We start from the raw sequence: 144,179 nt of genomic DNA on the forward strand, positions 1-144,179 counted from the left end.
TTTTGATTTTTTTATAAATAGTATCTTAGTTTTTTTCTGGTTAGATTAATGGGCATTATTACTAAAAGCCACCATAACTCAGTTTTTCCTGTCACAGTGACAGAAATGGATCATCTGTGTATCATCCTATGATCTTCCACAAAGGACAAAGACATGGCCACAATCCGTCTTTATTATTATTGCAATAGTTTACTTTCAATAATGCCATCTCCTTTTGAGTGATCTAGTTTTTGTGGTCTCCAAGGAAGAAGTTCAATTCCCCATCGATCCATGACCTCCACAATTAACTCAGCCACCAATCATATCAGAGAGAGATGGAAGTGAATGTGAGCCACTCAGAGCTCTGGAGACTGCTGGTCCTCAATACCTCATCATCACTGTCATTATCTGTCACAGACCACAAGACTTGGTGTTACTGGGGAGAACTGGTGTAGGTACCACACATCAAAAAGGGAAAAAAGGTTAAAATAAGAAAAATCCTAACCCTAACCCATGTGTTCATGTAGAATTTCATTTTTATTTTCCAATAACTCACTCTATACAATACTTAAACATATTGCATTACTCAAGTTATACAAGCTGAATAAGAAATCTAAAAGATATTTTAGAATATGAACATGATGGCATGCAACTTGACAGTTAGTTGACAGTTGACTGTTATGGTTAGGGTTAGGGGATAGATTGCGATAGAATTTTGTACAGATGCTCATGATACCCGATGAAGTATCTCCTCACTTACTGGACGGATGGGCTAAAACTGAATATTTAAGACAACGGAGATGATGCCTCCTCCCAACCTGTGGTGATTTCCTGACTTTTTCCTCTGCTGACAAAATGTGGTCTTCCTCGAAACTGCATTTGTGATTTTGATAAAATACCTCAAGTTTTGAATGAATTTGGCTTGCAGATCTTTTCACAATGATTTGCAATAGCTTTGGTGATTTCTAAGTTTTTTTTAGGTCAATGTTTTAATCAGTCCAATACTCCTGAGACAACAAAAACAAAAAAAAAAAGTAATCACACTCCTATCAGCTTCGGCTTCATTCAGCATGCTGAGCCAAGACAACTTACAAGTTAAACATTGAAGCTACCTTCCGAACATCAACATACTCGCCTTAGCAGTTTGAGCAGTTCAACAGGCTAACATTAGCAATTAGCTCAAAGCAGTTCTGTGACCTATGTATCAATCAAAATTTGGTTTATTATTCAGAATATATCCAGCAGCCAGACTAAGAGAATCAGTGAAATATTTAAATGTCATTCACTGATCCATCTCCTACTGCTTGTCTGTTTCTGAGTCATGGGGGTGCTGGAACCAATCCCAGCTCACTCTGGGTGAGGGCGGGGTACAGCCTGGACTGGTGACCTGTCCATCACAGGGCCAACACACAGAGATAAACAACTACTCACAGTCACACTCAGACCTACAGACAATTTAGAGTCACCAATGAACCCAAACATGATGTCTTTGGACGGTGGGAGGAAACCCTCACAGGCACGGGGAGAACATGCAAACTCCATACAGAGAGGCCAGGAATCGAACCCACAATATTCTTGTTGTGGGGTAACAACACTGACCACTATGCCGCCGTGTTGCCCCTACCTTGAAATTTCTTTTTTCACATTTCTGTCCTCCAGTGGAAGGACAACCATGACTTTGCATGCTCTTCAGCTCTCGTCTTTGATTCACTTCCTGCGTTCTCGTAGGACCAGGACGACAGAGTAACACTGTGTCCGAGTGTTTTATCTCCTCTCTCATTTAACATCATCTGCCACTGCCTGTTTATTTAGTGGGCTGTGTAGTCAATTGAGCCATATCTCCACCTCCCACAGAAGGTCATCGATTTCTTCTTGGGAGACACTTTTGTGGGTTGAATGGCGGGGGGGGACTTTGGACTTTTATCTTTCATCGGGAGATTGCTACTGCTCAGCAGCACAGAGCACTTTTTAAAGCGGTGTCTCCAAATAATGTTGCTACCTCAAGTGAGTTTTCTATACACAAGTTACCAGCCTGTATGACAAGAACAACCATCTTCAGCTGATAGATGTGGTTTTGTGGGTACTCTCAGGATGTGGCTATGGTGGTTTTCTTTTTGGGTTAAATGAAATGTAAAGGCCTATTTGGGTTTTTCTTTGTATTTTTCTTTCTAGGAGCACCTTCATACAACCTTTTCCAGGTTCTCCCAAAAAAAAAAAAAAAAAAAAAAGCAACTGGCCTTTTATTCTTAAATAATGTGCTTGCTTATTAATTCGTCTTATCGACAAAAATGACTTCTTCAGGATGATGATGACTTTCATTAACTTTTGAGCCATGGGGCATGATGCATCTCTCTCATCCATCATCTCATTCAGTGATTGTGTTCTCTTGTTCATCTCTGCCTTTGTACAAAAAGCGTCTAGAAAGGAGAGCAGGGCTTTAAAATTGCATCATCATTTAAATTACGATCCTTAAATGCAGGATGGGGGAAAGATGTCAGCCAGAGCAACGTTCTCACAGACATGCACTTTAATAACACCATCTGCGGTCAGCACATCTTTTGAATCTCAACCTGAGCTTCTCTCCCCACCCCATAATCCAATCTTTGTCCTACAATGTACTTCCTGCATCCTCACCTCATCCTGTTTCCTTTAAGCCGAGAACATCTCATCCTTGCTTTGAAATCAGGAAATGAAAGAAAGTCTCAGCATTTGGCAGCGTGAGGAACCATTCTTCCATAAACACTGCATGATAAAGGTTACAGAGTCACAGTAAGAGATAGAGCACTACTGTTTTCAAGAAAAGGGCTTATTCCTATTGGTGGATGGCTTTTTCCCCCATTGAGTAAAGCTCCTGGTGAATGATATGGCCTGTCTGTGTTGACAGGCTGAAGATAAGGAAGGGCCCTCAGGTATTAGTTGTCATTCCTTTTCAACGGGAAAAAGCAGCTGAGAGTAGTTACCCCCCCCCCCAGTCTTGCACCTTTCCTCCTCTTTTGGAAGAATAGAGAAATTCGCGACAACAAAGCCTTCCACTCTCATTAACTCAGCCGCAAAGCCAAGCACCACCAAGGAGCACAATATCTGAGGCAGATGAGTAATCCCCCCGCTCAATCTAGAAGCTGGCACAGAATTCCAAATGTCCATAATAACTGCCGGAGAAGGAAGTGAAGGACACACACACACACACAAATGTGCACCCTAACATATCCCACACATATACACACACACACACACACACACACACACACACACACACACACACACAGTACCGTGATGAAAATAAATCTGTTATTGACCATTAGCCCACTGCAGCAGAGCAGAACTAAAATGTCCTTCATCTCAGAGTGTGACACTGCGAGTCTGTGTATCTGAATGTGTGTGTGCACCATTTCCTTAAAACTAATATCTTCAAAGACACAGACACCGGGTCCAGTCAGACGTTTGACTATTTTGCAATGTTAGTGTTCAACGTGAAACTTAAATACTCAATCAAGTCAGATAGCCTCATCAAAATTGAGAAATTGCCTTGCAAGGCAGCAAATTATGTATACCTGCTTCGAAAATATATTGATATACCACAGTAATAATTAGCTGCAGCCTAGAGTAGACCTTTATAGCTTTACCTCGGTGTGGGGCTGTATGTTTCAATACTACATTTCCTTCTTTTGCACATTCAGCAGCAGAACAAGAAGATAACTGTAGCTGGTGAGAAGGCAAAGCTATTGGTAAAGCCATTTAGCTCCTGCCCACTTTGGAAATATGGAGCTGAAATGCAATGATGAGTCAGCTCTTTTTTTCCTGGGAGGATGAATCATTCATCATGGCCGCCAGCAGGGTCCAGGCCTGGGATGGAGGGGTGGAGGGAGTTAAGAGGAGGTCGATCAGGACCTGATGGCGAGTTCCTCTGCTGACTCCACAGACATGAGTCTACAGCAGTAGCAGCTGTTACGCTGGTGCTGCTCTGGCTGGTATGATAATAAAAGATGTAGATATAAGGAGGCTGAGCAACACGAACTGACCATGATTTAGTCAAAGCTTTACACATGATGACTGACAGACTGAGTTTGCATGGTATTAGTCGTTGATTTGGACAGGGACATTAGTTAAAACATATTTTAGACAGTGAAGAACCAGCCTTTTTGGCAGAAAACTCATTGACATTGGCTGAAGTACACTGGCAATTTTAAAATGTTTTCCACAATATTTGTGGACGGAAACCACAGTTTGGTTAAAAGTTGGGGAAAAAACTGAATTTGTCAAATAACCTACTGTTACCAGTTGTAACAGTAACTGTGTGGTTAAACTGGGTATGGAACAAACTCCAGGATCCTCACAGGGGCTGGATGTGTGACATGCCAGCGGACTCTGACCTTTTCGGCCTCAGAACTGCTTATCAGACGGTTAAACAACCTCTTTTTTCCACTCCATTTATGTCAATTCAATATTCAGAGGGGACTCTGGTATCCCTACATTGAAATGATACAAATTTCTCATAATTTAGTGGCCAGCTCTTCCCCTCCTTGGCACGTAGGTCTCCATAACAGCACCTCACAAAAGGACACACCAATTCCTGCTTTGGCACTGAATGTTATCCTCACAAAGTAAGTGATGTGTGCAAGAATTTAATATGAAGATATTTCTTTGGGATAATGGGCAGAAAAGAAACTCTGGGTTGCACACAGCCATGACCCTAACACTTGAGATGGGTTCAAACACCTACTGTGACGCAGACGTCATCATCCAACACTGAAGTCCAATCTCAGTGAGGCTACAATAAGTGGACTTCAACTCCTGGAGCTGGGTGCACAAAACGTGTAACGCTTTCTCAGAAGAGACGAGGCTGTTGTAGTAACACGGGGCATGGATTTTGGGTGAGATGTTCATTGTGATCAGTCTCCTAAGTTCACTGTAACATCTGCCTCTGATGTACAGCACATTCCTCTTCCTCTGAGCAAAAGCACATCATCCTCTGAGGAACCTGCCTGCTGCAATATGCCTTGTATCAGCCATTTCTTCTCTCCAGAGGGAGACAGAAAGAGAGAATGAGCTTAGTTACATCCTGGTAGGACAACCTCACCCAGAGGGCTGAGGAGAAGACAAAAAGAAGAGGAAAGCAGAAGAAAGGAGACAGGGGAAGACAGCATATTAAGGAATATGAGGAGAGCAAAAGTGAGCAGAGTCAAGCTTCAGAGAGGCATCGGGTGACCTCCTCCCTCTCCATTGTTAGAGAACAGAAGAGCAAGGCTGGCTAGAGGCCACCAATGGGGGCAGAATACATTAGAAACCAACCACAAAGAGAGGATAAAAAAAATAAAAAATACTGAGAGAGGTGGTAAAGAGCTGATGCTTTTTATGGTGTACAAACAGCAAACACCAGTTGTGGTTGACATATTAATCCTTTGTACTTGGGCATTAAGGATAAGCTAAAACTGCTGCACAGGTTGGGGTCATTAACTGGGCCAAGTTTGCATCTGCAGCTTTGAAAAAGGTCACATGTGGCATCTTCAAAGGTTTGCAGACAGAGGAAACGTTGAGGGAAAAGGAGTGGGCTTGGATGGATGATGAGGAACAGGACATAGCTGACATCATGACACAAAGGAAATGTCTGGAGAGGACCGGGAAACAGGTGGTGGTGCAAAGAGAGAGCCGGATCAACACAGTGATTGAACTCCACAATGACACATCTAGGGAAATGCCGCCAAAGATAAGAGGGTGGATGGTATAAACTCCAAGGTTAGAAAAAGTACAAATTTTAAGAAATTTTGGCCAGACTTCTCAGACCTGAGCCCAGAACCTCAAATCACAAAGAATATTGGAAAATATTTACCGCTAACTTTTAGGGTCAACACAGGAAGTAGTGTGACCTCAGTGTAGTAAAGGCAGAAAAGGTGGATGAGGTGTAGCACTCAGACACATCTAATGTGGACAGCTGAGTTTGTGTCCTCGCACAAACCTAAAATTAACCACACAACTAATATTAAACCCAGAGTTCCTGCTCTGCAACCCTAACCATATTTGTTTAATTAATGACAATCCTCCCATTTTAACACCACAAGTATTGAACATAATCCAGGATTTCAGACATTGTTCAAAATGAATGTTATTGTTCAGCGATAGGGTTTCAGCTCTCACATCTCTTGAGATTAAAAAGAAAAATCCCTTTCACATAGCATCAGGAAAGCCCAGTATCTCCCTCACCAATCCTGCTTTACATTTGAGGGTGAATGATTGAAAACATCCTTGAATCCTCCACCGCAATCTGGTTTTAATCTGCCTCCTCCTACACCGAGGACAAGCACCGACATGGTGTCTGTTCTGATGAGTGGGTGAATGGCTGTCAGCTGCCCTCTACAACAGAGCTGCATGAAGCCAGGGTGACCAAAAAAAAAAAAAAAAAAAAAAACACACACGCCACCACACAGGGCAGGCAGGATTGCCACAGAGCCTGCACACCCAGGCAACCATCTGCTCTGAAACCCTTCCTGAGGGAGTCGGTGCCTCCCCTTCACAGCCCCCTGATGGAACTGTCTCCAAAACTACCACGGTTACTGTTAACAGGCTACTTACTGCAGCCTGTTTGCACGGTCTCACTGTGACTGTGAAATGCCTCTGCAGTCTGCGCATAATTTACAATGCTTTTTGATTGTACTGCAGTTCACTCCTGCTGTACCTGTAATACGGCTGCACTGACAGATGAATTTTTTGGAGAGCAGCATGCAGTCGTTAATGAGCCAGGTTACTTCTTGCCACCTAACAAAGGCGGTAAAATATTTGTTTAAAAAAAAAAAAAAAAAAGGCATATTACTCAGTCGCTCATCTTTTTAATAGTGTTTCTTGTTAAGATTCATTAACAAGCCATTCAATTGGAGTGATGGAAATAAGTGTTGAAACATTTTGTAACCGGTTCCATTGTTACACCATTACAGTTCGTGACACTTACATGGGATGTGTTACTTTAATTGGGCTTATTCACCTGTAGTAAAACTGATGAGGATTGGCAAAGGTAAAGTAAAACCACAGTAAACCAATCAGAGGAAGTAGAGATATCACAATGCATTGAGGGTAGGGAGGAGAAAAAAAAAAAAAAAAAAAGTTTCTCTGGTCACTAGTTACCTTTATAATGCTGCACATCAATTACTAACAGTTACTTCTTGAGAACTATAAGCAATTACTTTTTTTTGATCAACATGCCCAAAACTGGTCATCTGAAGAAATAAGGGTTTAAAAAAAAAAAAAAAACTAAACTCAGCTTATAAATCATAAAACTAACCCCTTTGTGAAATAACTCAAACCTTTAAGCAGTCCGTAATCCTCCCAGGAAACTCCCTCAGATGTCAGGGCTGCACAAAATAGTGTTTCTGGTTTATAATGAAACATGAAAGTGTAATTGCTTCAAATCATTTTCAGGCTGCTACACATATAAAAAAAAAAAAAAAAAAAACCCAAGTGAGAAATGAGTATGCATATTGTTTGCCTTAAATTAGTCAAATTTGAGTAATACAAGAGTATCAGTTTAGCTCCCCACCCCACTGTCTTATGCTTCTAAGTGTACTTAGTCTGTGTCCCCTTAGCAGCTTTTCTTTGCCCCTTGTGTTGAGCAGAGCAGTTTTATTTTCCCTGCGTAGTTGTTTGTGTATAAACTGATTTTGATTTGATCACGACTCAACCTCCTTTGGATTTGTTTGCCTCGCTTCTATTGACTGCCTGTGTAGCAAACTCCTTCATTCATGAAAAGTTGCTCCTCTGAGCCCTGTTGATGTGGTTTTTTTGTGCACGATGCAATCGCTCCCTCACGTTGTGTCATTTGGCTGGACTTGACACAAGATCCTGGTGAACATCTGTGAGACCATTGTGAACAATAAAGGAGCTATCAGATGATAAAAAGAACAGGAATAATGTTGATACCAATATGTTTTAACACCATTCAGATTCTCAGTCACAAATTATCATCCTTCTTTAAGACACTGTTCAATTTCCACAAACATAATTTGTCACATCTGAGGCAGACAGTACATACCATTTTGCCCATCACAACATGGAGCGCCCAGTGTTTGTTGTTAATCACACCAGAGGGAGCCCCTGTCACTGCTGCTATGTGTTGTCCCTCTGCAGTTTCTTATGCCTCATCCCTTATAAATTAAAGCTGGATGATGATGGATAACACTGTGCCAAGGTAACTGCCATTACAGAGCTGTGATTAAGGACTGGTGAACCAAAGCTATAGTTTATACTGCATCCCTGGTGTAAAATGCTGGTGAGGAGCCCATGTGATGACAAGGGTCATTAGCTAGAGGAAGGTCAGCTGAGATAAGCTTATGCACTTAAACCTGATGGAGACTGATAACCAATAAGAAGCAGTGACTGCTGAAGCTTCAGCGTGGAATAGTTACATGTATAAGCCACACAAAGGTAGCACAAACCTTGCTATGTAGCATTTAACAGATTACATAATGATTTGAGCTAATGAACCAATCAACAGGAAAATAATTTGTTGGTTATGTATTCAAACTGCAGATATAAGCACAGATTTTAGAAATAGGCCTCTTTGAGAAGAAAACTGATTATGATTACCTTCCAGGCTCAGTTTTTGGTGTATTTATTGAGCTTCAATCTGGGAAGCAGTGAAAGCTAATACTGAGGCAGACTGATGACTTTTCAATGAGAATGTGTTGCATTATGTTTAGAATTGTCAAAGACATGTCTGAGCAATAATATATACACACATCATGCTGTCATTTCAGAGTCAAAGCCAACACCATTTTGCTGTAGAGTCTTTTCATATCATCAAAAAATTAGCAAGTTCTTAAAATAAACTCTCGCAGCCTCAGTCGTTCCAGGAAATGCCACAACTGATACCTAAAAGTGGCCACAAAGGAAATGCTGCTGATGGGTGTAGGTGGCTGACATGAGAAATCTGAAAATTAAATCCATCAACAGAGACTGAATCTCAGGAGAGCACTTGAGTTTCGACAGACCTCTTCCCAGGCATCTGGAACGCTGACACCATCCGTGAAGACTGATCCAAAGGTTGTGCTGTCAAAATTCCCAAAATGTTGACACCAAGGGCTGCAACAACTGGTGAGGAACCACCATTTTGTCTACTTCAAGCCAGGTGTTCAGCAGGATGAAGACAGCTATTGACACATGACAGTTCTGGATTTGGACCAAAACACTTACTGGGGGGCTGAGAACCACAGTCAGCTTATATACTGACTTGATTGGTGATCAGGACCAGCTGAGTGCAGCAGATGAGGAGGAACAGTCCAGGTGAAGGAAATAATCCTGATGAGGTGGGCGGGGCTGTGAGGTAAGGTGAGCAGAATCCAACAGGAACTGCAACAAGGTGCTTTCTCCCAACCTTCTCCCAAGAAATACATCTTTATACATAACTAACATTCGCTTACATAACAGAAATGTCAAGTGGTGAAGACAGACATGAAGTCTGGTTTTTAAAATGGATGCCTCAGACGAATATGATGATGATCTTTTGGCAAAACAAAATCAACAACTGCCAACTGTTCAAGAAAACAGGTAGCTGTATCACCAAGGAAATCACATACAGTTGTTGAAGATGGATTGGACATTTGCTGAGATCTGGGCAGGACCGGGTTTCACAAATTGCCTTAAGATGGACACCACCAGGCAAAAGAAAAACTCGGAGGCCCAAAACCAGCTGGACTCTGATGCGAGAGCTGAAACAAATGAACTTGTCATGGGACGAGGCTCAACATGCTGCCAAGGACAAAATGCAAGGGAGAGAGCTCATTGAAGCCTTGTGTTCGAAAAGAAGAGGAAGAGCGAGCAGGTAAGTGAGCAGTTAGGGAACAGAAAGTATTTTGTAAGTTGACTGTGCCTCCTGCTTAGAGCTGGTGTGATGAGAAAAACCATGGTGGCAGAAGTTAAACCATTAAAGCAACTAGTAATTAATTGCAAAGAAGGTATTTTGGTGCAATTTGCTTTACTCTCAACAGAAAGGGTAGAACTAGAAACAGAAAAATATATATGAATACTTACGTAGAAGATAAATTTAAAAAAGGTCACGTTCAGCGAAACAACTATTGCATTATTGAATTTTCTTTCTTTGCTTTTTCGATCATTAAGCTCAGTATTCAGTTCACAACCTTTCTTGCCTCCATCTCTGTACAGTATTTCTCCCATCTGTCATTTCCTCTGTTTTGCCTTTGCACCACGTCGCTCAATTATTTTTATTCACGCATGCCTCGGTTGATATACAGTATGAATATTCTTATTAGATGCCGTTGTTGAGACCCAATTCTTTCCAGAACGTTGAATTTATATTCATGACCACGGATGCACATCTGAAGGTGTGTAATGATGGAAGAGTCATGTCCCACCACACAAGGCTACAGAGGGAATAATATTTGTTATGTTTGCATCAGCTGGAATGAGCCCGTGCTGCACGCAGAGGATGACACCTTGACTCAGATATATACTCAGATAAATAAAAAAGAACATATCGGATCTTGGTGTGACTCACAGCGAGTTTTGATCATCTAGCCCTACGTGTGACGCAAGTCTAACATTTTTTTTGTTGTTCAGTGATAAATATTTGATACGGAAGGTGAAGTGATTGAGAAAGGGAAAAACCTGTTGCAGTATTTTAAGAATCTTGAAGCAATCATTTCATGTATGTATTTCTGGTATTTCTGTTTTTACAATGCCATGTATGAATTCAGTTAGGACCACTCGTTTGAGAGGTGTTTTGTAATTCATCTGAAAAAAAGAGCAAAGAGTAGAGATTAGATGAAACGTGCAAATAAACATCAGACTTGAAGTGTGGCGCTATGATTGTCTTGTTTATGACAGTCTGGTAATAATTCAGGGGAAACTAGTGATTCTCAGCTCCACTGACTCTGAGGTTGGATTTGGAATATTAGATTTTTCCATTTCTTGTATGAACAGATCATCAAAAACTTTACATTAGCAGATTCATGATAGTTTTGCCATTCAGTATCCAAAAAATTATTCATTACAGCGCAACATTAAGTCCTCACCCTTAAAGTGTTATTGTGCAATCACCAGTTCACCAGTTTTTTGTTTTTTGTTTTTTGTTTTTTTATGAGCAATGAATAGATACAAACCACCAACAGAGAGAGCCCAAATGAAACCATATGTGGGTTTTTATAATTTAGCAGCATTGAGGGACAGCTATATTTTTGATTAAAGAGTCCACAGCTTGAATTGCCATGATATTTAGTGCAGATATTAATGTCCCCCACAGGATGAAGCGTGATGATGTTGTTCATCCTCTGACATTTCTTCCAACTCCATCCCGAGGACCAGGTGCAACGCTCTCACAACAAAACTAATGACATTACCATCAGCCTCAGCTGTGCCTTTCTTTTCTGCTAGTTATTAGCATGCTAAGACTCTAAATCAGCTTTGAAATATCAAATTGGTTGAGTACCACTTTAAGAAAACGAAGACTACCCCGGATCATCTGTTTTAGGCTGCACGATGGCCTATTTACCTCGATCTGCTATGCAGTACTTTACAATGATGCGATCTTCTGTAATATCTGATTTCTAAGTCACAGTGAATGCTCTGCATCATTGTGGACGAACTTGGCGCCTCCAGTCTCCTCGGCAGAGACATTGTCACTCTTTGTCAGCCATGATGACATTCATCATGGGACAGCCGGGGCCAAAACAGGCCTACGTACTGTAATGCTAAACATCTGCTTGCATTCCTCCCATGTCTCCTGGTGCTTTGCTCCGTGAAGCAGAGGGAGGTGATACTGGCCAGAGCAGTCTTGCTACGACATCTGGAACAATGTCAGTTTCCACTGGTCCATATACGCTGCTTTGTTGAAATCCTGACATTCCACTGTGTGTGTCTCATACCCTCATCCCAATTCTTAAACGCCTCGATGGAGTTTTCTTCTCTGTGAGAATGGAAGGTGTTGGACTGAAGTTCGTATAAAAAGCAGAGAACTATCTCCAGGCTGTGCAGGAGGTCAGCGGACACAGAGCTTTGGTCTCAAGCCAAGATATTTCTACTGCTGGCTGGTCAGGGACAACATGGCCTGTGAGGTAAACTCAAAACTCCAGTCTGACTTATTTCAGTATTTCAAGTGCAATGCTGGAAAAGAGTAAATTGACCTTTAAATAAAATTAACATCTCTTTTAATATTTATAGTTTGGGGAAGCCGATGTGTCATGCTAAGAAACTTAAGGAAAAAAAAAACAAAAAAACTGGAATTTCCAAACTGAGAAAAACAGTCAGACAGAAACGATGAATAAAGAGGCAGACAGAAGGACAAATGGACAGACATGCACCAAGTCAAGGTTGGCAGATGCACTGTATCTATGAGAGGGAGTTACAAGGAAGGAGAAACACAATGATCTTCTTTGGCTGGGGGGAAACTGAAGGGGGAAACGGCTCTTTACTTCCTGAAGAATAAATTGTCATTATGGCTACCAGCTGCCGCACAGCAACACCATAGTGACAGGTCTGAGATTGGAAATATGATTAGCTAATCCTGCAGGATGAGACGAAATACTGCGCATTTCTGAAGCCCAAGGTAAACTTTGTTGAAGACAGCGAGTTAATTGAAGTGTCACTCCATTCGAATTTGAATGACACCTTGGACAAATGAGAATCACTGTTCCCCTCACTTACCTGCTCTGCATAAATCTTTGTTTGGAGGTCACTGACTTTCAAAAAAAAAAAAAAAAGCATCTGGTCAGTTAGTTCACACCAATATCTTCTGCACTCTCTGCCACAAAATGGTTGCCAGGCTTTATCTGCTGCCAGTAGGCTTGACTGACATGCATATTAGCTCCTTTCTCCCAAGGCTCTGAAAACACATCATATTTTCCACAACTTTCATTTTCTCTATACAGATTGTGGCCACATCCAGGTGTCTTTGTTGCATACTAATTGTGCCACGTTCACCTCTGAGAATGAGGGAGACATCTACACAAGGTACCAACTATTTCTCACTGTCTCTGTTGCAATAAAAAGTGTCATCCAAGACAGGCTGCCGAATACCTAAGATGTGCCGTCATCCATGGAGAACTGGTGTGGCTCAAAACACGGACAAAATGTGATTGTTTGGGGACGAAAAGTCTACATGGTAATATAAACGCGATCTTTCTTCATCTGCAAATTCTAAAAAAACACCTTTTGTTCCTCTCAGCCGCCAGTGATGTCCCACATCCCAACTGTTGTTACTCTCCTCTCCCAGTTCTAATTCCATAGCAATCACTTTTGCTTTTGTTTCTCAATTACATGCCAAAAGCAGGCCCTTTGTTTTCTCCCTGAAGGATATCAGATGATTCCACTGATGTATCTCTCAACCTTCATGCTCCCATTGTTGTGGTGTAAGATATGTTATTTCCTGTTGAGAGAAAAGATGATCGCAAATGATGAAATGCTGGAGTGATATGTAAAAACATTTTGGTTCCAGGTGCCTGCTGCCTCTCTAACACATGTATGTACGTTTTTGACCAGTGAAAAGGGAGAGAAATTCAAAACTGAGACATAGACATGTATAATCAACAAGTCTGTGGCGTGGCGTGGTGTGACTAAAAGAGGTGGTGAGGCTCCTTATTTGCCGTATCTCGTGTCTCTGCAGGCCTTTTCATTCTATGCAAGGAGAAATTTCTCAAGGAGAATGGGCCTCACACCGAAACAGGAAATACAAAAAAGCATCAGGGAGCTTTGGTAAGCATGTTTTGCTGTCCATTTTATCAGTTGTGTGCGTGATGAAATACGCTCTGAGCAAGCCTTGTGTTTGGGTTAAAATTAGTAAGAGTGTGTGTGTGTTTTTGTGCGTTTTTGTGTGTTCTAGGATGATATGAGTAACACTGTGGTGTGGAAGCCAAAGGATGCATGAGTTGCTCTGGAGGACAGAGGAAATGGCAGCTGCTGTGGCACAAGGACAGGCTTGCATGCACAGAAACCTCAACAAGAAAAATGCCACTTCCCTAAAATTACTCCACAACACGTTTATCAATATGCTCATAAATTCATTTGGTTTAATTGACTGATGTAAGCACCACACTGTGCCAATAAGCATCCAAGAAAATAGCCAAAATGGTCATGTAAATGTTCATAATATGTCATTCAGCCAATTGTATAACATTATTGAAGGATCTAACAGTAGAAACACTTGAATATAGTGCAATACAATTCAACAGCACAATCAATGGACCATACACTTAAACACCTCTCAAAGGCAAAAAAGAGACAATTGTAATAGTATAATTGGACTTGGAGTGTCGTATCAGACTGCATTAGTTTTAGGTTTCCCTGATGAAGTGGTAAATGAGAGTATACCTATTCAGGATTCCTAAGCTATCATTTCTTTCCAGCAGGTAATTGAACATTGGACTGGTTAATGAAATACCAAATGAAATAAATGTCTACTACATGCCAGATTAGCCCGTTATTTCTCCCAATTTTAGTTTAAGGCTATGCAGAACTGAATGAGTGTAACTTTCCATAATTTGTCTCAAAAGTGCTGCAATCCATTATTAGGTTTGTCACGTAGATTTGTCAATGCAAAAAATTAAGAACAAGCCTCTAAGTCCCACATATTATACCAAAGATGGCCGAGCTGACCTCCTATTAACAGTCTTGAACTGCTTCGATTCATTATTTCAATAAATATTTGATGAAGTGTTTTATTCATGAGTGAATTTCCACAGTAAAATGTGTTTCCCACCTCTCTGTCTCTGTCAAGTGCTTTAGATGTATTTTAGGGCGCTATCAGGTAAATCAATCTCATATCTAAATTGCCTAGGCAACAGATGGAGGCAAAGCTATCAGAACAGGATGAAGGTGAACGTTTGAGCCCTAGACAGCCTGGTTTGAGTGTTACTGAAACTACTGGTCCTCTGAGATGTCACCCACATCGATCTCTGTGTTTACCCAGAATCATACCAAAAAAAAAAGGCAAAAAGAAAACACCTTGGTGATTAGAAAGAGAGGCCAGAGGAGAATATTCTGACTTGTTGCTGACAGAGAGGCAACAGCAACTCAGATAAATGCTCTGTGTAGACTAAACTGTGTAGAGCGGAGAAGATTTCAGGATCAACAACATCCATCCAACCATTCAGGCAGATGAGCTACAGCAGATAAAGACCACCCAGCCTTGAACATAAGTCTAGCTCACCAGGACTGGAAAAGTAATGACTCTTAATTTCTAATAATAATAATAATAATAATAATAATAATAATAATAATAAAAATAAAAATACGCAATCTTTATACAGCACTGTTTAGATACTTAGAGACCCTTTACACATAAACAATTGGATTGTAATTTGGTCCCTTTTAAGATAATGGTGACCTTACCCTGTATTAGTGTGGTGCTCTTAATCCGGTGTCTGTTTTATTGTACCTGTAACTTCCAATCCAGATGAACATTTGGAGGGCAACAGGAATATGCTCACTGTGTATTTATAATACTCATAAGTGCACAGGTTAAAGTGTGGAAGAAGAAGAAGTACGTGCATGTGCAGAGACCTACTCCGTCTCAGATTGCTGGCTGAGTGCAACAGAAGCAGCAGTCAGTAAATATGAATATTAATGTACAGTACAGACCTGCATTATTATGCTAAAACCGCTCTGTCCTTCTCTCTGGGGAAGATTTACAATCAACATCCATTGATGTAACAGTTCATTGTCAGTTTAGTCCATCAACTTTCATTTTGAACAATACTTTTAGTGGAAAAAGAAAGAGCCAAAGAAGACACAAGAAAACTAAATCCTGGATTATGAGGGAGTATTTCTGAAGACATTATCGCTTTTTTTAAGGTTTGGCCTGTTGCACTAGTCTCCAACCCCATGCTGGTATCATCTGACACATGGTGTGTGTGTTGCAAGAGGAAGAAAGAAAGACAGGGTGAGGGGGTCTGACAAAGGAATGTCTGAGTGAAATGAAGGCTAAATCTGCCCATCAATAAGCAGCTTGGGCCTGTGCCACAAGGGCTGCATGCCTCCCTGCAGATGCAACTCCACATAAAAAAAAAAAAAAGATACATCTGGATCTCAATTGTGAGTGTGTGTGTGCATGTGTGTGTTTGTGTATGTGCCTCATGCAACTTGGTGCTCCTTCCAACAAGGATTAAACTCTCAGACATAGACTCATCTAATCACTGGTGGCCCAAATGGAGACAGAAAATCCAATCCCCTCCCAACAAAGTGTGACCACAAACACACAGAAGCACAGCTGAATGGAGAGCTTCCACTTCGTCAGGCCAGCAATTTGGTCATTTAAAATTCTACTTCTTCCAAGTGACAAAAAGTGTGCTTTGTCCCCTACATTTGTAACAATGTAAAATACTATATTATAAGAAAGTCCATATCATAGCACACAGGCCTTATCAGGAATACACTTGTATTATTTAGTGGAAACCTTTCTTCATTGTAACTTTATTTGTCCATAGCTTTTGTTTGCAACAGTGCCTCTGGCTAATGCAGATGTTGCACATCTTGTCTTAATTTCCATAGTTCCTCTTGACTGTTATTTCTTAATACAATTTTGGACAGTAGGAGTTTCAACCTGTAAGCTCACTGATACATCTTTATATCCATCCCCCTGCTCTGGTGACATCAGTTAGCTTAGAACCTCAGTCAGCTTTGTAAAAGTTAGTTAGTTTTTTTTTTTTGTTTTAGGTTGGTGAAATAAAAAGTGTCAGTGCATTCACATTTAAAGAAAGGTTAATTTTGTCTTTCCTGCACGGGATGTATTTTCTTTTTACTAAAAAAATATGTTGCTTGCTTGGTTGGAGTTCCTTTATTTTGGAAGCACAAAAGTGAAGAGAATAGAAATAATTTATCTGCCACCGAATGTGGCTTAAAACCAGGAACAGGTGGTGGCAATTGCCCCTTGACAAAAGTTTTGGCCAATGTTGTGGTGACAAGATGAGAGGTCATAATATCTCCTCTGAGCATTTTCAGGGTAGATTGGAGGCTTCAGTAAGTTGATGTTGGAAAGTGACCAGACAAGCTCGCTGGTTAACTTCTGCAGAGGAAAAGATTAAAAAGACAAGAGTTAACAGTGGCGTTGCTTTCCATCTCTGGTAACAGCTGTTGGGGAACAAAGGGCCGTAGCAAAGTCTGAAAAATGCTGACTTTCAGACCAGCATAGCAAAACTCACTAATAGCTTTTTGAAAGTTAAACTGACGTCTTCAATTACCTGGCTGAAATTCATGAACTCAGTCATGATTGATTAATGTCGACAGTGACACAAGAAGGCAGAACGATGGAAATGGGAAATAGAAATGCAATAAAGGGGTCTGCCTTTTGACTACATTAATATATATGTATATGTATTTATATATTTACTGTGTGTGTATGCGCACATGCCTAATGTATACAGCTACAACCCCCCACCAAAAAAGACTATGGAGAAATATGTATTGTTAGATGCCATGACAATGCTTCTCATCTGTCATTCATGCCAATAGAGCACGGTGGATTGAAATGAAATTAAGAGAAATAGCAGGGGAGGGAAGGAAGTGTGAGTTGAAGCAGATACGACTTGGCTTTGATTGAATTCTGCACAGACAGTGGCCAGATACACCTGGGTTCCTCTGTTCATCTGATTCAGATATTACCCCTGAATATAAAACATCAGAGGGCTGACAAGCTGCCTTTGGTAAGATAAGGTGGAGCTCCTTCAGATACAGTTCTGTTTTTTGGTTGTTTTTTTTTTTTTCTTAACAAAGGTGCTGCCTTCGTGAGCTGTAGTCCCGCATGATAATATGTGCAAAATAGAGGGGTGTGAACTGCAGAATTTGCATAAACAGACATAAGCAAAAATCCGATTTTTCTTTTAGGTTATCATAGAATCATGCAAAATAAGTTGTGTGTTCCCGCTCTGTCATGCTTATAAAGCAATCTCAGACTTACACTTTGACAGAAAAAGTGCTCATCAATAGCAGGAAAATGAATGTTAAAAAATGCAGACACTCATACTTCCCACTGCGGCGTACCCTCCTACACAGGCGAGGGTTTTGCTTATCTAAAGAAGAAATGATTACCTTGCTGCTCAAAAGCCTCACAGTCCTCCAGAGTTACTCAGAGCTGTCATTGTTGATGTATCCCAATTAGTTGACAAACCCACCAAATCATTAACATGGTGTCTTCATTCCTGCTACACTGTTGTTGATCTTTCTTATCCAAATCTCATTGCAGTGTACTCTATACTCCCCCCCCCCCAATGTTTTGAAAATGATGCTTTTAGAAAATACTGAGGCAGAAGAATATCAACTTTCAGGTCTAAAGGTGATATTTTTCAGTTTCTATGCTACCAAACAGTTTCTCGTTCAGAGTGGATGGTGATAATTATTGCTTGATAAGTGCTTGCTGCTTGTTGCACTATCACATTTATTTATATTTTGTTAAGGCAGAAATGCTATAATGCATCTTGCTGACAGCACTATATCTTCAGGGCTGATTGTAGACTAGTATGTCACTATTAGAAAGTGACATACCTTGTTAACTCCAGAGGGAAAGAGGAAGTCACAAAAATAAGTCAATATATTTCTTTTCAACTCTAGAGGGAGGTTAAGGTTGGTGAGTTAAATGTGATGCTGAACATTTCATCAACACTGGGAAGTAAACAGCTGTTAATGCCGAGGCTTGCTATATGGCAACTGAAAAAAATACAAATAGTTCAATTTCTTACCAGTTTCCAAATATATAAAAATGCAGCCTGTTAGCACGTCAACTCACAGTGGAGTAAAAACATATCATTCACCGTGGCAACACACAATGTTCCCATCTAAGGATAAATCATTAAATTATTATTATCAAATAATTTCCAATTAAAAAAAAATAATATATATTTGAAAATATTGTGACAACGCTGTTTTTCTGGCAGCTGTGTTTGGAGTTAGATGAGCCCAGTCAGATGAAAATGTGTAATACGTGTGTTCTATTCCTGTGTTACATGGAAGTGTTGGTGATGTGCAACAATCACAAAGATAAACCAAATCAACAAGGTAAGAAAAAAGAGTTACACAACCACTGTCCTCTAAAGACACAATAAACAATGGTAGCTGCTCTTGGATTGCACATCCTCACTCGGACTTCCTATCCCACGATGTGTCAGTGCTTAGTGTCCTTTCCCACAATTAAACCTCATCACATATCCTGACATGCTTTTCTCTTTGCTATTCCACACAGCACATGAAATATCGATACCTTAAAATATCAGCAAAACTGTCTCCATCTTTGCTGTGACATTCGACACAGCCAGTTGTTAGATCAATAACTTCATAATGATGCCCTGAGAGGATTTAGATAGAACTAACGGGTGGTGGTGGGGACTTCTGCTTTAGCTCCAGCTCACAAATTCAGAGGCTGAAGCGGACTGCAGCCATAATCCAGATTCAGGTACTGCAACATTACAGAAATTCCCCCAGTTTTCTCAGATAAAATCTCAACCTATACACCTGCTGCAACTCCCCTGTCTGTCATTTCCACAGTCTTACATCAGCAGCTCTGTGTGTAAATCCTGCCATTTGGCCATGCAAAATTAATAAATGCAAACTTAAATTTTGTTTTCAAAGGAATGAAATGGTTTGTGTACTGTAGACCTATAGTATAATGTGTGCTTACATATATATATATTTGCTGTGAGGGAGGATGTGGATTACAGCTCTGCTACCTCTGTTTAATGAGCAGAAACCTTAATCCACACCTACCAGCTACTAATTCCCAACCTGACTCACTGCACACTTGCGTGCAGACTAGCACTTAGTAAGAGTATGTTGATACCAGCTTGACACCAGTTCATGACGAATGTCACTGACTTATATTAGGGCTGAACTGAAATTAAAATTCTTCTTCTTTCATTATTTTATTATTCAGTTAAAGTTTTAATGACCAAAAAGAAGACACTTCTCTTGGGATTGCAACCCTGACATTCAGATTCTCTCAAGCACATGAATTTGTGGTAACAACTGACAACTTTGGTAGTGTTGATTTGCGCGGGAGCTGTGCAGACAGACATGAAAAACTCTGTGTAATATCACTTCAGTTGCGCTGTTGAACTTCACTTTTGCTTAAATTTATATACTGTGAACAGTCTTACACAAGTACTTTAGATGCAGCAATCACCCAAATAAATGCACATCCACACCTTCAGTCATAGATGTTCCTTTACACACACACACACACATGTAAAGTGGGCCTATGGGGTCTGTTAGCCCAAGTGAGCCTGCTGTACAAAATATCATGTTGTTCAGCCAAAAGGACATGCTCTCTGAAAAGACCCGCTCACATATATACTGTTTCATTTGTCCTAATAATTTTGGTTTTCCCCGGCTGACGAGTGTGATGTCCTTTTACACGCTAGCTGAAAGGAAGAAACTGCTGACGTGGACACTTGTCCCATGAATTTCGTGCCAGTGGCAGGAATCTGCTGACTCCGCCAACTGTCTCAGGAAGAAATCTCAACAAAGAAGTGAAATTAAATCCCGACAACTTCTGTGCTTACTGGAATTACACACGGGCTTTAATATTTCATACCTGCTTCCACATCTTTTTATTGATGACTCTGACCTTAGCTGAACTAGGTTCAAGGAATCAAGCAGAAACACAACATATTAACGTCCTTTCGTGGACTGTGATTTTCCCACTGGTCACTCATCAATCTGGAGACCTGAGTTATAAAACAGACAGTGTGAAAAATAGCTGTTGATTGTGGATGGCTCAAGTGATTAAAATGGACAGTTTGACATTACAAACTTTATACATTAGATAGAAATACTTCTGTTCTTCGTATATCAAGGAATTAGCCAAAAGTCAAGGCAGAAAAACACCTCACGTACAATGAAATATTCTCTCAGCAAATTGGTCCAAACAGTTTATGATGGTAGTATTATGAGTGAATGTGAGGGGACTGGCAAACAATCAATATGGGTCATCATGTGGCCTGGAGACTTGGATTTGGTTCCTGAGATTTGGCCCAAAAGGAAAATTCTGAGCCTTGAAGAGTGCACATTTCCAAACATGATTGACAGTCCAGAGTTTCCTGTCTTACAAATCAAATGAAAGAAGTAAATAATGATTTACAAAAGCGAGCTGACACTTTTCAAAATGTCCTTTTACAGGTTTTTGGTAGACCACAGACCGCTGTTTGTTGTTGTTTCCCCTTCCTCTGGATGCTGCACACTTTTCATTTATTTCCCATGATTGCATGACAGCCTCAGCAGAGAGATGAAGTGTGACCTTGGAGAGACTGTGGCACCTTGTAGCACTGTGGATGCATCAGACATATCCTCTTCATACACTGTATCCCCTCAGATGAGGGTACAATGTTACAAATTCATGATTTTAAGAAGAATGTTACTCGTGTAGTTCTTTCCCCTCTGTTTACTGAAAGATTACAAGTCTGTGATCGAATAGAACTGGAAGGAAAAACTCATCTCAGATCTCACCGAGAGAAAGCCCCCAGAGGCTTGTCGAGAGTCTGTATCAAGGACAGTAAATCACTCCGTCATCATGCTCAATATGATGAATATATAAATATAGACACACACACGAGTGTGCATACATCTGCTTTGGACCCTGATTCTCATGAAATGGCTGCTCATGTCGTTGCATGTGGTCCCTCAACACATTTGGAGTCAAATATCAAAAGCAAGCGTACATCTAATCTCAAAATTAAAAACCACTACTTTGTTTTGGAGCAAGTACCTGGAAAACTATGTGCACCCTTTCGTAGCCTTTACTGAGTCTGTAAACACTCGCTGAAACTCTGTTATCTATCAATGTGACAAATAAGAAAGTCACATCAAAAGCCAAAGTTTGAACCTCTTTCATGGCTAACCCTTTGGATATTACAAACAGAATAATATGTTGCTGTATCAGTAAGGGTGAGTATGGGTTCAATCCTACCAAATCCACATGACAGACACCACAAAGACTTAAGAATAGCATAGCTTTGATCCTTCGGGGCTTCTAGATCTCAAAAGATTTGACTGGTGACCACACAGTCAGTGCAGTAATGGACAAGGAACAAAATACAGCAGCAGATATACGGAAGTTGTGCTCCCAAGTGGCAGCAACATCAAAAAGAAGGAATATGAGTCGCTGAGAAAATAACAGGGGCAGATACGACCCTTGACTCGTCATCAGTGGAGTAAGTCCAATTGGGAGCACTTGGGGCTTAAACCCCAGTATTGGGATAATTGCTTAAAGAAATGGTGCAACTGCCCAAATTTGTAAAGAAAATGTGGAGACAGATACTACGCAGAATATATTCTAGTCAAAATTGCAACTGTTGATGCCTGAGTTAGTTTGGGGACGTCTGCCCTTTATGTACCATTTTGAATCCTTCAAACACAGAATCACAAAGAGACTGCAATTTGAAGTGACTTGGTAATGAGAAGCAAGTGAAAAACATGAAGATGAACATTTCATATAAAGATATATATATATATATATATATATATTTTTTTTTTTATTATTATTTTTTTTTTCAGTGATTGGGATGTGATTGTTTGCTGCGCATGTTGGTGTCTTGTTTGTCTCTCTCCTGCACTTTATACTCTCCCTGAATCAGTCGAGATGCTTTTAAGGGGGGGCTGACAGCAAAATGGATTAAATGGGGTTTGCTGACGGAATACATATCAAATCTGCGGGTATGCAATTGTGGGCTGCGGCATTTGCAGGGCTTATGACTTCTGCTGAGGCTGTGGATCCATCAAACCTTGCCTGCTCCTTCTTCTCCTTGCAATTCAGATGTGGAGGAAGAGCGAGGAAGAAAAGGGAGAGGGAATAGGAAAAAGCTCTTGATCACCTGCTTTGTCTGAAGTGAGTCACCTTGCAAATATATGAATAGCAAATGCAGGGAAAGTAATCTGGTGGCGCACTGGTACATCCTCCTATTTGCATACCTGCCAGCCCCTGTAGTTAGCTTCTGCATTTCAGGAGTTGGCACCTCAAATACGCAATGGTATGCATATATTTTCATCCTTTTTTTCCTGCAACTGTCTCTTTATTTTTCTATCTTCTATCTCCTTTCTTTGTTTCCTTTCTGTGCATCTTCACCCTTTACTATCCTCCTCCTCACCTCCCCTTCACCTCACCCATCCTTTTCCCTCACTCTCCCTCAGACATCAGGGTGCCCCCCCCCCCCGCCCCCCCCGGCAGGGTGCATGACAGGGGAGCAGGTGGAACAGAGAGTAAATGACAAATCTCTCTTTCTCTCTCCCTCTCTTACACTGTCCTGCCAGAGGCCATGCTCAGTCTTCCTTCCTCCCTCCTTCCAGCACCTTCCCATCCTATCTGACCACATTGATATTCAAATCTATCCAGGCTGCATTCCACCTTCTCTCACTGTGAAGGTCTCGCTGAACCACAGAGGGAGAAAGAAGGTGGGCTAATGTCCTAACCCTGATTCTTAATCCACGGCGAGACATATGAAAATGACAGAGCACCTGCTGTAGGTGGTGCTCTGAAGAACTCATATCTAGCTAACTGGCCTTAAATTTGTGTTGAAATAAGCTGAGGGTGGTTAACAAAAACACCATGAGACTGCTTAAATAAGAAAATTATCCAATTAACTTGTGTTTTCTCTCCCAAACTTGTGTGCGCCACGTTATGTGTTCATGTGTCTTATTGCATTTAGTTGCTTCTGTGAGGCACAATCCCCAAAAGAGAGCTGGCAGGAGAAAGTGAGAACAGACTATTTGTCTGACTGTTGTTGTTATTGACATGGTCCCATATGATGTGCGAGTGGAGCTGGCGTCTCACATCTGGCCATGAGCTATCATTATCTTTGCCCTCTTCTCTCTGATGAATCTGCCCCAGCTCCTTGCTGAGGAGCTGGGGCTTTATTTAATGGGCTCTTTCAGCTGTGGTTTGCTAGGCGGAAGCCTCTTACAAACCCATTTAAAGAAGGGTCTATGGATTTCATGGCTCCCCGGGCACTCTCTCCTTCTTTCAATAAGGTGAAGTCCAAGGCTTTATCCATCCGTCAGTGGGCCAGAGGAACAGTGTATGCAGCAGTTTTTAATCCCAGAGATGCCACTGTCCACTGTATGCTTGGCTGTTCCCTGATAGTAGGGCCTCCTTGCACAGCTCTCACCTGGGGACTTTTTAGTTCCTGTGGCAGAGCAGATTTATTGTTACATAGATGGGAATAAAGACTAGGCACGTAGGACAATACCTGCAGACAGAAAGGTAGATAGAGGGATGAAAAGAGAATGAGAGCAGATGTAAACGGTAGAGCTTTTCAGAATCAAATTCAGCTGCATTAGTTTAACATGCACGTATGTACATGCAAGATCTGCTGAAGGCATCCATTTCTGCACAAAAGCGGAAATGGAAATTTACAGCGACGTCCAATGATCATGTAGCAATAATAGCACTAAATATAATTGTTTAACACCTGTCACTTACACTGTGGCTCAAAGTGCTTCGCATAAAACTGCATTTTAAAAGCCTAAGGGTGTGTACAGAAGAACTTTGAGCTAAGCCCTAAAATAGCATGCCAGGTATAATGTTTAATCTGCTTATCATCTTAGTTTGATGTGTTATGGTAATATCTGGAAATTAGCATTTCATATACAAGCTTGAATCCATTCAAGTCAGAAAAAGAGGGAAATAAAAAAAAAAAAGTTCAGGAGAGGCAAGTGAAAACAGGAAGATGAATATTATGAATCAATATCTTTATTTGGGGTTTGATTGTTAATCTGTTAATGTCGGGGTCTTTGTCAGTCTCCTGCACTTTATATTCTCCCTGATTCAGTCGAGTTGTTTTGAGTGCTAACAGTGCTAATATTCTTCAGTGCTGCCTGACAGAGTGACTAACAATGATAATGTAAACATGTTTAGCAGATGTAATGTTTGTTCTACATTTGCTAATTTTGAACAAAACACAATTAAAGCTAATGGGAACATTGCTAGTTTTAGTATTTGCTCATAAGCCAAACTACTGGAAATATTTTGATATGATGATGCTAATTAAAAACCACAAGATCACCAACCAAATGGGAGCGTGTATGTGTGTATCACATTTATGGAGAAACGTTCAGCAGCTGTCGAGATATTTTAGTCACAACCAGTGGTGGGCCAATTGAGTAGAACCTTATAATGGCATGTTGTAATGGCCAAATGCAACCAAAAATCAAATACAATCTTATTTCTTTCATTTAAATTTATGATAAAATGCTCAGTTCTTTATCACATCCCATTCCATTGCTGTTTACAGCCACCAACATGCTTTTTAACATGAGAGTGCCATTTGTTACTGCCAATTCATTTCAGCCTGTCTTTCTGTCCCTGTCGCCAGCATACAAATGAAAGGCTGAGTAGGTGAGGGTCAATCAATGTATGATTCAGCTAGTAAGGAGCAAATAAAATGTGATCAATTTTTGCCCTTTGATAAATGAGGAGTGGGAAACATTCCCACCTCTGTCAGAAATAAAATAATTTTTTTATTCTTAGTCTTTTCACTGGGCCCTGGAGAATTGCAGAGCACTGCTTAATGGCATTACTCGAAGCAATCACTTCACTGAGGTCAGAGAATGAGGACTTTCAAGCAATAAAGTTCCCCACAATGAGAAATGATCCACCAACATACATGCATGCACACACAAGATGATATTTCCTATTGTGTAACATATGGTAAAGACACTGCAGAAAACTAATTAAAGGAAATCATTTTTAAACACGCTTGCAGCAAAGACTCACCTTGGCCTTGCGCCTGAAATGAATCCGCAACTATTCTGCATTACAGCCTAAAATTTTGTTCCAATGTTCAAAGGATCCATTACAAATAACTTTTGTGTTCTTCTGACTGCAGCGCAATGAATTCAAAGGCAAGCTTTGTTTCTTATGGTTGAAGGATATCTTTGACGATGCCTCTGATGTGTCACAGCTCTTGGATAGATGTGCATGAAGTTTTGCCACACAGTCACATCTAAATGACAGATAAACTGTATAAAACAATTGCAAAAACATCTTCAGCCAAATTTTGAGATTAGTGCTGATTGGATTATGTTAGCTGGCTAAGATAACATGGTGAACATGGTGCAGCAGTTTTTAATATTGTCTTGAGTTTTAACATTCAGCTCTGAACACCACTGCGCTTTAATGCAGCCTCACAGAGTGGCTCTTACGGCAGGATGTGCCAAAGGATATTATTTAAATTATGTATTTAACACTAAAGTAATAATATTAAGACATTATTTGTTAATGATCTGCTACAATGAAGATTGTGTCACTCCAACAGGCAGAAATAAAGTGTGGCATCCAGACATACCCATTTGTTTGCATCCAGTCCATGCACACACATCTGTCCTTTCTACCATCAGCACCATCAGCTCTGGAGAAGCAGTTACAGAAAGTCAGCCATGAGGGAGACGGGGAATAAGCAGGAATGACGGAGCAATCCGTCAGCCCTTTAGAAAGGTGATACATCCACTGACAACATCTACAGATTATCATAGCCAAATGAGCTGTAAAAAGGTTATGCAAATCACCGGGCAGCCGGCAATCGAAAGCCATGCAGGTTCCGTCATGTTTGGCCCACTTTCATACAAACTGTATTTATGAGACTGTAACAGAGAATCAGACTTGGATCTACCAAGATGTTTGTGTGGACAAGTGAAACATTTGTTATGCACAGACCGAAGAAAGGTAAAATGCAGATTTTGTCTAGTTCACTTTAATCAATTGATTGTTTCTTGCTGAAGGCCATGTGAAAAGAATTGTGCTGCCATAAAATGTTTTTAGAGTCTTTTAATGCTCCCTTTAAAATTGCTCTTAATAAATAAAGATGGTCTCTAAATGTGATTGGGGAACATATTGAGTTTGCATATTTTAAGAGAAACAGAAGCATTTGTTTTTTAAATCGTGACAGTAGAAATGAAATACTTACCTCTCAGCCTCTTTTTTTGTCAGCTTTCACAAATTGTTGTTTTCCACAAAGTGGTCCTATTCAAAGGTTCATTTTAGGTTTAGAAGCTTGAAAACTGCATTCTGATAGCACCACAGGTATATCTATTGTTAACAGTGCTGTTTTGATATGTACTGTAAGTGCAGCATAAACATTGCACTGCCTGTTCTCCTCTGATTTGGAGGAAACTAACTTGAAACATGAGGTAAATTTTTTTTTTTTTTTTACACTTCAGATACTGCTCATAAAGCTTGTTGTTGCTTTTGGTGCGACATCTTCACAGATTCTCACTCTTGTCGTTGTCTTTATTTGCATGAGGTTGTTCCGAGTCCCAGGCAGCTGTTGCTGCAGTTAGAAGACGGTGTGGTCACACCCTGTACAAGTCACCAGTCTGCAAGGTAAACACAAACACAAACATGATGCAGTCCACCTGAACATCTCACATTCACCTGATTGGCATAATAGAACTAATGGAAGACAAACATAATTCGGTTTGTTTCACAGTGCAGACCCCTTAGCAACATTTCTGGTCATACTGCATTGAGATGAAGATGTTTTCTGACAAGTTAAAGGCTCACAGAATAGAAGCATTAATAAATCATGTGTCCATTTAGACATGTAACTTGGCAATTTGCGAGATATAACATTCCCACCTAAAAGTCCTCACAAGTAAGAGTTGATGTTTTTACTTCCATTTAATGAACGTTGTTATACTTGTGTTTTAAGTGATCTCTCATGGCTGCAGTGTTACTGCTGGGACTAAAAGTTATCCTAGAGAGATGGTGTAGATACTGACAAAAGAAACAATATGTATTACCATTTCTTTCATCATGATCTCATAGAAAAATTTCCTTTAAGAAGACACGTGTCTCTTTTGGAAGAATCCCTTTGTTACTATGGTCTGTCTGTCTTATTTGATAATCAGTTTCGTGGGCTTTTTTCGTGATTGTTGCAGCCTAAAAAGCCTGAGTCTCTGCAGCTTTTTTGAAATGTTGTGGCAAAAGATGCAATGTTTTGAGGCTCGTTTTTTTTTTTTTTCAATAAAATTGCATCAGCTTGTGATTTTACAAATTTGCTATGAATGTTTTAAGAATTTCAACAAATCTAACACAATATGCTTAATTTGCATATTGGAATCAAGCAATTGGTTTTATCTACTGCACATCAAAGTCCATAATGACATCCCCAACTTTGGTCCACTCTCACGTGTTAGCTGTCCCTCTTACACTCGTTAACTCCCGTGCACAAACACCACGCAGACAAAATGTAAGATGACGAAACGATCCTTATTTTCGGTGACAGTCCCCAATTTGAGCGACCTGTCTCTGAAAATGGCCCCGGTTTGAACGGGGGAGTAAAAAAAAAAAGTTGCACGCGGATTGATTCATTCATTCAGTCATTTATTGGAGCCAGAGGTAACCATTAAAAGGTTGGCACTCTTAATTTGTGTTATGATTACCAGTTTTGAAACTTCTTATTGGCTACAATTAACACGCAAAACTGGGGTGGACTCACCTGATTGGTCGAATCAGCGGTAAACTTGCAGTAATTGGATAAAATCACAGGGCCAACTCCTGGAGGGACTGCATGATATAAAATATCAGATATGAGCTGGTGAAAACAGTTTATAATGATGTGTATGTATAAGCTTCTCTGTCTTTAGGAAGGAAAAAAGGAAAGCAAACAAAACAAAAACAGACTTGGAGGTAGTCGACCATGAAATACCACAGTATCAGGGCAGCAATCATTTTATCTGCTCGTATCTCCTCTGTCCTCTCTCCACTAGCACACAGCACTGACCTCTCGTAATGTTCGCTGACCCGTGTGGGACTCAACTGTGTCTCAGTTCCAGTCTTGGGAACTTTTCAAGACGCCCCACAGTTGAGTTTTCACCGGCACAGTCAAAGTCAAAATTGAAATTGAACTTTCAAATATCCATCATTAAAGCCTGTTTTGAAAAAACCTAAAGAAAATAATTGACTGCAAATGTTATTGTTAATATGTCGGAGTTAAACCTCTTTGAAATGGTGTTAATATTCCGATTCCTTACTATTAACGTCTCTGCTAAATCATCAGTCACCATCCAAATCCGTACAACACCCCCTCTTACGCCTCCCACCCCCCCACTGCTTAGGCCATCTGAATCCTTGACGACTGGTCTGTTTTTAGCCGTGCTGGATGGAGGCCTGGCATGGCGCGCGGGGGAGGCCGGACCAGTGGGGATGTCCTGGTGCAGTCTGTCCTGCAGTGCACACTGAAGTCCGTGGCCGTCCCATATTAATCAGATTTGCCGCAGCAGCCATATGTCCAAGCAGCATGATAAACCCCGGCTGCTACCTGGCACTCACAGGATGCACTGTCAACACAGAGCGTGTGTGTGCGTGTCTGCATGGCTGTGTATATTTCACACGTTGTTCCTCCAGAGACTTTCCCCCAAAGATCTGTTGAGACATCAAAATGAAATTAGAATAAATAAGACAGGTAATTTTTCTAGTGTTTTCTAAAGAACCTCTGAGGAGGGGAAAAAAAAAAAAAGCATGAATGACCAACAGTCCATCAGCGGTAACCCTTAAGGAGGAAGAAGTCAGTTTTGGAGCAGGTGATAGCTGGCCACAGTGTATGGGAAATACATGGGGCTATGTACGTCACTGCAACAGGAGTATTGGCACTATGGAGGTACTTAAAAAAAAGCCTTATTCCTGTATCCATCTGCTGCCTTATGGTTAACAACACATTATATGTTTCATGTTCTCACATGAATTGGCTCTCAGGGCGTCACACAGTTTAGGCACAGTGCAAAACCACTGTAGAGCATTCAGGCTCACATTAGCACTGATAGCAGGTTGGTGACACAAACAGCAACTGCATATCGTTGTTCTAACAAATCCCACAAAAATATATGCACCCCTCAATCCATCATTCATAACTGAGCCTCATGAGAGGCAACGCCAACATTCGTCAAACATGATTAACTGTGTCTGTATCTCACACCAATTTAATTCTTCTCAGTGTCTCTGCCTGTAAATCAGACAACAATCGCTTCCAAGTCTGCTCCCAAAAAGATTTGTGGTTGAGTTTTTTCAAGTATTTCAGTGTCACGCACAGAATTATTAGGGAACAAAACTATAAGTTTGTCCTCGTGAGAAGAAAGTTGCAAATTGCTATTCAACTGAAAACAGGAAGTCGTATTAATCAAGGTGGATGTTATTATTGCCATCTACTGTCTGTAAAAGGCACGCACACACACACACACACACACACACACACACACACGAACAATGCAGCTCCCTGAAAGATCTGTGTACACCATGTAAAGGAAGGCAACTACTACAAACAAATATTAAAAAGATTAGCATACTGATTGTAAACATTCTTATATATTAGAAATAATAGTACCCAAAGATGGCTAATATTTGATTACATCAAACTTTATTTTATCATTGTATAATGCATGATTCATACACAAATCTAGTGCTCTATGACGTCTGTAGAGTCATGCTGGAGGCGTCTGACTGGTCACGAACATACAGCCAGAGTCTTCAGCAGCAAGAACATGGAGTCCTGGAACAGATGGTGTGACCCTGATCTCAACATCATGGAGTCTGTCTGGGATTACACGAGGAGAGGGAAGAGTCTGAGGTGGCCTACATTCACAGAAGAACTGCAGCAAGTCCTCCGTGATACTTAAGTAAGCAAAGAACCTGGAGAAACTGTGCAGGGGAATAGGTGTTGTTTTAGGACGGTCAAAGCACTGTACCAAGCAGCTGATGCAGAAGAAGTGAGCTTTATATGATGCATTCAAATCTTAAGTTTTATCATAAAAGGATATAAGCACTCTGAAGTCTATATTTTCAGAAATATGCTGACTGTAGAATGAATTAAAAACGTTCATCCAGCACAATAAGATGTCCAGAGCGTATTACGCACACTTCCGTATGCCATTTATGGCAATAAGCATAACTAGCACATCTAAAAACAAGATATTGTAAGATGATATTGCTGTCACTCCATCACGCAAGGTATACTTTTCTCCGCACAGACCACCCTCCCTTGCCGCTCAACCCCCACCCTCCTGTCACCCACCCATCCTTCACACTGACATACATCTGAGCAGGACCCTGCACCTTTTGTCTTGGGCTCCCTCTTTGTTAGCAGCTGGTGGACAGAGCAGCAGGCTGCAGCATCATGTCTACTTCACTGTGTAAAGGCAATGCACTGCAACACATCCGCCTTTCCCCCCTTTATATTTATTTATTTATGTTTTTTTTTGTTTTTTTGAATGAAGGACAGAACCAATTGACACTCTCGTGAGAATTTACTGTTTTGATTTCTATTTGACTAAAGATGTCAAACCTTTGAGGGAGTGTGATTGATGGGTGCGTGCATTCTTTTTTTAAAAGTCAATGGTAATTAAAAATGCATTCCTGACATAGTACATATTTCAAATGTCCATATTTGCTCTCCGTTAACAGCCACCTATCTGTCTATCTATGTTGTTGTTGTTCGTCTGGTTCAAGTGTTGTTGAAGCAGCATCACCACCACCACCAAAGTGAACTGCAGATAACCCCATGACGTGGCACCCACGGTATGGAAAGCCTATATAAAATTGCCGGTGCCCGCATGTATCTGGTGGTGGTCTGAGCCGCTGATAAGGCTTTGCAGGCTATCTGACTTCAGTCTAGATGAAGGATGAGCTTCTCAGACAGAGACGCTGTCCATCCTGCTGATGCTCCCACGTCTCGTCGTAAACTCTTGTGCACCCTCTGGTGCTTGCTAGTCTCCCAAACTTCTTTGTGTAGCCTGCTTTGCAGATTGTCTTCCTTGTCTGTGTGGTTGCTCATTATTCAGAGACAGACGGATCTCAGGTCATCTGCAGCTGCAGCAAAGGAGAAGCAGGAAAGATGGCGATCATCCATTAGAACGACCGGGCGCACGCATGAAATACGAGGACAACTTTTGGGAGGATCGCTCGAGGAGAAGATTGTACTAGTGAGTTTTGCTTTTTGTTTTTTGTTTTTTTAACACTCTTGCTCTATATTTCCAGGTTCGCCAAGATTTTCGGCTGGTCTTTCAAGGTCTGCGAGAACGTCGGTATGGTAGATCATGGGATATAATGTGGAGAGCGCCTCGTGAATGACCTGGAAAGAGCTGATCCCCCCTCGGGTTTTCCTTTTTCTCTCTTTTTTTTTTTATTATTTATTTTTTTTTGGCTCCTTATAGTCCAGGTTCAGCCGACTTGGGGAGCGGAGGAGATTTTAATTTATTTTATTATTTTTTAGTCGGTTGGGTGCACCCATGCAGCCCAAAGTCAAGTGGGTCTTCTCGCTTCCCACTTAATATCCTAACCAACCTACCGCTTCCTCGCTTATGTCGCCTTTCGGTTTGTTGTCAAAGTGACACACGGAAATGGACGCGGCGGTCTGAGAGAGAGGCTCGCCTGCGTGTTTTTATTTTTTAAGGAAGGAGAAGAAGAAGGAGGAGGTGGAGGTGGTGGAGGTGGTGGTGGGGGAGAGGACAGCAACCGGGAGCGGACTGTTTTTGTTATTCTGACATGTCTGGTCAGAGTAAGGGGGACCGCCGGCCCCGGCTGTGCGTGCCCGTCCCCCCCTTCTCTCCGGCCGGCCGCGCGTGTGGTTGCGCGTTAGCTTCATGGAGAAGCCATTGCACGGATTGCTCTCCTCTCCCAAGCAGCCTCCATTAGCGACACGGAGGAGCTGGCATAGCCGCTGGTCCAGTCACACACACACACACACACACACACACACACACACACGCATTAGGAAAGCCATGTCCAGTGTGAGGAAGCTGTGTGTGCTCCTCTCCTTTTTTTAAAGAAAAGCAGAGGGAGCTTGTCTGGCTCTGGCTCGGTTCTCCACAGGGTTGGAGCTCCATGTCTCTGGCTGCCTGGTGAAATGAATGTAAGCGCTGCGTGGCTCTCTCTTTGCGTTTATTTGAATGTTTGTTCTTATTGCTGTTTTTCTGGCTACATTGTTAGCTCCTCTTCCCCACCACCACCACCACCACCACCACCACCTCCCTCCCCTCTTTGCCCCCCCTGCACAGTTTGGATGCCTATTTATTTGCTGTCACTGGGTCTCAAGTCAGGTATGTGTCACACCAGCAGGGCTTCACCATAAAATGGAGGAAAGCAGATGAGTCTCCAAGGAGAGCCTTGGAGTCAGACAGACAGGATCCCTCACGCCAGAACAAAGGTTGTGTTCAGGGGGGGTTGGTCACAATTACTTCTTCTTCTTCTTCTTCTTCCTTTGCATCTTTTTCTGCTCCAAAGTTTTTGTCTGCTAGAGGAGGAAGAAGAAGAAGAAGAACTCCAGAGGAAAAAAAGTGAGGCTTGATCCTATAGTGGGTCTTTCAAGGTTAACTCCGTGAACTTGGAGGTTTGATTTACATAATTAAATACAACTTTGCTCGTCAGATATTGTGGGATTTGCTCTCTCTGTTTCTTCCTAACTATCTATGGCTCTCTTCTTCTTCTTCCGTTCTTTTTTAAAGATGTGCAGCTGACACTTTTGGACAGTGCATGTTTGTGACTGTGATGGCTGAGGGACACATGGATGAGATAGGAATTCTAATGCTGAATAATGCAGTGTTTTGGCCATGCAGGCGGTTAATGTTCAACAAAGTGGTCTCCACACACACACACACACACACACACACACACACATCCCCTCACTCTGTGTGTGTGTGAGTGAGGTACTGGCTGTTGCAGACTCTTTCTGAGTGGAAGTTCTCCAGATTTTTGTTTCTTCGTTTTGGATGTGGCTTTTCGTCACATTTCTGCAGTTGTCTACACTTACACATCATGAAATGTAAATGTAAACTGCCTGGGTTTTTGTAATTAGTTACACTGGAATCTCCTTTTTTGGTGGGGGGGTCGGTGACACGTGCCTGTTAACGCATGATTGTGCTTATTTATTTGGTGTTTTGGGTATCTTTAAGTTATTTGGACTGATGGATCAGGCTGTTGGTCAATAATCCACAAGCTCTTGATTATTCATTATTGACCAACAATAATTTACAAAATCCACTGTTCAACCTGGGGTGACATTTCATACACAATATCCTTAAAGGTATCTGCTGACCACCCTGTCAGGAAAGTGGAAGTGTGTTTGCTAGCTGGAGAGTGTGTGTGCATGTATGTATGAGAGTGTGGCTGTGCGACGCTCTGCAGTTCCCCTGGCCACTGTGTGAAATCTTGCTGACAAGGAGACTGTGAGCTTGACACACTGTGCTGCGACAATGCTGGGGCTGAGAAGAGCAATCAAAATGGTGGCGATGCTCCTTCTCCCTGTGGCAGGGCAAACAGGTTCTCAAGGAGGAGCCGATAGAGGGTGGCCAGGCAGGAATCTGCTGCGGTCGACACATTTGTCTCACAGACGGGCTGGAAATGGTCTGGTGGATAGTGGAGGTTCTTTGATGAGTCCAGTCATGAATCCTGGATGTGGTGGTGATGATGTTGTTGTTGTTTTAAGATTATTTAGTTTTGCAGAAAGCTCAGAAGCTACACAGGTTGTCTCTGTCACAGTGTTCTGCTTCCTTGCTGCTAGAGTTTGTGTTGTAACTTTCACAAGTCTCCAACACATTCTTAACTCCTTCTCAATTGTGAAGCTTATTCATGCTACAGCTGTAGCTTATCTGTGTGCTCAGGTTTTCTGTTCTGCTCCCCTGTTAAGGTCATGTGAGTCAGAGATGTTTGCTTGTGGTTTTGCCAGAGGTGGTATTTCCAGTCCAGTTTGTGTTATAGTAAAACAAGCCTGGATTACTAAAGTAATCCCAAATGGGCAGCTGCTTAGAAGCTGTAGACTCTCAGAAGCCCCTGTAGTCCCCAGGTCCTCCAAGCAGCAATTAAATAATTATAGATTTGTCTGCTAATAAAAGTGGAAATTTGAATAAGAAAGGTCCTGCATTTTTATCCAATCTTGGGGTCACATCTTGATGGCCTGTGGCCAAACTGAAAGGTTTAGTTAGTCCATTGTTCATTTGATTGAGTTAAAAAAAAAAAAAAAAATCAGTTTCACTAAATATTCTGGTTTTCAGCTCAGGATAACCTAATACAATGATAAACTGGTGCCTTTGTCACAGTTTGTGTTGGTAAAATTTTTTGCTTGACAAGATATTCACATATGCTATCAAGTCTCACTTTTTAAAGATGTTTTTGCAACAAAAAGGTGAATCGATTAATCAAGAAAATAATCATCAGATCAATCAATAATGGAAATGATTGTTAGTGGGAGCCCTCCTAAGTTAAATTCAGAATTTTAAGTATTCTTATTAATTTTCTCCTAACATGTCGCATATCTTTAAATAATTTTGTGTGTAATCAATTTATCGGGAGCTAAATGACACAGAGCACCCTGGAGGATGATAATATTTCAGCATAGAATTTAGAAACACTGTTTCTAGCACTCGAGGCAAAATGCATTGAGGGAACGGGTATATGTGTGTTTACGCAGCTGTGTATTATTCAAAGTACCTAGCAACATGCCATAAGACAGTACACCATGATATAACAACACAAATGTTTAACAATGGCATTAATATTTCATTTTTCATATTTACTCTTGTGGGCTTAATTGGAATTTTATCACCAAAAGTAAATATTTGTGGCACACTTGGAGTGTGACAAGTGCTGTCAAAGTAAACTGGCTGAAATTCACCTCTGCATTAAATATTAAGTACAAATCATTCCTGCAGTTCAGCTTTAAGGTGATGAGGATGGAAGTGAACTAAGGTGGATACATTTTTGGGGAGAAAAAAAAAATTACATAACTGGATTTTTGCAAGGTATTTCAGGATTACACTAAAAAAGCTCAACAGAGAGGACAGAGGATTAAACAGGAGAGACTTCTGTGATGGTTTGAACACTGGGAGGAAGCAGTTGTGAAGCTCATCACTCACTTGGTTGCTCTCTCTGGCTCTCGTATTTTTCACACACTCGCACACACACATACATCTGCTCTGTCTTTCTCCCTACCTCTCTTTCATTCACTCTCTCATATTGGGTGATGCACTCCTCCATTCTTCTCTACCTGGGGCAGTGAAGAAGGCTAGGGAGGCACACAAAAGCAAATTGAAATGCTCCAGTGAGTGCTTTCTTGACATGATGCATGGCTCATGAGATGCAGCCTGGCCGTGCTGCTACACTTGTAAGTGTGCTGAGACACACAGGCCCTCTGTCCACAACTCCATAGTCATTGCAGCATAGCACAGAAAAAGTATATGACTTGCTACTTGCTGTACCATTTTTCTGACCTTCTTCTCTCAAGGAACACATCCACGCAGTGTTGGATTATGTTTATTGGGACCATAATTTTATGCTGTTAAGCTAGGTAAAGGCCTGTTTGAAAGACCTTGAGACAACATCATGTCACCGTTTAGAACAAGGAAGTGGCTTGTTTGAGGTGTTATTCCAGTTTCTGTTGTCAGTTGCCACGTTACACTGCTGCAAAACTGGTTCCTCCTCTCTGCTTTCTATCAGACCATCAACAGCTCACCATTGCCTTTCCCCTTTTGTAAAAAAAGAATTTGTAGCTGAGACACTGTCTATCTTTTCTTCTCTTTTTATACACATGCACTGTTGCTATATAGGGAGAAAATTTTACAGAGAAACAAAAGATTCAGGTATAAAGCAGCAGTTTTTTCCAGTGATAGAGATTAAGTCTTCTGTGCAGCATCCTCAGGTTTCGAGACTAGGTTTAGGATTCACGCCCTTCTTTAATAAGACACAGTGAACCAACTCTGTCAGCCTCGAGCTGCCTGTGGTGGAAAAAATCCTGAATTCTTTGGAGACGCCCGTTCCTTGGGCAGTGTGGTGCCACCGGACAAGGCCTTCATTGAGCAGGAACAGGAGTGGTCTTGTAGAAGCGATCCACACTGGCTCGGCCTACGAAGCAACAGAGCTGTCCAAGGACGATTAAATATTTAGGAGCTTGGAAAGGAGGTCTCAGTGGTGAGTTAATATTGATGGGTCTATCATCTTTCCCTTCTCAAAGTTGTAGAGTAGCCTTGAGAGGTCAGTTTGGTGTGAAACTTGACATCTGACATCTCTTCTTAGATAAACTAACTAGCAGCCTTAAAAAGATTGCCACCACTCACCCTTTCCTCCAATGTGTCTATGAGGAAACCAAACTGACTTTTCAGCTCCTCTTTGTCCTCTTTTGGTCACTCTGAAATACTTGTACATCATGGTTTGGTTGTAACCTCACCCACTGCCTGTAACTGTAGTAACTGCCATGTCAGGCTTACAAGGAAGTCAGCATTGCAGTATTGTCTGGCAGTCGTCCACTGAGCAGTACTCATAAGAAACCCTTGAGTGCATCTCCCAGCCTTTTCTTGAATTCCTTTTTTTTTTTTTTTTTAAGTTTATTGTGGAATGAGATACTCCTGAAGATATTTTAATAGAAAAAGGGAAACTCAAATGAAACCTAGACTTTTGATCAAGATGAGATACTCAGTTGAAGATTTTTTTGAGGCTGAATTGGCACCTGAAATTCTGCTTTAAATCCCTTGAGTTTGTTCTTCACATAGGTCATCTGAGTTGATGCAGAATTTATTTGAGACAGAAGCAGATTGATTTATGTCAGGAAATGGTTTCCAAGGATAGATGGACTACAAGGCTGTGTGGAATGTCAGGTTTCCTGGAGTAATTGTCCTTGTGGAAATACACTTCCTGGTTTCTCTCCAAAATCTGTCCTTGGGCATCCTTCACTTACCCAACTCTCCAGTGCTGTTTATTTAGCCCTTGAACCGCCGTGTTGCAGTTTCAGGAGATCTGAATGAATCATATTTTCTGCCTCACATGTCTGACTGTGTGCATGTACAGTTTAGACGTGTGAATTGTCTGTGGAGCAGCAAAATCATTCAGTTTTCTGTAGCCTACTTGTGTACAGTACACGATAGAATAGTAATAGAAATTTTCTGTTCAAGCTCAAGGGAAGGAACCTCTTGAGAAAACCAAATATATCTACCTATTCTTTCCCATATAACATTGTTAAAATAATCACGCCTTAGGCAATTAATTAAATTGTGCACTTAATCATTTTTTGGGTGGAATATTTAATATTGTTGCTGAGGGTTGCCCCAAGTTTTATCTTTTATGCTTTTCAGTGGAGAAATATAGATTCTTACCTCTGCCATAGTAGCACAAATGCATGTTAAGACCATGTCAGGGCACTTGTGTTGTTCTAGGGAAGCATATCTTCTTAAAGTTTCTGAATGACAGGGTGGCTTAAAGCTCCATATTTAGACACACAGTCCTCAGATCTTTACAGCTTATGAAGAACATCAGAGCTGCACTCTAGGTGGCCATCTTTGTAGAAAACACAAACCACGCATCTCACTTCTGCTTTTGCTGACTGTCATGACAGTCTGCAGAGGAACCAACAAGAGGGGAAGCTGCCTGCTCAGGTCTGCACTTTTAAAGTTAAACACTTCCATCTGTGTAACAAGATAGCAGAGTGAGCAGAGGCAGCTCCACTTCAGCTGAGCAGGACAGTCCAAAGACCTTGAGGAGCACAAAATGGTGGATGGCCATGCCACTGATACTCTGGTGTGATTGGCTGCGTCGCCTTGGCCACAGTGGGGCTGGCTGTGTGAAATGGAGTCCTCTGTGTGGAGCGTTGGCCCAGCCTCAGCTCTGATGCAGAAGATAATTCTGTCAGCCCTGAGAGAGAGAGAGAGAGGGAGAGGGAGAGAGAGAGAGAGAGAGAGCGCGAGCGAGCAAGCAAGCAAGCAAGAGCACAGCCAAGTGAGGTGACTGTACTAAAAGAAGGTTGAGCAGTAGACTTCCCGAGAACTCCAGCCATGCATGCCTGCTAGCTTCCACTCCTTCTCTTCACACAGCTACTTGATTTCCTGATTTCTGACTTTGCTTATTAACTGCATTTTTCATTGGGTGCTTTTTGTAGTGAACAGACATGGTAGTGTCTAGAGAAAAGATCAGCTAAGATGAAAAGGTTCCTTTTTTTTTTTTTGGTACCATTACCAGAAATGAAGAGAGAAACTATGTATGGTTATTCATTATCTAACCTTCACACCCAGAAGGCTTTAGCTGAGGGATTTACCAGCCTGTTTGCTGCTTTGTGAAAATTTAAGGCTGCAAGGTCACATAACTCTCTTCTCTGAAGCCTCATGATTAAAACGTAAATACAGGAGAAGTAAAAGAGTGGAGGTGTTTGAATTTGAATGGACAGTTTTTTATATATATATATATTTTTTATTTATTTATTTATTTATTTTTTTCCCTCTATGGTGAGTTTTCACCATGACAACCTGAAGACAGTGCCCTCGCGAAAGATGGCTATTAATGCCTGTCTCTTAATCTGTTTGGTCATTATCTTCAGTGCAAAAGAGGCCAAATGTTGCTACTGAGTGCTCTCTGTTGCAACCGTCCCCCTTTTCAGGAGGAACAATCTGAACCCTTTGCTAAGCACAAAGGCTACCCTTGGAGCAAGGTTACTTGTACCATCATGACCAGCTTCTTTTTTTTTTTTTTTTTTTTTTTTCTCTGTGCAGCTTTAGAAAAGAAACACGGAATTAGCAAGTTGGATGTCTTGGATTGCAAGAGGAAATGCCTTGGTTTAAAAAGGAGTAATATAAAGAGGAGATTGAGTGCAGTGATATAAAGTATTAAAAGCTGTCTGACTGGATGGGTGATGTCAGGTAACCATCTGTCAGAGAGAGACAGGCTGACACAGGCACTGTCTGACCTTGCAGTATGGATGGCCCAGACATAAAGCAGAAAATTATCATCTCTTTCTGGGATTAGTATTGCACCTGAAAGTCGTGCTAATGACATCCCTCTCGGCATCTCTCGCCTCCTCTGTCTTTCTTTTTGATGTGAGAACTTTCTTGAAGGCCTTCAGTCAGCAAAACACTTTGACATCCAAAGATCAAAATCGTTCAATCCCCCAGGCTATGCTCGTCGTCATTTGTTGTGGAGGTGGTACAGGTTCATATTGTGTAATGCATTAATGTTGATTTTGGATCAGATGAAATCTCAAGCATGATATTGTTGAGTAAACCAGTTCTCGGGGCAGTAATTCTGTTTCCGTCTCATTGTGTTTCTTCAAACCAGTGTTCACTCAATTTAATAGGATGGTGCTAAGCTTACACAAACTTCTCCTTTACCCAGAATCCTTAAGGGCTGCCTGGGTCTGCTGCTGTGAGGTTTCTTTTTTACGCCCTCTGAATGTGACACTAGTGAAGGTCAGACTGCAGACAGATCAGCAAAGCTCGCTGGATTGCAGCGTCTGAAAGGCTCTGCACCTGTATTTACCAGTCCTCTGAGACAATCTGGGATTACTGTGCTGGTTTCACACACACACACACACACACACACACACACACACACAAAAATCAGCTTCCCTTTTCTTATTCATTCAGTTTAAGTAACTAGTAAAAGAAAGTGAAACGCAAAAGGTGACTATTTGTATTTCCTCTGTGCTCAGAATGAGTAAACGTTTAGGTTGTAGGGGGATGGACATACCTCATTAATTTGGGGTTGTGAAAGTTTTGAGATTCATTTTGTTGCATTGAAAATCATTAAATCAGCTAATCTTGCACAAATGAATTGAACTGATTCTAATTACATCAAGTAAAACTAGATTTTAAGGGAATATGACGAGAACCACTGCAACATTTGCTTACAGCGAGTAAAATAAGTACTGAACACATCACCATTTTTCGCTGTAAATGCTATTGAGATGAAACTTTTACCAGATGTCAGTAACCCAAGTAATCCATACCTAAAACAAAAACAAAACATAAGTTAAGAAATGTAATTATGTGTCATGGAATGAAAAAAAGTATTGGAACACGCTTACTGAGTTTGTACTAAAGCCTTTGTTGGTAATGACAGCTTCAAGACGTCTCCTATATGAAGAAAATAGTTTCATGCATTGCTCAGTCGTGATGTTGGCCTGTTCTTCCACACAAACAACAGGTTCTGCGGGGTTTTCAAAGAACTTAGTTCTTTCCATAGATTTTTCTATTGGGTTCAAGTCAGCTGATTGGCTGGGACTTTCTGGCAGCTTTATTTTCTCTGAAACCAATTGAGTTTTCTTGGCTGTGTGTTTGGGATCATTGTCTTGCTGAAATGTCCACCCTTGCTTCATCTTCATCATCCTGGTAGAAAGCAGCAGAATGTCTCTGTGCATTTTTACATTCAACCTTCCTTCCTTATATATGAAATTGGCCAGTTCCATAGGATGAAAAACAGACCCACACCATGATCTTCCCACCTTTTAAACGTAGGTATGGCATTTTTGGAATCATGTGCAATGCAATATGACCTCCAAACATGGTGTTTATTATGGAATCCAAAGAGTTCAGTTTTGCTATCGTCTGACCAGACTGTATTCTCCCAGGTTTGTCTAACTGTTGTGCAGGGAACTTTTTTTTGTGAGCGCGTGTACAGGCCACAGCACTTGAGTGTATAACTTACTGTTTTCTTTGAAGCAATTGTACCTGCTAATTCCAGATCTCTCTGGTTGTCCAAGTGGTCTTTGGCTCTTGGACATCTCTGAAAATTGTTTTCACTCCTCTGTCAGATATCTTTTGAGGAGCTGTTGATCGTTGCCGGCTTATGGTGAAATCATGTTCTTTCCACTTCTTATGGCCCCAACAGTGATCATTGGAATATTCAGAAGTTTAGAAAGCCTTCTCCAATCAATGCAGTGCCTTTTTGCACTTCCCTGTGTTATTTCCACATTATTACACATAATTTATGGACATCAGTGGTTTGATTTCTTTGCACGTGTGGAGTGCTTGGGCTGTTACAGACATCTGGTAAAAATTCAATCTCTCAATGGCACCTTTAGAAATATATTTACTGAGGAAAATGATGACACGTTCAATATTTATTTCAACTGCTGAATAGTCATAAAATCAGATTTAATGCATTAAATCTGATTTTAGATTTATAACTTATCTAAGAGAAAACAAACTTCACAACTTGTAAAATGTAATGGTACCATCAGGACCTAATCTGGATCAGGTCATCTCTCTATGATGGATGTTCATGTAAAGCGGAAGCCCTAAAGGAAAAGACTACCAAGAGGCCAACAACAAAAGCTAAAAATATCTGAGGAACCGTATAGCAGAGTCAGTCCAACAACATGAACTTATCAGGAGTTTTCTGTGTTCTACGTACTTCTAAACTGAGCAGTCAAACGACACCGTAAAGAGAAAAATGATACCGAAAATGTTATTTGTGAATCCAAGGTAGGATTTTTGATCTGGATTCTTAAATACAAAGCTCATCTCCCTTCACACAATTCTTAAAGTGACATTTCAAGTTTCAAATGGCAGACCTGAAAGGGAGAATACATTTACCAGTTCACCAAACAGTCGAACAGAATAGATTAGAAGACAATAAAATGTATTCTAATGAATTTGTAAATACCTCAAAAACCCCAGGGGCAAATTACTTCCTGTCTCCAGAAGTGAGCCAGTGCAGTCCTACGTCATTGGTCTCTCTCTATACTACATTCAAAGCAGTCCATGTAACTTGTGTTGCAGCTGAGGCAACCTTGTGTAATTAAATGGATAATGGTAACACTAAATTGGACAGCGGCCTCAGAAAATATCGAGACCCTTTCAGTTGTTGCACAGTATGTTGTTTGAATTGATCATCATACAATCTGCAATGACATAATGAAAAATATCCATTTTTACAAATTTTAGCAAATTTCTTAGAAGTTCAAAACCGAAATCTCTTCCCCTGACCATCCAGTTAAATTGAATAACCAGACAGGAAGAGTCATTGTCAGGGAGGTGGCCCTGGTCCCAGTGGCCAGCTAAAAACAGAGAGGTCCTTCAAGAAAACCTACTCAACAGAGCACGCAACCTGAGACTGGGGTGACCTTTCTGCACGACAAAACACGCAGCCAGGACAACACTGGAGTGGCTTCAGGACAAGTCTCTGGCTGTCAGCGAGTGGCCCAGCCAAAGCTCAGGCTTAAACCCACAGAACATCAGTGGAGAGGCCTGAAGATGGCAGTTTCAAGACCTCACAGCCAATCTGGTGACACTTCATCAGCCAGAAAAAAAAAACTGAAAACAGCTGATTCAGGTGTGCAAAGCTTGTAGAGACATAAACAACTTGAAGCAGTGACTCCTGGTAAAGGGGCGTCTCCAAACTGCTGAAAGTCTCAGTGCAGCTGCAGTGGAAAGAATTGTTATATATATTTATATATTACTAAAAATGGCTTTTCACTCTGTTGTTTTGTCTTATTTTTGGATGCTAATGGGCAAAAATTGAAAATCTTTAAAATGAAAGTCACAACACAGTGAAGTCTGAATAAAGAGAGAGAGGTCAATAAAGAATGTGTTATTTCTCATATTAAATATCTACTTCCTTTTAATTCAGGGTATTTTGGTCAAGCGCATGTGGGCTGGACATGGAGCTTATGATGAAGATGTGCTGGAAGAATGTTTCTGGTGAAGGCTGTTAGCTGGTTAATGGTTGACCTACTTTCCTGAATGCCATATGCTTCCTGAAACAGATTTGTGGTCAGATTAACGCTAGCGTTTTTAGTCAGGTGGCAGAAAATATCTCATGACAATGTTGATGATTTTATCCACTCACAGAGCACAGACACATTTCGGACCATTCACAGTTGCTTCATTCATTATTTACTTGATATGGCCTCAGCAGTGCAACCACGGGGACCCAGATGTGTCGCTGGGTGATTTAAGATGATTATTAATGCTTCTCAATCTTCCATCTTTTTTTGGTTATCATTTTTACCTCAGAGACCAAAAACTAAATCAGAAACTACAGAAATCATCCCCTGAGATGAAATGTACACCAGAGTTTGGGTATATTCAAAACTTTAACTCGTCAAAATATTAGAAGTTGAATTGTTTTCCAGCAGCTTACAGGGTTATTTGTGAAGGCATTGCTCTTGTATTTCCAGCTCTATTTTTGTCTCTTCTGTTATACTTAATGCCATTCCCATCCCTTTCATTCCATTTCAACAGATGTCTGAAGAATGTTATGACAAAACGTTCATACTGAATATTATTGATTCCTCACATCTCTTCTGAAAAGGCCTGGACCATTGATCGGCCAGGTGGGATCGATGTCTCATCTCTGTGTATTCAGTTTTCCTCAAATGAGCAACGCCATGTGGTCATTTAAAGAAGCTCTCTGCTCAGAGCACAGGCGGGGGGGCTGCTGTCCAGCTCACTTCGTCTTGTGAACATGAGCCATAACACATTTCCAGTGAAATAGATATGCTCATCAGCACCACATGATATCAGTCTGTGTATTGAGACTGTGGCATTGTGAATTAATCACAGTGTCAAAATATTGGATTAAAGTAAGTTATAAGCATATTATTGCATTTATGTGCATGTTCAGTAATGAAGTCACAGATTGAAGTGACCGCAAATACCTCTAGTGCAGCATCTTCCACCATATCTTCGTTTATAGGTTTCATTGTTTTTAAATCATAAGAAGAAACTTCTTTTTTTAAGATGTGGGAAGTAAAATAATCAAGAAAATGAACAGAGTAACTGATAAAAAGCAGTCTTTTTCACCACTATTAACAAAATCAGTGGCTCATTGGATTTTTTTTCTTTTCTCTCGCTTACTTTCCTCCTCGCTGCTGTCTCCTTGTTGAATGATGACCCTGTTTACTGTAAATCCAGTTGTCTCTTCTGTAACAGGAACCCTCAGACCTGTGTACGTGGACACATTGGTGTGAAAATAAGTTTGAATTGAGTATATTTTGCAAAATTATTATATATATATATAATAATTTTGCATAGTGATGCACAGCACCCAATATATCTCGCTTTAAATGCAGAGTTGTGGATGGATCTGTCAATAAGATGAGACTGCAGCACAGTATTGGACTATGAAGGTCAGTCAGGTTGGACCAGTTTTTCTCTTTTGAACCAGTGTTGTTATCTGCTACCGTGCCAACAGATAAAAGCCTAGCCGTGAGCCTACAAGGGTGTAAGCTGCATGCAAGCCAAAGAATTGCCACACACCAGATGCAGGGTTTTGCGGGGGGGGGGCTTGCTTGCTTGCTTTCAGGGCATCATCCCTAATCTAAACCAAAAGGACTTCCAAAGTGTGTACCAAGAAATTTTTGTGCTATCCTATTTAGGGAATAAATGATCTGTGACATATTCAGACCCCGTAGCTTTAATGTGTGCTCTGAGACCTTTCAGGTGAGGCTAATCCGTGAAAAATCCAAGACAAGTGACGCTGGAGTTCTGTGCTTTCTAGGTATTCTTGATTGAACTGTGTGACAGTGATTTTAGGCTCAAGCACAAATGGCTGCAGGTTGGCTGAAAGTAGAAACGTTAATTAACCTCACTGGTTGCCCTTTGGCAGGGTTTTCGAGGCCTGTGGCAGACATGTGCTCCCTTTTCAGAAAAACAAGGAATGATGATAACTGTGTCAGACCAATGTGAACAGTATCATTTCATTTAAATGTCTTTGTATTGTCAGATTTTATTTAACGCTTTAATATCTGATTTTCTCTTTCATGTTGGAAAAATGAGGTTCAATGTTTACCCTCTTTTCACTCAGACTTTAATTAATTCATTAATTAATCATGAAATTCATTATTAGTTGCATGTTATAGATTGTATGAACTCTCCCATGAGGCTTTACTCACTAAAACCTCAACTGCTTACAATATTATTGGAAATAATCCAAAAAGTTTTAATTTCCATCAATGTTTAAATATGTTTTGAAATAATAGTTTATCCATATCAATTGAAAATGCAGGTGTCAAAGCTCTTGGTGGCCCTGTTACAAAGATTTCTGCTTCATATAGTGAAAATCCTATACATATTGTCCTTTATGAGCAGATTAAAATCTTACTTTAGGATGCTTTCCTTTCCTCAGTTTTCCTAATAGTTCAAATGCACTGTAGTCTTTTACATCCTTTGCTCATCTTGAGCTAGATGGAAAACATGATGGTGCAAATTTTCTTAAGAAGTTCTAAACAAACAGCAAAATGTGCCTGGTGATAAGTGTTGCCCATAACAGAAAGTCCTTCAGAGTGAAAAGCACTGATGTTTCAATGAGCGTCAATGCTGGGGAGAAAAGCAGTAGTTAGCCTGCAAATTAAATAATAAACTAACTAATTACTTTGTTAATCTGCTTATTATTCATTAAATGTTGGAAAAGAATAAAAAAGGAACATCACCATTTGTTAAGTAAAAGCAGCATTAATGAACCGCTGATTCTTGAACTTAGTATTTATTAATCCCCAAACGCCCAGTTTCAGTTTCAGTTTCTTGACAGACTGCAGGACATTTACATCCAGAATTTGATGACATCCAGTTGAAGCCATTCTTCCTTCTATCTTTCCAATACCTCCTGTGCCACCAGCTGCCACACAAACCCACAGCTGAATATTTCAACTTCATCCTTAAAATTTGGCAAAATGCTGTATTCATTAAATGCTGCTCCTTTTTTCTCCAAAGATGTGTCTGTGCTCAACTGGCTGAATTTTCTTTGAAACGTGTTTCCAGAATGCCTCTGGATTGTCCAGATGTTTCTTTGCATACTTCAGACTTTGACTTTTGTGATGAGGTCAGGGGTTCAGTTTTCCACTCATGATTCTCCCATGTAGTCCCTGTTTGTGCTGCAGACTGAGCGAGTGAAGCACCGCTCCTGTGTCCGCTCACTGCAGTTTCTTTGCTCTCGTACTGAGGGTCTCTGTCCAGCAGATGTGCAGTTTTATCTGAAATTCTCTTAGTCTTGCACATCTTGCCTTGTCCTTTTGTTTAACAGCTGTTTCTTCGGGATATTTCAGCCTGAAACCAGTTAGCTATCTTTTTTAGAGCCTTTTGTTGGCATCAGGTGCAGTTGATTCAGGAAGACTCCTTTTTACACTTTATGTTGTATTGATGAAATTAAATTTACACCCAATAATGCAAATGAAATCATGTCAACTTTAATACAAATCAAAAGCTTTTTTCCCCAAATATATTCAGAGCGTTGATTCAGTGCTTTGCAGAATCCCCACTGGTAGCAGATCACTTTGAGTTTTCTTGGACAACTCCCAACACACTGTGCACATCTGGATTTGGGCAGTTTGTCCCATTCTTCTCAGCAGATCCTCTCAAGCTCCATCACATTGAATTGGAAGCATTAAGACTGCCATCTTTGCGTCTCTCTGTTGAGGTTTACAGCCTGGTGTTCCTCTGGTGCACTCAGTCATCACAGCTGACCACAGGTGGACTTGTGTTTTACACAAATCTCACGAAAAATTAAAACAATGATCAGACATCAGTTTACAGCCACCACAAAGAATCTGAAGGTTAATTGCAAATATGACACTATTCCTTTCACCAATGATTTCAGTGTAAACATCCATCCATCTTCTACCATTTCTGGGTTGCGGGGCTGCTGAGGGTGAGGGGCGGGGTCACCCTGGACACGGCCAACACACAAAGACAAACCGAGACGGACAACCACTCACATTTCAAATTCACACATACGGTCAATTTAGAGTCACCAGTTAACCTAGACATGAATGTCTTTGGACGGTGGGAGGAAACCCACGCAGACATGGGGAGAATATGCAAACAGAAAGTTTGCACAGAAAGGACGCAGGCCGGGAACTGAACCCGTGACCTTCTGATGGTGGGCCGACAGCTAACCACTACGCCGCCATGCTTGTGCCATATATCAATCAAATGACACAAATGATTCCTGTCTGAGATTAAATGTCTATACATCTATATATCAATCAGTACAGTAGCAATTTGTCTTATTGTCCAGCTGTAATAATGCCGTTACCAGGTTTAGGATGACTGTTAAACCAAAGCATTGCCTCACTTTTTTTTTTTTCACATTCTCCCAGTTTTATCTGGTAAAGAGAATGATTAACGATTTGGTGCCAAAATAAATATTTCTTACTGCTGCTTGACTTGGCCCATACTTGCATCAGCAGATGTTGGATTTCAGGAGAATGACTGAGCCTTCAGATCCAAAGGTTTTAAAATGCTGCATTGAGGCTTCTTTCTGTGATGAAGAGAAATCGGCTAAAAGCTTCTTAAAAAATCCTACATTTTTGGACTGTCTGTGGGGCTAAGCAAGTCGTTTGAAAATGTAAACTTGATCCACAAAGAATGTTTTCTTTTTTGAGAAAATGAAATATTAATCAGTTCAATGAAGAAAAAACAATCAATAGATTAATCAATAAAGAAAACATTTCTTAGTTGCAACTAAGCTCCAGTGTGCATATCGTGCCAGCAGCTGTACCACCGTAAAAATCTGTCAGTTAAGATTTGCCTCAGGTCTTCAGTTACAGTAGTGTTTGTATAAATACAGTGCCACAAACTGTAAACTCTCTGAACTCCTTTAATGTCTTTTTGAGGCTCTAAAAGTCATGCAATTAAAAGCTCATTGCCATTTACTCTTTTTAACAAATGTAGAATTTCCTCAATAAGAGACAGTGGACCTATTTCATAGCAGTCAGTGACCTAAATTGGAATAATCAGGTAAAAGACAAGTGTATTTTATCAGTGAGGAAGAGGGATGGGGGCCACTCATTAGTGGCTGAGGTGCTTACCGTGCCAGATCGCAGAATGGGAATATTAGTTATTTACACATAGACTAAATGTGCCAGTGTGCATAAGCTGCTGGTTGTGAACCTGTTTGTTTTACCACAGTAGTCTACACCAGATGTCATGTCTCATACATGTGAATAATGTATGATTTCAAAAAAATTTTATCTGACTGAATCCTTGTTCGCAAACCAGCACAGCTCTAATGTATGTTGTCATTGGCACAGTGTTCCAGAGACATAAATGCATTAAAATCTATTCAATCTCATCTTATTATTTTAATATTCATGTGTGAGGATGAATGTTACCATCACACGAGCTTCCAGTTTAGAAAGTAGTTCTACTGGAATTTGAAACGTGTTGCATCTAGTTCAATCTTAAATTTGCAGCTGTATGTTGAATCTGTTTCTCATAGTTAGATTATTCATGTACACCCACATGACGACATGAGGATGAAAAATGAATTTAGCTCGCCAGCATCTGTATAGGGCGGGAGGACATATATGCACTACCAGTCAAAAGTTTGGACACACTTTCTCATTCAAATGAAAAGGAAAGTGTATACATATATATAATAATAATTATCCTTCCTCTTTTCGTTGTTGCCTGTAGTTCTATTGTCGTGAAGGTGTTGAAACCGAGGCCCCAGTTTGTGGCATTTCTCTATTGAATTGCATGATGATATGCACTGTGTGTTCTTTGTGCTTGAGCAACAAGCCGGCTATCAGATCTGGTTTGTTGGGTTCTCCAGAGCTGCTGACATCAGAGGATGAGAGTAGCCATCTTGATCTTCAGCTCTCTATCTCCTGTTTGTGTAAGAGGCCAAATTCTCAATGGTCCTATGACGCAACGTTTTCTGCTCTTCTACAGGCTCAATGAGATCTTTCTCCTCTGTCTTTATTTATTTATTTTTCGTCCTCTGAGTCAACCTGGTGAACCTATTGTTCTATAGAGATCAGAACTTGAAGCAATGCATAGTTTCTTTTGCCCTTCTCTCTCTGTTTGACTTCTTCAGTCTCCCTCTGTCTCTCTCTCTTTGTTTTATAACTTTCTTGAAACTAAAAATCTATTGATTTTTTTTTTTTTTTTCCCCTGATGTTGTCATCTCATCTCCGCAAAAATCAATTTCCATGTCTCTGGCTACCTGCTGTTGTTGCCACTGTATTTTTCCTGTGAAAAGCAGACTGTCATTTTCAATCAATGGGTCATTAATTATTGAAGCTGCACAGGTTGACAAGATGCATGTTCTGTCTTGTTTGAATTATCCTTCTCCGAGATGCTGGCCATATTAGAATGTAACACATCTGTAGATTTTTGTCCCTCCATTGGCATGATATGGTCGCATTAACCAACAGTTAAGGACAAAACCTCTGTACTCCTAATCAGCTTAATGCTGGCTTATTCAAAGGCCCTCTTTCAGACAGAGCAGCTGCTGTCAGCCAGTTTGAGTAGAGGGTGTGACTGCTGGCAGAGCTCACCGATGCAGAGAGACCGGTTGGTGATTAACAAATGTCAGTAGACTTTGGAATCTGGGGAGCCCTGTCTGGCTTTGTCCTCTATTGCTTACCAGTGAAGGTCTTCCAGGTGGCTCCGTCATGCTCTCTCGCTGCCTCCCTTTTTTCCTCCCACCCTTCCCCTACAGGCCTGCTCTCCCCCCTTGCTTCACTCTGCCCCCTCTCTTGTCTTCTCCTCAGGGCTAAGGGTTGCAGAGTTCTGAGATAAAGAAGTTCAAACATGCCTCACATTTTTAGACCCCCTTGTGGAAAGTAGCTGGCAGATCCTACAAAACGCATTTGCAATATTTCTTTCCACAAAGTGTTGGTGCACGCCGCTCATTCTGACCTATCCTGTCTGTCTTTGGAAGAGAGATTCTAGCATTTCTCTGAAAATCTCTTGAAGTGAGAGATAATTTGCCTGAGAAATGAAACGACTAGGCGAAGTCAGGGCTGGCAAGAGTGTGAGATGTTTTCTGCTGAGCCGTGTGGGCAGAGGGCTTGGGTACAGTGCTGTACATCTGGCAGATAGATTTCTGTCAGCAGCTCTCCAGTGACAGGCTGCCTGCTTCTAAAGAAGAGGATCAGATCTGTGGGTCCATGTTGTGTGCTGGCTGAACACCTAAGCGCACATAGTCAGCTCCTAAAATGGCTGCCCTTGAAGCTCAGCTCAGAGGAGGATCAGTCACTGCCTGTTAGAGCCCCAGCTGACTAGATGAAAGCAGTTACACAATCTCACCCATTAACTTGGTGTGGCATGGGGACTGACTTGCTGAAAAGACGCAGCCAATTCTAAGGCAGATGGTGGTTGTGTAGGAGCCTTTTTTTTTTTTTTTTTTCTTCTCCTTCTTCCATTCCTCTCCCCTCCTTCTCCGAAAGGATTCTCTTGATATCCATGTCAAGGAACCTGGCATTAGGAGGCAACTTTGTTCCAAACTGCCGTGAACAGCCAAGAGAGCAGGGTGGGGCCCCGTGGTGAGGCTGTAACCTGACCCTGAACAACAATGGATCCCCTGGTTGCTCAGGGACATACTGGCGGCTTGGCCAGCTCACATGGAGCTTTCCACTGCCTGGCCAGTTGGGTGTGGGAATCAAGGCGGGATTCCCAACTGTCTCTGGCTGGATCTCACTTGAAATTTCTTGGTTGAAGAATCCAAAGGAGTGTTCTGAATTTTGGAGTTGTGCAGAGGCTGCATTTTATTGGTGTCTGTGATAAAATCATAGACTATTTTCTTACTCAAGTTGTAGTTTCCTTCTTTCTTTCTTCTTAATTAGATTTTCGTGTAATCTCTTTTCTAGTGAAACTTTGTTCACAGTAAGAATCAAACTAGTCCAAATAAATATGACTGCAAGTCACATCATTTAACAATTTATAGGAGTTACTGAATTAAGTGCTGTACTTGAAGTTGTTGGATTAATGGAAGAAATAAAACTCAATATAGCAGAAAATTTCACATCACGTTAGATATGTCATATTGCCAACAATGCAGCTTGACCACCTGGTCAGAGATTCAGGTGTGCTGTTCTAATGGTGTCAAATGTAGCCTCGAGCTGATGGAGATAAAGAGCAGGCTTCAGAAGTCTGTTCAACTCATCTCTGTAAGTCAACACCCACAGATGTTTTCATTTTCAGACTTGCGGTCTTCAGCCCCAACTCACAATGACTCAAGTGACGTCACTTGAGTCATTAGAGATTTGGCTGAAACATGTTTCACATCCAGCTGATCTCCTTAGGGCTTGTGTTGAAAGTTTGCAGTTTGCAGTAGCCATGCTAGCATATGCATATAACGATATTTATAGTTTTCTCGCCATAGATCTCTATCGCTATTAAAAAAAAAAACAAAAACACTGTGCCTGTTGAGTCATGCTGCTTTCAGAATATAATTGAAAGAGTTGTAGTGTTATACACGTAAAACATAGACACAACTTGTTATTAGTTTGGCATAGATGGGGGTTTTAATGTTTGTTTTTGTTTTTTTTAAGATCAATCAATCAATAGCCATGTTTGCAGTGTAAACCACCTCTTTGAATACTTGCAAATTTGGATATTTTGGTCTTTGCCAAATGCAATACACATATAATATCTGCTTTGATGTTCCCATTATAATAGAAAATGTAATTTGATGTTTACTTTTCAATTTAATTTCACACCTTTTTCTTAATTTTCCTAATTTCCTTTAAAAAAAACAAAACAAAAAAAAAACAACCTCCAGCTCATTCTGTTGCTTCTGATGGTGAAACATCAGGAAACTGTGAGAAGAAGGGTGTGTATGTATTCAGACCAACTTGAAGTGATGTCACAGATGAACTGTGTAGATCCATAGTGTTCATAAAAATACACTTAAACGGACTCATGGATTCGTAATATTGATTTGCAATATGCAACATTATGAAGGACCCGCGTTTGTAGAGGATACAAGTGGTCCTGATCTAATGAGTCCTGCAGCAGATCCATACCCATAACATTACAGGCCCTCCATATTTAGACCATGTCTTACCTCCTTACACTTTGGTTGTGTCAGTGTCATGTTGGGAGTATTCAGCTTTGTAAAACTCAGATTGCGCAGTTCTTGTTTAGCGCTGAGAGGTGCTGATTCACTTCTGCAGTGACCTAACTCTTCCGTCAAGTGGCCATTCATTTGACTCTCTTTTGGTTGGTTTACTTTTTGTTGTTGCAGCTCTGATGTATCTGTACATTAACTGTTTGGGTTCAGCAATAACTGTGAAACTCTTTTCAGTATAGAGCATAATTGTGATTCGCACAACAGTGGTATGACTCGCGTTTTTATAAGTGAAATTTTTTGCATGTTGTTGAAGTTTGAGATTTTAAAACATTTTCAACTCATTATCTGGTGCTGCTTCTTTTTTCTTACAAAATAATGAGCACAGCCATTATCATAAGATTTTCTTTATTTTTGTCAAAGATTTTTTTTTTTTCGTGTTCAAAGAAAGGTTTGGTTTTTTTTTGTGTTGGTAAACTACCTGTTTAATAACCAGTGTGAGCTACAAATCCCACTTGCAATATTTGCAAGATAAAATGACAATTGATTAGAAAGTCCTGATGAAAGAGCTGTGAAAAGATGGCCACGTCATCAGATTACATTTTTCTGGCCAAGTCCAAACTGCAGAGAAGCTCAAAGATATAAAGCCCTCATCTCTCAGTTGATTCATCCAATCTTATTTCAGAGCAGTTGATACAATCTGATGGAATAGTCTGCTCTAAATACTGAGCTGTGGAGCTGCTCTCCAGCTGTTGCTTATCCCAAGGTAATAAAAATGGGACAAATCAGCCCATAATCCCTCCTCAGTCCCTCCATTGTTCTTCGACTGATGCTATGCTAAAAAATGAGACCTTCTTAGTATTCTGAGCAACATCGCCATCAGCCGAATTTCCCTCTTTGTCATGTTCTGTGAGGCTTTATATCAAGACTGTGTGCTGCTCCAGTCGTTTTTAGAGGGGGGGAAATCATTTTCTTATGGTTTTATGACGCTTGATCCCTGTGATGTTGTTATCACAAGGAGACGACATTTGTTGACAACCCATTTTACAGAAACAAAACTGAAAGCTTCTTACTTGGTGGCGTTTGTTGTGAGATGTATCAGTGGTGTATTTGATTTATAGGTCTGCATCATAACTTTCTTTTGTAGTATTTCCACTCAAGTTTTACATGGCTGTTTAAGCCTTCTCAGACTCTTCACAGCATTGAAATAATCATGAAAAATAAATGCAAATTGCAGTGTGTCTGTCCTTAAGTAAAAATAACAGTATTTCACCGCCCCTCCCCCCCCAAAAAAAACTTCTCCCAACAAGGTAACATTGGAAATAATGCTCCCCATCCCTTTTGAATCACAGTTTTGCTAATTCAACCTGAAGAGGGTCTACTCAGCATCCTGAAATGACTTCAGTCTTAAAACTTTGGCTGTATATGAGTCACCTAAATCTTTATTGTTGATGGATCCTGTGAATAGTTAAACATGATCCCCAGAAATGGCCTTTTCTCCTCACAATCACTTTGATTAAACATTTATTCTACCATTTACTTTGACTATTATCGATGGCTTCGTGTTCTTTTTTCTCTGCAGGTTTCCCTGATTTTCCAGGGAGTGCTCCCTCTTTCTAGTAATGGAGGTACTGCAGTGTGATGGCTGTGACTTCCGTGCCGAGTCATATGATGACTTGAAGACTCACATTCAGGAAGTACACACTGTTTTCCTGCAGCCTGCAGATGCAGATGACTCTGACTCTCTGAAAGACGAGGACGAAGACGAGGAGGAAGAGGAAGAAAATGAGGAGTTTGCGGATAAGGATGACAAGGATTATACGCTTTCTAAAGTTGGAATGAGTATGTCTCCCACATTAGTTCTGATGTTACTGTTGAGTACTGTTGGAGTTAGGAAATACTTTTTGGGACCTCTTCATAGTAGGATGATCCAGTATTTTAATAAAGAGCCTTAAGTGCATTGAGGTGTGGCAGAGCAGGAACAACAAAAAGATCAAATAATGGCAGGAAATCATTGGTGTGTCACCATTAACCTCTCATATTCTTTCTCTTTTTTAGGCCCCAACTCTACTGACAATTCCAATCAAACGTCACAAAAGCAGACAGCTGAAATCCATTTGCCATTTTACCAGTGCAAGTTCTGTGTCCGTTACTTCAGATCAAAGTTATTCCTGAGAAACCACACCAAAAAAGTGCATAATGTTGTTGAAGACGATTCAGATGCAAGTGTCTCCTCGCAGTCAGCTAAGCAGCCCTGCTATACTGTTGTAATGAACAGCGACCATTCAAAAGTGTATTTCTGCCAGTATTGCACGTACAAGTCTCCACGCAGAGCAAGGATAATGAAACACCAACTAATGTGTCATAGCAAAGGTCCATCACAGAGCGCAGGAGATCCTTCAGAATACACTGACACTGCAGAGGAATCTGACTCAGTCTTTGGCCTAGTGAAGGGAACATTTGCTTGTGAATGGTGTGACTATCAGACGGACCAGAAGGACAGCTGGACTGATCACGTGGTGAAGGAGCACAGTGACAAGGTCAAGATTGTTTCCTGCATTGCAGAGCTGGAAGGGGAGGCAAGTGCAAACTCGCCGAAGCCAGATTCTCCTTCCTCTTCGCACAGCCCGACCAGATCAAAGATGAGCTTTGCCGATGTTGGCGTGAAGGACGACGAGATGGAAGAAAAAACAGCAGAAAACACGCTGGAGAAATCGGTCCCAGAGATGTCATCCTTTCAGTATGCACAAATGAGTGCAGCAACACCCAACAGCACAGGCTCCTCTATTTTATCCAAGAGGTTTGCTTCATCTGATGCCCCTGACATAGAAATGGATGCCAATTTACTCAATGAGGACGACTCTAGGAGCAGCTTAGAGGACGATGATGACGAAGAGTTGGGCGATATAGATGATGATGCCAGCTATACCGGAACTCTGTCAGCAGATGCAAAGCAACTTTTAACTGATGAGGATAACAAATTGCTGGAGACTAAAGGAATACCTTTTAGAAAGTACATGAACCGCTTTCAGTGCCCTTTCTGTTCCTTCCTCACCATGCACAGGCGGAGCATCTCCCGCCACATTGAAAATATTCACCTTTCTGGCAAAACAACAGTGTATAAATGTGATGAATGTCCGTTTATTTGCACCAGTCCGCTGAAACTAGGCACGCACAAACAGAGCCACAACTCCTCCGATTTGGAGACCCTGGACCTAACAAGTGATAGCCCAGAACCTGACAATGACAACAGTGAAGAGCCAGTTAATGGGGGTAATGTAAGCTCTAAAGTCAATGGAAAAAAGACAACCAGCACATCGAACGACCAGCAGAACCCTCATCGCTGCACACTCTGCAGCTTTTCCACCACTACTCTGAAAGGCCTGAGGGTTCACCAGCAGCATAAGCATTCATACTGTGATGACCTAGATCCCTCTGTCTTTGAAAACCAGCTGACTGACCAGCCAGACTCTGAAGTGGAAGCATCCCCAATCTTTCTACAAAAAACCCAGACCTCCATTTTAGGGCTTGCCACCAAAAAGCCCTTAGTGACAGGGAAAAGAGCCAGGAAGTCCATTAATGACTTGCCTTTGGACCTGTCCTCGGTCAAAAAGCGGACTAGAATTGATGAAATTGCAAGTAACCTTCAAAGCAAGATAAGCCAAAGCCAACAGGACATGATCATAAATCTAGACGACATGGATGATGAAGATGCAAGAGAAAGTCACGCCAGTGCTGATAAAGAGGGGCGAGACCATGACAGCCAAAACTCAGTTTTTACCTACAATACACATCTTCATGCAAGAGAATCAGTGATCCCTCACGACGGAGGCAGAATTGGGAAAAGAAAAAGCAACCCCAAGTCAAAACCTAGAAACATTCCTATATCACTGACTCTCTCAGATGATAGTGAAAACATCTCTGCTGATCCCAGCGAAAACACTGTCCAGGAGAATGTTGAATATTCAGAGGAAACTGGAACGACACGTTTCTACTGTAAACACTGTGATTACCACAACAAGTCAGCTCGGAGCGTCAGCACACACTACCAGAGGATGCACCCTTACATCAAGTTCAGCTTTAAGTATATCCTGGACCCCGAAGATCAGAGTGCAGTCTTCCGCTGTTTAGAGTGCTACATCGAATACACAAATTACAATGATCTTCACCAACACTACATGGATCATCACCCCGAGGCAAGCAATGTGCTCAACTTCAACCAACCACATCTGTTATACTTGTGTCGTTTTTGTTCCTACACAAGCCCCAATGTCAGGAGCTTAATGCCCCATTACCAAAGAATGCACCCCACCGTGAAAATCAACAACGCAATGATCTTCTCCAGCTATATAGTGGAACAACCCCACAAAGCAGGTGAATCGCAAACTCTGAGAGAAATTTTAAACTCTGGCCCGAAGACTTTTAACTCATCCTCATCAACACCCAGGTCCTCGTCCAGCCCTGTGCTGAAAAATGTTTCCAAGACCCCTGAGGCGAGTGCTGAGGGAGATCCTCTTAAAGAAGCCATGGGTGGTAATGTGGTGGTGTACGATTGTGATGTATGTTCTTTTGCCAGTCCCAACATGCACTCTGTTTTGGTTCATTACCAGAAGAAGCACCCAGAGCAAAAAGCATCTTATTTTCGTATACAGAAAACCATGAAGGTCATGTCAGTGGATCAGTCGCAACATGTAGCCAACTCTTCATTTAACCTCAGCATGTCCTCACCTCCAAAACAGTCAAGCACGGCACTGTACGGATCCGATGAAGAAATGTACTACTGTAAACACTGCGTTTACAGCAACAGATCTGTTGTTGGTGTGTTGGTCCATTATCAGAAAAGACACCCAGAGGTAAAGGTGACAGCAAAATACATAAAACATGGTGCTCCCACCCCTGGCTTGATGAAACTAATGGACGAACTGCAAATCGCAACACCCAAACAGTTTTTGAAGCAGTTCCAAAATAATGGTCACGACGGATCAAACAGCTCAAGTCCTAAAGCAGGAAGTGGCGATAAAGGCGAGGATGAGCTGTTTTTCTGTCAGCACTGTGATTATGGCAACCGCACTGTAAAAGGGGTGCTGATTCACTATCAGAAGAAGCACAGGGAAACCAAGGCCAATGCGGACCTTGTGCGTCGTCATACTGCAGTTGTCCGGAGTCAACGTGAGCGTGCACAGATGGTTCAGTCAGGTAGTGTCTCTTCTGCTATGATCCCAGCCCCCCCTGACCCTGACACGAGCACAACCCTTCGTTCTCTCAAGTGCAGACACTGTACCTACTCGTCCCCCTACGTCTATGCCCTGAAGAAGCATCTGAAAAAAGAGCACCCCACTGTGAAAGCCACAGCCATGACCATTTTACACTGGGCCTATCAAGATGGAGTTCTGGAGGCTGGCTATCACTGTGAATGGTGCATTTACTCCCACGCTGAACCCCAGGGCCTGCTGTTGCATTACCAAAGACGCCACCCTGAGCACAATGTTGATTACGCGTACATGGCCAGCAAGCTATGGGCCGGCCCAGAAACCACCCAACATGGAGGAGGCAATATGGAAACCAAACATTACAAATGTAGAGACTGTGCCTTTGAGGCCTGTACAATATGGGACATCACCAGTCACTATCAGGCAGTCCACCCCTGGGCTATCAAGGGGGATGAATCTGTGCTTTTAGATATCATCAAAGGGAATGGCTCAGCTGAACATATCCACCAGCAGGTAGCCAAAGAACACGTGTCTTTCAATTGCCAGCCCGTTGATGATGACGGAGCCCTGGTCATCGCCACCCCACCTCAAGAAAACAATCCTCATCCTCCCCATCCACGTCTTTCTATCTCTAACAATCCTTATCAGTGCACTGTGTGTCTGTCAGAGTACAACAGTCTCCATGGCCTCCTTACCCACTATGGAAAGAAACACCCAGGCATGAAAGTAAAAGCTGCAGATTTTGCACAGGAAGCAGACATCAATCCCAGTTCTGTGTATAAATGTCGTCACTGTCCTTATGTAAACTCTCGCATTCATGGTGTCCTAACGCACTATCAGAAAAGACATCCGCTGGTAAAAGTCACAGCAGAAGATTTTGCTGATGATATCGAGCAAATCACTGACTTAAATGAAGGAGATGACAAGTGCAAAACTCAAAGGCAGGGCTACGGTGCATACAGATGCAAAATGTGCCCATACACACATGGGACACTGGAGAAACTCAAAATTCATTATGAGAAATATCACAATCAGTCGGCCTCCGAAATGTTCACTCCGTCGCTGACAAATTTCTCTTGCAGCAAAGACTCAGAGCCAGTAGCTGAATGCAGTGCTAGTAATATATCAAGTGTAGCAAAAGTCCATGAGGTCAGTGAATTGGACCTTGCTCTCTCCCAGTTACCCATCAATAAGACAGAAAAACATGCTGTATTCAAGTGTCAGCTCTGCAAATACTTCTGCTCCACCAGGAAAGGCATTGCCCGCCACTACCGTATCAAGCACAACAATGTCCGTGCTCAGCCAGAGGGTAAAAACAATGTCTTCAAATGTGCTCTGTGTTCATACACAAATCCTATACGCAAAGGCCTGGCAGCACATTACCAGAAACGACATGATATTGATGCCTATTACACCCATTGTCTGGCTGCTTCCAAGACTTTAAGTGAAAAGCCCAACAAAGTCATGGCACCCCCACTATCAGAGGGAGACAATTCAGAAATGAGTGAAGACCTCCGTTTGGCTGTGGAAAGACGGAGATGTTCTCTTTGCGCCTTCCAGGCCTTTAGCAGGAAGAGTATTGTCTCTCATTACATTAAACGCCACCCAGGTGTCTTCCCCAAGAAGCAGCATGCTAGCAAACTTGGACGCTACTTTACCGTTATCTATACCAAAGAGCCCGAGAAGATTGCTGGCGATGCAATGGCGGAGGAAGAAAAGGAAGTGCTGGAGGCCCCGCTTGAACCTGAGCAGGATGGAGATGTTGAATGGCTGCCATTCAAGTGTCTAAAATGCTTCCGGTTGTCCTTCAGCACAGGCGAGCTACTCTCTATGCACTACAACGACCACCACAGCAACGACTTAAAGAGGGACTTTGTGCTGTCTCCTGTTCCTGGGGATGATGAAGACTCCGAGTTGTACCAATGTTCTCACTGTGAGCTGAAGTTCCTGGCCCTCCCAGGCCTGGCCAGACACCTGTTGAATCACAACGAGGAGTTTCAGAAGAGGGCCATGAGGCACGAGAGGAGGAAGCATATTCTCAGCAAACAGAAACTCACAGATCTACCTGACAAGGTGAGTGAAGATACGACGAAGTCTCACTGAAACCCCGTAAATCAAAGGATGCAAGTCATCTGCTGCTGTGGGCACAAGCTGCTACTACAAATCATAGTTAGGTGTCCCTTAACTCTCTGAGGTCAGAGAGCTCAAACAGCTCAAAGACATTATCTTTCTCTCTCATAAACTTTCATTCATTCCAGATATGATGTATAAAGTAATTCAGTTCTTCTGTTTTCATCAAGTGATTTGATGAAATTAAATATATAACATTGTGTTTCCATTGGCCTCCTCACTGTCACCAGGAGTATATAACGGTGCATGATAATGAGGTGGGATAATTAGCCTTATAATTAGTTCATTAAAAATACCATTGATCTCATTTAAAGTACAGTGAGGTCTAAAAGTCGACCACTTTCGCATTCATGTGAATAGGTCATTTGACTATAGTAGCAGTGTGATGGAGATAAATCTCACTGAGAAAAGATCATCATCAGCTTCTGACTTTGCCAAAGACATCAACTGGTTTCAATGAATGTGTATTGCTCTGTAATTGGCCTAGAAATATTAAATAATGTGACAAAGACAAACTGCCCTAGAGGTTTAACAAAAAGAAAGCTTCTTACTGTGACTCAAACAGGTTCTTTTGTGCTTCTCTTTTCTGAACAGGAATGTGCTGTAAACAAAACCCCCATAGGATTCAGGTGTAACTTTTGCATAGAGGTGCACCCCACCCTCCGAGCCATCTGCAACCACCTGAGGAAGCACGTCCAGTATGGAGAGGTCAAAGAGGGACATGTCAAGGTAAATGGAGGCAGATTTGATTTTGAATGGGTCACTTCAGTTGAGTTATTCCTGCATAAAATTTAAAAATCTCCAAATGAACTACAGTATGATAACAAAGAGTGGAAGTGGCTGTGACTACTGAAGTTCTTCTTAGTGTTTTTATTCTGAGCAAAACCACCTGCTTTCTGGTTGTACCTTCATATTTAGCATTGAGACAGGAGAGTGACATCTACCTTCTTATAAAATGCACTGCAAGAAAATGAAAATGTTATATTTTCTAAAATGCTGAACTGGGTCTTAGAGTAGTTCTAGACTTGGTCTAAAAGCGTAGCAACATCAGAGCTCTGCCAAATGCACATATGTATACACAAATTACTCCAACTGTAATGTGGAGTTAAAACAGCTACCTGCTCTGTCCCCAGGTTCTAGCTCTGGTGCTTCTCTGTTTCCCATTCTGTTTATTTGTGACATGGGCTTCTGGGTAGACAGTCTGTCAGCTTCTCCCAGAGAAAATAAGCGATGCTGTTCAGTGGAAGGGTTTAGGAAGGAGGGGTGGGAGGACAGAGTGGTGGGCCATAACTTTTAGGGCAGCGGCGGGTAACCATTCCTACATTAGTATTCCACTGAGGCGGCCAGTGAGGGGAGCAGGATCCACCAAAAACGAAGAGGCATGGTTCTTCCGTCAGACACTCGGCTTGTCTTTCATGTTTTTAAGATGAGATGGTTTGGGGCCGTGAAGAGTCAAGTCATACTGAACTCAAAGTGGCAGCTGAGTTGTGCCAACAAGAAAGGAGCAAAACTTTCACTTTTAGGAATAAAATGTTTGTGTCAATGGCACTAACCCTGTCAGGGCTTAGGCGTGAGCATTCATGCCCTGCAACACAATGACCATGTCCATGTACAACATCTCCACCAGATGGAGCAGACCGTATGTTTTACACATTGCAGAGGGTAAAAATAAATGCTGCTTTTTATAGCATCATGAATACTGTTTCAATTCTAGAGCTGCAGTGGTTTCTGATAGAGTTGGATGAAGAACAGGCTGACAGTGCAGTCACGGCACACTGGATGGCAAAGTTGGGCCTGTGGATGCCACATCTTATTTATGACTGCATGAAGTGCAGGGTCAGGTCCTTCCACAGAAAGAATGAGCTTCCTCCAGGCAATAAAAAAAGTCATGGTGATTGTCTCTGTGCTTGTGACAACTGCAGAAACCACTCTGCACTCCAGCAGATGCGTTTTGGTAGACAGATGAATATGTAAGGATTTATATCCTCCTATTTCACATATGGCAGATTTAGCATCATCATCAGGTCTTGAAGCCAACAAAAGTTTAAAAGTCACTCACAATAATGCTTGCGTTTTGGTATCAAGATTGCTTCATGGTTGCAATAATATGCAAATATAGAAGGAAGTTGGAAAAAATGTGTAACAGAACTACTAGTTGGATTCAAGAAGCCGGGCTTTAATTTTTGTACCTTTGTGTAGAACAGTCAATTCAATATCTGCTGTTGTTTGTCCGTATATACCAGCAGATTTCCAGGTCAGGGTGGAAGTTAGCTGCTGGCTAAGCTTACGATCAAACCTTACTTGTACTGAACATCAATCACTTATCTTTTTCTTTTTTCTTATCATTCTCTTGGACCAGACCCAGCTTTATCTTACACCCATACAGGCTCACATCATAGCTTGAAGCATTTCTGGCCCAGTGTTGGGCTGTTTCTCGAGTATTTCAGATAAACGTAATTCTAATGTGAGGCTGATCAACAGTCCAACATGCCCCAAGAGTGAGCAAAAGCTTAAAATATAATGAAAAATTATTGCACCGATGTACCATGAACACAACCACATGTGTTGCACAGACTCTTAACTGTTAGTTATGCACTGTTAGCATCTGCTCTGAGAAAAAGATTTAGAGGTGCCAAGCTCCAAATGATACTTAGTGATGGTACTACTGTCCAAATAATGCAATTCAGATAATTGACTTTTGAAAATAGTCAACAGGCACAGAAAAGCTACGAAAGCATCTGAGACTTGTCCTGTTTGTTTTGCAGCAGGAAGTCAGTGAAGTCCCCCTGACTCTGCCTCCAGAGAGTCTCACTAATGGCGACCTGGATGGGGATGAAGCAGCTGAAGCCGAGGGCCCATCCATGGTTTCCACAGCTTGTGGTGAGGTCGACGCGGACACAGTGGATCCAGAAGCCGATGCCGTTGAAGGAAGTGCGGCGGCCCTCGTGGCCATCGTGTCAGAAGGCCAACTGAAGCAGCGGTTAGCAGCAGGGGGTCACCCATGTGCCCAGTGCGACCGAGTCTTCATGTCCATGCAGGGACTGAGGTCCCATGAGAGGAGCCACTCAGCCATGGCGCTGTTCAGCAGAGAGGACAAATACAGCTGTCAGTACTGCCAGTTCGTCTCGCCCTTCAGACACAAGTAAGTCGGGAGGAGCAGGATCTGTGAGCATGGGGGTTTGTATTATGTGTATTATAAAACATTTCCCAAAGTCACCACATATTTGCCAGAAATTTGGATCATCCAATGAACATTGCTCTTTTCTGTCATACCTGGTTGATTTGGCTATGGATGCATAAGCCGATGCAGTTTGATACTACAGCTAAGACTCACTGAGCAGCTACATTCAACTCAGAAATTATCTAGCAATACACTCGAACAAACTTGAGTTGTTATAACAGAGAAATCATAAATAATTGCTGCCCATAATATACAAGTAGTTCTCCCCTGTTGCTTTTCATCTAACGGCTCACTGTGATGGCTCATTGTTCTCTTGCTCCTGCTGCTAAAAAAAATTCAGATCCAAAGTCCCCATGTCTTGTTTTGTAGACACAATTTCCATTAATTTTTTGATCAGCTAAAATGTCTGTGTAAAAAACACATTATTCCTCTTGTGGCTTTTCCACTCTGCTTAGTGAGGTGAATATTACATTTGAAATATTTGGTTTGGATAAACAGTAACCTACAGCTCTGTTGAATACATTATTTGCATACATTATTTCCTGAATCCCTTGAAGGCAATGTGTCACAAACACCAAAAACTACTAAATGGCAAGATACATATGTAACCACATTGAATAACTGTAATTGTAGAAATGCTTACAGAAAAAAGCTATAAACAATATTCCAGAAATAGTGATGTTAACCTTTAAAAGCTTATGATGTGTTAATTACTGCAAGATTTATATTTCAGTCCATGTTATTTAGCAAGTGCAAAAAAATAAACAACAAAACATTCATTAACTCGTCGTTCTTCAGTGACAGACCAGTAGACCTGCAACCATACAATATGTGCAATGTGTAGCTATGGTCGAATCATCTTTTAAACCCTCACCCTGGTATGCCTTACAGGCTTATCACCAGCTGCTCTACAAATCAGCTGGATGTTAAACTCATTTTGTTCAAAGCACAGTTTTACACCATGATCTGTTTACCCTGTCGCACTGCCTTTGAATCCTCCATCTTCTCTAAGATTTCCAGCCTCCTAGGAGAGCGAGACAAACATTTGGTGTACTCAGACATTTTGGATGTCTGATTTGTTTTCCCAGTCGTAGAGAGACAGAGTGAAAGGGAAATAGAGAGTCCTCATCACCTCTGAGCTCCCAGGTGTAATACCTCTGTACTGTATGTGCCCTGACCCAGAAAGAAGCTGCATTCCCATGCCACCTAAGAGGCTGGCATTAAAAACACAGCCACCGTCCCCACAGGCACTCACACACTCCCTCCCACCTGGGGATTGTGGGTAGATGAGTTCACCCCACGGCTCCTTGTTCTGTAGTCATTGGAAAATGTGCGGCTGTTGTTTGTGAGGTAAACAGAATCTAGTACTTTAGATGCTGCTGAAAAAACACCCTGCTATTGAAATCATCAAAGTGGATTGTGTGGAGTGGAGCTCTGCCTCTTTATTTCCTGTACCCTACTCTTACCACTTTGTCTCTTTATCTGCTATCTTTCTGTCCTCATTTCATAAATTTTTTTTTTCTTCTTTTACAATCTTATCTCATATCCTATCTTTTTTTTTTTGCATATTTTGTCCCATCACCAGTCTGGACAGACATGTGCAGTCTCACCACGGGCACCACAAGCCCTTCAAGTGCAAGCTCTGCCCCTTTAAATCTGCCTACGTGAGCCGCTTGAAGAGCCACCTGCATAAGGCACACACAGGTAAAAACAGAAACGCATTAAATCCCATTTTACAGCTGTATCCATGACTAACACGGTATTCCCCGGCCAGAATAACAGTCTTCTGTTTATCGTCCTCCACATAACGACGCTGTCTTTGATTTATCTTATCCAGCATAATACAACAGGTGGATTAGGCGTGAGGAGCCGCTTCGCCATTCATTGAGTTCATTAGACACCCAAATTAAGCACATCCAAAGGAATTGCATTTGGATCCAGACTTAAGCACAAACAACCCAGAGGAATATATTGTTAGCGTTGTCTATTTCAAACTTTGGGGAAGAAATTCTCAGCATGTCACAAAGGTGAAGACATACAGGTGTCTTTTGTGATTCTCTGCCTGTGATCGCTTTTGTGTTTTGAGCAAGCCAGATGGCAACATTGATCCAAAGACATATGCATTCAAAACATTTTAAAAAGAAAGAAAAAAGAAATCTGCCTGAATGATCAATACACAAGCAAAAGAAACAATCATACAACTGGCAAAGTAAAAAGGCCTATTTTCAAACAGCATGAGTGCTGTCAAATGTCTGATGGGAACACGAAGCAGCAGTAAGAGTTAAAAACTACTGTGGGTAATAAAGGCAGATCAATGTAGAGATGGCATTATATTCAAAAAGTGGACTTTGATGATTACATTGAGCTTTATTTTGTATCATTAAGGGAAAAATGAAAGCTATATCTCATAAGTGTGGCCCAGTTCTTTACATTTTTTCACTGTCTCTAGCCCAGCATGCTAAAAAAAACAAAACAAAAACACAACGCAAACATTTGGATTGACAGATTGACAGATCCACATCCAGGATCGGGCCTATTCCAAACAATATGCTCTTACCAGACACAGCTGAATAAGAAAATGTTTTCTTTATTGAACTACTGCTGCTAAGAACAGGTCGCAGTCACACCAGGTTTGGTAGTAATGGCTTCATTCCTCAGGATGCTGCTGGCATTAAGCAGATATATTCAGCAGACACGGGGAATAAGATGCTATAAATCCCCCATGGGTAAATTCAAAACTCTACCAAAAGAGTTTTGCAGAAACATACATAGTAACCAAAACAGGAACTGAAGTCGTAGTGAAGTATCGTCCTTGTCCTGCTTATACCACCTTTGAAACTCTAGCAAATGTTGGTCCCTGTTAGGTCAGGTATGGCTGAATTTTTTTTTAATTATTACTTTTTTTTGTGGGGGGGTGTTTTTCTATTGTCAACTTCCAAGGATGTCCGACTTAATATATTTACTAATAATTTAGAGCTAAGTAAGCATGAGGTGGTAAAGTTGTTACACCTTGGCTCAGAGGGGAATAGCTTTGTTTTGTGTTTTATTACAATTTTTCTTACTGCCTCTTGCCAATCCTCATCTAATATTCCTTCTGTGTGTCTCAAAAGCTTGTCAGGTTTTTGACAACTTGATTCCTGTTATTGCAGGTGAGCAGCACACATACAAGTGCTTGTCATGCCCCTTCTCCTCCATGACCATCAGCCAGCTGAAGGAGCACTCTCTGCGAGACCACGGTGAGGCCCTGACACTCCCCAAACTCCGCGCTGCTACCCAGGCTGCTCATGCCGCCCTCAGGCCCTCCCGGCTGACCAGTAACACAGAGCAGACTCCCTTGGCCTCAGATGGTATGAGATCATGTGTAATATCATTTGAACAGATTTAATGTCTATGATACTTGTCAGGCAAGATTTTGGAGAATCTTCACTGAGCAAATTGAAGCAGAATCCATCCAGAAACCCAGGAAAAGACCTGAAACAAAGACATGCTGCACAGTTTTTTGTTTTTTTTTTTAGATTCAGTGCAACTTTGTGAGGGAAAAACAAATCAAAGATACGCCTCCAAAAACCTACAGATCATCATCATCATCATCACATTTTTAAGTTTACACAGTCATGACAGTAAGTCCACTCATAAACTGGGTACACTATAAACAGGAACTGCTAGTAGCTATTTGAGCAAACTGTTCATACTGCCAGTTTTCCTAACTGTAAACAAAGATAGGATAAAAAAAAAAAGCAGGGCTCAGCTGACTTCCTGTTTACTCCAGAGTATTTATTTTGACAGCCATTTCCATGTCATGATCATTCCCAAATTTTACAGAGGGCAGCCAAATAATTGCAATAACAAAATCTGACTTGGGCACAATATCACACAAAATTATCAGAAAATAGTGAAAACCTGTTATAAATGGATTATTTAGAAAAACCTGTTATAAATGGATTATTTAGAATTCTTATAAATGATTGAAAACCTCTCAGGAGATGTATTTAAATCACATGTACAATATCTAAATTGATATATACTATACTGTCACTATATGGCAAAGAACAGCATCAAATCTTCACACTGGGGCTTGATGCTGAAGCTGAAACCTATCTATTTTCTTCCTTGGGCTTTTCATTAAGGTGGGTTATTTTTTTTAAACGTGGGTTACTGTAAATCTGAAAATTAGCAGTTCTTGCGTCAACAAGTCTGTCTTATTCATATTATTGGGTGTGCACAGACTGAATTAATTATATGAAGATTTATGAGCCTGACTGCTCCCATTTGGCTGCCTTCACCTTCTTTAATGCTCCTGTCATATGACAAGAGCAACGGAAGAGGTGTCTTCGCTGTAGGTTGGTGCAGCAGCAAACTCCTTGATATGATGCCATGTTTGACGTGTTGTAGTGTCCGTGCAGCCACTGCTGCAGCGTGCAGGCTGTTCTTGGCAGCAGCTGTTACCTTGCTGCTGGAGCTGTGGAATCTTCCCTGGAGCTAAAGCAGGCCAGCATTCCTCAATGTACCAACCACAACTGTCAGCTGTGCCCCACCAAGACAAATGAAGCATTGAGACAGAGCAGAGCTGACGTACTGAATGTCTCCACCACGCCAGAAGTAGCTTCTTTTCAATGCCTTAAATTCCCTGTTCGGTGTGTCATAACAGTTTTGCACCTTTTTTTTTTTTTTTTTACTTTGTTACATGTTTTAGAATTTGATTCTTATTAACAGACCTGATTGCTTAAACCTCTTGAAAATAGTTTGAGTAAAGCTGCAGCTGCCTTTTTTGTTTAAACATTTCCACCTGCACCTGTCCAAAACTATGAAAATTCTTTGAAATCCAACCTCATCCTCAAAGATTTCTCCTCCTCCTCTGTCTCCCTCAACTCCTCACACAAGTAATCCACCTGTCATTTATGCAGTGAGCTGTAATAGACAGTTTTGGTCTTTAATCCGTTCAAGAAGACACGTCACTACCTGACTACAAAATTCGCTCTGCATCTGCTATCTCATCTCCATATACATCTCCACAATGCAGCGAGGATATTAAAAGCAAAAGTCAACTCTGGCATTGTCTGATTCATATGTATTCCACTGGCTCTACCGGAAGAGTGAGAAATTGGATTTCAAGCATTTTATAAAGTAAAAGTTAAAAAGTAAAGTTTTTTTTCCTTCTACGCTTCCTCATACGAGTGCTGAATGAGGCATTTTTCACATGAATAGATATTCTATTAGTGTCACTGTGGTTTATTTATTGATGTGTCGGAGGCTCAAAGTAGGACGAGAAGATGAGTTCGCTCAATGTGGGCTCATGAGAAAGGGGATGAGGAGGGAAAATGGCTTTAGACGAATGATGACAGTCACACTTACATTTCTGTATCTAAGAGAGGAGGGGACAGCTGGTGTGAGCACATCTCAATTCTGGAAAGTTGTGTCTCCGTTAGAAAGGAAAAGATTTTTTTTTTTTTTTTTTTTTTTTTTTTTTTTTTACTAAATATTAAAAACATGGTCACCCTGCCCCCTAAAAAAGAAAAAAAATAATCTGACATCTTTCACAAAAAGAATCAATTTGGAAAAGATGCACAAAGCAGGTTGAACTCCATACTGTTGTGCAAAAGTATACATTGGAAGTGTCATATGTACTTTGGCCGTTGTGGGTGACCCAAAACCACTTTGGTCAAGAGTAGAAATCATTTTAATTCTAGCAATGAAGTGTTCTGGTTTTAGGAGTTACTTCCTGCTTATGCATCATCATCAAGAGACATTCTTTATGTCTCTGTAATAATATTTGAAGACTAGAAGTGGTAGATTTATACACATTATTCAAATCAATAAAATGAATTATTAAGTAAATATTGTTTGCAAAAGCTTTGGAGCTTTGGTAGATCAGTTAAAAACCTGTTTCAAGCCAAACTGGTTTAATCTTCAACCATATGAAGTGTTTTTAATCTTTGAGGTTATAAACAAGTAGGCAAATGTAATTGCATTAGAAGTATGGCGATAATCTGTATCCCTCTCACAGATCCATCATACCTGGAGCCCGCCGATGTTCGTCAGCAGCTTAGTCATTACCAGCTGGCCTCCCGCAGTCAATTGTCTTCCGGCTCAACACATGGTGGCTTGACAGTGTCTGACAATCGACAAGACAGCGTCCTCACCTGTGAGTTCTGTGAGTTCAGCTCTGGCTACATGCAGAGCCTCCGTCGCCACTACAGGGACCGCCATGGTGGCAAGAAGCTCTTCAAGTGTAAAGACTGCTCCTTTTTCACCTGCTACAAGTAAGAAAAGACTTTGCATCAACAGTGGGAAATGGAAAACAGATTTTTTTCACTTTCATATATGCTGTTTATAAGATTAAAGATGGCAAATCTATGTGACTAAACTCATTTTTGTCATCCAGTGATCTCTTTGTCTGACTGTAAATCTGTCTCAGGAATACCTTCACCATGCATGTGGAGGCTGGACACAACAACAATGCACCTGAGGACCTCCCTAAAGACCTGCGCTGCCCTCTCTGTCTCTACCACACCAAACACAAGAGCAATATGATCGATCACATTGTACTGCACAGAGGTACGCATCAGGCTCACAGACGTCTAACAGAATGAAGTGACACTTTGGGAATTGGCTTCTTCGATTCCTAGTTTAGGGGCAGCACAGTGGCATAGCGGTTAGCGCTGTTGCCCCATAACAAAAAGGTTGTGGGTCCAGTTCCCAGGCCTGGGGCATTTCTGTGTGCAGTTTGCATGTTCTCCCTGTGCCTGCGTGGGTTTCCTCTGGGCACTCCGATTTCCTCCCACCGTCCAAAAACATCATGTTTGGGTTAATTGGTGACTCTAAATTGTCCGTAGGTCTGAGTACGAGTGTGAATGGTTGTCCGTCTCTCTGTCTCTGTATGTTGGCGCTGTGATGAAATGGTGACCTTTCCAGGGTGCGCCCCGCCCCGCCCCACCCCTGAGATGTTGTAAAATCTGTTGTCAGCAAAGCAGGATGGACCTTATCAATGAGTTGACAAAACCTTTCCTGTGGTTTTGATTTGTCATTGTCTCCAGTCATCTAGTGTTGCATTTGTGTTGAAACTTAGAAAATGACAAAATCTCCAAAAGGTAATAGCCACTGTGATTACACTTTTCCGTCGGGGTGTGTGTGTGTGTGTGTGGACAAATGTTATTTGATCTCCTGCACCCCCACATCTCCACGTAGCATTCTGTTACTATAGCTTTCCCTGAAACGTTTTCACATCTGCCTGCTCCATCGTCATTTACGTTCCCTTCCACTGACTTAATAATCCACGGCTCTCTCTCCTCTTCCTCAACCAGAGGAGCGAGTGGCTCCACTGGAGGTCAGCCGCTCCAAGCTGTCACGCCACCTTCAGGGCCTGGTGTTTCGTTGCCACAAATGCACGTTCACATGCTCCAGTGACCAGACCCTGCAGCTGCACCTGCAGAAGCACGCTGAGATCAAGCCTTACCAATGCCAGCTCTGCTATTATGACAGCAGTCGACGGAGTCAGCTAGAGGAGCACCTCCGCCTTGAGCACAAGGTCTGTTGAAATCCAGACATGAAATTTTTTTTGGAGCTAAATTTAAATTGACATCACTTACGTAATTACTTTCTATAGTCTAATTCAAAAAATGTAAAAAGGCCGTTATAACTGTAAACCGTGGCCTCATTTTGGAAATATAAGATTTTTATGGCTTATCACCATGAAAGTCAGGAAATGTGGTTTATAGGCTTTATTCATTAGTTTACTTAATTGGTGTAGCACTTTGCAAATATGGCCTTCACTGCTTTTATGGGGGGGGTTATTATAAAACCTGTGGCAATAAACTATCTATATTTCCACAGTGTTGAAATGTTGCATATTACAGCTAATCCAATTTGTAGCTCTAAAATCAAAGTTATCCTCAGTCATAAACAATTGAATTGTAAACAAGGGTTATGCCATAAACTTTAAAACCCCAAATACCCAAAGCTTTCAAAACAAATTGGTCATTTTTTCCCTTTTCTTTTTTCAATATGATCAATGTTATCTTAACAAGCTACTGCCAGTGACTACAAGTAAATGCCTCCTCCAGCCATTTCTTAGCGCTGCTCAGAGGGAGTATGTTAATCTCCTGTATTATGTACACACATGGTTGAAACTCTTGTAAAGTGACAATCAACACCACCCACCAGTAGCAAAAAAAAAGCAAACATGTTTGACAGCTGAGAAAAGTTACAGTTGATCCAGTTGCTGCTGCCATTTATTGTGTGTGGGGGGTATTGTCTGAATATAGATAATGGGTCTTTATTAAGTGAGATTATTTAGAAGGTTCAAATTAGAAGGGACCATAAAATGTAATTTCTAGGGTGTGAACGTATGTAAACTTTTCTGTGTTTTAACCTTATTTTCAAATTCAAACATCCTTTGTCGTCTTCAAATCTAAATGTAAACCCCTGGGCATGTCTGGCAATAGGACTATCAGAATAATGATTACTGATACGATAAAATGAGATGAGGATGGACATGCATGTCGGAGAGCTCAAGCTTCAGTGTATTGTAACCGTATCCAGCAGAGAAACTGTTTCATCCCTCGGTCTCCCTTAATGAAGATAATTCATGAGATGATGTGAGGAGGCAGATGGTATTTTAGTAGTTTACACTACATTAAACTTTAAAGGGCACCCGGTTATCATTTTTCATGCATTACATGGCTGGATTTTACACAATGGCTGATAAGATGTTCAGCCCACCTGTTTCCCCAAAACAGACAAAGGTGGCTATAAACAGTGGATAAATGGAAGCTTGACACATCACCAATCAAGATCAGAAAAATAATTCAGGATTGGTTTAGCTCCTGAATGGCAGAATGTGGCATTTTTGGATCTTGGGTGAAGGGACTAACCCTGCAGTTGTTGAGAGGGAGGGACTTGATATTTCTGGAAATTAGAAAGAATCTGATATAGGTCGGAGGAGGGAATAATCATCTCTAGACCAGTAAGGAGAAGGAGCAGACTTTCAATACCTCTGATCTATAGCAGAACAGACAGTAAATTCATTTTTATTTTCTTTCTGTTGGAGTATTCTAAAGGAATGCTTCAGTCTGAGAAGTATTTGTGCTGCATATCTACTTTTGATCTGAGACTCAGACATCTGTTGCTAATAGGAAGGACAAGAGATACAGCCCACCCATTGTAAAAGCACTATAAGGACTATATTGTCACTGCTGGGATGTGGATCACAGGATCCAGGTCTGAGTCTTACGGGACGATGGGAGGAGGGAATTACTGTCATAATATAGGATAAAAGTTGCATAAGCAACAAGAAGAGCAGGATCTGCTGTCACTACTTCTATCCTCGTTAAAATAACTTATGTTTCAGTTTATTAAAGGTTACTCATTAACTGCATCATACAGTGAAAAATGTACATGTTGTACAGGAGATGCTCAGTGTTTAAGTCTTTTGAATTAGATCTCATTAACAGGAGAAAACATGTGACTAATGAGGCTGACCTTCATCTTCAAAAGCCTGTTTCAGTTGATGTAGTCGTTTTAGACCTCATCTTAAAACATTTATGGCAGTTACTATTGAACAATTTGAGTCTGAAAAAATAACTGCTTGAGTTTAATATTCAGTGTAGATGAATGTAGCAGAGAGCACACTATACCAAACTCATAAATGTCTCCTCTTCCCTATCAGGTTATCCGCAACTTTGAGCTGATGGGCCGAGTCAACCTGGACCAGCTGGAGATGATAAAGGGACAAGGGAGCAGCGCAGAGGAGGAAGAGGAGAGAGAAATGATGGAGATGGTCATCGATGGAAAATTAGGTACAGAGGAGGAGGAGGATGACGACGATAACAACGAAGGAATGGAAATTATGGGAAACATAGTGGATGAACAGAGAGGGGTGGAAGATGAAGAGGTAGAGGACAACATCAAAGAGGAAGAAGAGGAGGAGGAGGAAGATGAAGAAGATGAAGAAGTTAAGCGGGCGGAGGAAGAGAAGCCTGCCCTACAAGGTAAATACAGATCATCATCAAGAACTGATGTTCTGTTAGCTTAGCCCTTACAGACCGTACGGTTCAAATTTGACCCGTTTTGACATTTGACAGCAGGAAAAATGCCCTAAAAATCATTCTTTTAGCCTGAAATCCAACGACTTCTGCTAAAATGGCCCAAAGTACCCCAAAATTTTTGCATTTTATACTTTTTGCACACTGAGTCCGATCAGGGTCAAATTTGACCCGTACCTATTCAGATGGATTTTAGTTCCACCTGGGTGTGTCAAATCCAGGAAAATGGTGGTTTAGGGGAATCCTGGAACTGTGAAACTGTACAGGCCATGTCTGTGTGTGCTTTCTACGAGACAGAGGTTACAGAGTTCAGGGCCCCCCGACACCTGTCTTTGTCCCTCCACATTGACGTTGACATAGAGACAGACACCTGCTGGTCTTTGAAGGTGCGTGGTGGGATCATGAAACAGTGTAATTGTAAAAAAGCATGGAGGTGATTAGGAACAGAGGTCAGAGGGTGCCTTTCAGCCAAAGCACCTTCAGTGTAACAAAATAATCTACAAAGTAGCACATTTGAAACACTTTGGGCATAAATAACATTATAAAGGTACCTGTCATGCCATTTGAGTGACTGCGACAATGGCAGCAAGACTCACTGCACAAGAGGCCCTTTATCAGTTCTTCCAAAATGAGGAAGCTGGCAGCGACTTGGAGGAGGATGTGTAAGAGCAGGAAGATAATGTGGAGGAAAACTCTGATCACAGCCCCTCGGGATTAAGTCCAAAAACATTTCTAAGGCCAATATTTTGAGCCACCATGACCCTGGAAATGTTCCGTACCGTATCGGCAGTGCTCACATTTGACAATCGTGACACACAAACTGCACGGCGTGCCACTGACAAATTGGCAGCAGTCAGGGATGTCTGGGACAAGTGGGTGGAACGGCTGCCTCTCATGTATAGTCCTGGTCCTGAGGTCCCAGTGGACAAAAGACTGGTTCCATTCAGAGGTAAGAATTGTGTTTTATTGTTATATTGATTAATCATTGATTCACATTTCATTCCCTTCATTTGTCATTTCTTATGCACTTCCGTAGATAAACGGGAAATCATGTTTCCACTGAAAAAAACATCAAAAAACCAAAATATTGTTCAAACAAATTAGAAGATTAATAGAATAGAAAGATAAATTGTTTCCCCTTCTTGTGTTTTCCCAGGTCACTGTCCTTTCCGTGTCCTCTCAGTGCATGCCAAGCAAGCCTGGAAAGTCTGGAATTAAGTTATGGGCTGTACAAGTATACACTGGGAAGCCAGCTGGGGGAGCTCCAGAGAAAAAGCAAGGCATACGTGTTGTGCTAGAGATGACAGAAGGGCTAAGAGGACACAATGTAACATGCAACTTCCTCACCTGTCATGAGCTTGGTCAGGCGCTTATGAAGAAGAAAATCACAATGGTTGGCACTGTGAGATGGAATAAACCTGAGCTGCCACCTGTTCTGATTGCAACAAGGGGGAGAGAGGTCTTCGCTTTCAGTGAGGACATCACAGCTGTCTCATATTTGTAAAGGAAGAACAAGAATGTCATCCTCATGAGCGCATTACATAAGGCTGCAGAGTTGAGTGCTCGGGAGGACAGAAACCAGCCATCATTTTTGATTACAATGTCAGCAAAGGAGGAGTGGATAACCTGGACAAAGTAACAGGCACATACAGCTGCAAGAGAAGGACCACCCGCTGACCTCTCATGCTATCCTACAGTATCATTGATGTATCAGCCTACAATGCCTTTGACATATGGACTGAGCTGAACCCCACCTGGAGGGCAAAGAGGAGGAACTGGAGAAGATTTTTTTTGGAGGAACCTGAAAAGTCCCTTTCTACTCTGTGCATTGAAAAGCAACAACACCTTCAGCAGCACTGGTAAGGGCTGTGCAGCAGTCTGAGCCTGATCAAGTCCCACAAGAAGCCAACACACGGCGACAGAAAAGAAAGTGATGCAACTTCTGCCCTGCAAAACAGGGACAGCCTGCTGCAAATGAGGGAAACACGTGTGCAAGTTTCACACAAGGAAAGTTTCCTACCACCGCTTTGAATGCAGAGACTAGTTTGAAAGACTGAGAGTCTTGAGATCCCTTTTTTTTTCTATCTTGTGTTCAGTGCTAATTAATGTTGAATATTATGGCATAGCAGTGAGGGCAGGTTGTTTTAATGGTTGCAATGATTATAAATAGTTATTTTGTGAATTCCAACTGTTCCACAACATTCACTCAGTTTTCATTTTCAATAAAACATACTTAACTCACTATGGCTGTTGTGTTTTCATTTCTTATGTAAAACAAGACATGACATTGTATAACAGATGTTTGGCTCCAAAAATGAATTTAGCAAAACCTAAAAAAATACGCTCTCCCTGCTCTCTGGAACATATTTTAAATATTCATCCTGCATTTATTAATGACAGATAGGCTGTTTAATCATCCTAAAATTCGTCTAGACACTTAATATGAGGAAATTCTTGGGGGGGGGTCAAAATTGACCCGCTCTTTACCCCAAAGTTTTCTGATATGTCCGGTTTGTAAAGGTTAAAAAAAAAAAAATTCTCACTCCATGCTGTCAGGTACAATGGATGACGTTTTCCCAAAAAGCGATCAAATCTTCTTTACACCTGGTCCGTCAAGTCGAAGATGCATCTGAATGCTCTTTAATTGCTTGATATGAGCTCATCTCACAGCAGCTTTCGTTACAAACTTACTGGGATCGCACTGTAACTGTATCTGCTGAAAAGCCATTTGCTATCATGTTCTTAGTTGATATCAAATTGTGATCCGTGTAATAAAACCTCCTCTGTCTCATGTGAAGCCAAAAATGACAATCAATCCTGCTTCCACAATAGTTTATTTCGAAAGTCCCATGACATTCATATTTTTTTTTTTATCTTTTTATGGGTTTTAGCTGTCCTTCAGGAACAGAATTTGTTTTTCAAAGCAGCCAAAGTCTCATTATTCTGAAGTGATTTCATAATTTCATTCTTCTAAGATAGAAGTCACTTTAACCATATACACATAAACAAACTAAGCATTTTTAGGTGTACAATTACTTATGGAATACTCCTTAATGAATAAACTCTAGTTTCTACATTTTAAAGCAAGACATTCATTCATTCATTCATCATTCATTCATCTACCGCATATCAGTTTCTGGGTAGCGGGGGTTGCTTGTGGCAGTTCCAGCTCACATTGGCCGAGGGTGGGGTACACCCTGGACAGTTCACCAGTCCTTAAAGCAGAACATCAAATATGAACTAAACGTGTGAAATGACTGTTGTGAGACTAACCGCTCATTTGAACTCTGTTTCCCAGAGGTCCTTGTATCTCCTACCAGCAGCAGCAGCAGCAGCAGCAGCTGTGGGCCGAGCGCTTCAGAGAAGCGTCTTCCCTGTGAGTTCTGTGGACGCTGCTTCACCAACAGTGTTGAATGGGAACGACATGTCCTTCGACATGGCATGTGAGTATTTTCTTTCCTTTTTCTTTATCTCTTTTCATTTCCTTTCTCTCTGTTTTTTTTAGAGCTGGTCGTTGGTTTGCAATGAAGTTTGGAGCGAGCATTCATAGCCCCCCCTCAGGGCGAAATGGAATATCTTTGATGGTCTTGACTTTTCATCGAGCACCATAATCAAGCTTTTGTTCTGTTCTTTGAATTACACCTAATTGTCAGAGGCACTAGTTAGGTCTGAATCAGCAAAGGTGAACTTGATATTTAGTTCCAGTGAGCAAATATTACTGTGCTAACATGCTTGACTTAGATAGTATGCTAAAAATATCATACCTACCAAAAATCAGCATGAAAGCATTCAGCACAGCAAGAGAGAAGCTTAAGTCCACATTTATTTCATTACTGCAAACCTGCTCTCTCCATCATTATTTTTTTATCTCAAATTTTTTACTAATTTTTGATAACTCCTGCATTTTCAGGACGGTTAACAACAGTCGGATGGACACCAGCACCACTGCAGCAATAGAGGCCTCAGCTCCATCTTCCACTGGCTCCTCTGTCCTGATGGACTCAGGACTGGACTTGTCAGACACCAGGAAAGAGGAAGGGAACTCTGCTGATCTGTCACTGAGAAGTCAATTCCAGTATGTGGAGGACAAAGAAATGCTCAACACCAAAAAAGATCAACACTTTGGTTGAACTGATTGTGGCCTCTTGGGATATTATGCTAGAAAACTATAGCATTTGGTAGAATCAGCGCCAAGTTGGATCTTCAAGTAGAGCGTTAAAGGAAACGAAATGATTGAAATGGAAAGAAGTGACTTCTTATGAGTTGGCACATTATTAGATTTTAGGTGTTACATATATAAGTATTAGGTTGTGCTGCATAAAATGGCTGAGCTCTTTACATGAGCGGTCCCCTAGGACAGATCTTAATATATTGGTAACCAATAGTGAACAGAACTCTTTATTGCTGACATTCTGGTCAAATCTACAGTGAAAGATCCCACCTAGATAAAACTAAGCTATTTATAAAGAATTTTGTCCAAAATGATAAACTAAATTTAGCGTTTTATTATTTGAAGCACCTTTTACACCACTCCCTGCCCTGCTCTTCCAAAACAGGGGAATTGTAAATCTACATAGAAGAGACAAACAAGAAATTAAGCATTTACAACTGTGGCCCACTGTAGTGCTACCTTTTCTTGTTTCTTGTTGAGCCTTTTTTCATCTTAGCATTGTGTTAAATGTGTGGAAGTTTTCTTGAGGAAGAGTTGCACCTTATCTATATTAGCTAAATCACAAATCGTGTTTTATTCATTCATAGAAATACTGACAATTTCCCCCAATGTTTGTAGCAAATTGCTATATTTTAGGTCCCTTAATATTATACTGCGTATAAGCCTTCAGCCGGTGGCATCCTTCTCATTTTAAATCTGCTATTATAGTGTCCAATAATTTCCTGGATAAACTCATAGAAATAATGGAACTACTTTAAATGTGCTTTTACCTGTAGGTTATCATATTGTTTGTGAGCCAGGTTACCTCTTTTCCACTATGTGTACAGGTCAGAGAAACACCAGTGATATGTTAGCTGTATCATGATGTCGATGTCCGTTAAGAGTTAGCCTGGAACATAATAACAGGTGGCATCTTGACCAAGACTCAAAGATTAGACTTGTCTTTTCAGTTCAAAATATGTGATTAGCTGAGCCAGCCACAGATTTTTAATGACACGTGGTTAAGAGATCTCTGCGATCCATAAAGGTGTGTTTTTCTGGGTTCACTGTTACAGAACCGCGCCACACTATGTGCTATCAAAATGTCGACCACCACAGCTGAGTACTGATGCCAGCGTCAAGTGCCTTAAAATGCAGTCACTCAGATGGCCACTGTATGGCTTTAATTGCTTTTAAAAATAACTCCAACTGTTTGATGTTACCAGGAAAATTCCCAGCTTCTCTCTTAAAGTCCAAATAGGTTTTATTCCCCCAAGAACTTATGGCCTCAACATCTGTTTTCACTCTCTATAAATGTCCCTTTGTGGCAACCTTGGGTCATTATTTAGTTGAGATCAGATTAGATCAATTTAAATCATCCTGATTTAATACTAAAACATGGTTTAAGATCTGCCTAGATCTGAGCAAAAAGGATGTTGAGGCTTAAAACTTCAAATTTGACCATTGCAAAGAAATGTATATTTCTTGTCAGCCTCCAGTGGTTAATGTTTTAGTTTGAAATCTCTACTGCCACCCCGATCCAGCAGAGGTAAATGGAATTTCATCTGCTATACTCACAGCATTAAAAAAGGAGAGCAGTTTTCATCGGAACTGTTTTCTACCAAATAAATAGACCTTATGAAACCTGCTGAGAACATGTACTGCTTTATCATCTGGTGTAAAAGGGGAAGGTGGTGTTTTGGATTTTGTGCTGCTAGTCTGTGTTTTGTTTTCTTTTTTTGTTGTTGTTTGTTTGGTTTTTTTTTTTGTAATTTTAATGATGTGAGCACTACAAATGAAATTCCATACTAAAATTAGTCGTTTAAAGCCAGGTTTGCATGATTGTCAGGTGTCTTGGCCCTTCACAATCAGCCTCTGATTACCTCATCTCTATCCAAGTTCCTCCTCAGTGTCCATATTTTGAACTTCAGGTTCCAGATGATTGACAGGCTGACTTAGAGCATCTGTATAAACTTAAATCCAAGTTCTGAAATGTCTCTTAGAAAAAAAAAAAAGAAAAAGAAAAAAAAAGCTCGTGTTTTTATTATAGTCTGTGGTCCAGCTTTGACATGTTGGTATGTACTGAAAAGACAAGTGTAACTGGTCGAAAAGCCATGAAACTATTAGTTTCCACATAGGGTATATGTGTCACTGGGACTGTATGTTAAAGATTGACTTTTAAAAGGTGTCACGTCCCCCAACTTAAACCCCTTTAAATTCTCCCTCCTGTATTGATACAACTGTCATAGCCTGCATTTGTGTGCTTCTTTTTAGACAACATTGTTGTGTTATTGTTGATATTGACAAAAGGCAGAGATTGTATTTGCTGGAATTTGCTGCTTGAATGCCCTTAAGCCTTATAAGAGGAGAATAGCAATTAAGTCAAATTTATGTACAATTGAAATAAGACCAATAAGTAACAGTCTGAAATGAAGTGACTGATAGCTACAATTTCAAATTTGTAGGGGAACACAGTTAATCGAGTTGTGTTCTGTGTACCAAAATATTTACCAAGCCTGCTGTGTTTGCTGCTGTGATTGTCTTTCCTGAGCATTGAACCTTTGATTGAAATGGGAAATCTGGGTTTGGACCATAGGTTTATAGAATTTGAGTTCTATTGGTGGAACCCAGGTAAACTACATGTTTGCAGCCATGTATAGAAAAACAAAACTACTCGTTAAGTGTTTGAACTGTGCTGTTTCAGAAAGGATACTAAACCCTTTTTTCCTTTAGGTGTTCTCATTTTTAAAAAAGAAAAAAAAATCAATCTAAAGATGATAGGTTACCCTTAGGGGCTTTTGAGTCCCCAATCAAACATTATTACACTGTTGTACAATGTCTGGTTAACATGAAAAATATCTCCTTTTTTGTACTGTGATGGGAATGAGCAGATAGGAAGAGCAGTGTGGTTGTACAATATTTAAACACATGAAGGAAAATGATGCCGTTCTCTCTTAATTTATGGTGAAAGATTTTATTTTGAAGAAGAAAAACATGGGAAAGTAAGAGATGAGAAAAAAATAGTTTCTTTGGGAGCATTTCCTCAAAGTGCTTGCTGTCTTTCTGGGCTTCACCACCATCTGGGTTGACAGTCAACCTGTAGATCCACGAAATCTGACTCTCCAGTATCTTAAATGGCCAGTGGGGGTGGGGGGATCATCTCACTTGCTCCAAGGGGCCTGCCTTTAGTCTACCGCATCAACAATAGGGGAGACTGTAGCAGCCACACTCTGCTCCTCAGTCCTTGTTAATACCTGAAAAACCCATTCAGTTGGTGCTGAATCTCAAAGCCCTTTTTTCTGCATTACAGGACCAGCTTGTAGCTTTTTGAGAGTAAAACTGTTGAAAACTGTTGTTGTAGTAATAAGCTTTGTTAGGCAGCTCATTACCCAGCTTAATATCCCAGTGTAAACCAGATGATCAGTTGGGGAAATCTGGGTATTGAAGCTGTTAACCCAAAATTATTTGTTGTTCTGTGATCATTTGAATAGAAAATGACTATGAATCCCTCACTGTGTGCAGTCGATAGACTGTAATATCCCCGGTTTACCCAAAGTTAAACCCCTGCTGACAACACACTGGATACTTGTATATATGTTTAGTTTGTTTCTGATGCATTTCTCTTTTCAGACTGTTGTCTCCATAGTTTGACACTAGAATCTCTCCTTCTTGCCTTTCTTCCCATATAAATCTGATTACCTGATGGTGGGTTGTGATGTTGCCTAGAATGATTGTTTACAATTTTATTCCATTTATCTCTGGATATTCTGTAAATATTGTAATTCATTGTCTTTTTTTAACTTGATAATAAAGTTATCAGATAACGGTTGTGAGTGTCTCTCTCCTCTCCTGTCAGTTCAGACGAGGACGTCAGTAGATAAGACCAAGCTACAGTACGTGATCAATTAAATAGAGATGATGCAATTTTTAACATATCTTCTGCGTACTTGATACTCTTGATATCACACATTAGTGGTGTGTCGTTAATTTTGAACTAATCTTTTGTATGACTTGTAGGAGTGACAAGTCATGTCAGTGGGTGATTCTTTCCTTTTTCCCTGGTCCGTGCATGCGCGCCACAGGCTCAGATTCGTTCACGAACAGGTCTTTCTGCCGCACATGGTTTGTGAATTAAACATCTTAATGTGGTTGGATTGATTGGCATGAAATTTTGCAGGCATTCATGCCCTTTGCTGGATGCACTGTAATAGTTTGATCTGAGCTAAGTGCTAAAATGTTAGCATGGTAACACACCAAACGAAGATGGAGAACATCATACTCAAAACATACACCAGCTAAGCTTGAGGCATTGAGAGTAAAGCATCACAGTGTCGTCTTTTGTGGCCGCAGAGTCTTGATGTTTGCCGTCTTTGTGGAGTATTTGTTGGTGATACTTTGTGGAAACCCTTTGGCTTTAATATGAATTAATCCACTCCTTTAATTACTCCCAGAGGTTGATCAGATTTTCAAAATTCCCTCACAGTGGTTTAATTTAGCTTTTGTGCAACATGTTTCCAGGGAAGCAGTCGACTTTTTACGCATGTCCAGAGCAATGTGGGAAACAACTGGTGAATAGCACCAGCAGATTGTACACAGGAAATAGCTCCAGGCTGAGAAGGAATCACAGTGGCCTTTACTCTTTTCCGCCCTCCCACCCTTCCACCCCTGTGTTCCTCTTTCTCTACTCTACAGCCTCTAAACAGCTCTGCTGACCTAAACCGCAAACCCTACATGTAATCACAAGTGTGTACTTGTGTCTGTGTAATAGACATGCATGAAATGTTGAAGCTCTTGCACCCAACACACAACAGTATATTCAGTTGCTATGCTTGCATATTTCATTAGTTCTTCATTTTGTTCTTGGAGTAGTCTATCTCAAGTGTCCTCCTCTTGAAAGTCTGGATTCCACACGTCCTCTGCATTTTCTCACCTGCCCATTTCAGAAGGCCAAGAATCTGTCTTTATTTCATACGTCTAACATCATCACTTAAAAATATCTTTAAGTCACCTGAGATCAGACTGTGATCTCTGTGGCTCACCACTTCAGAGGGCTCTGATGGCAGACTGACGACCCCTGGAGACAGGAGCATAAGGAACAGTCACAGCAAGGAGAGGGGAAAGGAGGACATTGCCGCTGGTGCTCGGTGGAAGAACATTATGCCTGGTGAGTCTGTGCTCAGGCCAAGGCAAGCTGCTTTTGTTGTAATAACTGGATGGTGGAGCGTGGAAATGGAAGGGGGAGTCAAGATAGGAGAGTGTCTGAAGAACAGGAGAGACAGTTGAGAGAGATTGGAGCGATTCACACAAACATTGAGCAACCTGGGGTTCTTGAAGCTCATGATAACAGCATCAAAAACACTGTTCAGAGGGCAGTATGTTTATTCCATTCAAGTCAGAGCACCGTGACACACCATAAACACTTAATTTATCCAGTGCAAGTAACATTTTGACCACGTGGCAGTTGAAAAAAAATGTTCCTTGGTGAAATTCCAATTCTGAGAGACACAAACACATCAGTGCCAAGATGATGATTTTGTCAAAGAAGTCCAAAGCCATGCATTGAGTACCTTGCTACGTTGCATGGTTGTGCAGTCTCTCTCTCTGCTGTTTACAGTGTCTTCAGGATAACTGTGGTCTGCTTGAGCAAGGAGCAGCACTGCGAAGACCAAAGAGACACCCATTTTTAAATCATGATTCGATATTTTTTCAGTGCAGTGGAAAAAGGAAATGAGAGAAATTACAGATCTTTAAATTGAGTAAAAGTTGTTGTTGAAAATGTGTTCCCAAAAAAAAAAAAAAAAAGAAAGAAGAATGTATTCATCCGTAATCTGATTTTGAATCTTGATTGTAATGTCTTCCACTAATTCTGAGGTTTGTTGATGGGAAAACAGCTGTAATTGTGTCAAATTAATGTGTAGTCATTAAAATAGATGATCCAAAACCAAACTAGGACAAATTAGGGATGAAGTTACAACCCCAATTCTGGAAAACGCTGCGTAAAATATAAATAAAAACAGGATACATAGATTTGCAAATCTCAAAAACCCATGTTTTATTTTATTTTATTTATTTTATTACATTTTACACAGCGTACCAGCTTTTTTGGAATCAGGCATTAAAAGAGCTTTTGTGGGTGTCTGCATCCAAACAGCCGAGCATCAACCCTGAAACCTCAGCGGCCCCACGCAGAGGTTTTCTCTGACCACCAGGGGCGCTGCACCGGAAGCAGCCCGGCGGAGAAGAAGAGAGGCGCGCAGTCATGGCGGCTGACAGTTTGCAATGAGCCAACAAAAACAGAAAAGACTGCTGCGAGTGAGACTCCCTCCGCTTTAACCAGGCAGACCAGACGGGAAACTCGGCCGGCAAGATGCTGATTACTCTGAGAACGCTGCAGCAGCAGACGTTCAAAGTCGACATCGACGAGGAGGAGACGGTAAGGAGTTGGAGGGAGCCGTGCATTTGTTGCAGGGGGGTATGTCCTGGATCTCAGGTCTCCGCTTCATTGATTATTTCAAAACGAGACGTGTCCAAATGAAACACCACGGATTCATTTTCCGTGTTCATCCCGTCGCTGGAGTTAAAAGCTGGCTCATGTCGGACTTCCAGACGTGTTTGAGTTATTTGTTACTCCCTGGCAGGAAAAGTAGTTTGTATCGTCAGCATTTAGCCGGAGCCCATTTCAGGTCACAAATTAAAAACTAACTAAAGCTCTTAATGTCGATAAGTCACTACTGATTATGTCAGGTTTGCTAAATATATTTAATTCAACTTAACTCAGTCTGAACTTGAGCTAATATTAGTCAGCTTAAACGGCCATGCTGAAATAATTATTCCTAATTATTAAAATAATTCATATAATTAAAACGTTCCCTTTCTTTATTTCGCATATCAAACTTATTCAGACTTAAGTCTGAATAGCTACGTGAATCCTGCAATATAATATTTTATGGACTTGTATTTAGGTGTAACACTTTCTTAAAATATTAATGAAGTGTCCAGAATGATTTTTGATGTTAGTTGGTTAGACACATGAGCCTGAAATGTTATAGCTAAGCAACTTCTTTTTTTTTTTTTTTTTATGATCATGCCAGTAATAAATTTCTGTAAACTTTGTACTTTTTCTTTTGTAACTCGTGATATAGGAAGGGCTGGACAAAGTGTCGTCACGAAATGTGATTCATGTTGAACTGTTATGTTTTTAATATTCTGGAGAAAAGAAATGTGAGAGTAAATCAAGGCCCCTTTTTTCATAGGTGAAGGTGTTAAAAGAGAAGATTGAAGAACAAAAAGGAAAGGACAATTTTTCAGTTGCTGGCCAGAAGCTGATTTACGCTGGTACGTTTTTCTGCTGTTAATGAGTCTAACTTGAGCTGCATCCATTGTGGATTATTCTAGTTTCATTTTCCCCACTTGTCTGACCATCAGACCGGAAACATTACATTTACTTTCACATTGAGAAGTGAAAAGAAGCAGATCTTCAGTACTGACCAACCGGAACTGGCAAAGAATACATTTAGATTTGGATCAAGTTTACATTTTACATTTAGATACAAGATATATATATGACTTAAGTGAATCCTCTGATTTCTTAATAAGAGTTTCTCCTCTCCTCCTCTCCAACGTTTGCACTGAATTGGTTTATAGTGGCTTACTGTGACTCATGCAAAATATCTGACTTAAGTTTTTTTGTTTACTTACTGGATTTTAATGTAATTTGTGCCACCCTGCTTGGTATTTGCAGTAAATATGTGATGCTGAGAGCTGATGAAAGCCACATTATATTTACAAGCTTTATAAAATATTAGACAGCAACACAAAGTGTGGCACACCTCCAGAATATTACAGAAATCGGGAGAAATTGACTTTTCCTCTATTATTATTGTTGGTAATGTTTTTATCACAAATATTTACACAACCGTGTCTTAAAAAACAGAACAGGTTCTAATATGGCTTATGCATTATCTGTTTAAAAAATGTCAGTGACTGATTTACAGTTCAAAGATCATTACTTACTTGTGGATCTGGTTCTTTGTGGTTCCATAAGTCAAACATTTCTGTTTTGTGCTGTTTCTAAAAAGAAATGTAATTGGGCAATAGTCACATGGGATTTGCAAAAACTCAACATTTTAGCGATTGTGACTGGCAGCACACTCACTGTGCAGTACACAAATTTGGTGTTTCTGCCTTAGTTCCCTCGCTTAAACTGCTGTGCATTACTGCGTTTCTGCTGGAGCGCCTGTGCTGCTCTTGACAGCAAACACACTCTAACCTAACAAATCTAAATAGATTGCCCACACAAACAAAACTGATCTAAACAATGCTTTAGTAGGATCAGGAATATGTGATGAATAGATTTGGTTTTTGTTTGTTTTTGTTGTCTGACTCAATTTCTGAGTCACAGTGTGGGGATATTCTTAGGCTTACAGTTGGATTAAAACCTGAGCCTTTAAGTGGGCTCCAGTGAGACACAACTACATGCTTTCCTCTTATTCTTGTCACATTTTGATGCATTATAGATCTTCTTTAATTGTATATAAGGATCTGTTTTCACATCAGTAATAGCTGTGACATTGTTATGTAAATCTTCAACCACCGGCCTTGTTTTCCTCATCTATTCAGTGGCCTCAATGAGGTTATTTTGGTAACATGCTCAGAGCCAGAAAATGTACAAATACGCAATGTTTTTTCAGCCTGCCTGCCTAAACAAGTGTTGTAATTACCTGCTTTTCAAAAGGCGCATTTAGACAAAAGCACCATAATTTATGTTTTAAAGCAATAAAACACAACAAATTTTAAGGGAGGTTCAATCCATGTTATGGCCACAGTGTTCATGCTGCATAAGCATATTATTGTATCTTTAAGGAGTTGTGAATTGTATGACCTACTTCACATGGTTTTATCAGAAAAGCATACCAAATAAAACAAAATGAGAACTTAACATTAGAACAAAAGAACCAGATGTGCTGATAAAGTCTGGAAAACTCAACAGTCTTTTGTGACAAATTTTTGTGTTTCTTCAAGGTAAAATCCTCAACGATGACACAGCCCTCAAAGAGTATAAAATTGATGAGAAGAGCTTTGTGGTCATCATGGTGATAAAGGTTTGGAAATGAAATATTGTTGTATAAATGGTGGGAATAATGTTCTAGCTGTTTATTTATTCAGAATTGTATATGATCTGTATTTAATATGGACTGTTGTTCTCCAAATCTTTATGCTTTATCCACTCCTGACTTAAATATTGGAAAGAAAGTGGTGATCAGGCTTGTACTTTGTTCAGGCAGAAGTGTTAAGAAGTTGCATGATTAAATCTTGCCACAAATTGGTTGAGCAAGCATGAGATTAGTCTGAGAAGAGGTGTAGAATGCAGTGGGACTGTGTCTGCAGTTGTACATTATAGCAAGACTCAAAGTTTAAAAATTTGTAATTTGGTTAACCCAATTCAGCAGGAGGTTCAACATGCCGATCAAAAATATATAGAAGAAAGCTCAGGTTAGTTGGCTATATCATATGGGTTGTACATCAAAATATTCAAGTCAGTCCTTCAACAAAAATAAGTCAAATATAGCTGAAAAGTGATTTATTTTTATACTTTACAAATTGTCACACAGCCCAAAACGGCCTCGGCTGCTCCGCAGCCTCCACCTTCCACTTCAGCTCCCAGCACTACAGCTTCAGCAGCACCTACCGCCACACCATCCAGCTCGGAGAACACAACACAACGTCCCTCCACTGACGACAAACCAGAGAAGCAGCAGCCTTCCACTGCTGAACCAGCTTCCTCCCCAGTCGGGTAAGGATGGGTGTCTTGGTTAGATGTGTTCCAACTCTTTGATATGAGTGTCTTTTCTTGAGAAATGATGTCTCCTGCCTCACCCTATTTTATCTTGTAGAAGTTCTGAGGCATCAACAAACACAAACCTAATTGATGAGGCAGTTTCAAATCTAGGTAAGGCTGCATTTGTAAATCTCATATGTGCTCTATCTCCCAGAAATGTATTGATGAATGTGATATAAGAGTTTTGTGGGTTCATTTCATCCTGCAGTAGCTCTTTTTTTCTTTCTACCCATAACATGCTATATTTGATGAATCTTAATGAGCAGTCTGATTCCAGAGCTCAAACAAAACATAATCCTGCAGTTCCCCTCGGCCACACGCTCTGAACTTTGCAAATATTGCTTTTCTCTGAGCAAATCCTTTAGGTCTTAGTTATCTTGACTTGTACAGCCACTGATGGGATGTCATTGATTTGAATTCTCAGTGTGAAGTTTATTTTTCAGTTTATTTTTACTGGACACAGTAGAGAAATAAATTTTTATCTATTCTCCTCAAGTCTCCTTTGATCATTTTATTAATTTCTTTGTTGCATGTGTGTTTATAGATAAGACATCACATAGTGTTTTCCAAATATTTGGTCATTAAAAATAAGGAAGGCGTTTTTCTGTTTTGGCTAATTGCTATACTTAGAAGAAAATACAATTCAACAGACTCTGTGGTGTAACTACTTAAATGCTCTTACTGCGTTGGTGCTTGTGTGTTGCTTTAGTGACAGGCCCGTCATACGACGCCATGGTGAATGAGATGATGCTCATGGGCTATGAGAGGGAGCAGGTGGTGGCAGCTTTGAGAGCAAGCTTCAATAACCCAGACAGAGCCGTGGAGTACCTGCTCACGGTAGGAATTGTGTAGTGCCTGTGGCCGCAGCAAGTCCGGCTCAGTTTAGTTATTCTATTTGAAATCAATGAATCTACAAGCGGATCATGTGTAGTTGTGAATCTCAGAATAACTAAGCAAGGTCCTATCACATTTGAGATCTGGGAAGCTTTTGTGAATAGTTGTATTTCATGACATCCCTGACAGGGTATCCCAGAGAGAAATCAGGGCCAGGCGACAGGTCCTGATGCAGTGGCACCTCCAGCGAGTGGTGCTCCAGCTGCACCGACAAGTGTTATTAGTGTCCCCGCCAACACTGGCTCTTCACCAAGCACTGGAGGTAATCATCAAACTATTTTGCAAATTCCATGAGCCTCATTGAGCAAATGCTACCATTATTATATTTTTATGCATGTCTTGTTGCGCCTCATTGTTTATGCTTCTCAGGAAATCCCTTGAACTTCCTGAGAAATCAGCCACAGTTTCATGTGATGAGACAGCTCATCCAGCAGAACGCTGCACTACTTCCAGCCCTGCTGCAGGAGATTGGCAGGGAAAACCCTGAGCTGTTGCAGGTGAGGCACTGATACAACTTGTCTTTTTGTTAAGTTTTGGCGCCATTTTGAGTTTATTGAGGGAGGCCTTTTACACATAAAGGGACAAGCCACATGATGTTCAGGTTACTCATCAGGAGGACTAAGTGCAGTCTTTGAGACTTTAAGCTCTTGAACAGTTCTATAGATCCAAATATAATCTAATATGAAAAAATATAATGTACATAAGTTTCATTATGGGAAATTGTAGGATCCAAGGAAAAACTGAATGAGTTGTCTTTTACTTAGTGATATAATAATGCATAAACTTCTTTTTTACCACTGTAGGAGATTAGCAGCCACCAAGAGCAGTTCATCCAGATGCTGAACGAACCCAATTCAGAACCAGTGACAGCTGGTGGCGGTGGTGGAGATGGAGCAGGAGGAACTGGAGGAGTAGGAGCTGATACGCCCAGTGGAAGTCACATGAATTATATCCAGGTCACGCCGCAGGAGAAAGAGGCCATTGAAAGGGTAAGGATGAACACAACCCTGACAGTAGCTCTCTCCGTCAGTGCTGCTTTACTAGTAGTGCAGGAATATAATACACAGCATGTAGAAGAAACTAAAAAAACAACACAGAAACAGTGTTTGTAGTTTGCTTATTAAAGTGTTATATGACTAATTTTCAAAACGTCTCTAATTGCAGCTAAAAGCCTTAGGGTTCCCAGAGGGGCTTGTTATACAAGCCTACTTTGCTTGTGAGAAGAATGAGAACTTGGCGGCCAACTTCCTTTTACAGCAGAACTTTGACGATGATTAAAAGAGCATCCTTTGACTTCTTTCCTCTTATTTCTTCCACTACCTTTTGATTGCTGATATTGAATATATGTGTACAACAAGCCTTTTACATTTCCAAAAAGTTTTATTCACCACTTCCACTTTCTCGTTTCTTAATAACACTGGATCATCTCCACAGGGACAGGCTGTTGTTTGTGATCAGTTGGAAATGGAGGAGCAATTAAAGTACCATAACTTTGCATCAGAAATCATCTGTGTGCTATTGATTTTTTTTTTTTTTTTTTTTTTTTTTTTCAACTAAACCCTTTCATGAAGATTTCAGGGGTTTTTTTTTTATTGTTTGCAATGACAGTAGGTTTCATCCTACAAATGAGGATAGTTCAGGGTAGATCTGAAATGCATTCATGCACGCTTATTGGTCTCCTTTCTAAGTTCAGAATTAATGAAAATTTACAGTGTATAGCACTGGTTATTTTTCTTTTTGAAATTTTCTGAACCGCATGTAAATCAAAACAAATGTTGGCAGGAGCTGTGTAACAAAGTCTGAACCTCAGTGCACATATGAAGGCATTTTAACATGTATATAGTTTACATACATGTAATAGGGTTGCAATGACTGTCATTTTTACAGAAAAGAATAAACTTTTCAAGATAAATAAAAGCTGTGCCTCTTCTGCTGTGTTTGGATGGAGTGACTGCAGAAATCTCAACGTCGGTTGTGACTCCAGTTTTATTAAAAATGCTGCCTGTTTATGACATTATTAATTGAGCCTGTTCTCTTTCCTCTAATTCCCTAAAAAGTATGATGCTACAAGGCAATTACAACAAATAACTGCTGGACTGGGACCAGTTTCAGCAATTACTGCACAAAAAAAAACCCAACTGACCTGAATGAACTGATAATGCAAATGCTGTATATTAAAATGGGGAAGCTTATTTATTAATCATTCAACAAAAACCGTAACTGTTGCTGTCCTTCACCAGACCTGTCTGTAAGCTATATTATTTATCAAGGACCTAAAGAACACTTTGGTCTGTATGGTGCCCACTTAGAAATTTATAAAATGAGTTTAACACTGAATTAACCTGTAGGGGGCAACATAGACCACATAATGTCAAGACCAAAGTCAATACCAAACTTGGTTGTTACCTTGAAAACCACAGAATTGGTGACTAGCTCAAAAATTGACAACTTTGGAACTTACTAGTCTTAACAGTTTCACCTCTAAAGATAGTTGAAATGAGCGAGTCTTTAGACTTCACAGCTTCATAAATACATATTATTGTAACACCAAAAACATGGACATCTTAGAAGTGGTTCTATTTCTATTCTTGTGTTATAGGCAAGTTTTTTTTAACACTTAAACACTAAAACGGTACAGCCCAGTGAAAGTTCACACAAATTCATGCATAAATTCTTTGCAAATAATGCAATCTCTGTTTGAAGGCTTTGAGGAAATCTTACAAAAACATAGGATGTTTTCATTGGAGTGAAATTTGGAATGACTGTTTCCTGTTTGTAATTCTTCTAAGAAACATGCAAATATATGCAAATAATATTAGTGGTGTTGTGCTGACATCAGTTGACCATGTAAATGCTGCTGAGTGAGTTTATGTTCCTGTTCTTTGGTTTTCCAGTTACTGTCGCCCATATAGCAAGACTTCATTATATAATTTGACAACGGCAACATTGAAATGCAACTTTTTGTGAACAAAATGAATGGAGGTGGATATAGTATGGCTTTACAATGTAAAACAAGACCTGTGATCATTATAATCATATAGCAAAAACATACTGGGACGGTATCTTACTGTAGCATCCTCATGAGTTTCATTCATATCGTGCACCGGAGAGCTCCAGCACAAAGTGGTGATCAGATTTGGTGTCACCTTTGAATGTCAGCCAGCAACTCAGTTGTCCTTCCCATTCTTCCTGCTGACAGGTGGAAAGAGAACCCCATGGAAACAGGACATTGAAGGAGTGTATTTTTTTGAAAATCTTTTTAACAAAAACATTGTGCTAGCTCGCCTGAGGCAATCCCGTGATTAACAGGGGTGTGAGCTGACTCTGCTATTGTTGCTTTTTAAACTTGCATCTCCATTACACTACCAAGGAAATCTACAATTACTATAACTAGAAATGCTCAAAGCAACTTCCCTCAAAAGGCACGTTATTTTTATGTAAGATGGTGTATTTTTCTTTTTGCTCTGAAACAAAAAAAAGTGTAGATAGACTAGAATTATCGTGATTTTCTTATTTCAAATACGTTTTATTATACTGTAAAATACAAAACAATAACAAAACATTTTTATTTACAAATGTACAAAAGTCTAGATTATATTACATATTTAGGCTATAAACAAAATATCTTTGTTCAGAGTTACTCATTCCATACAAAAATATGAATGTCTCATATAAATTATTGCACTTTGCAGCTGCAGTGCATTGAAGATTGCCATCACCATTTTAAAAGTGAAGTGTTCACCTGATTTAAGTCAGATTGTGGAAGAGGCTACCAAAAAAAACAACAAAAACGACGCACAACCATATGGCACTTTTTCATAGTTTTCACCCATTTGTATCTTTTCCTTAATCTTTGGTACCTTTTCTTTAAAAACAGCCTTCTTCAAAGTCACTAAGCACCATTCTGTATAAATTAACATTGTACCTGAAATTAATGGCATTGCAGGTGAAAAGTGTACATAAATATAGATGTATTCATTAATACAGTATTTTGAACAGTGTGTAGTTGTTAACAGAGCCTATAATGGCATGATGCTGGTAGAAGGCCTCTGGAGATGTTTGTCTGTTGCTCCTGGTTTCCCTGACAAAAATACATTTCCAGTTAAAAGTTGTTGGCACCTGGTCCTCCCAAGTTTTGTCAGTTAAATAAGACAGATTCCAGTTTGGTCCATTTCATAAAAGGTCTATAACCCTGACAGAGAGGTCTGGTCAAGTCACCTGCACAATGTGCAAAAATGGGATCAGTCTTGGAGAGAAATTCTTAGTTCTTGGGGGAGTAATGCTCTTTTTGCCGTGAACACCACAGCTTGTCTTGTTGCTTGACAACAGCTTGAAGGCAAATTATGGTTTTAAAAAGTGTAGGTTACAAGTTTGTTCAGGGTTGTGCTAACATTTTCTTTTTTTTTTCCTCTCTCTTTCAGGAGCCTTCATATATATCGCCATCCAGTCTGGTTCTCCAACCAAGTATCATAAGTGTCTCTTCATATGGAGAGCAAGGTGGTCAGACCTTGAGAAAGCCCGGTCGCATTTCTGACATTGAAAGGGCCGGTGGCCTGTGTGTTTCCTGTAGTGGCGTGTGAGCTCGTCGGAACGTGCAAACTTCCAACCACAGCCCTCCCAGTCGCAGTGGTAAGGCTTCTCTCCTTTGATGCAAACACAATACACACATGGAGCAGTTAGTGCCGGCCCTGAGGTTAAACTGGCCCAACCTTCCCCACCTCCAGCAGAAAAGAGGCCCATCCTGTCCTGCAGCTAATGTATAAAGGCCAAGCTAAGTTTGCATTTCAACAGGGATCAGTATCAACCTGTTTCACTGCACCTGCTGAACAACTCCCCTCAACCATCCCACACCCTCACCCCCATTCAGGACTCCATAGTTCAAATGCATGTACCCAATGTGCAACAGACATAGTTGCTTTGTAAACTAGCTCTGAACAATGAAAACTAGATAAAAGTGTGACAGATATAAATGGCACAAAAAGCCCCAAAACAAAGCAACGAGTAAAGAGCATTAACATAAAAATACCAACCTGTGTGTGTACGATGATGGGCTTTGAGATGGGAGCTCTTTGTGTAGGTTTTCCCACAGCCAACATAATCGCATGTGTGTGTTGCAACTCTCTTCCTAGGCCAGGATCGCCTACCACGTTTAGGCTTTGGTTCCTCTGGCAAGCAGTCGCTGCTGGAGATCATGAGGGGCTCTGTGGGGTCACAAAACCATTGTCAACAATACTGTCCCCTCATCATACAACCACATGTATGGAGAATACTTTCAGTGCAGAAACAAAGCCAAGATCATATAGTGCAATACTGTTATATGTGCTGCTTCTTGTCTTACGTGAAAGAAAGATAAAATGTATTTTGAGATATGCTAAAAGAGCCCTAGCTTCAGCACAACACAGATGGTTCACATGGTTCACAGTACTAAATCATAAAAAAGGTGCAGTTTAACACAACCAATAAGAACATTATGCACATTACGCATTTCATTTTTTCCCCAGCAACAAAAAAAGAAGAGAAGATAGAATAATGAAAAAACAGAGTATATGTTTGTAGTCGTGCCTTAAATTTCCTATTTTGTGTGTTTTTAAGAGCGTTATGATGAAAAGAGGAGTTTCTTTGCCAAGGAAGGTATGAATGGTTGGTTTTATGGTATATAGCACAATCAAAGCTCCTCAGGTGATGTTAGATGTGTTCAATAGACTTCATGGAGTTCAGTATATTCTCATATTCTCATTCTCACATGCTTTACATGTATGATTTTCGTTTGACTATTGGACAAGGTCTTAAGAAAACCTTCCCCACATATAAGTTCCTGAATTCAGCTGACCTTGGTACTGCATGGCGGATGACTGAGGGTAGGAGGTGTATCCTTGCGGGGAGCTATGGTGGTACCCTGGGGGAGGAAGAGGGATCTGAGAGTGGGGATGCCCCAGCACTTGGTGCTCCCGGCTCAGTGGATGGTCTGGGGAAAGGGAAGAGGATGAGGATAATCTGCTGCCTGTCATGGATCGCCCTCCGCCAGGGAATCCATGTAGATCCAAGTGGCCGGGGCGCTGCTGCTGGCTCCCTCGGGAGTTCACCCCGGCCAGGTGCAGGTCCATGGGCTGTGAGATAGTGCAGTTACCAGGGTTCTCCTGCTTTATCCTGTGGCATGTAAAGGACTGTGAGGCACGTGAAGGGGTTGCGTCTGACACAGCATTAACGCAGGCCTTGCTTACGTTCACGCCTTGGCTGTATTCTCCCATGTCCATTGTTGTCTTGACCACAAACTTGCCATGGAGGCTGGTGGGGTGGAGGTATGCTGGGTCCAACTCTGGTCTCATGAGCTCCGCCACAAAGCCCCCAGAGGGTGAAACATCACTAATGTCTGGAATGGTATAGAGCAGCTCAGTAGCAGTGTCCTGAGGTGAGGGGAGAGGGTAGGATGAGGAGTAGGAGCCAGGGGAGGGAGATAAGGCCTGGCCAGAGGTGCATGCCATGGCCTCCTCTTGCTGTTGCTGCTGTTGTTGCTGTTGCTGCTGAAGAATGGAGTTGGACAGAATAAAGTCATAGTCCAAGTCCAGATCTGGCTCTGTTTCTTTCTTGGACATGCTGGGGCTTGTTGTGCTGGTTGTAGTGGGATGGTCGGGGTCGGAACAGCTGCTTCCGGTTGGCACACTGAGTCTCTTAAGATGGGACAACTCCTCCTTCCATCGCTAGAAAAAAAGTTACAAAGGTATTAATGTATGTACAAACATAACCCGCTTTTCTGTGTCATGTTATTATTCATAGGAAATCTGTAGCCTAGGAAGCCCCTCATGTCCTACTTTGTTTTTAGTGGCTGCATTTTTAATGAACGCAAATACAAGATAACAGAAAAGGTTAATGCTTCAAGTAAAAAACAAAACAAAACAAAACAGCTGGATCTGTAATGCAATGTGAAAGCACAGCTACAGAGTCTAGTCTGGTGTAGCAAGTGTCCTTGACACGAAGCACTTCCTAGAATACAGATTTGTGATATTCCTCATGAAACTGCACTGGAAAGCACCAAGGAGTGGCATGCAGTAGATAGTACCCTGATCTTTGAAGAATAAATTAGTGATCTATTTAGGAAATGATCAGGCTCATGGTGCCTCTGCTCTGGTAGCCCATATGGAGCACACCGTAGCAGCAAACCATTTCTTCTGATTGGACATCGGGGTGTTTTCTGTCGAAAAACCCTACTATAGTAGTCTTATGCAAACCGGATCAAGCCCCGGTACAGCGTGCTTCAGGTCGTACTGTGCACACAACAACAACAACAACAACAACATCCAGACTGTGGATGACCTGCACAGGTCTCCTCCGTGCTCCGTGGCTGCCTGCCATGCCATAAGAAGAGGCCACTAGCTACTTACTAGATTGGCACTTCCTATGGATTTGCTCTTGACAGTGGGGCCGCTGGCGAACGTGGATATGGATGGCAGAAGCGTCCCACCTAAAGCCATCTCGACGTCATTGGGAGGCTGCCTGAAAACAAACAGAAAACACGGTAAATCCTCGTGGAGCGGTCCTCTGAGGTCCTAATAAAAGTTTGTTGTTTTTTTTTTTGTTTGTTTTTTTTTTTTTTTTGGTCGAGGTCCACACCTCATCAGCGAGAATCTGGATGGAGTCTGGAGCCCGGAGTCCGGTCCGGTCCGGTCCGGTCACCGAGCGGCTGTTTGGTTAAATATTCCCCGGGTTTAAAGTTTCTGCTCCGCGGCTGCCGTTTACACGGACGGAGGCTGGCTGAGAGGCTGTTGGGTCTGCTCTGGTTGTGTTGTGTCGGGGCGAAGCGGGCGGCGGATCGGTCGGACCGGGGGAATCCCTCCCGCCTGTTGCCATGCAGACACCGGCGGCGTGAACTGAGAGACTGAGCGGACCTCGTGAGAGGTATCCTTAAATTACTGCCTGGACACGCCTTTCGTTGCCCGGCAACGAAAGGAAAAACATCACGTGGGGGGAGGAAGAGCAGAGCAGGGCAGAGGAGAGAGAGAGAGAGAGAGAGAGCGAGAGAGAGGGAGAGAGATAGAGAGGGCGAGAGAGGGAGAGAGGGGGAGGGGGAGAGGGAGAGAGAGGGGGAGAGAGAGAGGGAGAGAGAGGGGGAGCGAGGGAGAGGGAGGGAGAGAGAGGAAGAGAGGGGGAGAGAGAGAGGGAGAGAGAGGGGGAGCGAGGGAGAGAGAGGGAGAGAGGGGGAGGGAGAGAGAGAGGGAGAGAGGGGGAGAGAGAGAGGGAGAGAGAGGGGGAGCGAGGGAGAGGGAGGGAGAGAGAGATTTGGAGAGAGGGAGAGAGAGGAAGAGAGGGGGAGAGAGAGATATAGAGGGGGAGAGAGAGAGGGAGAGAGAGGGGGAGCGAGGGAGCGAGAGGGAGAGAGAGGAAGAGAGGGGGAGAGAGAGAGAGGGGGAGAGAGAGAGAGAGAGAGAGGTTTGTTTGTATTCATAGCAACGGCACCTTTCCTGCTGCTGGAGCTGCTGTGAAATGTGCATGCAGGAGCGCATCTTCACAGAAACAGGTGAATTTATTTCATTATGTCTGCAGGTGTGGTGCAGGCATAATGAAATGCGTTATCCAGAGTATCAGCAGCAGTGGGGGTTGGGGGGGGGGGTTGCTATTGTAAACACACACAAGCTCCAGATAAAGGTCCTGCATTTAAAAGTCACATGGAGATAAAAAAAAAAAATAAAAAAAAAAAAAAACAGGGCTGGATCAGGCTTGCTGGAGGCTCATTTCAATCATTTGATATTGGTCCCCCCAGTTGAACCCCCACTGAATTTCTTATTCACCAAGAGACACAGAAAAAAAATGAAGGAACCCCCCCAACACACACACACACACACACAGAAAAAATGAGAACTGACTCTTTTCCATAGTTTTCAATAATAGTAGCTTCTTTGGGCTTGACTGTTGGTCGATAAGCAGAGGCCATTGGAGCATTATTTTTTTACTCATGTTTTAACATTTTATGGACTACACAGTCAAATAGTGAGTAATCAAAATAATTGTTTGCGATTGTTGCTGCCTTACCTTAGACCACCCCTATGATGGAATATTATCAACTTTGGCCTGAGTTTTCAGAGAAAAACTGAAGCAATATGAGAAAAGTCAAGTTCCCAACAAAATTACTGCAACCTAAATTAAATGTTTCTACAAAGCCAGGAGATTGTGAATGAAATCCATCACGGATGATGGTCCAAGTGATATTAATTATGCTGCCCACATGGCCCTGGTATACTGAAGCCTCTGTGCAGATACAAAGAGTAAAACAATTTAAGTATTGCAAGTATCGAAGTAAAAGGGCATGTTGGTATTTGGTAAAACATATATATATAACATTAATACTGATGCATCAATGTACAACGTAATTGTGTGTGTTCAATTGTGTAACATTTAGAGTCCAGTTACTGTATTTTATTCAATGATTTTTATTTTATTTATATTCAGGCCCCACCTGACTGCACAATAAATCTGCACAATTGTAAGAGAAAATTCTTCATGTGCATTATAAATGTTCCTTTAATGTCGAGCTTTGTTGTGGAATATTATCTTAGTAGATAGTAGTAGTAGATAGTAACAGTTGCTTAAAGTGCTCCTTTTGCATTTGTTTTTTCTTCAGTGGAACTCCTAACAACTCACAGATATGTGAAACATGATGAGGGACCTCCACAAAATATTGTTTTTATAAATAACAGTCATAAGCCAAGTGTTGGAAATAGATTTTTTTTTTTTCATTTTTAAAAATGAAATGTAGCCAAGACACAACACACACTTGAAAACTATCAAATATTTGTTTTGTTTGTTTCCCAGGCAGCACAAGTAACCTATATACCTGCATTTACACACACATCACAATTGAATGTATTCAGTCATAGCTTTATGCCAAATAAATACAAACAATAGTCCAATTTTAATAAAGTTTTGCACGCTATGCCAATATGCTGAATTTCAGTTTTTAGTTTCTTTAAACGGCTGTTTGGAATTAAAGAAAGGCAAAGAAGATTTCTTGTAAGCAGCTATAATTTAGTTAATCTTGCCCACTACCAAAAAAGCTCCATGATGATGATACATTATGGCCAACTCACAAAAATACTGTATGGGAAATAAATTTCCTGGGAACATTAAATTGCTCAGACCTGTTCAGTGCTGAGTTTGAGTTGGGTTCAGGCAGTGTTTGCTCAGAGCTAGCAAGCTAAAACAAACCTCTATCCAGCATAATTGACTAAATGACACATTGACTCAAGAGTTCAGCGCAAGAGCAAACAAAGCGCTTGCTGCTGATCCTGCTGCATCAGGATCTTGTCCGTTAGGCAAGTCAACACCCCAACAGGACACATTTACTGCGAGTGTCTCTTGGTGTCTTCATTCAGACTTTTAAATTGCATCATTGCTCTGGTTGTGAAAACACAATTGCTTGGAAAAATATAGGCCTCAATGCCATGGGAACTTCATAAAAAAGAAATTGTATCCTATTTGGCGACCAATGATTTACTATTCAATGTGTGAAGAAGGAGATAATTAATATGTATCCAAGGAGTAAAATAGAAGAGTATTGTCAGCCTGGTTCTTTAATTGTGTGGCTTTGAGCCAACAATATTGGCACTAATTCTGTTGTTACTGAAGCCCTGCTTCCTACAGCAGGTATAGGAACACAATGGGAGCTGTGTCATTATAGCCATATTCTTTATGACTGGGGATAATGGTTTTGAAAATGATCCAGAAAACAAAGGCCTGACTTTGACAACTGAGGTGCTTTGCATTGCAATAATGAAAAGGCATGGTGGAACAGACGAAAGAGATAAAGGAAGAGAAGATGACACCATTGTGCTTTTCCTGACACAATGAGGTGATTTAGTAACTCACACCACACACTTGTATGGACTATGTTAATGCAACACTTATAGTCTTAAATGTATGCTGTGCCAGAAATATAACCAAGCGGGCTGCAATACCCTGTCCTAAAAGAATAATTTAAACTGAAACACAGTTAGAATTTTTTAAATCAGGCATTGGAGATTCCAAGAATCGGACGAGGAGAGACTGATGTAATGTTATTGTATCAATAAATATAACTGTAAAGTGCTAACTTGACACTTGAGGAGGGTAACATTTTCCCCTTTTTAACGTGTGTCTTGATGATGTTGTCCATCTTTTGGCATAAAGCAGCATAGATGTCATGACACCTACCTTCAAAAATAGTAACTGTTTTAAAAATGAGCTCAGGTGTTGTTCTTGACCGTGCAGAGAGTTTCGACAAATAGCCATGGTGCAGCTGACACAGTCATTGGTCATGCTAATTTACAAATAAAGATCAAACACAGTTGATAATGCAGCCACACTGCTGTGAACACTGATATTATGTAAATATTGTGCAAATAGCCAAATAACTCTGCTGTACAACTCTTGAGTGTTTTGGATTTCCACCCCTGGTGTACATGTGAGTGACATGGTTTCCACCAGTGTCCCCCATCAAAATTCCCCCTCCTGGAAAGCACCCAAGTGAATATGAGGACCAGCTGATCATAACTCCAGATATTGAGGTTTGCAGTGCTCTCTTCCAGATGCTTTTCAGTAATTAAAAAATAGCTTTCATTCTTTCCTTAATGCTTGAAAGTTGAGTCGAGCTTTTTTGATTCTCAGTGCTGTACTTCCCTCTACTCCACTATACATTAGCACTAACACAATTATATATGTAGGAGATTTTTTTTTTCTTCCGCTGCAAAGCCAAAAGAACCCGAAGAGCTCAGGCAGCAAAGTACCAACTGTTGGGCTAAACATAATGATTATTCCCTCTGGCGCTGCAGGTTTTAAGACTTGAAGAGAAATGTTTTTTAGGTCAGAGTCATTATTCCAGGGATCTCAGAATAAACCAGTACAGCATGAAAAGAGCGCATTGTGTCAGTCGGATTCATTCCTTTTTTTGATCTAAAATCACCTGATGGATCCAGAACTGGTGTTAATCTCAACATCGTTTATGGTTTCACCTTGCGCAACAATCAATACAGTGAAATCTTATATTGCCTTTTCAATTACTTTGGTGGAGATATGTTATTAATTCACCCAATTTTTTTGAACATATAAATAAATAGTTCAGAGGCAACATAAATATATTCTCGTACTTTATCTGCTTAGGGTTAGCGACTACAGCATTACTGAACTGACTTATTGTTGAGGAACTTACAGCTCTTGTTTAAGGTGAGGGAAAGATTGTGGTCTGTTGTAATACAGAAAATGTTAAAATTGACAGTATTTTCCTACGTTTAACCAAAACTATGATCTTTCCCTAACCTTTAAGTTCCGGTGTTGCCCAAGCCTAAAAACAGCCTAGACTCTGGTTTTACAGTTGTGCACTTTGTGTGCCTACTCTAGATGCAAGTCTGCTGCCATTGATAATTATAATGCTTCATTCATTCATTGAAAAACGCCAGCTCTGACCGTAATCCATCCAGTGGTTCCATTTCCTATTAAATGAATTTGCTATTTCAGTTTAGTTGTATATAAATATAATTTAGGGTTCCGCAGTGATACAAATTGGTTATGGCCATTTTTATTACAAAATAGATCTGTATTTGTCTTCCATCGTGGAATTATGTTCACAGACGGGACTGGTTGACAGGTCTACTGCGTGATGTTATGCATATGGATGAGGTCTGAGTCATTGGAGGCTGTCTTGTTTGGACAATCCCTGCCAGACTTTTATAACTGGACAGGCCAGGTTGCGATGTTCCCAACCAACACTGAGCTTTATTGTGTCATATATTTGGTGGCGGCTTTCAATTGGTTTGGGAAAATATGGTGGTGGTCGTGGTCGTGTTGCAGGGCTTGCCTGAAGTGAATTGGCTTTGGAAGTGGAAGCCGAGAGAAAAAGTCAGCGAGAGAGAGACTGAGAGGGAAGAGAGAGCTCCTGCCGGGCGGCAGGCTGTCCAGCCTTTGCCTGCCCTGGGATTCCTCGGCAGCCTTAAATATGCCAGTTATTTTTAACCAGTGACGTAACAGAGCCCAGCTCCAGCCCCCTCTGTTACAATATTTCCTTTCTGTCAGGAGGGGAAATGGAGGGGAGCCATGCTTCCTGGTCACATGATGTAACTGAGAGCCAAATAAGAGACATACAACAGGGGAAGAGGGGGAGAGCAAATGAAGGAAAGTGAGAGAGCCTGGTTGGGTGCCCTGTAACCTCATACCAGCCCAGATATTCACTCAGCAACTCCCTTTGCTAAAGCTTTGCTTTCTCACCCAGACAGACTGTTTCAATCAGATACTGGGACGTCAGAAGAAAGAGCGGAGCAGAGATTGGTGTTCTTGCGCAGTGGAGGAAATGACAGTGTGGGTACAGCATAACAGCAGACAGAAAGGTGGGGGGGGTGGGCCCTGTGACGTCAGGCCTTGGACCCGCCAGGATTAGAAGCCTCTAAAAAGAAAAGGCTTGGGACTGGACTGCCAGAACTGGAGAGAATGTGTTTCTCTGTCTGTCTGACATGGGAGAATCAGGGACTTCCCATGAGCTCACCTTGTTGACATACAGAGAACTTGGACTGGCTTATGTCTCAATCTGCATTTGTCTCACTACCAGCAAAATCACGACCAGCCTCACGTCATAAACTGTAATTTCTGACTTTTTCTCATTCACAGTGGAAATGTAGATTATCATGCAGTTTATATTAACTGTAATTTCATTTCAATTGACAAAGTACCAATTGATGTTTGGCTAACACATTACAGACACAAAAACCTATAGGTAAAAACAGGAACGGCGGATGGTTACGGATGGTTGTGATCATTGTTTAATTGTACAACTTGTTATATTTTAAATGTGACAGGCACATTGTTTTGTACAATGTATCCGTCAGAGTTTTGAGGTAGAACTTTCCTTATTGTCTGGGTCCAGCCCATTGTCTCTGCTTGGTAAACCTTGGATACTAGGTTAAGATAGTATTGTGCTGTTGCTGCAATAAGCCAGAGTTTGAGCCAAATTAAATATTGACCTCATTATTTTTAAAAAACATTTGAACGAGGTGAACCGAGCTTTGGCTGACAGAAAAAGATAGAATTGTGTTCACAAATAACTCAGATCTTTGAGCCTTATGATGAAATGCAAATGAAGGCCAAAAGCATATCTGAATCCACTGAAATAATGCTATTGTAACAATTATATTCATTCATCTTCTATCGTTTATCCATTTCCGGGTCACAGGGACTGCTGGAGTCAATCCCAGCTCACATTGGCGAGAGTGGAGTACACCCCGGTCAGGTTGACAGTCTAACGCAGAGCCAACATACGGAACCAAACAACCACTCACACTCACACCTACGGACAATTGAGTGTTGTTTTTGTGTATGTTTTTGGACAGCGGAGTACCTGGAGGAAACCCACGCAGGCACAGGGAAAGCATGCACACTGTACACAGAAAGACCTCAGACCTGGGAACCGAACCCACGGCCTTCTTGCCCCGCACTGCCTGTAACACTTTTAGGAATAACAAATTTATGATTTATTTAGGGATGAAAAAATTTATTATATGCCTTCCAGTTCTGCACCTATGCAGCATACAGACAACGTAATGTAAACAACAATCAAGTTAATTCCTGCAGCTCTTCAGTGACTTTGAAAATGGGTCATCTGAGGTTGTATACCAGTCAGCAGCATCTGTCAACCATAAAAGTATTCTGGCAATCAGTACTTTGATAGGAGTTTTCAAAGTTTAAAACACAATAGGAGACAATTAACTGAGCTCCAAAGTGACTAAGTCATCTGTGTCTAAACTGCAGGTGCAGGGAAAAAATCATGAATAAATGGAACTATTTCAGACATCATGACAACATGTGGCGAACGAAAAACAAGAATTACATTCATGAGCCAACCAGGAACAGTTGAACATTTAGAGAACATTATTCAAGCAGCTCAGCTTATTGCCAATTTGACACGAGCAACATATTAAACAAAAAGCCAATTGCTATCTTTCTGCATCCATTATTTGACCTTTTTCTGTATCTGTGGCTTATAAGGTATATTTCAGATGAACATGAGCAATGTAGAAAAATCTAATTTAAAATGAAGCCTTTTAGTTACGCTTGTATCATAAAAGCAGAGTGACCTGGCTTTCAGTAAACCAAGACCACAGCTTTACAGCGTTAGAGAGGTTCCTCTAGAAACAGGCGAGCATTTAAGTTTTTTATTTCTCTGTATGAGTCTGTAACAGACCGCTGCTGCACACCCATTATGGCAATCAGAATTTTTTATTTTTTTTTTAAACCGTCAAGAGTACTCTGGCACAGAGTCAAAGGCTGCTGCCTATACTCTCGATGTATGGCTGTTAAACCATGGCTGTTAGATTTTCACAACACTTGATGAAATCTTTATGTTTGCGATCGTTGGAATTTGAGACATAACGTGATTGCAGCTCAGAGGTTTGGTAACAGAGACATGCAGTGTGATGTTTGTGATTTACAGGGCTTTGAGCCTTGTATCATTGCACTTGGAATTTTAAGCATATGTAATGTGAATTTTGAGCTCCGTGACAGATTTAGTGGAAGTCAAAATAGTTTAAATGGATAGCGTTTACAGTTAGAACTCTAAAATAGCCAACATCCTGATGATCTCCAGACCAGCCGAACTCCACTGAGTGGAGGTGTACAGATTAAGTGTTTGGCATTATAATATGCAGAAATTTGTGTGGTAATTGCTGTCAGACTTCATGGTAGTAGGCCTCTGCGTTCCTAAGAAGGTGTGGACTCTCCTGTTTTCCCAGTGGGAGTGGTTGGGAATGTGTGAACTTTTCCATGGACTGGCGTTTTTCAGGCTCTGGACTGCTTCTGTAAAAACATGCCTGCCATTGGTAGAACCATTCAGAAATGTAAAATGACAGTAATAATCCTGAATATCAGCACATAGGCGCTGCAGGATGATCCATGGTTTGTCAGAGAGAAGAGAGAGTCTTGTTGGGCAACTCCCACGAAAAACTCCTCATAAATTTGCTTTGTAATAAAAGAAAAGAAACAGAACTGTCACCACTATTTCTTTAAATCTCTATCTAGTCAGAAAAAAATTATATTTAAAATGGAAACTGATTTATTTATGGCTTGTTTTCCACTCAGCATAATTAGGTATCCTAGATTCTTCAGAAAGTTTATCCCAACAGTATTGCAGTATTTCCCCCAAATAGTTTGTTTTGTTTTTGGTGTTTTTTGTGTCCAGTTCACTGGGTCCAAACTAACAAGGGGGTATGGAAAGTAGTAGAAGTAGTAGTAGCGAAGGAAATAGTAAGGACATGCCGGCGCAACAATGCTAACCGCTCTCACACCATGTCGCCTTCTCTCTAGGAGGGAACTGCTTACATCTCGTTTTGATTATTTCATATGAGCAAAGTTTTGATGACTTGATTAATCATAATTAATCACCATTCCCAAACGACTGAAGAATTCACATTTTCTCTATGTACTGTAAGAACAGAAAGATAAATGACAGGAGGATATATACGTTTAACATTTGTTTTTTTTTTATGTATGACAGATCCAAATGAAGAGCCGTTGCTCTTTTTTCTTTTTTTTTTTTTTTTTGATATATATACTGGACTGATGAAACTTGGGCTGAATTAACAATGTAAAGCAGTTTTCACAAATGTAACTTCATTTTTTTAGTAATTTATTTTTTCAGTAAAACGAGTCATTAGAAGCAAATAGTTGCATTTCACCTCCATGACGTATGCAGTGTCATATATATATATATGCATAGACATATATATACCCCAGTAATAAGCAAAACTTTTATGGCAACATTTGAAGGCAAGTGCCCAAATCAAATCACAAATGGCACACTGTGGTAACCTTAATCAAACAACAAATCATTTCAGATTGATTCTCCCCGCTGGAATGCTGAGGAAAGAACAATACTTGACAGGCCCAATTTAAATGATAGTTTCTCCAGTCTGACGTTTTATTGACATCATGCTGAGTCTAATTGAGGAGGGGGGTTACAGTAACTCAAACCAGATGGGCCACCGCAGCTCATGAACTAACACTCCCCCCTCACTCGTCTCTCCACACTGTCTCCCTCCCTCACCCGCTCACTCACTCGCTCACAATCACAGAGCTATTTTGGCTCAATGAAATACTTAACTATGAAATAAAATGTCATAAATGGCCTTTCTGGTCAAATTTATATTGATTGTTAGGATTTGATTCAATGCCATTTATCACTAGGACAATTGAGGCTGGCAAAGGGGCCTAAATGGTAAAAGTATTATCTTTGCATGTTGAACTGGATGGATTTTAGATCAAATTTTCTTTGTGGGACAGCTGAGATACAGTAATCAATCCCCTTGAAGGAAAAATTTGACATTAAGGGAAACATGCTTATTTGCTTTCTTGCCAAGAGTTGGATGAAAAGATTGATAGTGCTCCAAAAGCCTGTATGTGCAGAAGTATGAAGTTGGAGCCAGCGGCCATTAACTTCGCTACAGTGCTCACTGGCAGGGAAAGACAAGAAATGGAGAAACAATTGGACTTTGTAAGTTACCGAAACCCACCTACAACTTTAATTAACGTTTACCTCTTTTTTGGTGAAATGCATACAAAATAACTTGAGTATAAAAATGACAGTTATTTCAACTATAGTTGTCTATGTACAAAATATTTCTTATCATAACCAGCAAACCAACATTGTGTGTTAATTTGTGAGCTTACAGACATGTTTCTTTAGTAGACAGATTTTGTTCACCATCATGATTATGTGGCGGATTCGATTTTTCCTCTTATTATATTGTTCGCGTCTTTATACTACGTTATGCCGAGATAGCAACTATTTGTTTAGTGTGCAGTTATGAATAGTATAGTATAGTATACTATACTATACTATAGTATAGTATAGTATAGAATAGTATCAGATAGCAAATCCCAAAATATCAAACTATTTCACTGAGACCAAAGCAGAGTTCCAACACTAAACACACGTGTACAGAGTGAGAGAGGGAAAGCAGTTACTACACAGGCTCTTCATTAGACACATGGATTTAATGAGTCTTGAGAAAATTGGCTGTTAGAAGTGAGCTAAATTAGTAGGTTCAGATGGATTTCTTTAGAACCAAAACGGGAAATTTGCCACATCAGCAGAACTCTTTCCGTTCGTGGACATTTTTGAAAAGACATCAGAGATTGTATGATTTAATAGAAACTGCGATCCTGACTACACTGTGCATGAAAATAGTTTGAACAAATTGTTAATGATCAAATAGACTTCAGTTAAAAAAAAAGAAAAGAAACAGAACACTCAGAATTACATTAGGATTTCCTTGGCAAAACCTTCCATATAAATGCCCGTAATTTTGAAAAAAAGCATGGTAATCATTAAAGCTTGGCCATTAGTGGAAAAACATGGAAGTCTGTTTTAGCACTCTGAATGTTTTGTTTCTTCCCCACAGATTTCATTGATCTTTGGTGGGAAACAAAATTGTGTAAAGATGGCCTGAATGAGAAAAAAATTAATTCTTGTTATTAATTAAGGTATTGAACAAAAGCATAAATAAGAAATAAGACCACTGGAATTGATGATTTATGGTCAACACTTCATCACAGTTACATCAGTCCCCTCATTTTTCATACGCTGGCACAATGTACATGGTACTCATAGAGACAAAGCTTAGAAACTATTTGGATCACAGTGTTAGTTTACAACAGCAGAACTAATATTTAACAGCACTGACACAAATCAAGTTCACTCTTTAAGAAATCCCCTCATAGATTATCAAAGCACAGATTTCCTTTTGCTTACTGACCTTTTTCGTCTATCTGGTCAGCACACAGAAGGCGCTATTCTGTGCCGTTTAATGGTTTATTTGATGTTAAGGTTAGGGTTAGGGTTAACCCTAACAACTGGGTTAACCCTAACCCTAACCCTAGCGAGACAGAAAGTAGGACAGCGTGAAAAGATTTTGCCATGATTTGGTCATTATTGTAGTGAAGCTACAAGGTGCAGGTGTTCAAATAATAATTTGCTGTAACATGTAGAAACGTGTCAAATTGGAACATGCCAGTTTAGTTTCATGAGATGAAAGATTCAAATAGTTTGGATAACTCTCTTGAAACACACCTTTTTTTTTTTTCTTTTTTTTTTTAGCTTTAACATTATATGGATTTCTTGTGTGCCTTTCCAATAATACCTCAAGCCACCAAACTTTTTAAGAGAACGCTGTGACTCACACAGCAGTTGTGTTTCTAACTGTGTGACCTCGTTGCCCTGCCTTGGTTTATAGACCTTACAGCCACAGTGGAAGCTCTCCAGCTTGTTGACTGTGTGTGTGTGTGCGTGTGTGTGCACTTGTTCCATTACTGCTCAATGCCAACCTACAGTATGTATGCTTGCTCACATACATGGCAGACGTGAGCTAGCTGCATCTGTAACAGGGAAAATATGATGCAGGACGCTGCTCTGTGGTGAAATGTAGACATATTATGGAACTTCAAAAAAACAAAAAAAACAAAAAAACAAAGCCAGAACGAAATGGGCATGCAAACACCAACCAAGCATATGCACACACATGCTCATACACACCTCCACTCTGTATGCTGAGGGAAAAATACAACTTTTTATTAGTCTTGGAGGTTTCAGAACCAGTGTCACCACATTCACACACAACAAGAAAAAGTCATTCTGCCATTTAAAGAACAGCCGTGCTGACAATAAAGGACTTATTCATTTGGTGTTGTATTTGTATTTTCTTATTAAATAAGTCAGGGGCTACATCCTGCACAAGAGCAAATAAAGTGCATGAGCTGGCTTTACAGTTGATGGGATGACGTGAAGGGAAGGACAATCAACAGGGCGTTGTGAATGAGGTGTTGTTAGGACCAAATGACTTGAGCCTGCATTCACATAGACCCCAGAGCTATGAGTCTCATCATTTCCTCATTCTACATACATATGGTTGTGTGTGTCTAAAAGAGACATGTGAATAGCAGTGTTTTGTATACATTGGAAGAATATGGTTTTCTGTGTCAGTTATAACTTTCTGACACAGAGCCACTGCAGGGAAAACTATTTTTGGAGCAATCCATCTTTTTCCCACTGGTTTCAGGACCGCCTTGGGGACTGTATAGTTTGTCAACACATATTTCTTTAGTCAAGATAAATAATTTAAGTAATAAGTCAGATTGTACTCAACAAGTTAACACCTTTAAGCTGGTGGTAAGATAATTTGAGCTAAATGCTTAATGCTTATAATGTTTAGCAGGCACAGCGTAATTTAGCAAGTTAGCATGCTAAGGGAAACAGACACAAAATGGTTTTGATGGGGATGTCATTGGTTTTATGGGTCTGACCCAAAAAACTGAACAAAGGGAGATTTTGAAATCATGATGGATCTAAAGAGAAAACAAGAAAAACTAATTTTATTGAAAATCCATGAATTAGTTGTTAAGTGAACTACAGATGGGCTTGGCATCATGGTTTTCACCATCTACCTTAGTCACCTCGGCTTAGTCAAGTTTTCTGGGAAGAGAAAATCAAGGTAAATAGAAATCAAACTGGATAATCTATCTTAACTGCCAGTTTTCCTGATCACCAATTGTTTCCTGCCTCATGTTAATCCACTTCAGCAATGTCAGTGTTCCCAGATAAATGATGGTCAAAACTATGAAAATACGGCATAATCATCCTTTAATGTGAGAAATTCAACATATCATCTCAATATCACTGATTTCTGTTGATTTCCATTGATCCTCCTCATTCCTTTACACCCTCTTCTCATGTCCTCCCTTTTTAACTTCTTAGTACAGTTCAGTCATATACCCACATAGCACACATCAGCACATTCATCTCTACTTTCCCTGCGTTCCACAACAAAAGAATCCAGATTGTGTAACTGTCTGTCAAACCAGTTTTTTCTCCTCACTATTTTAATAACTCACCACCGTGCTGCAGAGGGAGGAGCCCCCTCCCTTCCCTGTGACTCACTCTGATATGTGCGTAAGCAGCCGCCTCAGACTTAAGAGTAGTATTCCATTACTCGTACCACTATTATTGTCTTCATCATCAACATCATCATCACCATCATTGCTGTTGCTGTGCTGTTTGCTCCCAGTTCCAGGATTTTGCGAATTACAGTTGCGTTAAAAAAAAAAACAAAACAAAACAAAACAAAAGAGAACAACTCAGAGTAGCAGTCAGGCTCATATCATTATGTAGATAATGCATCTCCATGGAAATGTTCTGCTGTGAAGAGTTTCTTTTTCGTTTTTACGGCGCAGTGGGGTTTTTTTTTTTTTCTTTTTTCTTTTTATTGTCGGAAAGGAGTGAAGAGCCTGAAGGTGAACTTGTAAAGCAAGCTAATAGAGAGGGGAAAAGGCTGCAGAACAACAAGGGCTTGAATAGAGGCATGTGATGTGAAGAGAGGGAAAAAAAAGGGAAAGACAGAGCAGGAAAAAAGCTTCAGAATGGAGACAAACAGGTGTTGAGAGCGCAGTACAACTGCGGGTCGAGGAAAGATCATCGGCAAAGGGGGGTTTTCCACTGAGTCGAGGGTCTCTGTAGGATTATGTCACTCTTACAGCCCCATTAAGATATAATGAGGGTGTTACCTAAATTCTAATGCCACAGTTTGCAATGCCAGCGAGACTATTACACTTGGCATCTTAAAGTATCAAATCTGTCACTGCATCAGCTTGTCATATAGGATATAATTGAAATTCAGAAGAAAAAACTTGACTTAGGCATGGGTTAAAGTGTGACTGCTTAACATGTTTAATGAACAGGGAGACCACATCAGATGCCAAGATGCCATCATGAGATAGAAGCTCGGGCACAGGGCCAGAGAGTAAATATTCACTTCCGATAATGTGCGTGCTGATCTGATGTACACACCCTCTGCCCACAGATAGGAGCAACCTTTTATCTTAAACGACACACACACACAGGCTCAGTAATAGTGACAGCAAACAAGAAAATGGTAGCAGAGGATCAAGAAAGTGGTGACTGAGCAGCTTCACTTAGAAAGGAAATAAAAAAAATGTATGATAAAGATACAGTATTACATAAGGTTCAGCCCATACTCTTGAGAAAGGTAATATACAGTGCAAACATCAGCCACGCCAGGTGGACAACTTGCCGATCTTGTCTCCCCACTTTTTAGTGTAGGCGCTAAAGTGATGTTAGCTGTTTGCTCACAAATTAGCGAATTTGTTTTTTGAGGTATGATTAACTTTTAAAATCGTCGTATGAACTCCCTTTTTGCCTTTTATGAGCCTGAAAATATGGCAAAGGAAAGGAGCCAAGCACACATTAAGAAAACGCTGCACTCGCACATTAAAGTATTAAGATAGATATGGTTTCTATAACACTCATTCCTCAGCTTAATGCTGTGATAGCATTTTCTCATTTTCCTTCTCCATAAACTATTTTATTCAGCTCAGTGTCAAAAGGCACCTTTTTCTATGAAGAACATGGCCGAAGCCACAAAAAGTGAGAAACAGAGACAGTCCTTGTCGCTGAAGGGAGGAATTTGATGGTTATCTTTGTTTCTGTGCGCCACTTGGTCTCCACTCCATGTCCTGACCAACTACAGCATTAAAAAGACTACAGCACAGTTTTGCAATAAGAAATGCTAAGTGGATCCCAGAATGCTAGCTTCATGGCGCAGTTTAATTGGATACGACCGCAAGACCGCAGTGACAAAATGCACCTGAGGAGCTTTTCAAAGAGACTTTTGTGATTTTGTCCTCCTCAGTGTCTAAACTAAACAAATAACTGAGCCCAGAGCCAAGGTCCATTTCTAAAATACACACAAGCATGTAATTATTGGCAGCTAATTGGCTAGCACAGCGTTACGGTACAAGGCCAGCATGGTCATTAAAAAAACATTTCCTGTTTGAGTCCACTGATGCTTTGATTGATAAGCACAAAGACACAGTTTTCCAGGCTATCGTCAGAGATTGAAAGAACCAATCCAAATCCTGAAAAATTCCAAGATAAAGGGTGAATTGTGGCATGGTGTCATAATATTATATTTGCTCATATTGCCCCATTTCAGTCAGACCAGTTTAAAATAGCCTAAGAGAGAATTGGTCTTTGTGCGAGAGACAGTTGGGCTGAGAGTGCTTTAGCTGAAATAGATCATCCCCCCATGTTTGAAATCAAGCGCTTATACCCCCATGCTATCATTTGTTAGTTGGCACTGAACGCAAAGATTAGTCTGGGGCTAATGGGAAGGCTATTAATTCTGCAGGTACTTAGTCATAAACCAAAGTATAGGACAAATTGCCGTTTTGACGCTAAGACTTAAAGACCTTAGGATTGAGCTATTTCGTATTATAAATGATCCCGATGGGAACATTAACGACTTTACCAAATGTTATGGCTATCCATCCAATAATTGTAATTTACAGCTCACTAAAAACCCAAAAATGTCAACCACAAGAAGAATTTCAGAATAGTCAAGGGATCGTCAAAGCCAATTATGATTCATACAGTGGACCATGAGTACCAATACAAAGTTTCATAAAAAACCTTCACTGTATATGTGTGGTAGACAGCATCTAGACCGAAGGGCTGGACTGACAGCTTGAGACAGATGTTGACACATCTAGGCAATGATTGTGTGATTATTACATTTCTGGTTTCATTTCACGGAAGATGATAGTTCCTTGTTTGAAGCCTTTTGTAGTTAAACATATTTAGTTGTGAAACTAAAGTTGTGAAACTAGAAGTACGTTTATATAACTTAGCCGGATATCCAAAACTCCATCTACATGTGTGATGCAATGCAACCCATTACAATAGGTTCTCCACAAATTTTTACTTTGTGAAACATTTTTTCTCTGTTTTGAACATGTTAGCTGTTAAATCATTTTTATGGAATCCATTATGATCCATTATGATATGGGATTTTTATGACATAACAACAGACTCAGTGTTATTGTTTCCAACCCTTTGTATATGCCTCTATTGCAATAAGAACATGACTTAACCTCAGACTCAGACTGACTTTCACTACAGGACAGGATGCACTCAGGAAGGGAGGAACAGTCATGGAGCTTGAGCCCAGCTGGAGAAAAGTGGGCAGGCATAATGTCGGTCAGAGTGGGGCGATGAGCTCATAACATCGCGCCTTCAACCTTCATTTACGTAACAGCCACGGCACCACCCGTGTTGGCAAGGCCGGAGAGGAAGCGCTGAGGACAGACAGACCCCCCCCCCCCCCCCCCCACCTCTTTGGGGGACCATGGGGAGCGACAGGCCAGAGCTTAGATCTGATTTCGGAGGAAGGAAAGGAGAAGGGAGGGGAGCGTTGGATAAGAGTCCTGCTGTTGCTTTATTTTATCCTTTCTCCTGTTTAACTGTGACCCAGGCCTGTGTTCTATGAATGCCACACCGAGGTGGAGTTATTGCACACACACAAAGCCGAGCCAGGCCTAATCTTGTTACTATTCTGTTCAGTAACAATACAGGGCTCCTTTTATGGGGTCCTTGATTGAGATAAGTGTAGTTCAAGAGAAACAAAATGAAGCAGGACTTATGCAATGTTTTCAGCGGCTGCTTCCACTTCAGGATGATTAAAGAGTTTTAACTGATTGGCCTCGAGGATCGCAGACATTTTAACGTTCACGTTATAACACACACCTCAAAGCACTTAGTCCAGTCTTTTCTCTTTCTCTTTCCTCAACTGTCTGTCAGAGCGTCTTAGTCATCTTCACCAACTAGCAGGTGATTTTGGTGTGCTTGTCTGTTTGCCATCACTTCACCCCGGCTAAAAAAAGACAATTACTACAGCAGGAAGCTCCTGTCAGCTGGAAGGATGCACACAAGAAAGACTCGACCCCGATAAAGGAATGCACACACGCCCACTGCCTCTCTACGTGCACCAGTTTGAGCACACGTACCTTCATACATGCTGGACAACTTACACCCATTGAGGCATACAATTTTACTTCAGGCAACATCTGTGGTTTTTACAGGCCTCTTAAACCCTCCCTCTCTCTTCTGACATGATGGTTCTCTTCATCACCAGATTACACCGAACCTCCCCGCCCACCAGAGGATGTGGAGCACTGTGCCAAAGTTTGACATGGTGCTGGCAGAGGAGGGGAACCCACACACTCCTGGCTAGGGATCAACAACTGCAGACCTCAGTACACTCATGTCCACTCCACCTGTCAAGTGTAACGATGTGGCTGATATCCTGCTGTCTGGCACCACATATGTGTGTGTAGTATGTTCTGGAAAAATGACAAGTAGAGAAATTGGTTTATTTGCTTTCTTGCCCAGAAGTGGGAGACTGATATCACGGCAGTCCATTAATTTTGTGAAGCAGGAAGAAACTGTCTGCCACTAATTAATCCATTATATCTCACTCATATCAAGTCTTTGTTTCGTTCCAGGGGTTAGTCAGGCAGGTAATCTTCTCGTCCTACTCACCTCAAGAAAGAAAATAAGTGCCCCTGTGAAAATATCAGGTGAGTGAGTGCATTTGATTTCATTCTTCTGGCCAATAACAAAGCACACACAGATATATGCTAAGTAAAGTGACAGATTAGTCTTTTCTTTGTGATGATGCTTTGGATCTAATGTTCCATCACTGTCTGGTTTGGATCAGCCACCGGCCATAAGGTGTACAGAGAAGATCACTGGGGCCGACCTGCCCTGCCGACCATTGCAAGTCCAGAGTCAGGAATCGGGCAGGTACCATAGCTGCACACCCCGGACACAAACTGTTCTGACTGCTTCCCTCTGGTAGGCACTACAGAGCTCTGTTAGCAAAAACTGTTTCTTCCCCCTGGCTGTCTTCCAGATCTCCGCATAAGCCACCTTACAACCTCATGAGCAATTGCACACTATTGCCCTATTGTACCATATCCCAAGACAAATATTTCTGCTTTCAATGTATGTGTATGTATATATAGATTTCCTTTTTTATTTTTTATTTCTTTTTGTCTTTCCCTTGTCCAAGATAGAAACACCGCAGTCAAATTACCAGTATGTTTACACATACCTGGCAATAAAACTATTTCTGATCCTGATTCTTATTCTGAGACGCTGTGCCAAGATTTTCCTCATATAAGCTTTTATCATTCTGCTGTGGAGCATTGCTCAAGTGGACCGTGCAAACATTGGCAGAGTTATTTTTCTTCCTTCATCTTTGACTCTCAAACTACTAAAGTTGGGGCTTATAAAAGTAAATTACATGTCTATAAAGTAACCTCCTGGGTTTGTGGGGCCATATTTGAAGTTGCGTCATAGCAGCAAAACAAACCCCTAAATTATGTAACACTCATTCGCGGTGCTCTCAGCTCAGCAGCTGTAGGTATTAAGACAAAGTATATTTATACCATTCATGAAATCTCTCACTGGTCTGTGAGTAGTATTTGTGATACCTTAACTTCAGCTTTCATTCTCTCCAAATAGAACGCTCCTGTCCATGATGGCAGATATTTATACCATGTGACAGTATACAATTTATGCCCTACACTTTGCTCTCTTCATATCTGTTTTTCAGGCTCAGGTTGAGAGCAAGTTTACCTCTGTGAGTGAAAAAGGAGCTACATTGGTTAAGTTTCTTCGTACATGAGGCACCTGCAGTCAGTTGGTAAATAAATTGTGCCTGACTTCTGGCATCAGAACCAGCCTTTTGTTGAAATCAGGCCAAAATGATTGTATCTGTCTAATTCTGAAGCTGTGCCACCTACCACATGAATGATCACACACACTGCCCTCCATACATGTAGGTGAAAAAGTAGTTGGCTGATCTCTATAGCTCCATCCCACGCATGCATACCTGTATGTCTTTTTCTTAGACTGGCCTACTTTCATGACATGACTCATCAACCTAACGTGCAATCTGATAAAGACTCATTGTCCTTTCCTCTATTTTGAGGAAGTAAGCTTGTATACCTTTTTCGACTACTGTTCCTATTTCAACATAACCTACCCACTTTGATAATAATATCTTTAACTTCATATGGTGTGATTACCACATTTGGTAACTGTGATCTTTTTTTCACTGTTGTAACAACATCAAATTATGGGTAACTAAGGCATCTGATATGCTTATCGCTTGTGGACTGTGTGGGTGGTTTGTCATGCAATTTACTGCCACAAGAAAGCCAGGCAACTCAAAGTCCAACAGGTTTAGCTCTGCGATAGGACAAGATGGGGAAAAACACATGTTTCAGTGGGAATCTATTCATCTGGTGATCATTATGGGACACTACAGGAGATTAGATTAAACATGCTATCGTAGGTGCTGTATGTGGCGCTCTGGATTCCCTCATAGCTGAATCACAGGCTATACCTGGTGGGAAAATACACTCTGACACAGTTTAAGTATAATTGCTCTCAACTTCACTGATTGCTACAGAGTCATGTTTTTTTTTTGTCCTCTTCGTTTTTTTATTTTCTTTTAGCAGCCAATCTGTTTGAAACAGGCTGAAATATAGTAGAAGTATATAATTGGGATGGATTGTTGGAAAATTCTGTTTGGATGTGCATCATCCCCACAGGATGAATACTATTCACTTTGTTAACCTCCTGACTTTTCCTCTAAAGGGACACCACAAGAGTCATGCTTGTCTTGTAAAATATCCCACCAGTCATTGGTGGGTTTGACTTTCTTACAGCAACAGACCAATTTGGTCACACTTTTAATTTGGCCAGTACTTTGGTTTGTGATTGAATAAGTGCAAGACAAATGGTATGCTAACATGTACGCCGTCCTTATAGCTGCTAAACGTGCATGAACTCATGCTCACTATCAACACCCTCACAGAGCAACTAGCAGAGTCTTTCTGCTGCAAGTTTTCACAATTTCTTCTTTTGCCTCCCTTAATTCCCCGCCCTTTTCCTTCCTCCTTTTTATCTTTCCTCGTCCTTTCCCTCTGCCCCTGTGCCTCCAACTTCTCTTCCTCAATCTTTTTCCTCCTTCGGTACAAATGTAATTGAGAGCGTCCATCCAAATCTGGCTACAGAAAAGCCCAGAGGAGGCTGCATACTTTCACCCTGCCCTAACACGTGCATGTGCACATGCACACACAGAAACACACATATACAGATACACATAACTCCTCTCAGCTGCCTGTCCAATCACCACACCCGTCTGCATGACATCAGCCCGTGATGTCATCATGGGACCAATGCTGGCATGCTGTCCGGTGCAACTTCATCAGCAGCATCATCATCATTTGGCAGTGGCAGACAGGCCTAGGAGGGGAGGCAGCTGGATTGTAACAATTCCTTCACCCTACGCACATGTCAATGTGTGTTTGTGTGTGTGTGTGTGTGTATGTATGGAGGGAGGAGAGAGGAGGCTGAAGGACGCAATTGCTCTAATTCAAACAATCTGAGCCAGACGGCTCTTGGCTTCCCTTGGCCTCTCTATCTTGTTTATAAAGCGCTCTCTAGGGAGATTCACATCGTGTTTGTCAATATTTCAACTGCAAGGTAAATATTACTGCAACTGCAAGAAGGAAAAGGGGAGAGATCGGTTAGAGGGGAGAAATATGCTGGATACGGGAGGAGAATAAATAATCCGAGGAAATGGGTGAGATGGCATGGATGGGACTGGACAGGACAGGATGGGGTGTGATGACAAGGCGTGACAGGATGGGATGGGTTTAGACAGGACAGGGAATTGTACAGTAGTGTAAGGTGGAGTGGCACAGGGTGGGGTGAGGCAGGACTTCCTCACCCTTCTGTCTCACTCCACTCCGAGCCCAGCAGTCTGTCCAGGAAATGCATGATCTTTAGTAACAAAGAAATAAAAGGAAGCGAAGCTGTGTTCATTTAGATGGGGACTCTAGTTTTACGTTGTATATTCTTGTAAAGTTTCCTAAATTTTTTGGACCCAGATTGGACTTGAGTGTGTGCAGAGCCCTTTTTTTTTTCTCCAAATGTTATGGTTCTTGTTTGCTGGGGTTTTTGTAGTTGTTGTTTTGTTTTCCAGAATTGGGAAAAATCATTCAATGATTATTTTACATTGCTGGACATTTCAAACTAATGAGCTTGGTGCCGATTTGAAATCTTCAACATGAAACTGTATGAGTGTAACTGTGTTACTGTCTCAGCTTGAGTCACTGGAAGTGGGTTTGATTCATCCAAACCACCTTCTCATGAAAACCTATTATGAGGCGCCTGTGTAAATCCTGGAAGCAGCTAAAGTGTTACAACACACCTGGAGCCCAGCCCAAAGACAGACAGACAGAGAAAGAGAGACACTAAAGCAGAGATGGATGGATGGATGGATGAATCCATGAATTTGAAGTCTTTACCAGATTCCTATAGCTCACTTGCAGCCATGACCTCTTTTTTACCAATTAACCAATATGATCGTTCAGATCGGCCCATGCTGCTTTTGGGGACTTTCTCTCCATCCCGCTGGCTGTCAGGAATTAGTGCTGAGCTCAAGCTGCCATTCTGTATAGATCACCTCCAGATGTTGTCGTGTAACATTCACATTCCCCAAAGCAAAACCCTCTTTAGCCAGTCACATAATATGGAACATAAACTGCCTCTTTCTACATTGTTTTATGTTGTTCTTCTGTTTGATTGTTTTTTGTTTGTTTTTTTTTGTTTTTTTTGTGTGTGTGTGTGTGTGTGTGTGTGTGTGGGGGGGGGGGGTTGCATTTTTTTCAGTAAAGATCTCAAAAAATGTGAAGATGTTGCATTTATATATTATCTGTATTAAATGAAACAGCCCTCTCACCACCAGGCTCTCAGCCAAGGTCCTTTAGCCCACTTAAGGCTGTAGAGGACTAAGGCATGTAAATCTGATGTAAATCCGAAGATTTTTTCAGATATGCAGTTTCGTTTGGAGACCCGTGTGGCTGCCAAAAGGAAAATACTGCATAATACTGTACAGTATTCAACAGAGTTGGACAGCAGAAATCATCAGTGATGAATGTTTTGTATTAAGATAATAAAGTGGACTGGAAGAATCCACACTGGATCAATCGCAGAGGGCAGCTTGCCAAACCATGTCATTAACCACATATTAATTCTGGCAGCAGCCGCCAAGCCACATTCTGATCAGGGTGGTTTCTAGTGGAGTGTTTACCAAAACAAGGCTTCCAACTCCGCTCTAGTGGTTTCACAGAGCAATCCAGTGACGTAGGAAACCTCAGCATATTACTGACTTTATGTACACACGTAGCACTGTGAGGTCATGTCACTCTTGTAAATGTTCTTTCTCACCAGAATGTGTTATGCTGTGGACTTGTTCCCAAAGAGAAAAATTAAAGGCTGGTCCTGCATTACATCAAAAGCCCAACAACTGTTCTGAAATAACATTACTCAAAACAATACAAGTGTGAAAAGTTGTTGCCTAAGAGAACAAGCTCGCCGCTTAGAGAGATGTATTTTTATCTGGAATAAAGGCTGAGATTATCCATGAAGTTAAGGGCACTTTGGTTCCTGAATATCCACCGTTTAATCTCGACCTTCCTCCACCGCTGATATCTCATTCTTCTCACTCCAAATTTAAGACATGTGTCAAAAAGTTCCTTCCCTAATTGAGCCCTAATCACATTTGCTGGACACACAGACGTCTGGGGGGTCTGTTGAACTTATCTCTCCTGAGGGTGTCATGTTTGCTCAGACCTTTTTGCTTTGGTCTGATACGGGTTCAGTCTCAAAAGCGCGTTTCACTATCCAGATATATTTTCAGTGAGCTGTTTTGTTTTTTTGTTTTTTTTTTTTACTTTTCTGCATAGAAAGAAATCTTTGTTATGTTTCTCCTCAACATTTCCTCGGCTCAATCCTTAATACTGTCCTCGCACAAGGAAACACACAAGGAGAAAACATTAGAGTTTTAAGGAGAAAGACTTCCAGCATTCAATCCCTGTGTCTGGGGCAACAGGCCAAACTTGATGGAGGTGAGAGTTCATGCTGATACTTATTATTGGCTGATTAAGATGTATGATGACCCTTGACCGACCCAGAATCAAAACCAGGTGTAGCCAAAAGACAAAGTTAATAAAACTCTGAGTTTTCATAAAACCCTGTATTTGTATGAAAGTCAGTTTAAGTTGTATGAAAACAGATCTTTGTCTTCTTTCTCTCTTCCTTTTTGTCGCCATGACCTCACCATGCTCATATCACCATAATTATAGAAGCTTCAAACTTTTTCAACTCCTGTCCAGGTGTAAAATATCATTCAAAATGTACCACAAAACCATATTAAAGTAGGCAGATTAATTGAATTGATGGATAAATTTTATCGTAGTAAATCCTCAATATAAACTAACAACGTACTGTGATTGACTGTGCCCGCGATACAATTTAAGGACTAAAAAGGCTCCAGTTAATTGAATTTTTATGAACTTTCTGGCCAAAACAACTAATCTAAATGAATAAGAAGCTGTGTAAATTTAAAATATCTTCTTAAAATCCAAACACAGCACACCAGACTATAATGAGTTAAAGAATTAGAATGAATATGAGTTAAAGGCAAATTATCCTATTAACTTTTTCATATTCTAATAGGCAAACGGAATCATTGGCTTCAACTTTCACCTCCACTGCATCTCTGACATCAGCGCTCAGTAAACCATTGAGAAGAATTTGGCAGCTCATATCTGGCTCTAATTAGGAACTCTGTCAGCACTGTTTGGAACAGAGACACACAAAGTTGGGGAAAGGGGTTTTAATTTGAGCAATCACAGATAGTCTTTGCGCAAATTTTTTATCATAATTTGAACTTTTCACTCGCCTTCATGCGCGTACTTCCACACAAAAAGTCTGTTTCCATCAGTGTTTCTAACTAAAAGTTTTAAAATGCTAATATATTCTTGTTCATGAAAAGTGACAGAGGTATTTTTCCCACCACATGAGAATTATGTGAAGGAAACAGCCAGTGGTTTTCACATCGAACAGGCCTGGTGGAAAGTGAGGGCGTTGCGGTCGGGTTGGCAGATGGGTGGCTGTAGTCTTAAACTCTTGTGACCTGGGTTTAATTCTCAGCTCATAGCTTTTCTACTGTGGGTGAAGTTTGAATTTTTAGCAAATTAACAGTGTTTCTTCGTTAACCATTTTCTCCACAACTTCTGCTTTCTCAACCCTCACCTGACCTATAACCATAGTCCCAATTATTTTATATCTCCACATGATTTATGATGATCACATGCAGTTCTGATTACAGAGATGTGCTCAATTCACTTTGCTGGATCATGTTCACATTATAATTATATTCACCCGTTACAATACAAATAATAAACTAGAACACTTAATTATTCATATTAATTATATTAATCTTCAATATAGGTCAGGCCAACTAGAGAAACTCATCTTATTTATGCCTTTTAGTGCTGTGAAAATAAAGCTCAATCTGGTCCATACTAAAACATCTCAGCAGCCATAAAACTCAATACAAGTACAATAATGATTGACACTGATGGTCAATTGAGGATGAAGTCTACTGACTTTGATTAAATTTGTTTCATGTTTCCTCAGGATGAAACATAACACATATGGTGATTCTTTGCATCAAGTGCAAACTTTACTGTGGTTTATCACCAAATACCATTAATGGCAGACCCATTGGACTCAGCTGTTTGCAGTAATATTGAACAAATGCTAGAACACTAACAGACCGAGAAAGTCTAACTAAACACATACAATTATTCATCTTAAATGTATGCTTTACGTCTGAGTACAACATTTGAGAGCCTCCAGCGTGACTGTGGACTGGTAGCCTTGTTTATTTAATCCTTCTAAAAGAAAAACTGGGCACCTACTCCTGAGGAATAAAAGCTGTAATCACTTTTTGGAGTTCAAAGTGAGTGGGCAGGAAAATAATTAGCACTGTTACTGGAATTCACTCAGGTATGACCAGAATCCCAAGCACCGCCAAGACATTAGAAACTGACATTTTCTAAACTCAATGTGGCTTGACACGCATGAAACAGAGAAAAAATGGAGTAATAAAGTCCAACAGCCCAACAAATAGTTTCTGTACAATGTTGATATGCCTGTCTTATATGGATACATATCTTTGTTGCTGCTGTTCACTCCACTTTTATAATAGACTCTTCTGTTGTTATTTATCTTGAAAACGCCCGACACAACTCTATTCAGCCAATGATAATTAGACGGACTGACGCTGAGGAAGAGAAGCAGCACCGTGAGCTTGAGCAAACACACTTTTTAGAAACTGATAGCGGCGGCTCTTAATGAACTCACAGTCTTTCACAGGTAAACAAATGACACAAACGCACACACAACTACATGTGCAAACCAGTATATTATGGGAGTTGCCCTGTGAAATCCAAAGTCAATTTTGTAATTGTGTTTTCAGATTGCATTGGATAATACTGACCAGTACTAGATGTACTGCCAGTTATCATACTAATTACGATAGAGTTCAAATCAGCAGAGACCTTTTGATTGAATATTAATGTAGTCAGCATTATCTCACATTTTGCTTAAGACTGCTGTTAAAAAAAAAAAAAACTTTGTGGGACCACTGAGTTTACACACAAGCACTCAGCCTAAGTGACATTATGATTACTATAATGATATAATGTGCTAACCACCTCCAATTCCCTTGACATAGAAAGATTGATGGCAGCCAGACAGGCCGGTCTCTCAAGAGTCCTCTGAAACCCTGAAACAATGTTGACATAACAAAGATTCATTTTGACTTTTATAAAATAAGCTGTTCAATAACATTATGAAGGTGATTTATGGCCTTTTGAGGGGAACATTCCTAATTTCTAATATGCTGCAATAATTTCATCTCGACCAGTTATACTCAGCTCGATGTAATGTCTTCTACTTGTTAAATGAATTAACATTTGCAAACAGTAATTTTTTTTTTCGGAGGGTTTTAACCACAGGTATTTCATCAACCCCAGCTGTTAATCTGAGTTAAATACCAAATTCCAGACAGCACAAATATAACTGTAAGCCAATGTAAAGTTTCAGCTCATTGTTTGAATGTTGCAGCATCATCTGTATTTGTTTTGGTGAATTTATCATTGTTCATGTGCTGTAAATGTTAAATCTGATTTAGACTTTGAAGAAGCAGAGTGTTCGGCGTTAGATTTGATGTGTATTAATTTGACTGATCAACAGCAGTATTTCAGCAGGAAACTGTGTTCAAGAAAACATCCTGATATCTAAAGTGTTTACAGCGTAAAATAAAGTGCTTCCTTCCAAAAACTCTGATTAAAAGCCGACGCTGAGCAGCAAATCACCAAGGGAATCGAGGGAATCAATCAATCTATGATCACATGCCACCGTTGCCTGATCCAAGTGTTGAGCTTACTCATCACAAGCTTTTAAATCAACCGTCAGATCCACTAATTATTCAGTGTTACTTTTGCTGTGGTTCATTGGCCCTCTTATAAAAATGGATTGAGTCTCTCCTGCTGAGCAAAACATGGTTTCAATAACAACATAGTAACAACTTGACAATCATCATGGTTGCCATTTGCCACATCTGAAATCAGCACATTCTTGGCTCAATGCGTCACCTTGAGTCAGCTCCAAGGAGCCATACCTCTTGTGAAATGAATGCATGCTGCTCTTATGATATTTCTCCCCAAGGTTAAATGTCTCATCTGACAGATAATACTGACTGACCTGAGGAGACCACTTGAGATACTGTTTTGCCGTCGCTGAGAAGGAGTTTGATTTGTCGTTTGGCCAATGAAATGAGCTCATTGTTACCACATGAATCAACATCTGGGGTGTAATGCAAAAGTCGTAATCGAAAATGGCCCAAGAATCCTGTCACCTTTACAAACACACACTTAACTTACTTTAAAATCCAAAATAAATCAACATCTCCAAACCAAATTTGCTCCATCAGGACTGCGTGGGTGTGGTTTGATCAGATTTGATTGACAGCAACTTTGTTGAAACAAATAGCTTGTTATGGTTTCATTAACAAATGTCTAAATCCTGATTGGTGGACAGAACTTTTTCCAACTGGAGCCCAACGCTAAATTTCCTGTTTGAAGCAAAAGTGTTTGAACTTCTGCAGGACATCACTGTATGTGTTCATGTAAGCCCACTTTGCGTCATCGCAGAAGGCAAGAGGGAGAGGATATTTTAAGATTACATCCAGACGGTTCACATCTTGGTTTTTGACTTAGCATTAGTGTCTTGCAGTCATTGTAGTCAAATCTAAACAACATTAGCAGCACTAATTACCTTAACCATAACCCTAACCCTGCCTCTGTGGTCGGAAACAATAGACGAGCCAATATTCAAATTTGAAGTGCAGCGAATCGAGAAAATGGAAGGAAACAGTGTATATTTCACTTCACTACCTTCAGTCATGGTTACAAATTCTAATTTTACATGCAGACATTTCATAAGCTTGTAAAATAATATGCGTTAATATAGAACAAACTTACCAGTAATATAAAGTAGGATAATTTACCAAACAGTAACAGAATGCCATTTTCTGCACACTGATGTACATTGATCTACCTTAAACACACTTTGCCGACATTTTGTTCGTACTTACATTTTCAAATGCAAGACTTTTACTTGTAATAAGAGATTTTATCAATATTACAGTATTGTGTTAAAACTGGAAATAACATTAATTTGCCCCAAATACATATAAGAAATCCTGAAGTACCACATAAGAAATAAGCAAAATAACCACAGAACCTTGGAGTCAGAACAAAGAATCATGATGCAGCATACAGAGTCATGCCTCCTCACTTTTCAGCACTCAAGACTGTCAACACATTTGACACAAAGCACCACAACCTGACAACATGTTGACAATAGAAAAGTTTTATGATACTTCAACGAATCACTGGGAGAGTGCCAATGTGTGTACAAATGTTTTTGGATATTGCTGACTGAAAGGCTATGGGAGGAAATGAGTAAAAGAAATTAAGAACAGTTACTGGGCTACTTACCATGAACAAACACAACAAGTGTTTCTTTTTTTAAGACCTGCAACATATTTTTCATTCCCGTTTATATCTCGATCAGGGCGATGTTACCGGGATTGACCTCACATGACCGGGGTCTTTTTCATTAAGCATTTAGGTGTGAGTGGAACGTGATCGGTCAAGAGCATCATCAACAAATCTGTCGCTGCTCTTCTTGCAGTTATACCTCCACAATGTCTTTGCATAGCTTAGCAACTGTGGGAAACAGTGGGACACAAGTGGATAAATCATTAGTAGAAAGTTACATCCATTTTATTTACACAGTATCTCCTACATTATATTTTCGTGTTATATGTCATTTATTTATGGGACTTTGGAGGGATTACCCTTCATGAAAATTTATGAATCCACTCAGCACCTCCATGGAGCATCTCCAGCTGCAGCAGGTGTTGCCGGTCCATGTGTTTTGTCAGCAAGGTGGAACACTGAAATGGGAACCTGAGATGTTATGTTCACTTAGAAAGCTACTTGAAATGTTTCTAAATTTGAGGGATGGCTCTCGCAGGCACAGGTTATATAGTACAAGCAAACAAATATTATTCCCAGTTTTTCAAATCTCTGAGCCAAACACGTGTTGGGTGGACTGAAAAGCATCAGTCTCTGTTATCTATCTTAACTGCATGTCATAAAACATCATATTCATCACTTTCCATTCCATTTAATTTTTTTAGCAGTAAATTTCAAATAGAGCAGGATGATTCAGGTATCTCCTGAATACATTTTGTCCAGAAAACTCAAACGTGCTTGAGTGAAGCAAATCTGTCATTGCCAACTAAATGTTCAGCTCGCCCAATGAAAGCACATGGTTTTATTAAACTGATAAGCCTCGGAGACTTTCTGCAGTTGACAGTGATTAGATTCAGGCCAGAAAAGGGTGCAGACTAAGTCAAGGATATCCTCACCGCACCCTGCCTCAGCAGGCGAGCTGCCTGCTGCCTCATGCACAATACTATGCTTGCTATTTTCCATCTTCCAGCCTCATTCCATCTTTAATTTCAGAAAAGAGCACACATTTATTCAAAACATGCAGGCCCTCTCACACCTCTTCTCCTGTTTTTACCACGCTAATTCCCAACTTTCTTTCTTTGTGACTTTGCATTTTTCTTGCCTCTCTGTGTTTCTGTCTGTGTTCTCTTCTCTCTCTCTCTCTCTGTTTGTTTTCTCCTGTCCGTTGGTGTCTCTTTTGTGTCCATATGCTGTTAGAATTAAAAGAGGGAATAGAAGGACAGAGGAGGTGGGCAGCTCAACCCTCCTCCTGAGGGAGCATCTGCTTCTCTCTGTCCTCTTATTCACAGTCCCTTGCTTTCTTTCGCTCTCTGACTCTCTCTCTCCCTCTCTCCCTCTCTCTGTGGACCAACAAACAGCTCTGACCTCAGACAGTTGGACACATTACAGAGGAGCAACGTGATATAAAGCAAAAAATATGCAGCCAAGTGACAAATCAGGTTAGGGATGTGGACGAACTCCAGTACATCCAAAATATTTGCAGATAATTAAAATAACAATTTCACTCGTATGTTGTAATCTGACAAAAACATTTGTAAAAACTCTGACACTCTGGAAACATGTTTATGAACATTTGTGTAAAATGAAAAGTCCCCTGGTGCTCTTTTTAACACCCCACTAAATGAGTTCAGCTGTTATGTTTTACTTTGTTAAAGAAAGATTGCAGCTCTCACTAAGCAAAACCATAAATGAGAGCCGCCAAAAACTTGCACTTACAAATGAACTGTGTATTAATAAAATGTAAAAGGATATTTCTTTAAAATTGTTATCCCCAAAAGGTTAATATGGCAGCTCAGCACTAAAAAACTATCTCAATTAAAGGTTACTGTCAGTGTTTAGGGCTCTCACTGGCTGCCCGGTGCATGCTGGGATATGGTAGATGTGCTGCACTATTGCATTATATCATATGGGCTGGATGGTAAAGAACAAATGTTTCCCATGTAAATATACATTTTCATGATATAATATAATAGTCCGTAAGCATTCATGTGAAGTTGTACGACAGAAGAGCTGGCCATGTAAGGGTTAAAATACTGACGATGACAGTATCCATTCATTGAGGTTTAATTACACAGAACAATATACTTTGATGTCAGACTTTTGTTTTGTTTCAAGGCACTTCTGTGTTAGTGAGCGCCAAGTCCGTCATATCACCCCAGTCATAATTCAGACTTTGAAGTTAACGTAAACCCTATTTAAAAGTCAGAAACGTATAATTACAGCTGCTGCGATTTGACATAAATGGAGCATTAGTCGTGTCCAAAATCACTCCTTTTACTTTTCCACAGACCCCTCTGATAAATACTAAATTGTTTATTCCATAGGCCTGGTCCGACTTTAGAAGCTTATGAATGGCCACTGTGGGTTCGTAAGCAGGAAGTGCATGCAGAGAGCTTTACTATTTTTATTTTCATTGTGGGAATTATGGAAGGCACTATCGGGTGAAATAAAGTGCACTCTATAGTAAATAGTGATTTCAGATGCAGCCCTTTAAATATGTCTCAGCAAGTGAGGAATATTAATCCATAATTACTCTGAGTAAGCGGACCACTGGTGTGCAGGAACATGCTTAGAATTTCAATTAATCCTTTGGCTAAAGGTTACCTCAGAGTAAAATATATAATAATTATATGTTGTTTTTTTTTTTCCGGGATAAAGATGGGGAGACTAGCAGCGCGCTTATAACTGCCAAAACTGAAGTAGTGTGGCGAAGGCTAGTTTAGCCTAGCATACAGACTCACATAACCCCCCGAAACCTCAAGCATTTTCATTTTGTACAGATTAAATAAACAACACAACACATAAATTGTTTACTGGGGCGCACAGGCCAGCACACACTGAGCTTCGGACACAGTCAAATCGGCTGGTTTGAATCTGTGATTATGACATTTAATACAATTATATAATATGAGATGCTTTGAAAACATATAAGATAGTAATAATACCGAGATTTAGGGCAAGAGATAGAAGATTTGCTTCCATCTTAAAAAAGTGACTCCCAGCTATAATATCTGCAGATCATTTCAAATTTGAATAACGTCTTACTGTGTAAATGCACATCATTACTAATTGACACTACAGTTTTCCAAGAGCAGCTGAGGTGCTGTGTGCTCAATATGTCCATAAATCAACAACGAGTCCAGGAACACACCCCAAGCAGTCATTTTCCGTGAGATATTCCACAAACGACTGATGTAAAATTTCATATCTCTGAATGATGGTTTAAGGCCCCATGAAATACAACAGCCTCTTGTTGCCCACGAGAGGCCGAGCAGCTGTTTAAAGTGAGCTAAGGAACAGATTCAGCTCTTAAAACACAGACGACATGTTGTGTATGTCTCACTGGATGCAATAAATACACTAATAGCGCTTTTGTTATGTGACATAAATTTGAATGGCTCTTATTTATATGTGACATTTAACCAGAATTTTGTCCAATTCATCTCCATTAATGTCACAGACTGATGGCGTTACTATACCTTTCATCACTAACATAAAAACATCTGTTTTCTGTCAAAAGAAACTATTTCATGTTATCTGAGATTTTGACTTGTAAATGATCTAGGAATGATGACTTGATATTCCACTTACTTACCATAATAAAGAAGAGCATTTAATAATATGGAAGACAGGAAGTCACTTTATTGTATTGTAATACAATAGGACTAAACCCCATGCTTTTCTATGATTATATACCTCTTAACTACCTTTTCTCTCCTTCTTTCTGTCTATATCATTAAAGTCGCCTAAAATACCGCTCAGCTGCTGCATTGCTTGTGTACAAAATTATGTCTCTGACCACCCCCCCCCCCCACCACCACCACCTCCTCGCCATGTCTGCTCTGCCCGCACAAACATGGAAGAATATCTGCAGGGCACCATCCCCGCTCTGCTGAGTCAGACCAGATCAAGGCGTGGGGAGTCTTCTTTTTGGCACCGGGGCAGCAGTGCGGATGTGGCATCACGCCATATGACGATGGTGTCATGCTTGCTCTCTGCATAGAAATGCATAGCTGTGTGCTTCATATCAATAAGATTACTCTAAGGGCTTTCCTCAGCTCATAGAAACAGGTGTGTGAAGAGAGCATGCGTGTGTAAAGTTGATGATTCATATGTCCCCTTAAAGAGATAACTTCTTTTTCAGGTTTGCAAAGAACATGTCTATACTTGACCTGCATGTACAGCCTCAAGGTGAAGGGTTTGGTCTGCTCAATAAAACCATGAAGCTTGTATTACATTAAGCTGCAATCCTGATGCAACTGCATCATCGAGTAACAGATGTTTGTAACATTTTACATCCAAACTCTCTCCCTCGTGGCCTTGCTTCACTCTGTGCACTTTAACCTCATGTAAACCCTTTTCTTTTATGTCAGTGCACTTTCTGGGACATATACAAGACTCACAAGGTTCACCGAATACAAAGTGATGATGTACTTACCTAAGTGCGGCTAGATGTCACATAAACGAAGCCACATATCACAACAACCAGAGTTTCAGTGTGCTGTAAAGCAAGGGGAAAAAAGGAAGAAGGGAAAAACAAGGATAAGAAATGATGACAAAGTCATGCTGTTCGTTTGGCAACAAAACACAGAGGAACTCTTCAGAGGGAATCCAAGCTAACTGACTGAGCTATCCTCTCTGGAGTGCCTTCACCACGCACATAGATGGACTGGAAATTAGACTCTTTCGTATTATCGAGTTTTGGGTTCAAATTTGTGTATGACGAATCATCTGTCCTTTTCAGACTTTTCATGTTACACTCCACCTCCCCTTCTTCCACGGACACAAGTACGGTTCATTAGCAGTGCAAGAAATGAGAAGCGAATGAACAAAAGTTTTGTAGTGAGGACTCTACCAGATTTCTAGTAATTACAGGCCAGGGGGGGTACAAGCTAAACCGAACAGCACGCATCAGAGAGGAGAACGTTTCTGCCCTTCTACGCCTTGTGAATGAATGTTTCCACAAACCAAAAGCTGCTAATATACTGTGAAGAAAGTTATATTAAATGAAATATAAGCCTAATAATGACTGCAGATTACTCCCATACGAGACTCCGTTTAGTGTATGTTCTTGGATGTTTTCTGCTCTAGGCTATGCTTTTTTATTCTCCTTTAAAACCACTGCAATAGCGAAGGAAGAGTAAATTTTGTTTCCCTTACTAAGAATAGTTTTCCAGTTTTTGAATGACGTATTTGTTTTTGTGGCAGGAAAAGATCTATTCATGTTGTGCATGTTCCTGAAAACTCAAGCTACAGACAGAAGGTGGTCACATAACTCCTCTAACAGATAGTTTTAGTGGCTGCTCCAAAAGACCTGTAAATGTAAACTTGTGACTTTATCCTTGACAAATTAGGCTGCTAGTTTAAATGAAGCCCTCATTTAGACATACAGTACAATATCAATACACACAGGTTAAGCAAACAGTTGGATCCAAGCTATAGATGGTTACCTTGGGAAATATCAGAGTTTAAACAGAATAGACTTTGCCATTTCTTCCCACACCTGCTGGTTGTTGTCACTTTATGTCCTGTCTGGTCACCTTATCCTGGTCTTCCCTCAGACATGTATAGGATGACTGGCTCCAAAATCCCAGGTTTCTAAAAAGTAGTAACAAAAATGATGAAACATTTGATTTAGCCTTTGGCTCAAAACAGAAAGGAGGTTGTTACAGGATTTGATGAAAATGCATTTTTTATGTGTGCCTAAACATAAAACTTGTCATGTAGAATTTATTGCAATGCAATTCATATAAAATATAATTTATACTCCCTTTCAAATATTCCCCACTAGGATACAGAGGTAACCAGAGCAGCCAGTGTATCCAGTGACATCGGACACCACCAAAGAGAATTTACTCTTTTCTCGGAGCCACGGGAAACTCAGGATGCAATCTAGGCCTCTCAAAGTCAGCACGCTATCTGGCAACATAGGCCACGAGCTTGGGTTACCAACTTACCCTCTTTTCTTTGTGCATTTCTCCATTCAGAGGAGAGCAAGAGAACTAAAACTGTTTTAAGCCCTGAGGTGGCATTAACGGCTCTTACACACCAAGCCTGTCTGTTGTGATCATCTACGAATTAACGGGAAGCTTTGAATTGTGTCTGCTTTAAATATTTGGAACTTTATTTAAAAAAAAAAGTGTGTTGGTGAGTTGGTTATTCCCATGTGAGTTCCTCTCTGTCACATGAAGAGAAGTCTACAAGCATGTGGATGTTTATTCAGGCCTGAGAAACAACATTGGTCTGAATGATCCACTTTCTCAGAACATAAATTTCTGACATAATTAAACCCTTCTAAGAGCATCACCAAAAAGGCGACCGATGGTAGGAGCGTGTTTCATCTGTTTCAGCCAGAGACGTAATGTTTGGCCAAATAAATAGAGGGTATCAGCTTTCCCGCAAGCCCACTAATTAAACGAGGAGGCTTCTCTTTATTGCAGCGCTGCTTTGGATCATATCAGTGTAGGTCAGATAGAGCGCCATCTTGATGTATGCATAAAATACAGATACAGAATTTAGAGAAAAGCCTGTGAGTCTGAAATATTTGGTCTTTGAATTTTAATCAGATTTGTTTCCAGTAAAAATATTTGCCCAATCAATCGTTCCCTCTAGAGAGCAAAACAAACAATCATCACACCATGGATCATTAGGCAAAGTGGGCACCCGCCTCCGTCCAGAAAGGCTGTGAAGTGTTTTGATCAACATTAACTATCTGACATCCAAAACTACGGTACTACAGCGGAAATCAGCTCTGATTAATAGAATACACCAACTCTAGGCACCAAAATACAGTCCAGGAAACAATGGACCGAGGCCAGGTTTACAGAAAACAGTGATTGGCTACTGATTAAAATACTGGCAAATTAAAAAGTTGTGAGTGCATCACTAAAAGTTAATTTGCCTCTCAGTAATTACAGCACTTCATTCAACAGAAAAAAAGCAGGGCAGGGAGGAGACATAATACAGCGCGATTTTACACAGAGGAAATCTGGTGGAATGATGAAGGAGGGCAGAGCAGCGGCGGGGAGAAGGTCAAGCAGCACCTGTTTAACATCAACAACTAACAGCAAGAATATGAATAAAACCATCTGGGTGCAGCTCTGCCCATCAGATTACTGCTTGGCATGCAGCTGCGTGGTTGTGTGTGTGAGAGTGCATGTGCCCGTGTGTTTTTGTGTGTGTGTGTGTGTGGGTCTGTGTGAAAAAGGGGCCGAGAGAGACAGATTTTTGAGAGCATCAGAGCAGAAAGTGGCAAAAATGAGAAGGAGTCCTAATTTCCGAGACTCCTCAACTAGTGAGCTCTAGAGGAAGTTAGTAATTATGATTATCAACTAGCAGGGCGCTATGGGGTTAACCTCTCATCTCAGCGGCTCCATGCACTGGAATTTGCATAATTCTCACTTGGCCGGCCAAACCAAGACTTGCTCGCCAATATAAGACCATGAAATATGGGACATTCGATAAAGTTCAACATCCGCTAACTGAAATAAAAGGCTCTGTCTGTCTGCGTTCAACTTCTAATCCCAGTTCTCGTGTTAACTGTTCTTTTATTTCCATATCAAACCTCTCCACTGTAGAAATGTTGAGGTATGAATGATCGTGACTCATCTTGAATTGTTTAGCTAACCGATGTACTGAAAACTTTGTTCTGATTTTCCAAAAATTTGGTCTGTGAAGCTCAAATATACGATTAATTCATTTCTCCCTTGCTCTCCGGATCAGACAACACTGGTGAGGACGGAGAACATGCACTGCTCCTATCGATGCAGTGATAAAAGAAGAACTTGATCTGGACTTATTCTATAGAGCCTGATGGAGCGAGTAAGGTTTATTTGAGATTTGCATTGGCCTTGGTAGAGGGCTGCTTTGTCTGAGTTCTTTCTTACTTAACTGCACATAACCAACAGCAACTGAAATTCCTTTTATTAGTATTTCATTCTTAATGCCTTTTAATAAAAGAATGCATGCTATTTCCCTTTTCCTTCTATTTTTCTTTAATAAGAACTTTTCAAACGTTTGTTATGTTTGGCCTTGGAAGCTAAAGAAGGTATGGAGGAAGTGTTTATGTCTATTTAAGTCTGTGCCCCCGTCACTGATAAAAAGCCATACATTACACTTTAATTGATGTTTTTTGGCAGTGAAATTGTGTTTTGCATTCCACAAAGATATATGTTATAATATCTAAAGAATAACTTCCTTTTCTCTGTGACTTCTAATCATGAGACGTGATTATTTCTCACAAGCTTCATCCTCCAACAATATTACACAGTCAGTGCAATCCTTCTTAGCAAAGAAATGTCACCAACCATCAAGTGCGGTTGACTGAGTTGGGAAAATACTGGAGCATGAAGCCATTTTTATTGTCTCTTTCTTCCTACTCAGTAATAAGCTCATTTTATGCAAATTTTCACGGAAACGGATTCACTTGGATGAAAGGTTAAACCCAGAGAGACCTGTTAGAGGACTCAGTCTGTGTGAAATGAAATAGAGGATATTTTTTGCTGTAAGTTGATTTAATGCCCTCAGTGGTATGATCTAGATCCATAGACTGCATAGAAATGTTATGACCTTCAGTTAATGATACGTTGCTCAGATAGTTCCCGTCCAAATCCTTGTTGAGAACTAAAGTCCAACAGAGTCAGCAGTCAGTAACTTCATTATCTCCTCCAATATCTGGAGTTTACTGCAGCCCTGTGGCTCTGCTGAGGGGAAAAAAACCCTTGTGGACTGTTGTGCATCGTCCCAGCAGGACCGCAAATAAAGTGCATGTCAAGCCTGAACCTCCAAGAAGGAAGAATGTTTATATTTATGTTTATGTCTTTATATAAGTGTGTGTGTGTGTGCTCGAGGAACAGCTAGGCATTGCTGCCAATCCAAACAATGCTGCACGTTTATTGTGTCACCTAATCTACTGTTTTGTATCTCAGCTAAACCCTTCTAAGATGACCCCCAGGCCTCCTGTATGTAACACCTGTTGTTTACCTCTCAGTCAGTGGGATGCAAACAGCCCAGATGAAACCCTGACAGTTGTTCTCTGGAGAATTTTGAGGAAGCACGTGGATGGGGGGTGGGGGGGGTGGAGTGACATCTTGGGTCCCCATTTGTGTCCCCGCCCCATCCGTCTCTGTCTTTTGGACACCACCACTGACATCTGCAGAGTGGAGAGTAGGCCAGTGACGTCCTCAGGGCTGATCGTGCTCTGAATATGAGGTCTGAGGAAGTAAATTAAAAGTCATAAGTTACAGGAATAGCAGAGAGGAGAGAAAGGCAAGATGAAGGCAGAGGGAGGGAAGGGGCAAAGAGCGTAACCTGACTCCAACCACTATCTCTATTAGAAGGAGCGTCACTAGCTTCACATCTGCCTAATATGCTGCTTTTGCGCTACTTATGGTTTCAACTCATTTTCCTCTTTTTTATTCTACATATGTGACTCTCACTCTGCCCCTCCAACCCCTCCTCACAGACCAATGTACCGCTCTCCTGTGGTCTAACCTAAAAGTGTGGGGTGAAAATTTTTATGTTGTAGGTGCCCTGAGCATAATCATTCATTCATCTTCTACCACTTATCCGTTTCCATGTCACAGGGGATGCTGGAGCCGATCCAGCTCACGTTGGGCCATACAGGTCACCAGTCCCATCTCAGGGCCGACAAAGAGAGACCGACAACTACGCACACTCCCACAGTCACCAATGAACCCACACATGATGCCTTTGGACGGTGGGAGGAAACCCATGCAGGCACAGGGAGAACATGCAAACTCTGCACAGAAAGGCCTCAGCCCAGGGAACCGAACCCGTGACCTTGTTGTTGTGTGGGAAACAGTGCTAACCACTATGCCGCCATACTGCCGCTGAGAACTGTGTGGGACTTTTTCAAAGTTTTCCAAAGTTTAATGGAGTTGCTTTTTTTCTGTGTGAAATCCATTTGGAGGTAATAATGACATAAAATACATTTCAGTGGTGGTTAGGAGAAAACACCTCTCTGCTTTACTGTGAGCTGCGCTTATGGGTCATACATTATACGAAGACTTTCTGGCCAGGACACTTAAAATGAACAACAGAAACCTCATTACATTAAGAACATTAAATCAAATAATCATATTTCCTTACATTTTGCTGCCTAAGCAAAAAAATTGCCCTCTTCACTCATACGTACTTGGAGGGCAGAGCGCTGGAGGAAAAAGGGTTACAACTGGAAAGTCTGAATAGATCCACAATGTACACTTTATTCCACGACTCACTGTGAAATATTTGATGCAGATAAATGCCCATACATATAGGGTGAAAACTGCCAGCATGCCAGCACAGTACTTGTGCCAAAGACATTTAGTGAGATATCACTTGAGAGTTCGACTCAAATGGCTGAAATAAACCTCCACTAAGATGAAAATAGATAAATTTTAAGGCTGACTGTTGTTTCCGCACTTTAACAAGGTTTACCAAAGGCACAGCATACAAGTTGGTACAATTACAGGTATTTGGTCTTAAAAGTATTGGAAGTTGCTGCTGGATGAAAAGTTTTTGGTTCGCTGAGGTTGGCAAGAGAGAGAAACGCATCTCTCAGAAATCCATCGAATAGTTGGCTTGACATTTAACTTTAACATCATTCATCTTAATCAATTCACACATGTAGGAGCAGAAAAGTTGGTACTTTAGTCAGCTTTGGCTGTTTTACAAAAATTATCATTGCATTTGCAAGAGTGTTGGCACAAATCTACTTCAGTATAGCCCATTCATGCCCATTTATATAGTAAAAATACGCAGCACCAAAACATTTGGAGCAGGGAACATATTTGCTGCCATTACTGTTGGCTCTGTCAGACACATGATGGACTGATGACCTGTCCAGGCTGTTTTTCTGCCTGTTTGTCTGCTTTGCCGACGGGCAGTGTCAGCCATGGTAAATCCCATTGAACCAGAACCAACCAATGTTTCCAACACTTCCAGGACACTGCCAGGCCTGTGAAACATGGCAGGTCCAAACACCAGTGCATGTTTAAATGACGCTGTCTTCTCATATCAAGCTGCAAGACTTTTCTTCAGGATATCTGTCAGCACAGTTCTTCTTTTTTATTTATTTTTTCTACATCAGTATGACGCTTGGAGAGACATGCAGACGGCTCCTGGTTCCTTGTGGTTCCGCATCAGCTTGAAGTCTGAGTGGGTGGCTGACTAACTGGTCGACTGGCATTTCCCCAGAGACACAAGGAATGACAAAAACTTAGAAAAACAAAGACACACCAAAACTCTAGTTGGCTTGCACAATAAAAATCCTAATTAACTACTGGCAATAATGATAATAAAAATATAGTCTAGACATGCTGTATTGAATAAAAAAGCGGGGATTTTATGAGAGCGTAATGCACAGTTTAAAAAAAGTCTCCACAATATTGTCTGCAGTGCCAGTGGCAGTTTATATTATCTTGTTTTATGAATAATAAAAAAGCTTTGCAGTTTTCTTGTTTGCTGATGTAAGGGGAAAGTATGCTGGTGGGTGTGAGTGAAGTCTGGGTCAGACTCACATGTTGGAAACTGCTCAGTGTTTCATTAGCTTGACTACTTTTGCTTTATTGTTATTGAAGTGGCTGTTAATTTGAGCTAACTATAATGAAGAGCCAGTCGGGATCACAGCATACTCCCCATCCCTCAGCAGTAATTCTCGCAGTGAGCGAGTCTATATTTGCATGCAGTACTTATTTAAAACAAGTACTTGTTTTTGCTTTAACACATATTTTAAGAAGCAAAGCTCAGAGGAATAGATGTATTTTTTTTAATATAATCTCAGAGTTTGAGGATTGAAACAAAATGTTCCAATGTGTTTGTATGTAACTGGAGATAATCAGTGATTAGTTTAATAAAGCTGAAAGCCAAACAGTAAAAGGAAAAAAAAAAAAAGATTTACCTACCAGAACATTTAAAGTTACATCTCTGTTTAATCCAAATAAAACCCCAGAGTGTAAAAGCAACTACCAATCTTCTTGTGTCAAACTATTTCCCAGCCAAAGTCAAACTAACTCAACAAAAGACTAATAACATAGAATATTTCGACATGTTGAGCAATAACACATAAAACAGCCCTCATCCTGTCGGTAGAAAATGGAATTGAACCCTATCTGCGTCTTATAAAGACTTCCCACAAAGTGTTACTGCCTTTAAAAATCTCCAAAAGCTAAAGTCAGACTGTGAAAACATACAAAGCGTACTGTATGTACGCTTTGTATGTTTTATATATGGTGTGCATTTGGTCAGATGTTCATTTGAGAACGGGGAAGTGTATCCAAACTTTCGACCGGCACTGGACATGAAACAACAAAACACAAGAGCAAGATGAAAAATGCTAAACTCTCCTGTTCTTCGTCCTCCTACGTCATGTATCATATAGTGCACTGTGGAAGCTCCACTGATGCAAACGTGCAATGATTTTCAAGCAGGCTTGAATGTCTATTTTTGTAGACCTCTGGTGAGGCGCTTTTCCTGATGTCTGCAGTGTGCGGACTCCCTTCTGCTCTCTTTGATCTTTTTCTGGAATCAAATGTAATGATTGTGGCTAACTTTGAAATCTGGAAACACACTTGCTGCGTTGCTCATGGCGGAGCTCCTTTGCACGGATCTCGCTGGTGTTTTTCAGCTGCTGCTTTCAGTTGTTTCATTTATTTTGAATATTGGATAGTTTTATGAGCTGCTATAGTTTGTGCAGAGGTGACCGTGTCAACAGATTGTGCCAGATGACTGAATGAATAATTCAGGATTTCGTCAAAACACTTTCATTCATTTTCTTGCCGAGAGTTTGATGAGAAGACTGATAACGTTCCCAAATCTGCCATGTAAATATAAACACACTGCAAGAAGCCAGTTTACTTAGCTTAGGATAAAGATTGCAAAGACTGGAGTCTGTCATTTGCATTTGATAATAAAATCACCTTCCTGGTCTGCTGCTTGCTCGTACATAAGTTCTTCACCTTGCTGTACGCTTAATTGTTGTAATTTTATCTAAATAGCCATAAATTTGGTTACGTTGTTTTTGTCATGTTAATAAAACATTATCAAATATCAGTTGATGGGGAAACACTGATAAACACAACTCTGTCTGAAGAGTAGCCAGTAAAGCTGGGATTTAATGCATGTTACTCTATAAAGGAAAATGGAATTAGAGCAGCGCACATCTTTCATGTGGTAACAAGCTTATTTGTTGGAGTTAGGGGAGCATGCCTTCAAGTGTCTTAAATTGCTTTATGGGGCGGTGTTTCTATATATAAAGAGATCTTTTAACCACAAATACCATGAAAGGTTGGGTTTGTTTGTTTGGCTGGTTGTTTTTAATTCATGTGACTGCATTTTGCAGAGGAGCTATAGTTTTTTGTGTCTCTCTCAAACTACATTAGTATCATTTAAAAGTAAACCGAAATATATTGCTTCATTTAAATATGGTACAAGAAAAAATGTGTTCAAGTGCATTTGGACAGAGGAGGGCTTGGGAAAGTGGAATAATGGAATGCAACATCAATATAAACTCTAGTTTCTGCCACATCTGTACATATACTGAAGTTAGCATGCCAACCAGCTAGCCTCAGGCTGCATTACCTTGTCCTGCCTACTCTTGGAGACTATGTTCTTTCTTTGTGTCAAATAAACAACATTTTCCCAAAGGTTGACAAACACTCTGAAACTCTGTTGAACTAGGACCAAGTGAGTTGTTCCCTTAGCTCAGCCTAAACATGGAGGGATCAGGGGAAACAGCCTTCCTGCATCTGACAGGTTTTCATATACAGCTACTTGCACAAATGATTTGGGGTTTAGGGGGAATTATATGCTGCAGTATTTTCACTGATTCACTGATTCATTTAAAGTTGTACTTTCTTTCCAGCCAGCGTGGATATTTAATAATCTTTTCACTCTTTATAATGAGCGAAAGGTGTTTGTTGTCATGCCATTCTTGGCTGGTGACTCAATGAGAAGAATTCCCCAGTAGCCTTCAGTCTCTCCTGTCCAGGTAAGACTGTTCAAACGTATATAAACACCTTGTATTATAAAGACAATAGTGGTTGAAGCGCTTGTCAATCACCTCCAACTAATTCTGGTGAGCAGCATCAGTAAAATCTCACAAACAGCTTCATCGGGTGGTATTTTCAATCTGCCAATACTTTGGTTCGACCCCCTACCTGCACAAATGACTTTGTCACTTGCCCCATGTACTTTGGATTTGCTTCCAGTGAACAATGCTAATACAACTAAACCAACATGGTGAACGTGATACCTAATTAGCCTCAGCATTGTGATGGGGTGATTAGTCAAGTCTCGCTGTGCTTTGCTGCAGCCACACATAAACTCTTGGTCTCATGTATTATTAAAAAAATCTAGGGAGAGTTTAATAACATACCAGCAGGTGCTTCCTTTCTGTGTGATTCGGCAGACAACTGAACTCAGTGCTGTTTTCAGTGACTTGGGAAAACACATGTCTCAACTGTGCCAACTCGTGCTGTGTCTGGAATCTGATTTCCCCACCTTCATTATGTAGTGTAATGAGTTCAGGGCACTTCAGGTGAGGAAGCTTCTGTGTGCCATAAATCTGCCATGACATGCGCTTGGGCTAGTTCACCTTGTCAAAAAGTAATTTGACAATGTAATGATTTTTTTTTTTTTTTTTAAGGATGTCCTGGCAGTTTGATGTGTTTAAAAAGGAGTTTTTATTTGCCAATGTGTTTCTGAAATCCACCGCTGTTCTGCTCGCCTTTACAGATGTTCTAAGTTTAAATCTCAGGCACAAAGCAGTTATCATTATGACGCACACAGCACCAGTTGACACATGCATACAGGGTCCAAAATAAGAGTTTATAATTTCAACTGAACAAAGAGTCTATTATGGCCGACACAGGGGTAGAGGGAAGACGCTGACTGCTGATATTTCTGTTTGTTTAAACTTTTTACTCACAGTGAAACAACGTTAATTTTGGTTTGCGGGATGTTGGTGGTCTGGGTTTGTAGAGCAGTGTGAAGAACAGATGGTCTCTGCAAAACCTGTTGGAAAAGACACAGTAACAGTGACAATGTTGCTTCTTACTTCTCTCGATTGCAAAATTTCTCCTTTCTTGTTTGTGAATGACAGATTACAGCCTCGTTCGGTTGGGGGTTATTTGTTAAATCTTTTTCTGTATATTCAATACAATACAGTAATCATAGACGAGAACAAGCTAAAGATGCCACACTTGTTTAGCAATCAGTGAAAGCAAGAGAAAGGGAGAGAGCCCCGTTCCCAGTCATGGCACACACATGGGAGTTTTTTCCCACTACTGTCTTAAAATAGTCTCCAAGGGCTTTTCAATTACACAGGCCACGCTGTAAGAAGGGGCCCAATCATAAAACCAGAGTGTTTACCTCCTCTCTAAATCTCCCTCTGCTTTGATTAAGGGGACAGAAGGCGGCTGGGAAGCTGGGATAGAAAGGAAAAGGCCAGGGGGAGATATAGTACAAGACTGTAGGAAACACAATAAGAGCTGTAATTGTAAGTCATCTGTGACCTGAGGCCAACAGAGCATCCGCCATAATGTTAGATTGGTGCTGTAACACTACACGTACGGAGAGAGAACATGAGTGGGGTCAGTGCCGAGGCAAAGTTAGGTCAAGGTGTGTGAAGTTCAGACAGTCTACGCTAAAAGAGGCAGCCCTCTGCTTTACACGGTAAGGCACTGAGAAGTTGTCAGCCCGCAGTGACGGCGGAGCAGCTTCTGTCGACGATCTGCTTGGTTTTTGTGACCACACATTTTAAACTGAAAGCTTCGAAATTGAAAGTGTGAAGGTGGATGATTACCCGGCAAGGAGGGTTTCACAAAAGATACTATCAAGTTGCAACACAAAATGTCCAAACATCCAATCACAAAGCTTACAAAGCTTAATTGTGTAACGTGCACCATTCATAGCAGGTGAAAGCCTTTAAGACTCAGTTTTGAGAGAACTGAAGATGCAGTCAGCTTGAATTGAGTCACGTTTGGGTTTAGATTGCTGATTTTTGATTCAAACATTGTGACATTTTACTCTTATTTACATTTTACTTCAACAGTGGCACATTTTGAATCGACTCTTGTTCATGCCTGTGACTGTTGTATTATCTTGGAGACTATGTTCTTTCTTTGTGTCAAATAAACAACATTTTCCCAAAGGTTGACAAACACTCTGAAACTCTGTTGAACTAGGACCAAGTGAGTTGTTCCCTTAGCTCAGCCTAAACATGGAGGGATCAGGGGAAACAGCCTTCCTGCATCTGACAGGTTTTCATATACAGCTACTTGCACAAATGATTTGGGGTTTAGGGGGAATTATATGCTGCAGTATTTTCACTGATTCACTGATTCATTTAAAGTTGTACTTTCTTTCCAGCCAGCGTGGATATTTAATAATCTTTTCACTCTTTATAATGAGCGAAAGGTGTTTGTTGTCATGCCATTCTTGGCTGGTGACTCAATGAGAAGAATTCCCCAGCTCCACCTGACACATTGCCACATTTCAAATTAGGCACAAAACATTAATTGTCCATCCATAATGGTTAACTTAAGTTACACCATAACGTAGGTTTGACCTCAGAGCTACAGTACAGGATTCCCTCGCTGTCATCATGCGACGTGTATGTAAACTTGCGTGCGTTGTAAAAGGGTGTGGATGTTGCTCATATTCAGTGGTTTCATTGTCCGTGCCTTCTTTGAGGAACCGGCTCGACCTGCTTGAACAGAGCTCACAATAAATCACAACATAAAGGACATCTTTTACAGCAGATTTTGCTATTAATGTTTCAACTGCCGGCAAGATCATGATCGACTTGCTTTTCCTTCAGCTAAACAAAGGCCAAAAACAGAACATTACTCTCCGGGGAGCAGCTTGATGGCAGCTGTTTACTGCCGCCATCAAGCTGCTGGTGTGGAGGCATCAAATCCTCCTCAGGGCTGTAAGACTGCTGAGCTTTTATCTTTATCAGGACACACTGTAGAAATTGTAATGGCTTCATTATTCATTCATCTCTTCTGTCTGCTCTTCCCTGTTCATTTCCCAAACCTGAAATAAATTATAAAATGATCTTGCAAGATCAAGGTTTTGTCTGGTGTAGAAAAGCACCGCGACAAGTACACCTGCTGATGAGTTTTTAGTCATTGGATTTATGACAAAAAGTTATATAGCTGTCAAATATCCACGCTTCTGAGGTAAAACTGTGCTAATTGGAAAGTAAATATAAAAACTTGTTTTGTAAATGTAGGATTTATGTATAAATCATTGATGCTCATTTAAGGGTAAATTCGATTTTTTTTGATCTTTAATTCAGCAGGTCAACCTCAGCATAAACAGCTCGTCTGATCTCTTTCCGATGGTTGGATGCTCAGAGGATTATGTTTTTTAACGAGCTTCTCTTCAAGGGAGGTAGATGATCCCTAATCAATATTTCAAGGCATATATTAACATTATCCAAATTGATTAAGTGCTGCCGCAGCCTAAAATGTTGTTTATCAAAGGAAAGGTCAGTTGATGTATTTGGCTGTCCAACAGGGTATCTTCCTGAGGAATCCATAGGAAGACACGATGTAGTATTGATCAATAGTTAAGCTTAGCTTTGGTTTATTATCACTAATGATTCATGAGTAAATGTTTACACATCACTCCAGGGAAACAATAGTGAAAATGTGTGTGTTTGTGTTTGCTTTCCAAATAAGAGAAAAGGTAGTTCAAATGGAAAAGTCAAAAATTAATCATGACAGAACGTTAAATCATCAGAAGTCCTGCTTGCAAATCAAAGATCACATCAGTGAATACACATAAAATGTATCTTCAGAGCTATTAGCCAAAGTTGACACCCTGCAAAATGTCTCTCCCCTGCAGTTGTGTTAATCTTCTACTTTGTTGTGTTTTTGTGGAGTTGTGCGGGATGAGGGCAGCTTTAAGCAGGAGCTAAGACCGGCAAACACGACATGAACGTTTCACCAGCATGAGCCCCAAACAAAATGTTCAGCCGACTATTGTGACATCATGGCAAACACAGACGGGCCTTTTTGTCTGATCGGTGGGAATTCATTTTCTATTCACTGATAGCAGAATGTTTTGACAATGAAAATGCCGAACAATCAGTCCAAGTGCTTCTCATCTTTTCTTCTGAAACTGCACGCTGATGTAAGCTCACTCACTGAGTCTGATTGAGTCCAGTTGATATTAGATTTGATTGAATTTGAGAACTGAGCATTAAATTATTAATTCTGGCAGACATAGTGCTTTTTAATGAGCACACAGCGGTGTATGGTGCCTGTCTAATGCTCCATTTGGCACGTATGAGGAGGTAAGATGATGTTACACGGTGAAACACAAGCATTACATTTTTTGATATTATTTTATAAGACAATGGAGACCAGAGGAGTTGTTTTCAAGCAAATGGGGGATCAAGAGGAGAACAATAGGATGTCTTGGCAAAGGAGAGATATTTTGGTAAAGGCAGAAGAGAAATACAGCTAAAATATTTTTTGCAGTCAGTAAGCTTTGTGTTTAATTACATAGGCATGGATCTGGATGCTGAATTGAACAGTTTTGCTACCGATGTGAGGCATAGGAACACTCAAATCATCTGGTCAAGTTATCCACAGATTAAAACTGTGGCTTCGGTTCACCTTCGTCCAGAAATCTCCTGAATGACAGATGAGAGATGATCCGACATGCAGAAAATTTATATGAATGAGTATATTCTGGAGAATTCCCAGCAGGGGAATGTTTCTTTAGCTTTCCAAGCGAGGGAACCTTCTCTGATCTGTTGAGGAAACTCTGTCAGCTGAGGACAGCTTTTTGTTTGTTTTTGCTCTCCTTTTGTTTTTTTGGTTGTTCTACCCTCTAGCGTCATCAGAGCACAGCATCGCAATCTGTGCTGTCTGTGCAGGCTGGGTCAAATGGTCCGCGTGTTCATCACTTTATGCAGCATGGAAATAAATCATGCAGCTCTCATGTCAAAATTTGCTTATTTTATCTAGAAACATTTGTCCTTTCACACCAGAGTATCTGTCCATAAAGGCTTACCTATTGAATTAGTGACATACTCCCACATTTGTATCCAGCTGATATGCGGGGGTTGGGAAAATTACACGTGAACAGTTGGTGTAACTTAAAAAAGATTTATAAAGGTGATACTACACTTTTTGATAGCACGTCATGAAGGCCTTTGATTAATTATAATGAAAAATGCTTTAAAGCACGGACTAAAAGTCACAAGATTCACTAAACACAACATTGAGAAGCCAGTGGGGAGAAAAATGTGTTGCAATCACATTCCACATTCTGAGCAAGGTTTTCAAATGCAGCCCGCCCAGTCTTTCACAAATATAAACAAGCCCATGGCTTACAGCTCATTCATGAATCTATGGCGTTGGAGTTCCTGCGTGAAAGCGCGAGTCTACGTCCGCTGACTCAAAGCCGAGGGATGCCCTCTTTTCTCTGTCCCAGCTCCACCCAAACAGTATCTCCATGGTGACACACAATACTGTATATAGACCAACCTTTAAGGTGTCTGTGTCTCTTTTTTTTTTTTTTTTTCGTCTCTACCCAAGCAGCCTTTGAACCGTGACAATGTTTGAACGACAACGTCAGCAGATAAGGGGTTTCCCTCTTTACGGCCTCTCGTCGCCCAGGCAACATTCCTGAGTCAGTAAACATTAGCCCAGACTTGAGCTTGCATACCGGAGGATCTCCCAGGAAGTCTGAAAGGTTTTCCTGCTGTGTTGTTGTTGTTGTTGTTGCTATAGTAGTGGCTGCCAGCCAGCAAGTGTACACAGGTGAAAGCAGGTACGCCAGCTGCACGCACATCTACTTGTACTTTCCAATTTAAGTTTCAATGAAGTTGAACACCGCATTTATATGTGGCACAGGACACACCTTGAAGACGTCACAATTCACTGGAAACTAAGCCTTCCCAGGCACAAAACATTTCATTGTGTTGTTGATATTTACAAAGTAAAACACCAACAAAGTTTCTGCATTGATTTTACGATAAGCAGAATCTGTGAAATGTGTGCTCAGATTTTTCATGCTCAGGAGATTTAAATGGGGCTGTAAAGAAGCAATTTGCAAGCATCAAAGCATCGCTTAAGTATTTTGGAAGAGCGAGGAGAGTTTTCTGATGCGACCCTTTAAAAAGTGTGTGCATGGTCGCGTGTGTGTGCGTACATCATTTGTCATGGCCACTAGGGAGGCAAGAGGCTTGCAGCCATTCAGTGCAAACACAAACCAGGGCCATCTGCAATGCCTGGATCCCCTCCAACAGCAACACTAGTGCACACACATACACACACACACATCCACAAACGCATGATATCATAAACTGGGTGTCAGTGGCTGTCGCACCTCATCCTTCGATGTAAATGTATACAGTCAGGGACCAAAGCAGATGTTCTGTATGATGTGCTAACCTAA

The 144,179-nt window shown here is 40.8% G+C and overlaps 3 protein-coding genes across 7 annotated transcripts; 2 read left to right on the top strand and 1 right to left on the bottom strand.

Moving 5' to 3' along the window:
- Positions 1-31,711: 31,711 nt before the first annotated feature.
- znf462 (zinc finger protein 462) lies at positions 31,712-80,965 on the top strand. 4 transcript variants are annotated; one of them, XM_029515276.1, is made up of 13 exons: positions 31,712-31,860; positions 54,009-54,268; positions 54,485-59,709; positions 60,361-60,495; positions 62,532-62,908; positions 64,533-64,651; positions 66,097-66,294; positions 68,952-69,207; positions 69,363-69,502; positions 70,249-70,472; positions 72,612-72,933; positions 76,286-76,430; positions 76,898-80,965. In XM_029515276.1, the coding sequence occupies exons 2-13, from the start codon at positions 54,049-54,051 to the stop codon at positions 77,115-77,117; spliced, it is 7,581 nt and encodes a 2,526-aa protein (XP_029371136.1). In that variant the 5' UTR covers positions 31,712-31,860; positions 54,009-54,048; the 3' UTR covers positions 77,118-80,965. The 4 variants fall into 4 exon arrangements, with proteins under 4 accessions (XP_029371136.1, XP_029371138.1, XP_029371137.1 ...); XM_029515278.1 differs by having other exon boundaries at positions 66,097-66,183; XM_029515277.1 differs by having other exon boundaries at positions 62,535-62,908.
- A 2,420-nt stretch (positions 80,966-83,385) lies between these two features.
- rad23b (RAD23 homolog B, nucleotide excision repair protein) lies at positions 83,386-89,781 on the top strand. Of its 2 annotated transcripts, none has more exons than XM_029515726.1 (10): positions 83,386-83,570; positions 84,391-84,472; positions 86,159-86,238; positions 86,749-86,930; positions 87,031-87,086; positions 87,685-87,812; positions 87,999-88,131; positions 88,239-88,366; positions 88,673-88,858; positions 89,034-89,781. In XM_029515726.1, exons 1-10 carry the CDS (start codon positions 83,505-83,507, stop codon positions 89,145-89,147), a joined length of 1,155 nt encoding a protein of 384 aa, XP_029371586.1. In that variant the 5' UTR covers positions 83,386-83,504; the 3' UTR covers positions 89,148-89,781. The 2 variants fall into 2 exon arrangements, with proteins under 2 accessions (XP_029371586.1, XP_029371587.1); XM_029515727.1 differs by having other exon boundaries at positions 87,034-87,086.
- A 1,590-nt stretch (positions 89,782-91,371) lies between these two features.
- klf4 (Kruppel like factor 4) lies at positions 91,372-95,726 on the bottom strand. The gene is made up of 5 exons (XM_029515938.1): positions 95,478-95,726; positions 95,249-95,360; positions 93,700-94,567; positions 92,900-93,070; positions 91,372-92,512 (listed from the first exon to the last, which is right to left on the bottom strand). Exons 1-5 carry the CDS (start codon positions 95,480-95,482, stop codon positions 92,337-92,339), a joined length of 1,332 nt encoding a protein of 443 aa, XP_029371798.1. The 5' UTR covers positions 95,483-95,726; the 3' UTR covers positions 91,372-92,336.
- Between the last annotated feature and the right edge of the window lie 48,453 nt (positions 95,727-144,179).

This window comes from Echeneis naucrates, chromosome 12 (genome assembly GCF_900963305.1).
Source record: "Echeneis naucrates chromosome 12, fEcheNa1.1, whole genome shotgun sequence".
Lineage (NCBI taxonomy): Eukaryota > Metazoa > Chordata > Actinopteri > Carangiformes > Echeneidae > Echeneis > Echeneis naucrates.

Bases quoted from the DNA above. Each gene is read 5' to 3' on its own strand.
- znf462 (XM_029515276.1), top strand. From the start codon at position 54,049: ATGGAGGTACTGCAGTGTGATGGCTGTGACTTCCGTGCCGAGTCATAT. The intron at 69,503-70,248 runs GTACGCATCAGG...TTCCTCAACCAG, and splicing joins TCACATTGTACTGCACAGAG to AGGAGCGAGTGGCTCCACTG. The intron at 70,473-72,611 runs GTCTGTTGAAAT...CTTCCCTATCAG, and splicing joins ACCTCCGCCTTGAGCACAAG to GTTATCCGCAACTTTGAGCT.
- rad23b (XM_029515726.1), top strand. From the start codon at position 83,505: ATGCTGATTACTCTGAGAACGCTGCAGCAGCAGACGTTCAAAGTCGAC. The intron at 87,087-87,684 runs GTAAGGCTGCAT...GTGTTGCTTTAG, and splicing joins TGAGGCAGTTTCAAATCTAG to TGACAGGCCCGTCATACGAC. The intron at 88,859-89,033 runs GTAAGGATGAAC...CTCTAATTGCAG, and splicing joins AGAAAGAGGCCATTGAAAGG to CTAAAAGCCTTAGGGTTCCC.
- klf4 (XM_029515938.1), bottom strand. The intron at 94,568-95,248 runs GTAAGTAGCTAG...CTTTTTTTCTAG, and splicing joins CCATAGGAAGTGCCAATCTA to CGATGGAAGGAGGAGTTGTC. The intron at 93,071-93,699 runs GTCAGCTGAATT...GTGACCCCACAG, and splicing joins ATCCGCCATGCAGTACCAAG to AGCCCCTCATGATCTCCAGC.